The sequence below is a fragment of the Paralichthys olivaceus genome, chromosome 19, assembly GCF_024713975.1.
Source record: "Paralichthys olivaceus isolate ysfri-2021 chromosome 19, ASM2471397v2, whole genome shotgun sequence".
Lineage (NCBI taxonomy): Eukaryota > Metazoa > Chordata > Actinopteri > Pleuronectiformes > Paralichthyidae > Paralichthys > Paralichthys olivaceus.
In genome coordinates this window covers 10,952,324-11,074,219 of record NC_091111.1, presented here as the reverse complement: position 1 = coordinate 11,074,219, position 121,896 = coordinate 10,952,324, and the positions used below count along the sequence as shown (strand labels likewise).

At 41.0% G+C, this 121,896-nt stretch overlaps 6 protein-coding genes across 10 annotated transcripts; 4 read left to right on the top strand and 2 right to left on the bottom strand.

Moving 5' to 3' along the window:
• Positions 1-4,808: 4,808 nt before the first annotated feature.
• eif2b4 (eukaryotic translation initiation factor 2B, subunit 4 delta) lies at positions 4,809-10,332 on the top strand. Of its 2 annotated transcripts, XM_069515086.1 has the most exons (14): positions 4,809-4,916; positions 5,390-5,427; positions 5,537-5,699; positions 6,193-6,408; positions 6,482-6,564; positions 6,982-7,014; positions 7,496-7,587; positions 7,660-7,774; positions 8,160-8,236; positions 8,340-8,442; positions 8,555-8,682; positions 8,896-9,073; positions 9,158-9,338; positions 9,996-10,332. In XM_069515086.1, exons 1-14 carry the CDS (start codon positions 4,895-4,897, stop codon positions 10,193-10,195), a joined length of 1,629 nt encoding a protein of 542 aa, XP_069371187.1. In that variant the 5' UTR covers positions 4,809-4,894; the 3' UTR covers positions 10,196-10,332. The 2 variants fall into 2 exon arrangements, with proteins under 2 accessions (XP_069371187.1, XP_019952975.2); XM_020097416.2 differs by lacking the exon at positions 6,982-7,014.
• A 551-nt stretch (positions 10,333-10,883) lies between these two features.
• On the bottom strand, positions 10,884-14,662 carry atraid (all-trans retinoic acid-induced differentiation factor). The gene is made up of 8 exons (XM_020097506.2): positions 14,639-14,662; positions 13,803-14,003; positions 13,521-13,654; positions 12,729-12,797; positions 12,236-12,307; positions 12,026-12,147; positions 11,809-11,909; positions 10,884-11,699 (listed from the first exon to the last, which is right to left on the bottom strand). The coding sequence occupies exons 2-8, from the start codon at positions 13,893-13,895 to the stop codon at positions 11,595-11,597; spliced, it is 696 nt and encodes a 231-aa protein (XP_019953065.2). The 5' UTR covers positions 13,896-14,003; positions 14,639-14,662; the 3' UTR covers positions 10,884-11,594.
• A 56-nt stretch (positions 14,663-14,718) lies between these two features.
• On the top strand, positions 14,719-41,453 carry snx17 (sorting nexin 17). Its single transcript, XM_020097697.2, has 15 exons — positions 14,719-15,557; positions 21,393-21,467; positions 23,168-23,285; positions 24,727-24,791; positions 26,529-26,639; positions 27,905-27,995; positions 30,608-30,695; positions 33,587-33,656; positions 34,225-34,317; positions 34,607-34,810; positions 37,724-37,852; positions 38,034-38,111; positions 38,650-38,724; positions 38,810-38,851; positions 38,958-41,453. Exons 1-15 carry the CDS (start codon positions 15,498-15,500, stop codon positions 39,075-39,077), a joined length of 1,419 nt encoding a protein of 472 aa, XP_019953256.1. The 5' UTR covers positions 14,719-15,497; the 3' UTR covers positions 39,078-41,453.
• An 806-nt stretch (positions 41,454-42,259) lies between these two features.
• znf513a (zinc finger protein 513a) lies at positions 42,260-51,671 on the bottom strand. 2 transcript variants are annotated; one of them, XM_020097621.2, is made up of 5 exons: positions 51,531-51,671; positions 50,157-50,293; positions 48,657-48,791; positions 45,112-45,870; positions 42,260-44,862 (listed from the first exon to the last, which is right to left on the bottom strand). In XM_020097621.2, the coding sequence occupies exons 2-5, from the start codon at positions 50,194-50,196 to the stop codon at positions 43,904-43,906; spliced, it is 1,893 nt and encodes a 630-aa protein (XP_019953180.1). In that variant the 5' UTR covers positions 50,197-50,293; positions 51,531-51,671; the 3' UTR covers positions 42,260-43,903. The 2 variants fall into 2 exon arrangements, with proteins under 2 accessions (XP_019953180.1, XP_069371698.1); XM_069515597.1 differs by lacking the exon at positions 51,531-51,671 and adding an exon at positions 51,311-51,450.
• LOC109636087 (E3 ubiquitin-protein ligase RNF19B) lies at positions 51,636-73,698 on the top strand. Of its 2 annotated transcripts, XM_020097619.2 has the most exons (11): positions 51,636-51,764; positions 53,604-53,892; positions 61,929-62,531; positions 63,353-63,843; positions 66,348-66,553; positions 66,864-67,011; positions 69,219-69,381; positions 69,593-69,707; positions 71,360-71,491; positions 71,611-71,881; positions 72,047-73,698. In XM_020097619.2, exons 3-11 carry the CDS (start codon positions 62,379-62,381, stop codon positions 72,315-72,317), a joined length of 1,950 nt encoding a protein of 649 aa, XP_019953178.2. In that variant the 5' UTR covers positions 51,636-51,764; positions 53,604-53,892; positions 61,929-62,378; the 3' UTR covers positions 72,318-73,698. The 2 variants fall into 2 exon arrangements, with proteins under 2 accessions (XP_019953178.2, XP_019953179.2); XM_020097620.2 differs by lacking the exon at positions 51,636-51,764 and having other exon boundaries at positions 52,828-53,892; positions 71,632-71,881; positions 72,047-72,450.
• A 1,661-nt stretch (positions 73,699-75,359) lies between these two features.
• Positions 75,360-112,011, top strand: LOC109636012 (low density lipoprotein receptor adapter protein 1). 2 transcript variants are annotated; one of them, XM_069515598.1, is made up of 10 exons: positions 75,360-75,656; positions 94,744-94,886; positions 96,847-96,959; positions 101,685-101,799; positions 102,293-102,365; positions 102,639-102,725; positions 103,660-103,784; positions 105,007-105,041; positions 107,878-107,903; positions 108,527-109,381. In XM_069515598.1, the coding sequence occupies exons 1-10, from the start codon at positions 75,572-75,574 to the stop codon at positions 108,571-108,573; spliced, it is 849 nt and encodes a 282-aa protein (XP_069371699.1). In that variant the 5' UTR covers positions 75,360-75,571; the 3' UTR covers positions 108,574-109,381. The 2 variants fall into 2 exon arrangements, with proteins under 2 accessions (XP_069371699.1, XP_069371700.1); XM_069515599.1 differs by lacking the exon at positions 107,878-107,903 and having other exon boundaries at positions 75,368-75,656; positions 108,527-112,011.
• Positions 112,012-121,896: the final 9,885 nt, after the last annotated feature.

Sequence of the window (121,896 nt, the reverse complement as noted above, 5' to 3'; positions counted from 1 at the left end):
GACAGTCCGAAGCTGATCTGCGGCTTGGCCGGTGAGCCGGAATGTGACAGTGTTCAGCTGTCCCGTTAAGAGGAACAGCACGGATTACGATTTGTGTCTTAACCATTGTGTCCGGTGCGAGTGACCAAGAATCCACTCAGCGACAAAAGCCATCCGATATTTCTAGCGACCAGATATATCTGGCAAGGCCGTCGGTGCATAGCTGACATTAGTGGAAATGTTGCATTTGTTGCACTCCCTGGCCTCGGTCCATGGGAAATATTGAACAACTGTCGAATTTAGACAACATCCTGTGGCGGAGGAGGAAAAAAACCTGCGGAGCTACAAAGATGGGGATGGGGTTGCTATTTGTGGACGGCGAGTGCCTCGAAAATAGCGAGAGCATTGGGTTTCAATGTAAGCCCCTCTCTCTGAGCTCCAGCTTTCTGTGAATGAGGCCTGGGTTCCTATCACGCCCAACCCCGGTGCTGATTTTAGAACACAGGTGTTGACCTTAGTGGAGCGGCTTGTGCTTGCTGCAGAGGAAAATGAACCCCTGAGCTCGGCCCGCTGGCCTCCACAGTATACTGGTGATCGCTGCGTGGTCACATAGAAGCTTTAAAACACACATATATGGATCTACATATTCTATATGATCACTCAGAAGATATTAACAAGTACAATGAAAATAAAGGTAGTTTAGTAAACAAAAACAGCAAATGTTACACACATTGCTGCTTTATATGTGTAATGGCTTCCTGATGGTTTCTTTGAGGCCACTGGATAATTATTGCATTTGCTTTGGTTTCTGGTGCCTCAACAGCACCCACACATTTTATTCTCACTCATGTCGTCGTCTGCACCTCACAACACATGTGAATCACTGTGGAGCAGATGGATTCTGATCTGAAGACATGACTACGTCACATAAATTCATCTGGAAAATGTTTCTCGTTCGACAACAGGGGTCGTCACTTTTTCCTCAACCGTAAGCGATACAATGAAAGAAAAGTGAAGCCCCAGAATCCAAACTGGGATGAAACTCAACCTTCAGCTTCAGCTGTGGCTCGTGGCCCCGGCTGTATAACTGCTGTTCTGACTGTACCCCCCCCCCACTCACCCAAAAAACTAATAAAACACACCCATCATGCAGTTGCTTCCTTGTTTCTCTGTATCTTGCTCTTTCTCCCCTTTTTTTTTTTACCTCCAATAAGGAGCCATTGACATTCGTTGTAAAATCGAGGCATGGTGGGGTGGGTTGGGGTGGGTGAACAGAGAAAAACGGCAGGGGTGTAGGGTGTCTCGAGCCCAGTGTGAACAGCTGAGAGGTGTGATTTCACAGGCTGGCTCCCCCTCTCTGTCAGGGCCCTGATTGGGCCGGACAGGAGGCACAGGAGAGGCCCGGGCTTCTAAAGGACACCAACAGGTGGGAGGCCGCTTTGGAGGGGGGCGCTCCCAGGGCGGGATAGAAAAGGCCGATCTGCAAGGCCTGTTGTGAGCACAATCCACCGGGCCAGATACGGAGGAGGGTGGCTTGGTGGCAGGAAAGCTGAGGTGAAGAGAGAAGAGCGGCAGGGTTGAAGTTGCAGGAACAGAGCTCAGGGAAGGTGGAGGGTCAGTTTGAGATGACATCAGTGGGTGGAGAGGGCAGCTCCAGGGACAGACCTGAGGTCAGTGTGTGTTTTATCTGTTCTGTGGTAGCAGAAAGGGATTTTGCTCATGGTTTTCTGGTAGATTCAGACGTTCCTCGATTTGCAGCTCTGTGTGAGTAAAAACCAGGTGTCAAACCAGTTGTTAGATGTTCTCTCTCGGTTTTTACAACGGCCCAACAAACTCTGACGGGGCCCGACACCTCCGTCAGGTGAGAGGAAGCTGAGGTGTGACACAGGAAAGAATCAGGACATGATGGACTGGCCTTGTCTTGCGGCCATATGGTTCGACATAGCAGCAGATTTATCCAGGGAGTCACAGACAGATAGACAGTTTCAGACGTGAGCAGGAGAAGCCGCCTGAAGCCACTGAGGCCTCCAGCTCGACCCCACAAGAGGAGACACAGATGAAGGTGAGTAAAACACATACAAAACCTCAGCTTTATTTCAAATGTGCTTATTTTCAACATTAGATTATGTTAAGTCTGTTCTTAAAACACTTTTATAAAGGACATTTCTCACATTTGTTGGGATCATCATGACTTGGCACAGCACTATGTTTAGGAAATAACACAGACTGTGACCTTCATCTGCCGGGAGTCAAAATTCAGCCTCTCCCTCGAGAGTTATTTACACACACTTCATCATCATCATCATCATCATCATCATCATCATCATCACACTGGCACTATCCATCCCAGAGCTGCATGTGGTATGTGGCTGCCTGCACTCTCTAATCCTCATTGTCAGGGTCAAACAGCGTCGTTCACATTTTCTCTTTAAAGGTCGGAAAGCTTTTAGTTTCTCACCAAATATAAAACTCGGAACAAGGATGTCCTCATTTCTGAATTTCCTGTGAATTGATCCAAAGCCACTGTCACGTGTTCCTGTGTTGCCCCCCCCCCCCCCGTCACAGTTAACCACTGTTGAGCCGGCTCGTTTCCCACTGTACCCTGCATCTGCGGCTATGAAAGGGTGCTTTGTGCATGAGGAGATTCCAGTTGTTGCCCCTTGTGAGGACATGCTTCCTTATATCCCCATATTCATACAGCACTTATGGAATGTAAGGAAGTGTGTGGTTTCAAGGGGACATGAACGTCGTCAGCCGTGGACGGAGGAGGAGGTTTTATCCACTGTTTGGTTTTAAAAAGTGAAAATGAGGAGAGATGGGGCTACATTAGGTTGTGTGTGTGGGTTTTATGAGTTGGGAGTGTGTGTGTGTGTGTGTGTGTGTGTGTGTGTGTGTGTGTGTGTGTGTGGGGCAAGGCAACAGGTGAAAGGGCCTGTTCCCTCCTCTCCCTCAGCTCGGGCACGTGCACAGTTAGCATTTCAGGGCCCCGCTGATCGGGTCTCAGGGACTTCTTGAAAAAATTCCTAACCCTGCCCCAACTGCTGACAGTCAAGAAGGATTGACAGACCGCAGCTGTCACCCATTATAGCAACCACAGGGGAGGGAGGGAGGGAGGGAGGAAGGGAGGGAGGCAGGGATGCGGTGCTGTCACTGGGGGCGAAGGTTCACTCCTGTATAGCTGCAATGTCACTGGCTGTCAGGATTCCCAGATTTCTAAATAGAAGCTTCTGCTCGGTAACTGTTCAGGTTGAATCAACACTGACTCTTAAATAAAGTAGTTTCTCTCTCTCTGTGTTTCATCAGGTAAGGCTGAAGAGGACATGACGGCCTTGCAGACGATGCCCACCTCCCATTTCCTCTCCTCCTCCCCTTTAGTTTCCCTCATTTTCTACCTACTCTAACTTCCTCTTCCTCCCTGCACACCTCCTCCTCCTCCTCCTCCTCCTCCTCCTCCTCCTCCTCCCCTCCGCTCTCTCTGGCTCTGCCTCCTGCAGCTGAAGCAACACGCCTTGCTGTGGCTGGTCAAACGGAACCAAGTCAGGTGTTTCTGTGAGGTTTGGTCCCCTTCAACCAGCTACTGCGGCGTGAATTCAGTCAGCACACACCGGCGTGGAATCACAGAGACACGGTGGCGTTGTGGCGTAATGCTGCACATACTGTGGAGGTGGTAGTCAACAAACAGAACAGGGTTTGATGTATTTTGCTGTGTGGTGTTGGTTTTGTTTCCTGTGTGATCATTTGTGTGTGAATAAATAAATAAAAGATTCCTTACAAAATACAGTGATGAATTTATATTGTGTTTTTCCAGAAAGGTCAGTAGTTGGAAACATATTCAAAGAGTCACATGTCCCTAATAGTTTCTTTTAAACTACGTAAGTGTCCCCATTTTCAAGTTATACAATGATACACAACGTGTCACCTTAATTAATTACCTATTATTATTCTAGTAAGTACACCAACATGAGAGGTTATCAATGACCTGTAAAAGTTGGTGTTAAAACATTTGCATCGCACTAATACAAGCTCAATAAAAATGTTTAAAATACGAAAACATTTGTATTGCCCATATTTACAATACACAATTTGCCTCATAGGGTTTGACAATCTGTTACATCTTCTGTTCAAAACCCAGGAAAACAAGAAAGAAATATTTTATTAAACCTCATGAGGCCAAAAAACTCTTTGGTTGTGATAAACATCTGTCTAACTTGTACATTCATGGATTTGTTTTGATGTACACAGATTATAAAAATCACTTTAAGGAATGCTATAGTCTTTGTCTAATCCAATTATTATTTATATTCAAAAAGGTAAAAAAGCAGATGAATAATTAAATATATGTATATTTTTGCTAAATGGAATTACTCATTATGAGACAAAACATCTGTCTGCCAATAAATCCTAAAAATCCATTCAATCAGAACCATTCACACGACAATTTTGGTTTGATTTATATTTCCCAGTATAAGTAGAGTTACAACTACTGACAACTAGAGTTACATGTTTACACTGACTATATTGAGCCTCTAAAAGTATATTTTGGCCTTTCTCGTTTTAGTATTGGTTATTCAGTATTTATTTAGTATAGTATAGTAGCTGTTAGTTACAGATATGAATGAAAACATCAGGTATTGAAATAAAAATAAGTTGGTGTGGGGAAGATTATTATGTTGGAGAATGGTGTCATTTCAGACTGAGATGAAACATGAAACATGCAACAAAAACTCCCCAAGCAGCCGTTTCTAAAAGAAGAATTAATGACAAAGCAACGAATTAAAATGTATTTGTGACAAATGATTGAACAAGTTTTAAAATAGAACGGATGCAGTGTCATGTTTGTCCACGAGGGGGCGGTGTAAAAGTTCCGCGGCCGTAGTTGCTGCAGCGGCGGAGGAAGCGAGGCAGCGTCGTAAACATGGCTGACAGCGGGGTGACAGGTGAGTGTGGGACAGTGTCCTAGCTCCACTTCACATCTCCCCGCGGACACTTTGGTCTTTTTGCTCAACGGTCGCGGAGACGCGATGTGTCGCACCTTCGTTTCGGGTTTCGTTGTCTTCCGCTTTGGCTTTTAGCGGAGTTTATCTCCAGCATGCTAGCTGTGCTAACGCTAGCATCGCGGTAGCATTGCGTGAGACACTGAAGTTTAACGGCAGGCGTGCTAATGTGTTAGCATCTGTTCCGATAGTTTTATTTAGGGATAAGAGACGAAAGTAAGAGGCTTGTTTGTGTGTTAACTGTTCTGTGGACGTGATGGCAGCAAGGCAGGTTAGTGACCGGCGTCTTTAGCGTGATGTTAGCTAACAGCCAAGAGCTAAGTGAAGTCAGTGTTGTCTGATCTGCCATCGATAAAAAAAACAGAAGTATGTGATGATTTAAGATAAAATAGGATAATCAGTCCTTGTTTCAACAGATGAGCCTGAGACGAAAGATGATATTGAACGATCAAAGGTCAGTGTTTGCGTTTTTATTGAATGATACAGTCACAGCTTGATTTCAAATCACACATCTGACCCTAACCCTCCTGTGTTCTTGGACCCTCCGTCCCCTCATCTGACAGAGTGAAGGCAGAGAGCTGACCAAGGAGGAGAAGCAGCGGCTGAGGAAAGAGAAGAAGCAGCAGAGGAAAAACAAAGAGAGGAAAGATGACAAGGAAAGTGAGAAAGAGAAGAAGTCTGTCCCCGCAGCATCTCAGCCTCCAACGCAACCCACGACACAGAAAGGTGGATGGGACCACTTATGCCTCACCAATGAGGAGGTTATGTTATCATCAGCGTTTGTAAATTAGACAACGGGAATATGTCAAAAACTGGACGTATTTCTAATTTCCTCGAAACTTGGTGGAAGGGAAGAATATATAAGATGTTGGTGCAGATCAAGGGCATCCAGGATTTCTTTCCAATTTCATTAGCTTTGTGAGGTTTTTAAAAACTTTTTTGTGGATTTTATTTTAGAGAGTAATTCATGGACGTTGATTAAAATAAAAAACAGACGTGTAGGGGACTGATGCAATTTGGTGCTGATCCAAATCAAAATCAGGATCTAGAGAATTAAAATGTGGTTTCATCAGGGGACTGTTGGGCCTATGTGCTCTACTGTCGCCATTCTAGTTAGTATTATATTGATTTGTTGAGTATCAGAGTATTTTTGACATAAATATCACATGATGCCGTTAATCTGAACATCAACGCCTCCGTCTGTGCTTGTTTCCCTCAGCTCCTCCAGCAGTGCCTGCTCCTGCACCGGTCCCCGTGCCTGCCTCAGAAGCTCCTGCCCCAGCAGACAAGCCCACTAAGAGTAAAGCTGAACTAAAAGCCGAGAGGCGAGCCCGACAAGAGGCTGACAGGGCGTCCAAACAGGGCAAGAAGGGAGAGGTGGGTCCGCAGGCTTCCACTTCCAAACCCAAAGCCCCACCCAGCGAGCTGCAGCCAGGTACTGTAACAGCCATGAGGTCAGCTCCAGTTGTGACACTGAGGAGAGACTCACACTTGTTGTGTGTTTCCAGTGGTGAAGAGGCTCCCAGAACATATCCAAGTGGACAACCCGGATGTTTTAAAGAAACTGGCCAAGAAGTTGGAGAGACAACAGGTCAGTGTTTGTGTTATTTCTAAAAACCTCTGATTCAGGACGGCCTGCTATGACTTGAGCATGAACAACGTATGTAAATTCACTGTTAACTCCTTAAAACTAGAAAATACAAATAAGAAACAGATACAAATGAACTACTGTCTCTTTTATTATCACTCTTTATCATAGTGGAAATGACTCACATTTAACAGGATTGCCTGGATCTTGGTTCTTTTTATCTACAGTAAATAATATTCTGCATATAGTGCATTGAGACCCCGTCCCCTTTTGGTTTGATGCAAGAATGATTCTTTTAAATTTAACTCAGTAAGTCTGCATCATAGCTGTTTTCAGATAGGAGTTTTCGTCTCATATAAACAACACAGCCACACTAACCACCAGTCCTAACTGCATGACATTTCCGAACATTTCTTTCAGACACCAGAGTTCAATTCTACTGCAAAGTTCAAGGTCTGACTTTCTTAAACGTGTGCCATTTGACATTCGTCTAATTTTGTCTTGTTTGCTAACCTGTAGTTGTTATCGTATTAACGTCACTCATTAAATGGATGCAAACTGACCAGAGGTCGGATGTCCCTAGGATGTTTTGTGCAAGATATTAGTTAGAACTTGTTTTTTGGTTGTTTCTTTTTTGTTGTTTCATCTACAACACCGGTTGCTGTGCAGGTCTTTGATTGTTCATACTGCTCTTCTGCTTGTATTTGGAGAGTATTTACATCACAATAATCTCTAATCAGTTAATAGAATTTGATTGTAGCCTTTTTTCTTGATTTTCACTGTGTATCTCTGATTCTTACCTACAGACTCGTCTATTTAAGAGCATTTACCTCCAGGCTGTGCTGTGGCTGTTGTGTTAATCTCACCATCTCAATTTGAACCCCTGAATTTCTGGACATTGATGGGTTTGGATTTATAATCTGCTTGATTTCAGATCCCACTGCGGTTAGACTACGGCTACAAAGTCAGTCTGTTTTCTCACCTTCACCAGTACAGTCGCAAATCTCCCCTTACACAACAAGTCAGGTAAGTTGTTTAATATACATTTAATATATGAATTATGAATCACTACTGACTCTTTTTGTGTTTCTGCTGCAGCATTCCTTCCACAGTGATTCATCCTGCTATTGTACGACTGGGCCTCCAGTATTCACAGGGAATTGTGGCCGGATCCAACGCTCGCTCTGTAGCCCTGCTGCACGCCTTCAAACAGGTACAGTCCCTCACGCTCTGCAGCCTCCTCCCTGGACAACAAAAAGCACTGATCGAAAGATATTGTAAAAACATCTTTGTGACAAAAAGTTAATTTTGTTAGCTTTTGTGCTTCTTTCACAACTGAAATTAAAATAATAGTAATATCAATAGTAATATCAATAATAATACGTTTTTCTTCCTTTTTTTTCAAATCTGTAAGAAACATTTTGTATTTTTTGTGTATGTAAAAATGAAATGTTTGTAGTCGTTCTTCTTTTTGCAAAGAAGGAAATAAAGATATATATAGAAATATATACATTTATTATTTGGACAGATTGAAAGTGAAGAAAGTTAAATACCTCAACTGCATGAATAACTTGCATATGCATTTTTTGAATCCTCAGGTTATAAGGGACTATACCACACCTCTTAATGAGGAACTATCTAGAGACCTGGTCAACAAACTGAAACCTTATATCAGGTACAAAAATTTTCAAGTTTTTCCTGTTATTCATATCATTTTAGAACTAATGTCTCTGCCTGTTAGAAAATAAAAAATAACTCTTGTATTCTTTTTCTTGCAGTTTTTTAAATCAGTGTCGCCCTCTGTCAGCCAGCATGGGTAACGCAATCAAGTACATCAAAAAGGAAATCTCCAATATTCCTAGTCAGTGCAAAGAAGAAGAGGTTATTGTCACATTTGTTTTTGGCCAGAGATCCTAAATGTAACATATTCCATAGTTGTGTTAGAGATCTTCAATGTACCTCTCATCCTCTGTTCCACACTTTCTCACTTCAGGCAAAGCGCAAACTGCTGAAGTGCATCGACTGCTACATTAATGAAAAGATCGTTCTTGCTGCTAAAGCTATTGCTAAGTATTCCATAGAGAAGATCAGTGATGGAGACGTCATCCTGGTTTATGGATGGTAAGTTATTTTAAGTTTGTCTTCCAGGAATAAAAAAAACATGTTTTGTCATTTTCTAACTGGTCATGTGTTTAGATTTAGTTTTTAAGCACGTGGGGCCTTTATTTACTGCTTAAATGTGTTTCATGATGAAACAAAGTGTTTTTTGTCACTCCTCCCTATCTCCCACATTCTCATGTAACATTACCCCACCTAATTTTAACCTCTACTCAGCTCATCACTGGTTAACCACATCCTGTACGAGGCCTTCGAGAAGAACATCAAGTTCCGTGTGATTGTGGTGGACAGCAGGCCTCGGCTGGAGGGCAGGGAGGCCCTGAGGCGCCTGGTCCAGAAAGGCATCCGCTGCACCTACGTCCTTATCTCGGCCGTCTCGTACATCCTTCCAGAGGTGATTGCTAAATGAAATCGAAATGAGGAATTCATTAATATGCTTTTATTTAAGCTCTATTTAAGCTTCTTCATTCTCTTCTAGGTATCAAAGGTGTTCCTCGGTGCTCACGCTCTGCTGGCCAACGGCTACGTCATGTCCCGCGTGGGAACATCACAGATAGCTCTGGTGGCCAAAGCCTTTAATGTGCCTGTGCTGGTGTGTTGTGAGACCTACAAGTTTTGTGAGAGGGTGCAGACGGATTCCTTCGTGTCCAATGAGCTCGGTATGGAAAACATTCTGAAATGTATAAGATTTGTTGAATTGTTCCATATGTAATAAATTCAGACATGAACTCTGGACAATGTAAACACAATGGGGTTCAGGCTTTCTCACACATGAACAACACTGAGGGAGATTCTGTGGTTGGACGCATTCACAAGAACACAGCTTGCAGGCGAAAGGTGGTGCATCATGCAGAGGCAGGATGTAACGTATAAATTCTGCTGTGGAGATCACATCTTGTTGTTTACACAACATGCTGCTCGAATCGAGGTGTCAGCTCTTCTTCAAAATGTCCAGAGATATTTGGTCTCTTTTTGTTTGTTTTCAGTTTTGCGTCCGTCTCGTGTTAAAAACGTCATCAATGTCCCCACTCACCTGCTGGAGTTTTTATCGAGGGCTAGCAGGAGAAAGTCCAGAGACTTTCCGCAGCAACTGACTCGGACATTTGCATTCTCACATATCGCACCTCTGATAATCTACACAAAAGTCATCAGTGCATGTGTGAAAGCAGCTCAAGTTGTTTCTTTGCAGGGATTTTTCTTCTCTTCTGTTGACATGATGCTCAGTGTAATTGCTCATAAAAATTCCAGACATTAGATGTGACTGTCACTACTTCATCATCATCATTACTATCATCATCATCATCTGTCCTTTCCAGATGACCCAGACGACCTCATCGTGACCCGTAAAGGAAAGACTGAGCTGGAGGACTGGCAGCAAGTGGACTCTCTCGGCCTGCTCAACCTGGTGTATGACGTGACGCCGCCTGACTTTGTGGACCTGGTCATCACAGAGCTGGGAATGATCCCTTGCACCTCGGTCCCTGTGGTGCTGCGAGTCAAAAACGTGGACCAGTGATCCACCTCGGGTCTCACGTCAGTCTGAGCCAAGAGGCTGTTTCCGCTGCATCTGGATCTTGGGGAAATTGTGTGCATGAATGCTTGCACACAACACAACACAAAATATCTTGCAATAAATATATATCTGAAATGGCATACGTTTTTAAACAGTGTCCATGTCTGTTTTTGTGGTGGAATAATTGAGATGGGATGAGAAGGCTAGTTGTATCTTTTTTTAATCCATGGAAGGCGATGTTTTAATAGACCCATGTTATGAACTGTTTCTTTACAACAGAACCTTTAATTGCCAGTTTTTAGAGCAGAACAATTCCACTGAGGTCCACAACACGCTCCACTTGTCAACCACAGCGCTCTGTTTTAAACTTGCCATAAATGGTTCTTTAATTACAGCCGGAGCTGCAGAATCTCAGAGGAGTTATATGGCTCCCATAAACTCTTCAGACGAGCTTTTAATGACTTGATCAATTGTATAGAGTAAGAGCGAGAGAGGGTGAACCAGGTAAACCAGGTTTCAAACATCTAGGTTATCTTGACCTGGCCTCATATTTATTCACTACATTTATTGTTCATCACGTTTGCCAGTGAGTTCACTGTAAATCTCTATATGAGTGTATAAAAGTTTTAACATAGAATCCCTTTTATATATACTTATGTAAATAGAGGTAGCTCAAGAAAAGAAAGCACTGTTCTGTTTTTTAAAATCTTTATTAGAACCCTGAAAATCATTTAAACTACTTGTTCAACCACATCGAGACATTGAACAAAGGATTCAGCCACAAGGACACAGTTTAGCTGGAGTGTAGCTCGACAACAGGTACACAACAGTTTCAGTCTTGATTCACTCTAATACTGAAAAACTCAAAGCTCAACCAAGCTTGAGGTTTTGTGATGAATCATAATGTGAATCTGTTTTTTTTTTCCTCTATGAGAAAGAACATGTTCAACATGCAAAAACACAGTCATCAATTCCCCTCTATTATGCTTTAAGATATGTGGTTTCATTGTGTAAACACAGTCAGTAATTGTTTGGCACAGTCGACAGTGAGCAACAGTTCAGAATTCAGTATAATACAATCTCTTCATTCGTATCTTGTGTCAGTTAACTTCACTTATAAGTGTTAAAAGCGGTAATTTTGTAAAAAATAAAAACTTTGGGAAAGTCCCTTCTTTAAAATTGCACTAGTATTTCAGTAGTAAAATAAGTCTAATGTCAGACCTTAAAATTCCCTTAAATAAAACATAGCTAGCCCGGAAAGGATTTCAAATAAAATGTCTCAATGAAACATGGGGTCAATTCAGACTATGTGTCAGCATCTTCCCTTCCAGGGGAGTCAGTTTCAGTTCAGTTGATCAGTGCAGGTAAAAAGATAAGAAGCGGACGGGTGCAGCTCGACGTCTCAGAGCGGTTTGACCTTCCGTCTCTGAGTGACCCACAGCAGGAAGGAGATCACGACTGCAGATGCCCCAAGAGGCCCAAACACCTGGAGAGTCGGGAACTCCCCCTATTCACAAATGCACAATTAAAAAAAAAAGTCATAAGACCAAAATGCACCAGTGTTAAACTCAGTGATCAAGAGGATTTTAAAAGATAAAGCTGCTTGAGAAACTGACCTCTCGAAGACACTTGTATCCATGGTAGTCGTCAGCACAGCTGCACTCAAAGAAGCCGGGCCCGTAGGGAGCGCAGAGGGAGTTCTCCGGGCAGTTCATGGCTGGGGATTGTCAGTCATGAGATGAACAGATGTCACGTTTTACCAGAATGCTTCCGCAGTTGTAGCCTTTATTTCAATTTTTTTGTGATGCAATGGATTGTGAGGTGGGAACTTACACAGCTGTCCAGTCTGATTGCACATGTTTCTCTGGCCTTCACAGAGACGATTTCCGTCTTTGAGCTCCACCCTCGACCAGGACGCGTTGCCTGCTGGACAAAGTACGTCTCCTGGCAAAATCCTACGGCGAAACACCGTTTGACAGATGTGTAGAGCTACATTTACTCTCATGTGCAGCTGTCAGATGATTGTTTGGAGCAAATACTTACAAATAATTTAACTCAATAAATCCTTGAAAGGCTGAGTCGCTGAGGTTCACAATGGGATTAAGTGAGAGGTCTCTGCGAAACAAAAGTTTAGAAAGTAAAATATGTTTGTAAAGGCAAAGACAAATGATTTCATTTTCATTTTAAATTAAAAAATGTATTAGAATGTGTTGGGCAAATTTATTTTAGCTCGATTTATCTCTATCTCTGAAGAGTGTGGAAAAAAGTATTTTTCAGTAGGGAAGACAAACAGCTGGAAATAGAAAGTTTACTAAATATCTGCTGCTGAAGAATCTTCTTATCAGCACTGAGATTATTCTGAGGAATCACCCACACACATCTAATACATTTTCCTTCAGGGCGATAATCTACAAGTTTTCATGTCACAGGCTAATACAGTGCTGATTAACCCTAAAATAACTGGCAGAGTTGCTGAGGAAGTATCAGCTGAGGAAGGGCGTTTTCTTGTGTGTGAAATTGTCTTGACTCTACATACATGATTATCGCTGTCGAAGCCTCGTGCAAATCCTCTACGTGAGTGAGTGAACAGTTGGACAGATCCAACCTGAAACAAACACAAAACAACGTGTTCAAACACGAGCAGAACTAGTGAAGATCTGACTTTAGTTGCTTCAGTACAAAAGTTCCAGAGGCCTGTGTTACAACAAGAGTCAAACAAGGTCAAAGGCTACAGCACTGGCACAGTGAGGACACCTGTTGAAACACAAATGAAATACGAAGCAGTAAAGAGCCGCTCCCACAAACCTTTGTCTAAAGGAAATCAAGGTTGGACTCATAATGACGATCAATCTCACCATGTGCAAACTCAACAATGAAAAAGCAAAACAAGCCTTGGCTGCCAAATGAAGTCACACTCTTGTGTTTATGTTGATGGTGATAGTTAATAATTTACTAAAAACTTAAAGCGACACAACCTAGTTATCATAAAAACAAAGATAAAACATAGAAAGATTAAAAATACATTAAAAACTATTCATAAATGCTGAAATAAAGATATTTTTAAAAATCAAGATCATTTTCTTGCTTACTTTCTCCTATTGGGTTAGTTAATACAAATAATTGGTTTATTAACCTCCCGTCTTGTAATTTATTCATTTATATATATATATATATATATATTCATTTACAGATTTATGCTCGTATTCTGTACAGTATTTATTCACCTGTACCATATCAACTTCTTATCCACAGGCCTCGTACAACTTGGCACAATCACACGTGATGCTTATATTTCCTATGGACTGTGAAGGCAGCGCTAAAGACCTACCCGATGATGCGTTCAAGGCCGGTTGTGTTGTCAGGTCTCAGGCAGCAGCGGCCGTGTGTCAGTCCGGCGGACACGGAGCAGAACTCCCCCACCGAAGTGTCGTTGAGCACAGAGCCGCTGCACAGACTGCATACCTGGGGTGGTAGAACACGACAGAGCAAAAAAACAAAGACCGTAAACAACAACATGCACAGTCATCCAGCAGCTGCACGGCAGATCGACACGTTGTTTGTCTGAACCCAGGGTCTGGTTTCTTCTCAGGCCGTAGCTCATGGGTCTCACCTGCAGCTCAGTCCGCTCGCACCCCGCGAACAGACACCAAGTCAAGACCAGTGTGAGCACCGCAGGTTGCAGCTGGATGCGCCCAGCTTTCATTTTCAGCGACTGGAGTCATATGATCCCAGTGTGGCGGACACGTGACAGGAAGCTGCTCCGGCGCATAGTCCACAACAAGTCCACAACAAGTCCACTTCTTATTCTGCTCTGTTGCACAAAAATACTCACTTGATTTGATTTAATGTCCATACGATCAGTTCAAAATTCTAGTGTATGTATTTACACATATGTGTTAATAATACAGCTCAATTCGACAATTGGTGCAAAATGCATATTTAATAAATTGTATGATATAATGTGTTTATATATATAACATACATATGTATCAATTTCCTCCTCCTGGACACATGGAGGAAGCATCTTAGATGAGAAATGCTGAAATACTACACGCGTATGTTATGTTAATGAAATAACCTAATTTGACTTGTGGGATTTATTGCACAATATATATTGTTGAATAAAGATTGTGTATTTTTGTATATATATATATTGTATCAAGTTCATCATTCTAATTTAGGCATCGTTGTTATTGTGTGCATATTTCATTAAATCCAATGCTGCTTATACATATTTTGTATTTGTTTATTTCAATTTCTGACTAAATTTACACGCAATGAATTTTGAGTGCGCTTTCACTGTAACTTTGGGTTGTACCAAATGAAAGGGGGGACTCGGAGTTAAAGGATTTGACGATCTTCAAATAAAAAGTAAATAATAATCACGACACATTCAAATAGTTGCCTTAGACTTTTTGATATCTTCATTCGTAAAATGTGGCATACATTCTACCAGTGCTCTCTTAGTTGTATGACCCGTGAACCCTGTGCCCCCCCCCCCCCGGCTGTGGACGGGATGGCTCGGCGCAGAGGGATCGTTGCAGTGGACCGTCACATTCAGAGAATCACAGGAGGACGTGACGCCGCGGCTCCTTCTGCTGCTCCCACCCCCCCTGCTCCTCACACTGTGCCCCGGCTCTCAGCCTGTGTCGCCTCGGGCTATTTCTTCAGCTCCTGCGGGAGAACGAGGAAAAAGACCAGAAAGAAAATCCACAACAAGTGCAGCTGCCCCCCCCCCTCTCATGTGCGGAAAGGTTTCTCCAGGCAGCGGCTCTGCGACGGTGTGTGAGTGAGAGAGAGAGAGAGAGAGAGGGAGAGAGAGAGAGAGAGTCCTGCAGGAGGAACCAGCTGCAGCTTTTCTCCTCAACTTCCGCTAATGACCTGAATCAACGGAGGGTTTTCACACTGAATGTGTTGTTGAACTTGTCACCAGCCACTTTGAACTGTGTCTGAGCGGCAGGTCTGAAGGTGTAATTACTTCACACTTTGCAACATGGCTGCTGCTGCTGCTGCTGCGGGAGACACCGTGAGAAAAGTTTAACACCGACGTGGGAGAAGTTGGACGCGAGCTGCTGCATGAGTTGACGCCCGGAGAAGGAAGCGGTCTCCCGGAGCGTGACACCGCCGTCCTCGGGACTCTGTAACCGGGTGGAGGAGCCGAGTGAGAGCCGCCGCCGCCGCCGCCGCCGCCTCCTGTGTCCCCGCCGACAGACAGGCGGTCACTGCAGTGGACTTCGTGGTGAAACTGGTTCCTCTTCTTCTCCATCGTTGAGCTGCTGACTCTCCACAGGAGCTGCAAAACAACATGCATTTTTCCATACCTGAAACAGAGGTTCGTTCTGGAGAGAATGGATCGACATATGTGGTGAGCAGGTTTTTTTAAATTTTCAATTTAACTTCATTTCAATGCAGCAAACATCTAACAGAAGCGTGTGTGACATTGAACGCAACGTGAGCACAAGAATGTGTTTACATCTGTCTGTGTAAATCTATATCTGCACCAACACAAACCAATACAAAAAGAGCTGCACTCTCTAAATGCTGTTATATCTAATGTGTTTCATAAGGAAAGAACAATCTCGTAAGTCAGTCAACTTGCTTCAGGGAGTGTTAACATAAGGTACTCATAAAGTTGAGTAATAGTTTATATTTCTATGTTTTTCCCCATGCCTCCATTATGATTTAATATTTAATGTGACATTGCCTTAACATTGTAGATATGATCCTGTGGTACATGTCAGACAAGAGCAGAACTGACATGCGGTCAACCTTATTACATACATTTTTGTCTAATAATGTAGATGTAAGTCGTGTGTATATACATGTAGATGTCTGAAATTGGCTCAAATTTTCAACCTTTCAACCTTTTTACTTGACATTGAATTTTGTCAAGCACCTCGGACCCCGTGTTATACACAGTATGTGAAGAAACATATCATCTTTATTTTTCTGACATCAGTTTTTGTCTAGCATAGATTTGGCTCCTGTGGTACATCCACGGATGTGTCAGAAGTTGGTACAAAACTGGCATTTCATTGACTGTGAGTGTGGTCCAGTCTCTGAAGCCTCACCTTTGGCACAACAGAGTCCCCTTTGTTTTTAAGGTTTGAGTCAACATTGCACGTTTACCTGATATTGCAATCCTACCAAAAAACCGCCAACTTTGCCAAGCACTGGACTCCCACAGCTGAGCTACTGTGTGTTTTCATTCCTTCCTTCTTTTCTCCTACTGCTTGTGTTTAACATGTTTTTTTACACTTTTCCAAAATACGCTGAATTGCAATTAAATTGTGTTGGCATGATGCAACACGTTGTGTTGCCTTGACACAGTGGCTGCCGTTCACAGTGGTGTCGACAGGGGATGATTCATTGGGGTTGGTCAAGGACAGCCAGAGTGAAGCATCGTAGGCATAAACCATTTTATGCTCTGGTGGATGGTTCTCTCATAAAACATCAGTCGCAGACACATTCAGGAAACTTTGTGCTGACGTGGGGCAAAAGCATCTAATGATTCTAGACAACAGTTAGACGAAAACATTGGCGGAAATGTAACATACCTATAAATGCCTATCCGTGAACAAAAATCCTGTTGGCTTGGTAAAGGCTTGAGGTCAGAGATTTCTTTTCACCTTGGTGGGGGATCCTAATAAAGACAGAATTAAACTTATGTATCTGATCTAACACTACAGCAACAGACAAACAGACCTAGAATATTAGATGTGTTGGTTTTGTTAATAATGTTTTTGTAGTCTGATGCATTAGAGAAGAACAAAGTTACCCCTGCATTCATCAAATGCAAACAACATGCAAACAACATCTGCTACATCTGGTTTCCATGTGAAATCACACTGGTTTTTCTCAATGACACACACTTGTGAATGAGATTTTTGCATCTTGACTCCATGTGCCTGGTGAAAAAAACTTTGCAATAAAGTTGTTTTAAGGTTTGAATATTTCTTCAGGGTCACTGCTGCACAAACATGTTAAAAATTCACAATTTAGACAATTTCCCTGGAGAAGTGCTGGACATTTTATGTACAGGAATTTAGGCAGTCTGTTATCAGTTATCAGGAGATTATTATTTCCCCTCTTGTTCTGCAAAGCCATTTTCTTGCTGCTGGACGTTAATATCAGTGTCCGAACTGAGGATTTCTGGTGTCACCTCTGAACAGTTTCTACCTGGCTGAGCAGTGAGCACATTTGTTTTATCCTGTACTGCAATGGCAACTTTAAAGAGGTGGCTTCTCACCTCTCAGCTGGCAGTCCTGTGACTGTCATTGTGACCTTCCTGTTACCAGCCCACAGGAAGGGACTTTGCTTGATTATAATGCTGAGAGATGTGTTGTGTACCTTGGAACCAGTAGGCCACAGAATCTGCAGAGTTAGCACAGGGCTTTTTAAAATAACAAGCGCTGCAGTTTTTAAATATGGAGCTACTCCTGCATGTGCAAGCACAGATTAATCTTTACTTTTGACTTTTCTTACTTCCTGTTGTCATTCGAGCCCCCCCCATGGTTCTAATGGTATTTACTGTATGATTTGTGGGTGTGTAAAAGAGAGGTAGACTTTGATGGAATTGTACGTGATGGTCACTCATTTACTTTGGGGAGAAGCATGTCAGGAATTCAGTATGAAAAGGTTGTACAAACTCTAGAAGTCATGCTCAACAGCATGTCTTTATGAGCCTAAAACTGGACGTGAGACATTTCTAAATATATTTAATTTTGTCTAGAAAAACCCCAGAGACTCTTATTATTAGTCAGACCTGACACATGCACCTCATGTGAAACGACAGTTGGTGCTGGGCTGCTGGACATGGGCAACAATGGATGCTGCGAGGTGACTCCAAACTACAACTTTATTTGAAAAGATCATGTTTCCATCACAGTCAGATCTATGTTAGGTCCAAAACATAAAGGCATTTAAACAATGTTTTGATTTTAGTTTTATCTTATCTTCTATCAAACCATTTTGATTCTAGTTGGTTCTACATCAAATTGAAAATGGATATTCTTGAAAATGTCCTTGTTTTGTTCTTGTCAGACTTGTACAGTCTCCTGCTGCATTCTTATGTGACAGATAAAAGCTGGAAAGGGTAACGAAAATTGGATTTGGACTGGAGTTTTTCCAGAGTTCAGGTCTGAAGATGGCCTTCTTGAACTGACATAGATCTGATTAGGATCAAAATGTTTTGGTTTAGGTTAAGCCCTCAAGCAACAAATCATAGATTTTATACAAAGAAAGTTGTTTGACCTGAGATGAACTGATAGCAATTCACAAAAGATTGTTCAAGCAGAAGACAGGAAAACAAAAGACCTTCTGCATACTCATTCTTGCTTCCCGTCTGAAAAGTGCCTACATGCACACTTTCATTTCATTTATTAGCCTTCCTCCAGAAGTTTTTTGGCTTTCTTTTGTCACTGTACAAGTTTTAATTTCTACTTTTGCTGTTTTCACATTGCTCACTATTGTAGATCAGCAATGTTGTGTGCAACACTTGTGTGTTCAGGACTCAGGAGCCTTCAGAACATCTTGTGTTTTGACAGATGACTTACCATGTTGACTAGAAATAATCATTGGCACAGAAGAGGAAGGAGATTAAAGCACTGGCAGTTAGTGCCCTGACACCCAAACAGGAAATCTCCTCAACAACCATTCATGTCACACTTCCTCTCATCCCTGGCTACAGCCTTGTGGACGCTGATATCTCCTAGCAAAAAGTATTATTCAAACAACACAATGTAAGAATTCCACCGGGGCACCCCTCACCCACTCACAGGTGGCAGGCCTAATTTACATTTTTGTAATAGATGCAAGTCTCGCTTTCTCTTTTCATCCTCTTCGAATTCACCGACAAAATACTCTTCGGTTTATTCGCTGGTTCTGCCATGATGTCATCTGGATGGGCAAAAACAGAGAAAGCTTGACGTAATCATGGCATTTGCATCCTGATTGGTTCTTATCAGTCACAACTCAACTACCAGCGGAAAAGACACAATGTTGTTACCAACCACTTAGTAGAGCAGAGTAGACAATCTACCCTCTGTTTACACTGGCACGCACGCACATGCCCAGTGTACGTGCATGTTAACATGATTTTCAGCATGTGTTGGCATGAATGGGGATTATAAGTGTTGCAAAGCTAGAACAATAGAGATTTAGTTTTTAATTTAGCCTGAGAAAACCAAGTTGGCTTTTTCTTGTAGCTAGCTGCTAACTTCACCTCAGGCTGTTGGTGTGATTTATGATGTAAAGCATGTTTGAACACCAAAGCTAATAATTGTAATACCAAGTGTGGTAATGGAAGAAAAGCCATTCTCTTTATTATAAATTTGTCTACCACCAAAATTATTTTTTGAAGCCGTTATTTAAAGGTAAAAAACTGCATTGTGTTGCTTTAACGACAAAATAGCCCAGTTTATACTTGATACTTTTCCAGCACATTCATTTAAAAACAAGCTTAGGTATTTTGAAAAGCAAGAAAAAAAAATCATCCATCTTCATATGTTGTGTAAAGATATTTAGGGAGGGATAGCGGCCACTTTTAATCACAACAAACCTGGAGCAGAGCTGAACCATCAGTTCTTGTCAGTAGAATCTGTGCTGGGAAACTTTCTTCGTCATGTTTTTGAACCATTTTCATTAAAAAAACAAAGGCAGTTTTATTATTTACAGTGGCAGGATTGACTGTGGGTTAAACAGACTTGTGGTATGTTGTGAAAAACACTGTGTTCTTTTACAGTTCAGTTGAGTTTTGTGAGCGAGCCTGTATCTGGGTAAACGTACGTGTTTTTTCTCCCCCTCAGGGCACAAGCAAAGTATCACTTAGTTATTCATGGGGCTTAGTGTCATTCCCAACACTTAATGAGACATCAGGCATGAAAAATGGATTTACTTTCTGAGATTGGATCTGAACGTGACTGCAAGCCGATATTTGTATTACGAATTCCAAATGGTGGTTTTCAAGGAGGAGTATCCAGTGATAGCTCCTGTTAAAACAAACACAGCGTGTCTGAGAGAAAGACTCAAAGACTCCCCGTGGGATTTTCTATTATTTGCTTTCTGTTGTTAGCTTCTGCATCAGAAAAGAGGAAGCAGTTTTGATCAGAAAATTTGCAGCAGTGTCTGTTTTCCAGGGTTTAAATGAAGTCATGAAATGGATGGAGATTGTTTTGATGTGTTATGTCAAAGTACAGGACGATCATTTGTTTTCTTTCACAGTTGTGGTTTTCAGAATCAGAATCAGAATCAGAATTCTTTTATTTGCCAAGTATGTTTGCACATACAGGAAATTGCCTTGGTGTCATTGGTGCACTACTTATGTACATAAAACAACAATATAAAAAACAACAATATGTAAGAAATTGAATAAAATAAAATAAAATAGAATAAAATAAAATAAAATAAAATAAAATAAAATAAAATAAAGAATATACATATATACATTAACAGATTCACAGGGTTATGGGCACGTGCTGTGCGAAGGTGCAGAACTTTGCACTGAACTTTGACAGTGACACCCCACTGACTGTAAAATTGATGACATGAGTGTCTCTATTGCCACCTATTGGCTTGCTGCAGTATAGGTCTTAAGTCTCACCTCCTTCGTGTTAGTAGATGGGACATGGATCAAACTAAAAAGTACTTATAATTCATTTTTATAGCCGGTTTCTAACATTTGAGGTAGTTTTTATTACACCGATGCTTATTCAAGTGTTTTTTGTCCTTATGTGTGGTTATAGTTTTCTATGCTAGTGTGTTAATTCTTCTGGTAAGATTTATTGATGCTATAAAATGAGGGTGAAGCATCATGATCGACAGCTTAGACTTGCATTTGGTCAAGCATGTGTATAGGCAGGACCTCTACCGCAGCTCTTTCTCTCGACTCCCTAATGCGAAAAAGGGCAGTGATCTGGGATATTCTGGTTTCATTTCCTGAATTGTATAAAGTGAAGATGTGCCACCAGATTTTACTCTCAACTATGAAAAGTATTTTATTTTAATGGGTCATGTAGTTGAGAAAAGATATTATTATTTAATATTTATCCATATGCACTTTAAGCATTTTTCTGTGTACATTTTTGACATGTTCATGTCTTTGGCTCCATCCACAGGCATGTTTTAGATGGTTCAATTCATTATGTCAGACTTTAACAGTCTTTCTCCTCAAATTTTAATTGGTTCCCACTGTTTCACACAGGCCTACAACATCCATGTCAATGGGGTCCTGCACTGTCGGGTACGCTACAGCCAACTTCTTGGCCTCCACGAACAGGTAAGACTCAAGCACTGACAACATATACCCATCAATGTCAGTTTGCTTTAGAATGAAAAGGCAGTGATATCTCATGCGTTGCACATTGAACACTGTTCAAATGCCACATCTACCCAGCATGACCTTTCGCTCGTCTTTGTGTCATGCGGTCGATATGCCAGCCGCCCCGTCACTTTGAATCACAACCACGATGGCTTGAAGTCTTGTGCTGTTTGTTCAAACTATTGCATGTACCCGGAAGTGTTATTTTGGAGGAGGCTGGAGGGGGTGGGTGACATGGAAGGAATGTTCTTGGCCTTTCAATCTTTTCACCTGCTGGGGAAAAAGGAACTTAATCTGAAAAAGAAATGTTGTTGGACAGCGCTGAGTTGCCTGGACTTAAGTATTTTTTTGCTCTCTGCCTCGGTGAAACATTACACAGAGCTGCAGCTGTTTCTTAAAGCTGTTATTAGGCAATTAGTTGGTTAAGCATCAAGTTTTTTTGGTGTAGAGAGGTTGAAAATAAATCATGAGTAATCGTGAGAGTGCTTAATATATCTTTGGCAAGAAATGGCTGAGGTTGAAATGGTGCATGTATTGTTTATAGGCTGATTTAGTTGTTGGATGTGGTTGGACGTCCTGTGAAAACACGCCACAGCAATCAAAATCCTTGAAATGCCCAGTGTCCTGTTTTCACACATTAAAAAATAAGCAAGCAAGCAAGCAAGGGCCAAACTTCACTACATCTCCATCCTCAAGTCTGTGTTACACAGTCTTACAGTTGCCGTTGCCTGGCAACAGGGTGTGAGGAAGACACACTCAAATCTTTAAGCATCAACCCCAAAGGGCTTCCTGTGGCGTACGCATGACCCCAAACATTCTGGTGATTGCGGAACTCACGCTCTCGAGTTGGATGAGATCATTTGAATGTTGAGAGCCTCTCTCGGCTTCTCTCCCGTTAAGACTTATAACAAGCTGTTTGAGCTCAGACTTATTTCAGATGGAGTAGACTGTAACCTGCGTCAGTGTCTGCTCTGTAAGCTTATTTGTATGTGTAGCTAGTGCTGCCTCTGGCATACTGAAAATACCAGAGGGCAGTATGTCGAGGTGAAAATCACCTCTTCCTTTAGTACCCACCGTGGCCTGCCTTCGTCAGACCATATGTGCAGGACCTGGGTGTTTTTATTAAGAAGAAAAAATGTGCTTTTGAATTCCTGATGATGAGTGTGATGTACAGCTTTCCCCCGCAGCAAGACGCACGTAAAAAATGAAACATTTGATGTGTGAATGTAAGATTATTAAGTCTTAGTTTAAGTCCTCTGCAGTTCAAAGCTTTCAGCTTTTAGATGATACAAAATAGGAAGAAATGAGTCAGGAAGCTGGAAGACAAAGTAAACTTGGAATGACTAGACATTCAGGGCTCCAGATGTGTGTGTGTCTGTGTTATGCACGGAAACTCCACCAGCTAGTCGTTGAAACAGGGGCTTAAAATAAACCTGTGATTCATCTCAAAAAGCATGAATGTACCTCTTAGGGAAAAAAAAAACCCTTGAGTCTCTAATTCAGGAGACTGCCACTCTGTGCTGAAGTTAATGGGTTTAATCATATAAACCCACAGAGCGTCTTTCACAGACAAACTTTCACATTCAAAAATAATGAATTTACCCACCTGACACTTGCATGTCTTTCAATGCTGTAACCTCTCTGTTTAACCCTAACAGATAAAGAAAGAATATGGCAGCAACGTGGTGCCTGCCTTCCCCCCAAAGAAAATCTTCACACTGACTCCTGCTGAGGTCGAACAGAGACGGGAACAGCTGGAGAAATACATGCAGGCTGGTGAGTGACTCATCCCAGATATGACTTTTCATGCCTCGTACTGCATTTCACTTAATTCCTGGCTGAATTTTAAATTCCGGCTACAACGCGGTTTGTTTGTTTTTTGTCTGCGTTTAAATGAGATACTCTCCCTCTTTGTTTCGCTGTCCACATATCCTTGCAATTTCCTGGAAATGGTTGCTGCTCCACAACAATCATAAGTACGACTTGGCTCTGTTTCTGCGTGGAGTCTAGCCGTACACTGGTGTTTTTCATGCCACATAAAAGCATAAAAGTGTTTCACTCAAGATCTGATGATCTGAGCAAAGAGTCGGCTGGGACACGGAGCCAAAGCCACTAGACAGAGTTATGTTGACACACCAGGTAGAAAAAAAATCCCCACTCAGGTTTTCAAACCTGTTTTTAAAAAGTTTTATGAGTTTTGATCCTCTAGTTTTCTTCCCCCAGTGATGCTTAACTTTTCTCCAACAGATGTCATAAAGGCAAATGTATATTTTTTGTGGCATTGACAACAGCAGTGAAGCATCATTTTTAAAATTTATTTGAACTTTTTATATAAATAAAGGTTTCTTTTCCAAGTCTTGTGTCATGCTCAAAAAGCCAGCTGCAGTTTCATATCCCAGTTGGGGAGGTTTTCAACATATTGTTGAGATTTTGTAAACAGGTCGAGGGTGAGCTTTCTGCATATACACACGAATAAGTGGAACTGGCAGCCACGCAGCGGGTTTGTTTTAATCCTCTCAAGCACTGGCAGTTACAGCAGAACAAGGAAGCGTTGTTTGAGTGCGTATTTGCTCATAGTCTGGGAGCATATGCACACAGGGTGTTCTTGGCCACAAGTTCATTTGGTTACATCATGACTTTTTACATAGTTATGGAAAATGAACAGCCACAAACACAATCTGCTGTGACGCAGATGGCTCGCAGAAAGTTTCAGATTTGGTCAAAGGGTTAGACTAATTTGTAAGAGGACAATAGAGAAAAGGCACAAAGACACACATGCACACACACGGTCAGATTGTAATCATACAGGCGTAACATGCAGATAATTAAACACACATTTCTGCAACTCAAACTTAGATTTACCAAACTGCTCCACTGTTTTGATGTAGGCCAGAAAAAGTTACTGCAGTTTAATTCTGACCTCCCTTCATAAATGCCTCTGCATGTTTAATTAAATTGCCTCGACAAATGTCCTGAAAGGCCGAGCCCATTTCACAGGAAATAAAACCAAACAGCATGAAAAGTGGAAAATTTAGAGAAATTGGGAAATAGCTCTGACAAGGACGTTTTTGTTTACTTTCCGGCTACTGGAAAACTCTTGACTAATTGCAGAGATATCCAAACATAACATATCTCTTTTTAAACTGCTGCTTCGACCGAAATTGTTAACTTTAACCCTTTAGCTTTTTTCCCTAACTTCTCTTGTGTTTTGTTACAGTGCGTCAGGATCCGTTGCTTGGAACCAGTGAGATGTTTAACAGCTTCTTAAGGAAAGCTCAGCAGGTAGGAGATTTTTTCACACCTCACCTGCACTCTACAGTTTTCTGTCTGTCTCCCGGCTTGTGAGGCGGCAGGGTGTGCTCCTTCACCCAAAAGGCTGATGCAGTCACTTCTGCCCAGTTAGTAATTACTTTTGGCACTGTGGTGGAGTGAGGTAGCTGTACATAGCAGCACATAACCTCATCCTGGATTGTGTAATCTCTACGTGTAAATTTTGACCTGTCAGATTGATGTTTTGTTTGCATACAGAAATCGGTGAAAAGATTACGTCAGACATGAAGCTTTAGCCAGATATCGTGATGCAGTTGCTTGGTGTGTGTGGGTGCTGGATCTGTTCAGACCATTCTATCATTAAAGCAGCACGAAAAAATGCAAGTACATTCTCAGCTGCAGAGCGCAAAGCTGTTGTAACACAACTCGCCTGTGAGCAAGTCAATGACTTATCCAGACCAGGTAGCCCACGTTGATTCATCATCATTCAGGCGACCTGCGTTGCCAGGAGGACTGTAAATCCATAACCTTCACGGCCACATTCGTTTGTTTGCAGCCACGTCTCACCCGTTCAGCTTCTCCTTCTCCATTCCCCCTCTTTCATCAGACTGCGTGTTTGTGGCCCTCTCTTCCCCCTCCCCCTGCAGCGCCCTTACAGTATACGCTGTGAGGACAGCAGGTACCATTGGAGATGAGTTACCACCCAGTGTTGTCATTTCATCTGCACCTTTAGTGTCAGGGATGTACTTGGAGACTCAAGGAAGATAAAGGGATTATGTACCAGGTGGTGAGAAACTGCCTGGGGATAGGAGAAACTGGGGTTATCCTGTTAAAGATTTTTTTATTGACAGTTCACACACTACTGCTTTTAAAATATTCATACTTTTATACAGGTCAGTTCATTTTCCTTCATAGTTATTCATTGATTTTGTTGGTTGTTCATGAACACAATCACAAACACAGCAGTAATAATTAACACAGCTCCCTATAATTTCTGTTCGAGCTGACAGCAGTTAACTTAATGGATGGGACTTCTAAAGCTGCATTTATTAGTATATGTTAATCAGCTGATTGCCAGAAAATGAATTCGCAACAAGTTGTAATACAAATTGATGAATGGTTTTTAGGTGAGGGGAAAATAAGCCGAAATTCTCTGGTTGCAGCTTCTCTAATGTGAATATTTGCTAGTTTTCTTATTTTTCTATGAAGCTAAACTGAATATCTGGGTTTAGACTGTGAGCCAGTGGGAACAAGACATCACCTTTGGCTTCTGGGAAAGTGGAATACCACCTTTTTACATCAAAGACTATAAATAAATAAAGTCACAAGTGTCTGTGGCCCTGCAGGACCGAGGCGCCAAGTGTTTGTTTTTATGACTCTTCCATCTGACTTAAATCTTGAAGTACTTGTGTTCCCAAAATAGAATTGATTGTTTTACACTTGATACCACAGTTTCCAGTACTGACCCTTAAAATTATGCTGCGGCATTCATTTCCTTTTTAGTGGCAAAAGTTAATCAAACTCTAATTTTAATCTGGATTAAATAAATACTTCAAGAGAAGTGTAACTAGTTAATTGAACCTCGTATGGTTTGTTTTTTATCTCCACTGGAAAGCGTCTCACTGACAAGCCTGTATTTTTCTGCCCTGTGACTTGTGTGTGGATTTAGTTGTTGACTGACTGGAATGAAAACATGAATCTTACCAATCAAGCTGAGGGAAGCTGTTATATTTTGTCTCCTTCCCACAGGAGACGCAGCAGATTCCCACAGAAGATGTTGCTCTGGACATCTGCCTCTCCAATGGTCAGAAGGTCACTGTCAACATTCTGACCTCAGATCAGACGGAGGATGTCCTGGATGTAAGTGTCGGAGTGTTTTCTGTTAAAGAGCACGTGAAGCCACCATTTTCACCCAGTTCACAACTTTGTAAACTAAAAAAACATGATTAAGATACAGCTGAAGGTGCTGTGATTAAAAGTACACTCACAACTTAATGTGAGGAATATTGAGTATAAGTACATACATGCTCTTTATTAGATGCAAATTGTATGATTTAATTCTAATAAATCTGCAAGAAGTCCATAAGTTAAACCATCATCTGAGGCCGTACAGGTATTTTTCTGTGTTATCAATTCTTACAGGTTTTGTGTCTGTTTAACTAGAAGCTTTTGATCTCAGCTTTTTATAACGTTGTTGACACACAGTGAAGTTCCTTCAGGCAACCAATTTCACAGTTAACTCCTCTGTAAGCTCTGTAGACAATATCAAATCACACAGAGTCACATTCGTTTATATAGAATGCCTTCAGCAAAGCACTCCTTAAAGGACTCTATAAAGTCGGAGCGACTACAGTCTATCTAATAAAAAACACAAGATCATAGTATACAAACAAAATAACGTGACTAGCCAATAAAGTGATATGTACAGTATGTGTATTTTTTATAGTGACCCAGACATTAAGTATATCCAACCTCACCTTTGCTCTTCGTTCACCAGTGTGTGTGTCACTGCGCTAAGATTTGCAGCAGTTGTCATAATGAAAAAAATCTAAAATAGATTTAGTTTTCTCTACTGTTGTAGTTATAGAATACTCTATCACTGCATGCAAGAATGCAACACTGTTAAAGGAGACATATGCTCATATTACAGTTCATAATTGGGTTATTACTTGAAAATATTTACATGCTCTAATGTCCAGAAAACATCTCTTTCCTCATACTGTCCATTGCTGCAGCTCCTCTTTTTAGCCTCTGTCTGAAACGTTTGGTTTTGGTAGGAGATATTGTCCTCCGCTCTAGCGTTACCTGGCAGTGTGACAGAATAGCCGCTAGGGGTGTATTATGCAAATGTGGATCTTCTATTCAGGAGCATTTTTTGAGGATGTTTGACTTTTTAACTTTGCAGAACTTTAAATTCACAAAAAACTGTATACGCCTTAGATTAAAGAAACTGGAAAGACATAATATTTTTGGTTTAAAAACTGGCCGAAGGAGCAGCTGTTGCCGGTCCAGCCAAAAACTTAAATGAAGGGATTCATTCATTGAATGCAATTGTGACAGTGAACGCTCATTCACTCTCACTCACACTCTCTCTCTCTCTCTCTCTCTCTCTGATCTTTCTGCAGGCTGTTGCGACAAAGCTCGACCTTCCAGACGATCTTGTTGGTTATTTCAGTCTCTTCCTCATTCGTGAGGGTGTGGATGGAGGTTTAACATGTGAGTTTCCACATCGAACCTTATATCTTATAATCAGAGGAGTAGAAAAGATGAAAAACATTTCACTTTACTATTATATTTTAAAACTTGACTTTCGTTGCGAGCATATTTAAGTGATTTTTCCCATTAGAGAGATCCATAAAGTGGATCCATAATTCATTACTGCAGATATTTCAAATCCACTTTTAATGGATTTAAAGAGCTGCAGCTGATGTTGTTTATTGAAGCAGAACAAATGTGCAGTTCACTCTGCTCTTTGATAAAATGATGTCAATGTGAACTATTGTATCAGGTCAGTCAAGGACTGTTCTCAGAGGACACTGTCCTGAGAGGACAAATTACTTTCACAAACAAGGAAAGAGAAGAAAATAGGATTTGGGATTAAAAGCTAAAACATTTGTTAAGCTTCACTTAAGAATAACTTTGTGGTAAACCAAAGAGAATTATGTGCTGCAATGTCATGCTCCTGATTTTAGTTTTCTTTGGCTCTAAATCTTTGTCGACAGTTGAGCAGCTCACTTCATGTGTCTCGCTGTGTGGAGATAAACTCACATTTAATTAAAAACAATGATCTCCATGAAAAAGCTGTATCTCTGGCTAGAACAGAATCATTCACTCATTAGGTGTTTGGAAGCTGAGCGAGAGCCAGGATCTATGTGTTTGTTGACAGACAAAAAATGTGTGCAGCTTCAGCTTTCTGTAAACGTATGTATAGCACATGCCAATCATATTCATCTTAGTGGGTCTGTTACTATTTGACTTTATTCTGCTCATCTGTGTTTGATTTTGATGGGGCACGAAAACCATAGAAATATGTTGCAAAGATGTTGCGATCTCACTTAAACTGGTATTTAACCCTTTAGTTTTTCAGGGTGTATTATTTGATTATAGGCAGTTCTACTAATGAGTGAGCTGGTATTGAATTTACTAAACATTTGCTGTTTCTGTATATTTTTAAATGTAGTATATCACAATTTATAGTGTGCCAATACAACACTGTAAAATGATGCATACCATGTCAGTGGCTGGTGTCATATCACTCACTAAAGCTTCTCTGAGCGGAGCTCCAGACAATCAGGCACCAGCAATAGTCTAGTTAGTTACACACAAACAGTACACACTGTATAATCACAGTTCACAAGTGCTGCTGATGGTTGGTATTCAACCAGTCGGACCTTTATCTGTTTTCTTATTGTTGTTAAACCACAAGATGTTAAGTTTCTATCCTGTCCAAACATTATTTCCCATGATCCCTCACTCAATAGGTCTTCCATACTTTGAATGTGCGTGATAACACGACATTAAAAGTTCGTTTGTTTCCACCCTCGTGTGTGTGTCACACGTCGTACCACAGGCAACAGCAACAGCTTTCCACATGCTTCAGTTTACGTTTTTTCCATTCCATCACAGCCCTGTCGGGTCAAATTCCCCCCCTCAGTCTCAAAGGCACCGTTCTCTCGTCTCCCACCTGCCAAACACCCAAACACCAGCCAGGCTTAAAATGCTGCCAGGTGAACTTGGAAGATTCTGCAAATATTGCAGGCATGTTGTATATTCCTGGCACAGTTGAAATCTGACAATCTGAGTGGTGAGCAAGACACGGCTGTGTGTTAAACTATGACTCGTCTAGTGGAATAAATGCGGTGCGGCAGGCTGCAGATCAAACACAACTGGGCGGTGGGAGTATTGACATAACGGGTTTGCTAGAAGAACTCAATTCCTCGCTGACGTGCAGCAAGTTTCCCAGAAGTCTTTGTCTAAATCAATATATGCTGTAAAATATGCAAAGACATGTCAAGAAGACCAGTATGTGGTTTGAAATAGCGGCGTCTTTTTTGTGTTTGCAGTTTCCCACTGACAATTTAGTTCACAGATAAATGGTTCACAACATTTTAAACAGCTGTTCCTGCTTCTAGTACACAGCATCGTGTATGTTCTAAATTACTTCTCGTAATTTAGAAAAAAGTAATTTTACAAGAATAGAGAAAAATGTTTTAGGAAATGAGCAGCAAGGAGAACCTTTGCTTTCTGGAGTTCCACTCTTTCTGGATCCAAAATTTTGAACCAATCTCATATTTTCTTGAGAAACTACGATACCTCTTTGAAAACCATGCGGATGTAACGAGGATAACATCCCTGTCGACCACTACCAAAGTTCAGATACTCATATATCATATCGAGATCATATTATGATAAAGTGATGCTGATGTGCTAAAATAGTTTATTCTCAACTTTATTCTCATAATATCATGATTTTATTTAATGACCCTAATACTCTGTCATAATCTCTACCCATGAAGAAAATGTGAATTTACTTCTATAAAGCTGATAACAAACCAAAGAGCTCTCCAGTCACCGGATGTGTAGTGTTGTGCACGTGTCCTGAAACCCAGCAGCAAAATGCACCTGAGATCTCCTCAGGGAACAGGCTGCAATGAAACAGCTGCAGATTATGGAGACACACATGCACACACACACACACACATACAAAAGTTTTAGCCTGTTGGGATCTGTCCAGATGGAGTCCTCCCTCCCTTGCTGGCATCATTATCCAAATGTCCTTGGGACTAACTTTCTCTCTCTCTCTCTCTTTTTGTATCTGTCCCTCTCAGTTGTGCGGAAGCTGCAGGAGTTTGAGCTGCCTTATGTATCCATCACCAGCTTGCGGAGCTCTGAATTTCACATACTCCTACGGAAAAGGTACTCACCGCCTGCCCGTAACATGACTTTGAATTTCACTGTGTACTTTCCCCTCCACAATCCACTGTGTAATTATGGCTGTGATTCATTTGCGTAATCGCGTGTTATTTATCTAATCCTTAAATGAAGCTGGGTCAGAGATTTCTGTTTTCAGTAAGCAGTACATACAGTACTCCTCTTGTACGTGTGTGATTTCAGGCTCTCGGTTTTCTCGTTTCATTCTGGGTGTGATCCGTTTCATTCCTTATCTGCAGTGAAGCACTTGTTCTTAATGTATCAGAACAGCACTTTGCCTAAATAACAGGCTTCTTATCCAGCGTCACCATCTTCTACAAAGTGGCAGTTCATTTGGAAGAAACTCCTGAGTCATTTGTTTTGTCTTTTTTTTTTGTCAAGGTCAGTAGTTTTGACCAGACAGATGGTGCATCGGACAGTCAGGGATTAGACAAGGACATAATTTTGACAGCGCTGCAGCATGGATCTGTAAAATGTAGTTTTAGAAAACATTAGTATTCTCCCTTCTGCTTGAATGTGCTCATTTAGCAATTTTCAGTTAAATGATATAAAGTTATAATAGCTGCAACAAATTCTGACTGTTGCCAGAGGATTAATTACCCAGTCAGCAAACTGAGCAGTATCTCAAAATTAAAAAGAATTATATTGGGTCGCGGCCGCATTTGAAGGCTTCATGCATCAGCTGCAGGTTCGGTTCTCCTCGGCCCTTTGCTTCATATATTTTCCCATTTTCTCCTCATACCTATTTTCTGTCCTGGAAATAAATACATCTTTGAAAGATTGTAGTTACATTTATTGCAATAGAAGTCATTTATATAGATTATATATATTAGATGGACTCTGATTGAACTGTTGTCAGTTTAGTCATAAGACTAGTTGGGAAATTAAATAAAAAATCTTTTTGTGGTTGTGGAGTTGGAGAAAATCGACTTTATGAGACCTCTGCTGCCTGGAGGAGAGAGGAGAGGCTCATTGCTACATTAGCTGCCTGAGTATAAGACACCCGAAACTCAAACTGAGCTGTTCCTGATCAACATTATTAGTATTGTAATGAAGTGAAAAAAGATAATCTCCAACAACAAAAATTAGAAAAATTATCACAGACCTCACATTTCTTTAAAAAAGTCTATAGTGACTCAAACAGGTTGATGATTTATTCACAGTAGAGGGAGGTGGTTGAACATTGTTCAGAACTATATCAGTTGTTTTTAACAAACCACACTGCATGTACCACAACATGTTTCTACACGTCTGTATTAAACAGTTATCGACTTCACTGATCCTCCAGCAGCAGAGCTCACATGATGTATTTGAACAATATTTCCTTTGGTTTGACATTTAAATCCTCTGTTTCTGGTTCCGTTGGTGTTTATTTTATTTCGTGTGAGAACAGTTTAAAAGTGTAGCTCTGTTCCTTAATGAAGTGAAGGGGTTAAGGGCTGTTTGTTTGCAGAGAAATGAGCTTCTACCATCGTGATATGAAAAAAACTTTTGGGTTGGGATCAAATTTATTTTGATGGGCCAGCCCAACAAATTCTGTGCCTGGAAAACACTGATGCAACTTCTCCCTCCAGACTGAATTTAGCAACTGCTCCCTTCTTCAAATGTTTTTTTTCTTCTTCTTCCTTGTATGTCTTTTCTCTCGTCACCCTGCCCCCTGCTGACTGACGTACACAGGATGTTTACTTTCTTTTTGCCTCAAGGAAAAGTCTTAGTCCTCCTGACCTAGTTTTCACTGTGGAGTGGAGTGTGGAGCGGTGAGGGAAGAATGAATGTAAAACTAACAAGTGGAGGTGGAGGAGGGAAAAACAGACCCCCAGTGTATGAGATCCTGGGAGGCTTGGGCTAAACGTGCATGATAAAAATGGAGGAAATGCTGATGTTGATTTAATGTTTTTACCGGACAGACGTTTCCAAAGCATTCATGAAAACAGGAGGACATTTCAAATATGTGTGTGCATAGACTAGACTTGCTACTAAAGCTGCAAAAACACACAGATAAACACCACTCTTATTCCCTTCCTTCCCCCCTCCTGTCACTCTCACTCTGTCCTCTATTCCCTTGTTCCCGGCTTTGAATTTCTGATGTGGCGTGGCAGCATGCTTCGTGTCACTGCGTCTACATCGGCCAACAACACCCCCGTGTCAGGCAATTACAGCATGTTAAATTTTACACGTGTACTGTTAGTGTTGAATGAAAAATGGATTAAATAAATTCAGTGCTGTGTTAACTCAGACGGTAATAATCCCAACGTGAGGTATGAAACCAGATTCTGGATCACTCAGAAGTGACGTCTCTTTAATTATATTTAATTACAAATGGGATATCTCCTAGTTTCACATGTGGTCCCAATCATGATCTCTCTCCTTAAAACTTTGGATAAAAAATCGTCTTTTATTTCCATTCTCTTTTTTTAAATCACGCTCGGCTCCTTGGTCTGCCCTTACAGCACCCACACATCAGCAAACTACACCATCAGCAACTGTGCTTCAGCCTCTCTACAAGAAGACGTAACCCATGGGACGAATACTTGCCCGGTTATATCACTGATTCTGAGCTGAGGAATTTTGTCTGTTAGATAGATATGAGCAAGAGTCAGATCAGGTTTATGTTTGACATTAATACCTCGGCCAAAGGAGGTTATTCTTTCACCCCTGTCCCCTGTATGTTTGTGTGTTTGAGGGTTCTGTGCAGTTTTTGAGCTGTTCCTAGGACTGGGATCTGCTGGAGCCACAGGGTCACAGCCTCTAATGCTCCTACTACCACAGGGATCACATTGCATTTATATTTATACATATATATATATATATATATATATATATATATATATATATATATGTATAAAACTGACAGTCAATGCCTTTTCTTTCTACAGCTATTGGGACATGGCATACGATGGTGATGTGATGGACAACAGAGTCGGCCTGAATTTGTTATACGCCCAGGTAAGATTTTAATACAACAAACCAGACATTTGTTTGTTTTCATTTATACCTCATTATCTTTTTTTAATTTGAAATCTTCATTAAGTGTGAAATCAAACACATTTTGTGTTTTTTATCGAGCTTGCACAACAAAAACCAAATCAGATAACTGCTACACCTCTCAATTGTTTCCAAATGTTTTATTCCATCCGGGGAGCCCCTCCGTTATCTGATGGTGGCGTCTGCTTGTTTTGACTTTGCAACACCTTAAGTCCTGAGCCTCTGTGGCCCTTAGTGCTGCCACAGCCGAGATCTGTTGTATTAAACATTTTTGGAGTTTGATTAAAATCTGGAACTGCTGAGTGTTGCCTCTGTTTAGCAGAGGGGGCGTTTTAGAATCAAGGGAAAATAAAGTGTTTCAAGCGTGTGCGTTTGTGTGTTTCTGTGTAATTATTTGCTGACCTGCGCCATTTACATGAAATGCCAAGGGTGTGATTACTCCCACATGTCCCCACAGAAAAACAAAAACCTGCTTTATCTTGTTCATCTATGCAAAACAACAAAACTATTCGTTTTTTTGCTTCACCAGACAGTGTCTGACATTGAGCGAGGCTGGATACTCGTCAACAAAGACCAGCACAGGCAGCTCAAATCACTGCAGGAGAAAGGATCCAAGAAAGAGGTAAGAAAGGGTCTCTGCTCGGCTACTCTGCCCCCACAGCATCTAACTTGATTTCAGCTGATGCTCAGAAATCGTCTTTGTCTGAGAATAAATCCGTAGACCACAGAGAATACAGCCTCTAGTGCATTTTGTTCTGCAATTAGCCTACTTTTTCCCATGATATGAATTTTTAATCACATCAATCCAGTGGAGATTTCAAACTTTATTCTCCAGGGATTAGACAGAGAGATTTTTTTTTTTTTGGCAGAGTCAGTCACTTAAAAATGGTTTTGCTGCGCTTTCTTTCTAGTTCATCCATCTAGGTCAGACGCTCAAATATTATGGCTACATCAAGTTTGACCCGTGCATCACCGACTTCCCCGAGAAGGGCTGCCAAGTCATCGTCAGCGCCGGCAACAACGAGCTCAACTTCCATGTCAAGCTGCCCAACGAGCAGATGAAGGAAGGGAGCTTCAAGGTCACGCGCATGAGGTGTTGGCGAGTCACGTCTTCTGTAAGTGGAGTTGTGTGTGTGGCCGAATGAGGATAATAGACTGCATATAAAGATGGATGACATGACAGCTCATTGAATTTGTGGGCGTTTGTGTGCGTCTTATTTTTACATCTAGGGACGTGTAACAGCGATTTATTTATTTATTTATTTTCCTCCTACTTATAATGGCAAGACGCCACAGTGATGTCAAAAATGAAAAATCAGAAAGGGAAACTGGTAATAATAATTTGGTAAGACACTTTTTTTAGCACCTGATAAATTCGGTGTAGAAGAAGTATGACTTGGCCGTGCGGATGCATCGACGGGACCTTGATACAGTGGCTCCACACCAGCATCACTAAAGAACAAATTCTGGCTCCAAATGTCGTCAAACACGTAAGATGGCTGTGATCGTATCCAGGGTGTTTTAGCTTAATTCTTTTACAACAGGAGAAAGTTGAGACGTGTCATCCATCTTTATATAAACTCTGATGATGATGATGATGATGAGTGCATTCACCTTCAGGAATCTGGTTTTTATCTCTGAAGCCCACGAAACAATCAGACTGAAATCCCTCCACTTTATTATGAGACAGTGACTTGGCAGAGCACAGATGCACCAGACTTGGCTGGAGCCCGTCTCAAAGTAACAGGGGTTCATGTGCTTCCAAATCTGCCTGTTTACAAACCTCCTCTCACCACTGCACCACATACAAATGTCTTTAGCCCTGCCAAGCATTCGTTTTACTCCTACTGCCTACTAAAAGTGCTGATCCCCACACCATCTCTTTGTATCAGTCCAATTACCCAAAACACGCTGCTCACACAAGGATAGCGCTTTATCGATCCTGCAGCGTTCTGTGTTTGAACTGATGATTGTCCTTTGGCGAGGAAGGAACCTGCTGGCATGCAGTCCGAGGAAGCACGTACACAGCGGACTTCTGTTTCTTCACAGGAAGAAATGAAGAAAATAGAAATATGGGAAAGAAAAATCAGAGGTGCAGTTTTATACGGCAAAGCATTTGTCTTTAACACATGAGGCTACTGTTTGCTGCTGGTCCTACTAGAGAATAATTCCCCTCAACAGTTGCGTAGGCAGCCCTCATTATTTAATTCGATTTTATTTGTATAATGTCAAATCATATGTTTTCTCAAGGCACATTACTGAGGGAGTGAAGTGATCTCTTTGGATAATGCAGTGTTATAAGCTGTGTGATACATGAAGGGACTTGATTGTTAAGGGCTTTGTATGTAAGAAGCAGGATGTTGAATTCTATTCAGAATTTTCCATTAACTGCTCAAAGGATCCTGTAAGGAGTTTACAGACCTAATCGTATTGTTCCCCACTGGATTTGAGTCTCAAGTATCAAACATGTTTGATATTTCTGAGTTGAATCCCTGTAGTGTGAAGGGAACAGTGATGTAAAGCTGGAATATGTTGTTTTGGTCTTGTTGGGCGTGAGCCTTTTCTCATGTATGTAAACATAACACATACAAAGTGAAAGGGCTCAGAGAGCGTACCTCTTACAAGGACAACACTCAATCTCACCATGTTAACGAAAATAACAAACAGACCTCACCTTGTGATTTCAAATATTTAAAATGGGTTCAATCAGTTGTTGACACTCAGTAACTGACATTTTTTTCTGTTCTTAAATAAGTTTCTAATAAGCCTAGTAAGTAATTTTATTCATTTAAAAATGTAGAGTAGAAATCCCCCTTTTTGTTTTAAAGATAGAAACATATCCATTATTGTCATGTACAATTGCCTCAGAAAGAAAACCCATTATGCACCACAGTTTATTTGATGTGCAATTCTTTCTGCTGTCACCGAGATAGTTGTTTTGGAAAAGACACTTCCTCTAAAAGCCGAAACAATTTTCTCTCACTTGTGTGAATTGCTTTAAAAGCATTACATGCTGCTCTACACACATCATTTCAGCCTCCATTTGAAATGGGAACATTTGAATTAAATAGCGATGGGTTAAACTGCTCGCTTTTTTTTTGCATTAGCGTCTGAGCAGTAGTTACGTGCATTTCTGATTCTCTATAAATAAATTTGCTCTGGAGACAGGGCGACACGTGAAAATTAAAACGCTCGTTGGCCTATCTGATTACACACAGAGTCGCTGTCCAGCAGGGTGATTAATCCCCCTCATTCTCAGAGGTCATTTTAATGAGCTCTTTCCTCTGCAAACTAACTATTCAAAACATCTCATTTGGTGCAGCACTGCGACCCCCCCATAACTCAACCGCAAATTGCATCTGGAAGAGCACATATAAGCAGTGTGTGTGTGTGTGTGTGTCTGTGTGTGTGTGTGTGTGTGTGTGTGTGTGTGTGTGTGTGTGTGTGCACCAGATCTTTGTTTCTATCTATACTCCTCCTTTATGTTATCTCTGTGTGGGAGGTTTCAATGGGAGGTGCAGCTTCTTTCCAGCCCAGAGGATCCGGTTTAAGAGCGCAGGCTTCATAAATGAGGAATGAGCGACAGGGCTCGTCTCCGGGGAGCCGTGCGTGTCGCTTAGCTTCACAGATTTTTTTTGAAGCCATTTGAAATTCAGTATTCGTACTTTCGCTTTCTTACTTTGCACCCGTGTTAATCTTTTAGCATAAGATTTGGCTGGCTGTCATTTGTGATGCAGCGGCGGGTCATTTGTGAAGGCAGCTTGAGAAAACGAAGAAGAAATTTAGGATAGGAAATGTGATTTAGCTGTTTACATGCACATAACCCTGCAGTCATGGAGGAGAAGAGCAAGATTATCCTCAATCTGGAAGTAAATCTCTTTTTCCTACTTAAAACAGAAGAACGCACATTTTAAAAAGTCCACAATAGGATAGAAGTAATGATAACATGATGATAACACTTGTTTTATATGACAATAATAATGACATCAAGTCAAAATGAAAATCTACTTCTTTGTTCAACATTGCAGCAAGTCCCAATCGCCAACGGTACAACCAATCCCTGCAGCTCGGCCAAATGTGAGGTGAAGCTGGAGCTGGCCTTTGAGTATCTGATGAGCAAGGACCGCCTCCAGTGGGTCACCATCACCAGTCAACAGGTACGAGCTCACTGAGGGGGTCAATGTGGAGGCAACAAGGATAGAATTGAAATAAGATTGCGTTTATTACGAACGCAGCGTTTTGTTCGACTCCAGTTTGTATTTTATTAATACTGTCGTAGAAAGATCAAAACTCCTGCTCCAATCATCCAGATTTGATCGACTCTCCCTGTGATTTCAGGCGATCATGATGAGTATCTGCCTTCAGTCTATGGTGGATGAATTAATGGTGAAGAAGTCAGGTGGCAGCATTAAAAAGGTTTGTGTTGATTATACTTCATAACTGCTTCTTTATAAACACATCACATTTAATGTCTTGATCTGAAATTGGCTCTGAAAGGTAAATGGACTGTGTTTATACAGCGTCATATATACAGCATTTAAAATGCTACAGAACAGGTTTAATTCACTCACATTCATAAAACTCTCCTATATCCAGCACTTTTCTATCACACATCATTCATACACTGTCGGCACAGCCGTCAGGGGCAATCTGGGGTTAATATCTTGCCCAAGGACACTTCAAAATGCAGAATGGAGGAGCCGGGGATCAAACTACTGACCTTCTGGTTCATGGACAACCCTCTTTCTCCCCCCTGAGGCACATATGCCTTTAAAATAATTAAATTTCTCATGTGAGAAAATAGAGTTTATGTATATTTTAGACATTTCTCATGAAAAACACCATCTTACAGCATCTTTCATCAATTGTGGATTTACATAAAGTCGTAAAAATATAAAGCACAACCTCACAAATCCGTGGATTTTTGACGTCTTCATCCTCCGTCACCTTTCAGATGCTGAGGAAAAGACACAACGGCTCCATCCACCGAACAGACACTCAGCAAGCTGTGAAATCTCCCCCTCTGCTGGTGAGGAACTGGAGCACATGCCATAACTTTTGTTTTTGCTTCCTGTAGATCTCAGCCTCAGTTTAATTTATTATGTTTCCTGCAGGAGTCCCCCGACCAGAACCGTGAACAAACCGTCAAACTCTCTGTGAGTGTAATGTAGCAGAATGACGCAGCTGCAATATAACCTGAAACATATTCCCATAAATCATTGTCCTCCCTGTGCTAATTGTAGTATCGAATGTTCCGTTTAGACCAAGCTGAGCTCGGTGTCTCTCCGAGGGATCAGCGCCTCCAACTCGGCAAACGACATCAGTGGCAACGATTTCCACGGCAACTATGCTTTTGAGGGAATCGGGGACGATGACCTGTAACCCTGACCTCCTCAGATTCTCCCCCCTCCCCTCTTCATTCCACTGTCAACAACTGGGATGACAAAGATTATGAGCTGAGCTGAGCCGAGCCGAGCAAAACCACAAACACACTCACGTGTCCGATTCTGCAAGATTGTAGCTTCTTCCTGGAGAAATCGCTGCCTTAAGCTCTCATGTAATCGTCAACAGTGTCCTTTCTTTTTATACTTTTAAAAGCTCATTTTTAATTTGCATTCAGGTAAAAATCATCCGAACCAGTTGAACCTTCAACTGTTTTTTTATTTAACTCGTGGCAGCACACAATGAATAGCATGTAAGACTACAGGTACTCAAACAGAGATCGTTTCTCTCTGCTACTGCTTCTGTTTCCTTCACACAGATTACCGTTTCATAACAGTACGTGTGAAGTTAAATTCTGAAGTTAGATTCTCGAGGTACCGTGCAAAACTAATATAGTCTGAATTCCGTGAAGAAAACCTGGATTCTTCCCCCAGCGGCTGCATGTTCTTGTCTAACCAGAGAGCCAAATGTTTAGTCAGACCTGGCACTAGTGATAAAAGAGCAGAGCTGGATGTGTTGACATTGATCTCACAACTAGATTATTCAGAGCAACTGCTTGTGTATGGATGGTCAATGGTCGGCTTGGCTATATACCAAAATGTCATATTTTTATACTGTCAGTGATCCTCATGCTCTTCACGTGCCAAGTCTGTAAATATCTTAAAGGAGACATATGATGCTTTTTCAGTTTCTCTTTCCTCTAGTGTGTTTTTTAGGTTGTTTATGTGTAAAAAGTTAAAAAGCTCCTGAAGCGCAGGACAAACGTAGGACTCAGAGGTTTCAATTGAAATCCCTCATTTGTTTTGAATGACGTCAAGCATTGCCGAGCTGCATTGTGGTTCCGTTGCCAAGCGCTGCGTATGTCAAAAGTTGAGCAGAGAGACAGGAGTTAAAAACCAAGCATTTCAGACGGAGGCTGAAAAGAGGAGCTGCTGCAATGGAAAGTTTGAGGAAAGCGAACATTTCAAGTAATAACCCACATTAAAAATCTGAGCAGAATATGTCTCCTTTAACAAGATAGCGGTTGTGTTTTCATCTTACGTTGGAGGCACAGTCGCTCATACTGCCTTCAGAAGTCTTCTGATGCCTTAACTTTTACTTTTTTATGATTTTGCCTCGTGGATTACCTTGTCATCCAACGTGACGCTGGCTCAAACATTAAATATGCGTCAGACGGTGTTTCCTAGAATCTTGCAGAACTTGATAGATGGTTGATTTGGCCGAGCTGCTTGCACTTGCTGAACCCATCGTTTTTGCACAGTATTACAGGTGGAGATGAATGTTCGAGTGGAAGCTTGAGCGCAACATAAAACATTTTGTGGAGTTTTGTTTTCCGAGGGGCTCAGTAAATCCATCTGTGATTATTATTTTTTTAACCAATTTTTTAAGGTTTCTCATTAATGCCAAATTATAGTTTACTAAAGCATTTTGCACAAAATATAAACAACAAATTATGACAATGTCACTTTTTATATTATGTACATGCAATTAAGCATTCTGAACATTTACTAATATCTTTACCATCATAGCTTATTGTAATCAAATAGATCAAATGTAATCTAAGCTGTATAGAACAAAAAGTTTAAGTGGACTAACATTTATCGTTGTTTACATAATGCTTAGGGGACTTTTTTTTTATAGTTCGAATGGAAAGTTTACAATTTTTGCATCTGATTTTCTTTGTCTTGTTCTTGTTGGGCGAGTAACAGTGGAGCATTGTGAGGGGCTTCAGTTCATTTGGAATCTGTGCGTACATTGTGCCAATCATCTCAGAGGACTCAGTGGCTCATGTGATCACAATTGCTGGAGTGAGGAACGTTCATGGAGGGCAGACAAACATATCCCGCTGTCGTTCCATATTTTTATAGCAGTTGTTTCAAGAAAGCTGCATCTCGGCCTTTGTTGAAGCCTCTAAATGTAAACCTACGCCCAACCTGTCAGCAGCTTTACTGGTAGCCACAACTGTACACAAAATGTTGTCGATAAAAATGTCTTGTTCTTTCACTGCTGTGCTTCTTCTCCTGTCTGTTTTTTTCCCGTAGAGGAACGTGGACACCAGCCGTCTTTTATTTTCTCACTTCCTGTCACTAAATACATGGAAGCCGCAAGGTCCCGGGTGTTTTTTAATGTGTAGGTGCCAAATTACATGTCGAGTGCATTAACGACAGCGTCTCTATTAAACTAAATGTCAATTTCATGAAGATTCTTTTGACTTGATTCATTCCACTGTTCATCTCTTTGATTTTATTGGTAAGGTCGGTAACAACTGTCCAGTCTGTTTGTCATGATGCTAAAATAAATTCTGAAATGAGACGACCTTGTGTTCCTCTGTTGTCAGTTAATGGTTTGTTTGAGTCATTTCTTCATCGCCGCTCTGCTTCACTCCCACGTTTGTTTACAGCAGCAGCAGCGTTGGTCGGCTGCCATGTAATGTGTCAAGAATCTGACTCAGAGCTGCTGCTGCTGCTACAAGTGTCGCATTCTGACAAATCACAGTGGGAGAAACACGTGGAACTCATTTTAATGAAGGTTCATCTTCATTTTAGCTGCTTCAGTGTCACAGTCCTGGTTTCAGCACGTGTTGACTCACTGTCAGAGTCGGGCCTCAGTGGGACACGTGAATACGACGAGCCACAGCAACAATCTGAGTAACGTGTGTGTTCTTATGTTCATGCACATATGTGTGAATATACATGATAATGTCAGTGTATATATAGATATATTGTGTGTGAGTGAGGGATGTTTAGACACATTTAAACGTGTTGGATATTTAAATCCAAAGATCTCTTTCTCTCTTGGTTTATGTCTCCATGTTCACTGATGAGCTACTAACCGTCTGTCTGCTGTTTGATGCTGGACAAATAATCTTCACTGGCTGTTTCTCTATCTGCAGCTGCTGAAACAAAGATGTAAGAGTGTTTATTTGTGATAATCAGCTTGTGATAATAACCTGTGGGTGTTCTTGCTATGAACGAACGCTTTCACTTCACACAGCAATTTTACTGATCGCTGTTATGTTATTTCCAGTCGCTCCACACAGCGACATCATTCAAGTTAATGAGATGATACTTAAATTAGATGCTGAGTTTGTGCCAGTCAGAGAAACACAAATGAGAAGCAGCCTGATGTCGGACATTCAATGAAATGAATCCCATGTGTTTATTTGAAATTCCTCACTTAAGGCATTTATGAGACACTGCATAAGGACAAAAATGGACACTCGGGGGATGTTGTACTAATCGATGGGTTGGATGATGATGATGGTGTCATGGCAAATTGGCAACCTGAAAAATATCTCACTTGCATATAATAGTCATTCACAAATAGAGTCAAATTTAAATTATTGTTATTCCCTATTGTTCTTTCCATGGAAACTAAATGACACCACACATTGAAAATGGAAAAAAAAAGTCTAATTCTATATATTACCGTATGCAACTCTAGCCTCGTATTACAGCCACATTAGAAAAATAAAACAACTATTACACACTCACATGCTTGCTAATAGTGTTATCTTTTTTAAGTAAAAAAAAACATGAATGGGCTAATTTCACAGTCAATAGTAAATAGTAGGAGGAAGGTGATTCTACAGTCTGTCTCGACAAAGACCCAAAAAGTAAAGTTAGATTACTGATATGTAGCAGATTTGTGGGGGAAATTATTTGAACATGCCCATGTCCCTCCTGAATCACAAATAAGATATTGATGCTTTTCCCATCTCAGAACTGAATCCTAAACGTGCCAACATGTCGCTGTGTGTATGATTGTGCTTTTCCCTTTATCCATACAACCAACTAAAATGCTTGTGCATGCAGTTTTAGTGTTCAAATGTTTTTTTGCCAACATTCTTGTTTTCCACTTCACTTTCTATCCTGAGGGGTTTGGCAAAAAAACAAAAAAAACCCACAATCTAGTCAAAGTTGCAGGAGATTATTTAGAAACACAACCTTATTATTCAATATAGTTTTAGCGAGTGTAAAACAATTCCAGTACTTTTAAAAAGCACCTTGCTTGTTGTACATACATTAGTAAATTCATCTGATGGCATGCCATGACCAGAGCTGTGCCCCAATGCAAAGGAAAACACAATACTGGCTCTTCACGAGGACCCATCTTTACTGAAAGCTGCACTGTGTAGTCTTCTCAGCATATTTTAAGTTGAGTTTTAAGATAAAATAAACCTCAACAGTCAAACCAAAGGTAAATCAGTCTCCTGTCATGTGATATGAGTGTTATAAGAATTCTGTAAATCAGTTACATTCATGTTATTTTATTTTGATTCTTGTGGCACTGACGACTTCGATAAAAACATCGATGATCTTTTATCAAACAAATAAAAGAAACTACACGGTGCAACGTAACAGTTCGGGGGAAGTTGTGCAGCAGCTCCATGTAGATTTGTTCAGGAGTATTTGGTAGAACAGGATATGTGTTTTTTTTGTTAAGGGGAACTGTTAAAAGAAGCGCGCAGTAAAAGACTGAACCAGACAGTGAAAAGACTTTGACAGTAAAGACCATTAGTCGCGACATAAACACAGCGACAGAGGAGAAGACAAACTATGAACAGACTCATCCACCTTACTTAATCCAAAAGGCATCCGACAATTGGTTTTTCATAATTGTGCGAGATTCTACAAATTAACAATTAGCAGCCTCTGAAGACGTCTGACGAAACACTAAACGACGGACACGTTAAAACAATATAAAGGCTCTGTGAGAATAAACAAAAACACAATTGCTGGTAGCTTAGTTCTGCTGTGTTATATTTATACAATCTCAAGTTTGTAGCACGAGTGTATAGTCTGACCTCCCTCCCGAGACATATACTGCATATCAACTCCTGCTTCTTTTCTGTGAGTCTGGCCTCCCCCTCCCATCCCTTTCCCCACTTCGTCGTCTTCGTCGTTGCCAGTCATTGGAACCTTGACCCAGCCGTCTGTGGCCAGGCCGTGTTTCTTCTGGTGTCTCTTGTAATTGTCCCAGTGGCCAGTGGTGTAGCCACACTCCTGACACTTGTACGGCTTTTCCCCCGTGTGCCGCAGCATGTGCCGCTTCAGGTTCATGCTCTGGTTGCAGCTGTAGCTGCACACGGCACACTGGAATGGTTTGGCGCCCGAGTGCACCCGCTGGTGGCGCTTCAGGTTGGCCAGGTTCCCGCAGGCGTAGTCGCACAAATGGCACTTGTAAGGTTTCTCGCCCGTGTGCACTCTGTGGTGACGCTTGAGGTTGTCGAAGTGCGCTGAGGCGTAGTCGCACTGTGGGCACTTGTACGGTTTCTCGCCGCTGTGAGTTTTCATGTGGCGTGCCAAGTGGTTTGGGTAGTGCGTGAGGAAGGGGCAGGCGGCGCAGGTGTACACCTTGTCGCTGCGCTCGCCGGGGCTGTTGGGAGACGACGAGGCGTCTTTAGTCAGCATTTCAAGGGTACACTTGGCACAAATTTGGGCTGAGGAACCGTCCTCATCCTCCAGGACAATGCCACACAAACGGCAAGTAAAGGGAAAAAGTGAAGGGGGGAGGGTTGCACCGTCTGATACGTCTCCCCTATTTGTCCTGTTTCCCTCGTTACCTGTGGTCGGCAGCACAGGCGGAGGCTGGTGGCTGGGAGCAGGGTTAGAGGGCGGGATGGGTGGTGGTGATGCCCCCTTTAAGCCATCGAAGGCCGACAGGAAGTCATTGTTCGGGGCTCCTAAATTCAGGTTAGACGTCGGCCTTTCCACCTCTGAAACTTCACACAAAGACATATTATGTTATATTAATTACAAATAGTAAAACTTTATATTTATAGCACTTATTTAAACAAGGTTACAAAATGCTTTACAAAATATATGTCAATAAAATGAAACAAGATAAGAAATTTAACAAGAAAGAAAATTAAAACCAGTTAAAAATCAGGCATAGAAAATCCTTTCCTATAAACAATGATTAGTGTCACAGCATCATGGAGAACAGGTATGATTTATAAAAACAAACATACCCTTTGCTGAGGCACCAGGCTCTTCTTCACTGGGTCTTTGCCCGGTCACATGCCTCTTCAGACTGTTCAGGCCAGGGGGGGGTCTCGGCGGAGCCTCCTGTACAGAGCCAGCAGAGGGCACATGCATGCGCTGGTGCCTCTTGAGGTTGCCGAGGGAACTGCATGCAAAAGTGCAGGTGTCACATTTGTAAGGTTTCTCCCCGGTGTGAATGCGCAGGTGACGCTGCAGGTTCACCAGCTGGGCCGAGGCATAAGTGCACAGGGGGCAGTTGTAGGGCTTCTCCCCATTGTGGGTCTTCATGTGGCGCTTCACATGATTGGCGTAACGCGAGGAGAAGCCACAGAGGTGACATGAGTGCAGCTTGGCCAGTTTGTCCTCGGCTGTCAGTGCTTTGTCACCCATCCCGTCGCCATCGAGCTGCGAGTGGGAACCTGAGCGAATCCCGCTTATGCCTCCAAAGGGGGAGCAGAAGTCTGTAGTCTTAGCTTCCCTGGAGGCTTTGCAGCACCTAAGGCAATACGGACCAACGAGGTCTATGCCAGGTCCCAGAGGTTCATCGCGGAGCTGTCCGCAGCCCCTGCAGGACAAGTACGGGGGAAAACTGGGCTCCGACTGGGCTGCTCTGCCCTCATCTTCCCGCCCGTTGTCTGTCGTGCTGCGAGAGTTGTCTGTTTCACTTTCCATGCTGAGCTGGCCGTAGGCAGGGCTCTCCTCATCACCCAGAGGATACACAGAGAAACCAATCTCAGCAGCTACCTCTGTGCAGGGAAGACAAACAGGAGAAAACTGATTCCAGACACTGCACGAGTCTTCAGCAGAGACACACAATCCAATCTCAGCGCTGTACAACTGGGAATAACAAAACAGAGGGCAGTCGTTCACTACCACTCTCTAAGGCTTTATATTTGAAACCCTTCTGTCTCTCTGCATTTAAACCAGATGACCTTGATCAAGCACATACTCTCAGTCAGATAAAGGTCTCTTAGGAGAAGTATAACAATGTTAATAAGAACAGTACAGAGAAGACGCTCAACAAGCACCAGAGACATTTACAGATATATCAGCCACATGGGGTCAAACACAAGAAGCAGATGTTCAACACAAATTAACAGAAATCCTAAATTAGCAGTATTAAATAAGGGGGGGGGAGTGGTGATATAATTAAATGTTAAATCGTTACACAAAAATGCAGAAATTATTTGCAATTTTTCTAAGTTGGTACTGAAACATTCTGGACTCCCACTCAAACAAATTAGTTTAACTGCTTGCTGTAATTACAATGCAATTAAAACACCTTTCAAATAAAGTGCTTCCGTCCAGTTCAAACTAACCTTTGCAAACTATTAAAAACAACCATCCTACTGAGCAGGGTAACTTCAGGACAGAGAATCTTTTCAGGACAAAAAACAAAGTAAGAAAAGGGAATTTCCAGAAAGAAGGTAACATTCGATACTCACAGCTCTTATGAGGTTTTTTGAGAATAAAGAACAGAAACAATGAGAAAAAACAATTTTCCCAGCCGTTAGAAAGAAAAGCTTCATGGGGTTCAAAAGACTCCGGCGCTCTCCAGCTTCAGTGCGTGCGTCTGAGAGCGAACAAGCCAGATGGAAAACCACCTTCTCTCACAGATGCAGACGCAGGATGTGAGGAAGGCGAGAGTCGAGGCTGCCCTTTTATCCTGCCCCATGGAAACCCCTCGTGGATGATTACCGTGCCTAATGATAATGATGATGACTATAATGGTGAGGCTGCTGCTGATGATGATGAGGGTAGATGATGATGATGATGATGAGGGCAGATGATGATGATGATGATGAGGGTAGATGATGATGATGATGATGATGTTGGGGGGAAATGATAATGGCAGTAGGGTTGTGGGAGCAGAGGCAGCAGATGATGATGATGATGATGATGATGATGATAAATAAATGCCCTCTTATAATGGTGTCCTTGATGGTAATAGTCCTATTTTTTATTACCCTTATATAATAATGGTGTCTCAGCTCCTTTCTCTACTTTTCTGTTTTTTAGATCACTCTCTCTGACAAAGATGCATGCTGGGAAATACGAGCTGGTGGAGCCATCTCTCTTACTGTTGAACAGAGGGGCTACTCTTCATCACAGAGAAAGTCAGCGGTGAAAGTCGTCTCTGTAGTGCCACTGCTCTACTTCCTCCAGTGGTTACAAAAATTGAAATAATTTTCATCTTTGATTCACTATACGTCTTCATGGTAATGGACAGGATGTGAAAATGAGGGTTTACACACAAAAACACGATGCTCTTGCCCTTTCACCGAGCAATCGTAGGACTAGATTGAAATGCACTATAATGGGCCGGGCTGCGTGACCCTCCCATTCACATTTATTGTATAATCAATCAACACATTTGCAATATGTGGGATAACATGTCCATGAAATATACCAACAAATAACAATAAGCAGAAGAGCCACCATGCAACATTCATAAACAGAGAAACACCACAAGTGAATGGACAGTTAGACAGCGGGCTTTTAGAGTTAACGATCATTTGAATGTTCATTAAATCAAACCTTATTTTATATGAGCAATGTTCTGCAATAACCATTTAATGAAATTAAGTTTATGTTTTTGTCTGCGCTGTTAGCAGGACTAAGCTACAACTAGTCAACAGATTTACATATTTTGTGGAGGATGACCTCAGGAAGAACCCAATCCATTTTGAATTGGATCCAGATCAGGGATCAGATCCAGTAATCTTTTTCAGTTTCTTTAAAACTGTGAGATTTTCCATGATTTCATACAGAATCATTTATGGATCTGGATGAAAAACATCTGGCATGTTTAGGGGTCTGATATTTGTGAATGTGTGCAATTTGGTGCACATCCAAATAAGAATCTGGATCTAGTGAATTTAAATGTGGGTTTCTTGGCAGAGGTATGCTAGTTACATTCTATACTTATTCATCCATATTGTAGATTTCAGTGTTATTACACTGCTACTGGCAGTGAGTCGGTGTCTGACTGGCTTCATTTTGTCTACAGTATCTGCACATGAGGGATTTCCAGAACACAATGCAGCATGTGATCCAGCATTGCTGTAATTTTAGTACAATGCCATCAGCTGCACTGTTTACTGTTTACTGCTTACTGCGTACTCATTAAACTGTGTCAGTGAATTAACGCTAATGCCAAAATGAACATTTCCTACAGCATGTCGTTTAATTTTTAAAATGTGCAACTGGTGGCTTTTATTGTGAGGATCTGAGGATCAGTTTGTAATGTTGAAGGTTTTAATGGAACAAGCAGGAGCAGCCACTGTGAGCTGTTTAATGAAGTGCTGCAGGCAACAGGTTGAAAATGAGATTGTGGTTGTGATAATTTTGGTTAAAACAACATGAGCTTGGCTAAACTATAAACAGATACACAAGCTGCGCCTCTTCCGTATTTCAGACAAAGTAGGGCCAGTTGGTGTTTTCGTATCAAAGCAACGCAATGCAACATTTATACCTTAAAAAAGAAGCTTCAACATGATTATGAGTCATTCAAAACCAGCTGATTACAAACCTGAGAACTTTTCCAGGCCTAAAATCTTGTTGTCATGATCAGGATCACCAAACTCAAGGTCTTGTCCGAGAAGGAAGTCTGTGTCTAATGAGAGGTTTCCAGGAGCTTCAGTGGCTACAGCATCTTCAGAATCCACTGCAGTTACAGAGAGGAGTCAATAAACAACATTAAATCATTAATATCACTCTGCTAACAGTTGTAAAAATGGTTCATTATTAATTATTTTGCATGAAAACTTTACTATTGCGGGCAGGGAAAAAGCAGAAAGCATATTTTTAGAGAAATAAAAACAACACTGAAGCCTCTTGAGTTACTGTGGTGGGATACAACCACAATCAGATGTGGCTTGGTGGGGAACTTTTTAGTAAAGATGATTTAGTAACCCCTAATCCTAAACCCTAACCCCTAATCATCTGTGTAGTTAATAGCCTCCATTTTTTATAAATATTTTGCCAACATCAAGTTTAGCTGAAAGAGGGTTATTACAATGAGAATGCTGCCTTAACCCACGGCAGATTACTCAGAGAGGAAAATGACACAACTCTTGTCTTTTTATGTACAAAAGCATTTCATGAGCAAAACAAATGAACCACTAACTGATGACAAATTGAAGTGTTTCACTGCGGCTACAGCTAATGACGCCTGAAACACAAAATTGGCCTCTCAAGCTTGATGGAATCAAAACAAGTATCACACAGCTGTCACTCCACCATCAGGCCAAGTCAAGGACACAGTCACACTCAGCCCCTTTCAGGCAAATCCTCATACAACGGCCTCATGCTGCCATCTACTGGTTGTTTTAGTGCCTGACATTTAATGACGATACTATTCATGAGGATGCAGGATGTTTGTTCTTACAGAGCCACACCTCATATTAGATTAATATGTTTGGTTTTTTAAACAGCGCCGTTAATGACTATCTCACTATTAAATGCAGGGCCAAGGGAATGGGAATACATTACTGGAAAACTATTATGCCAGATAGGAACACAGCCATGAATCACAGTAGTGAGTCATGATGATTGCATCTCCTCAGCTAATTTGTTGTGGGTTCATGAAGATAGAAAGTATTTAAACAAATACCATCCCTGACCCTTATACGTGAGCATGGATTTCTCACCCTAGTGAGAGGTCGAAGGGTCCGTAGCATATGAACTCCACGTGCAGCAACTTAAAATGAATGGTAGTAATAGCTATTCAATTCTAAAGCAGATATATCTACGAGACAGATTACAATTGAACAAAGAAAGACATTTGCTCATAACAAGTAGTTGTGTTTATAGAAATTAAGTAACTCTTTAACATTTCTTCCTGAGCAACATTGTGTCGGTATGATCCATATGATGGATCGATGTGAAGAGAATAACAAGAAACACATGGTAATCATTCAGGCCAGTATTCAAATGAACTAATCATTGTTAGATGAGTTATTATTTCAGCAGTTCAGTTATGCTGTGACCTATAATATTGAAAAAAAACCAACAACCTGGGAACACTTACACTTGACTGGCTGTGGATTCTGCTGTTTTTTTCTTGGCATCTTCCAGTCAGCCTCTCTCTGTTTTGCAGCGTCTTCTTGCAGACTTCGACAACCATCAGCTCATTCTCGTGTGTTTGGAAGATATTCTGTAGTAGTACTACAGGTGCAAGACAGAAGACAAGACGTTGAAAAGATAGGGCTGCAAATAACAATTCATTTAAAAAAAACATTAGTATGCACATTATTTTGCACAATTCACAGTTACTTAGTTTTATAAAATGTTATGTCTGCTATGTATAGAGCTATGCATGAAGTTTACCTCCAAGAAACATTGCACTTGAAAAAAGAAAAAATGTGCAGAGACAGAATCTTATGTTGAGATTTTTTTTTACAAATATAGATGTCAGTGGTATAATAATGTTTTATCATATATGTGACAGTTGTATTGTCAGAGGTTTGTCGAGTGTGAGGTGTGTCTCTCTGAGTGTGTTTGTTCTTGTCTTGTCCTGTTTACTTTATGACGCAGGTTGTAATGACACTAATGTCAAATGCAAAGCTTTTGTGGACCCAAGGAAGAACAGCTGATGGGAGATCTTACTAACTAACTATACTGAAATATTAGTTGATCAAATAAATCATTTCAGACCTAAAATCAAAACAGAACCTCAGTGATCATACTGTTTTCCCGATTTGATCCAGTCCCCCATTGTTCTGGACCACAAGTCCACACTGATGGTGTCATCTAAACAAACCACTAAACAGTGGATAACAGATTATTTCACGCCTTCCTTCATAACTGTACTGTAACATGTGGAGATGTGTTTCCCTACTTCACCCTATATTCAAATAAAACAGCTAACAACTCCTTGTTCATCATTTGCAGCAGATCTATTGTGTGCTACAGTGAAGCTAAATGGGGGATATTTGCATAAAAAAGTAATTAACACGCTGCAACAAAGCAGGTCACTCAAATACACTGATATGAACGAGATCTCTCACAGCTAACACACCTCACAGGACACACGTGTCCCTGTGGCTGTGGGAGCGGGTGGTTTTCACACTGTAAACAAACAGGAAACCCACAGTTACCCAGCCAACCACAGGGCTACCTTAACAAAATGGCTAACACGTTAGACAGAGAGCAATCAAGCGAGCCAGCTTCACACAGACGTGCCTTCGTGTAGCTTGCAGCTAGCTAATGTCCCCCACTGCACAACAGGACGTGTCAGCCTCATCTGTGGAAAGTGCACGAGCTGGCGTTTGGCTAATCACAACCTCAGCGCGGTAATGACTGACGAGAGGCATCTCCAGCCGCGGGTGTACATGTTACCCTCTAGCTACGTTAGCCGAGCAGCTAATGTCAACTTCACCGCTTAGCTCTGATGCTAACTCACCTAAAAAACGTAAATATCCCTGTGGGCGGAGGTGGTTCCTGTGGTCGGGGAACGCGCCATCGGGTGCGAAGTGTTTGTCCTCACATGAACGACGTCTGGAGATCCGCCATTTCTTCATGAGCCGCGGTGACAAAGAAAGGCAATTAATGCTATTTTTCATAACTTAATTGATTTTCTCCTTCGCCCGCGATCCAGCTGCAGCGACACCGCCACGTCCGGCCCCGGACCTTCAGAGTAAGAGCGACAAAGCTAACGTCATCATAATAATAATAATAACTTTATTTATATAGCACTTTTAAAAAACACAGTTTACAAAGTGCTTTGACAGCAAAGCAAGAAAAGTGAATATAAGAGAAATAACAATCAGCTGGATGTAATTTCACAAGGAGGCCAGACAAACACGTTAAGGTGGTCAGGAACAAGGATGTGTGTTATAGACTTTAAAAAAACCTTAAACTTAAAAAAAGTAATATGACAATAACAATAACTTAACAACTCAAATAAAAGGTGAAAAGTAAACGATAAAACCACAATCCTGTGACGTAGCTAGTATGAATGTCATAATACAGCTAATACTCACTGATTTGTGTAATTTGAATTGTGAACAGTAAAACACAAGTATTAATCCAAAACATTTGTTCAAGATCATTTTGGTTGTTTGATCAGCTTGATATTTTTTTTGATTGTGAATGAGTATTTGTTTCAGTGGTCTCAATATAAATATAGAACAAATAGTTAGCAAAACTAAACATTTCGACGTATGGTTTCAACCATAGACTGTAGAAGAAAACAGCTGGACAGTAATGATCTCACCTTGTTTATTCAAAGAACCTCGTTTAAGTACTTTACCTAAGGTGTTGTTTTATTTTCATTTATTTTATAAATATGTAAAAAAGTTACAGTGGATAACTTTAAAATGATTATTTATTAGATTCCTTCAAGCTCTTTGCTTTTATTGTGAAGGCCTGAGGCGTTCACAGGACGCTGTGTTGTTGTTGGAGATTTGCACCTTGATTCTATTGTAAACATTTCTGTTCCGTCTCTCGGGTGTTTCCGCTTCCGAAAATAATTTCCGGTTGCTGTGCCGCACTGAATTGTGGTAGTTGTGGTTCTTAGAGATAACGACGGAAACGTCCTTGTTATGATCTTGGTTCGTGAGGTTTTTCTTCACAGTTCTGGGGCTGTGGGTTTATTTAAAAGTAAATGAAATATTTAATTCAATTTATTTGACACTGCCACTTGACAAGTACATGTTATATAGAGTATTTACATTGCTTACAGTTGTACAATACATCATGGGGACAATATAAAAAATTATATACAACTATTACACTTTAGGTTTAGTAAATGTAAATGACTTACTGAAAGAATTACCTGAGATATATATAGGTTTTTCCATGGGGTACTTTTATCACATATATCCACAGCTTTAAAGTGTGTTTCATGTGTCCGTTGTATTTTCACCAACATTATCAGGGCAGTGTTTGTTTCAGTGTGAGCACTGAGAGTCTCAGGAGCTTCAGGAGATCCCCGAGCAACAGGAAGTGTAACAGAACCAAAGACACATCATTTCCCTGTAATGAGCACTAGATCAACATCATGCACAATTTAACACAAATCCTCAATATGTTTCATATTTACTCAGTGTATAATTATAAACCCATGTGCATTCTGTGCAATACCAGGTCCTTTTGTGTTTTTACAACTTTATTCACAGACACATGAAATAACCATTTTAAGTGACAGAAGCAGTTGAGGAAATATAATCAGTTACAAATCATGTCAAAAACAATATACAACTTAAAACGTTTATTGTTTGGACAGTATTTGGACAGTTGTATTGCTTTTTGTAAATTCAAATCCAGTGAAATGAAGTCTATGGTTTGGCACAGTGCATTTGTGGATGTGACATTGACCCTGCAGCATCATTAGGGTTTGTAATGAAGTCAATCTTTCAAATCAAATGTGACTGGGCATTTATGAATAGGAGATCCTGGGACTGTGCGTCATCCCATTGGTTCATGTCACTGCAGTGTGCCTCCCCTCTCTCCTTCCCCTCCCTCCCTCCCTCAGTCTGCTGCTGCTGCTGCACAGTGGGGGGGGGGGAGTCTCTCTCCTGCACCGCGGGGGTCTCCTTCTCTGCACCGGGCCGGACTCGACCATCACACCCGCCCTCTCTGCAGCCTCCATCGGTCGCCAAGTCGCTGTCGGTGCGGCGGTGGAGAGGAGAAGAAAACCGAGGAAGAGGAGGAAACAGAGGAGGTTTGGAGGAAGATTGCTGTGCCACCGTTTGGTCCTGGAGGGGAGGAGCCAGTTGTTGATCTCTACGCTGCAAAGACAAGGCGCCGCGCACAGCAGAGAGGTAAGACACCGTTTACGTAATGTGCAATTATAGCGTGTTTTTGTTGTGCGCCCGTGGCCCGGTGCAGACTCTCAGATGCGCAATTTACACGCACGTAGCGCTGTCATGCCTCGTGTCCAGGAGGTGATGCACACATACATGCAGTGTAATGCGAACACGGAGCCTGTTAAACATGCCACTCCCTGCGATAGCTGCACTGATGCCCTGATCAGACCTGCCTTTAAAAATGCATGTATGAAATCTGTTGATTTACACATAATTAAACAAGTGTGGGTTATTTCTGCCTTAATAACACATTTAATATCATTTGAATTCACAATTGCATCCACAATGTGTGCTCCTCAGGCCTGCATGTGGTTTATTTGGTGGAATATGTTTTTTCTTCATTTATTTTTCAGGGTTAAAAAGTAAGAATGAGTGATTTACACGAGAATAAAAAAGACTTGTGGCTATCATAATTCTGCACCTGTACACTGTACTGAAGGATATCGAATCTAATCTCTTATACTGTCCTTATTCAACAGTATGAAGTGTAGGGGGGCTTCCAGAGGTCACTTAGAAACAGTGTTGAGCAGCACATGGAGTATTTTGGCCAGGGATGCTACGGAGCACAGAAGTGTGTGTTTTCTCACCTCTTAAGGACCATTTCCAGCATAAACACTGATCTTATGAGGACCAGTATCATCATATAGACCAAAGTCTGGCCCTAATAAGGGAAAACCTATTTTCTGAGGTCCTGGTTAAGGTTAGATGTAAAATGTGAATGGTGGTTGGGTTAAGGTTAGGGTAAGACATGGATTGGTCACGGCCAAGAGTAGGGATAAGGGCCTGGTTCAGCTGTACACAAAGAATGGGAATCAATGCAAAGTCCTAATAAGGGTAGCTGTGTGTGTGTGTGTGTGTGTGTGTGTGTGTTTGTGTGTGTGTAGGCTGAGGTCACTCTCATGCCTCTGAAACCCGCATTGCTGATGTGGGCTTGTGTCCAGTGAACAGATATTTAATATGGTGGAACATCAGGTTTCCCTCCACCGAGGAACAGAACTCAACACATGGAAACTGACTGAAGACCAATTGTCTTTTTTAAATCCAGTGATCGTACAAGCGCAACATGGCAAGTTTCTTCCCCGTTTTGGCATTTCAGAGGAAAGGGAGGCTGGTTTGAGGCAGATGCTGGTTGTGTAATAATCCCCTCTGTCATTGATATTTCATCTGTCATCCAGAGGAGGGCCGTTCCACAGGCTCCAACACGCATTATTCGTGAGAGGCTGTAGAAATACCTTAAAGCAGCTGAGGTTCTAAAGACATGCAGAGGATGTTGTCCAGGTTTGTAAGAAATGCAACAATAAGTTTGGTTTGTAAAACTTAATATCATGGCAGCTCATTTGCATCTCATTAATGTTTGGATGAAGAGGTCAGATCAGGTTAATCTCATATTCTCGTGACACAGAAACAACCATCTGTGCGGGTCAGGTGCCACGGTCGGCCGTCGCTCCCTCAAAGTTCATCTGTTGTTTGTTTTCTAAAATGAAAAAGTGTCAACGTTTTGTATCATGATTATAGAGACCGAAGTTACCATAGTTATCACTATTATTGTTTAAAAAAAAGTACTGATTCTCAAACTAAAGTTATTTCACCAAGTTTTATAGTCTAGTCATATATTTAGTAAAAATAATAATACAGCACCATGTAACGAAATGTGGCAAAGAAGATTTTAGTTTTATTTTGAAAACTTTCTTTAAATGCAAGTTTAAATGAAAACTTGAATGATTGTGGAACAGAGGAGAGAAGGTTGACAGCTTGTTACAATAATTGTCGACCATGAATTTATTACAAACCCCAGATCTCTGAGATTTAGAACAAAACATCAGCATTTGGTTTGCTTGCTATTGCCAGTGCACCAGCAACTCTCCTGCTGTTCCGGTGTCAACTAAATCACCACGTTAACTACGTTAATTAAAGATTGAAACAATACAACTAACCATTAGGAGTTTTACCACAGAATACAGCGAGTATAAGCTACCATTTGGGTGGAATGTCCCCTTTAAACTCCTGCTCTAAAACTTTTTACCTGTACTGCAAGTCTGTGCATGTGCTTGTGCTGCTTCTGTCGTTAAACCTAAATCTGCGTGATGCTGAATCATGTCAGGAAAGTAAGAAAACAAGGCTGCAGCCAAATCCTCTTCATATTGTGTAATGACGTCCAGCCATGCTGTCGGCCAAGAGATCGCTTCTCTTCTGCCTTTGGAAATGAATAAAAAATGAGGGTTTGCTTCTGTGAAAAGTGGCTGAAGCTCGTTGTAGTGGAGAACTTACTTACTTTCCTTGTTTGCTATAAAGAGAGCTGCAGCGTGCACATGCATAATCCTGAGTTTGGCAGAGAATATAAAAAATATTCTACTGTACCTCCTATAACCGCTCTGAATGATAGACTTGATGATCATTAATGTTTGTTAGTTCGCAGGATTACGTAAATACTACTGGACCGATTACCACGAAACTAGTGGAAGGATGTGGTATAGGTTAAGGAAGAACCATGAAATTTTGATGCAGATTTGGATCAGATGGCAGCCTCAGAAAAAAGCCTCAGAATAAAATTATAACTTGATGTATATTAACAGTTTTATCACAATTATTTGTTTCCACCTGAATGGAGGGCAATTTTTAGATTTGGGTCCCTGAAAGAAAGTTTTTGTGTTTGTCCTCTAATTCCTAGCTAATCCCTCGAGACGCCTTAAGAATTTGAATTCCTGTAAAGGCTGTGTTTTTATTGGATTGCTTGTTCTCCGTGGCAGAGAAAGCCAGTGAAGTATAAAACCTCAAAGGAGTGCCTGTAGTGTACAGAGGGGAGGTCAAATCTTTAAGTGCGTCTTTGGCCTTAGGAGCATTGTACGGTATGCTGTAAACACACACACACAAACACACACACACATCAACATAATCATTCAAGACAAAAGAACACCATTACGCTGTAAACTGGAGACGTTCTCCCTCTCTCTTAATCTCTCTCTTTCCGAGCAGCATCTGTATCCATCCCTTCTGTTGTTGTTAACCATGTTCCCCTGAGCTTTGTGAGGGATCCTTCTATCTCTCCCCACTGTCTCGTCATCAAATAAATTTGAAAGAAAGACATCATTTACTTTGCTTAACTCAATAATTTCAAATAACTGTTTAGATACAAGAGTATGTTTTTAATATTTGTTCATTGATTAGCTCGGATGCTGTTTTGAGGAATTAAATTCAGTGATCAGAGATGTTGGCAGCATTTAAGTTGCACTTCTTTCTTTATTCTGTGTATTCCTTAATATAATTTACTTTAGTAACCCAGGTTAACCACAGTTTGCACTTTAAATCGAGGGGCAATAACATCATAAAAACATAGTAAAGCTCATGTTGTCGCAATACTTTATTGAAGCTAACGATTATTTTTTAAAGTAAGTTTTTAAACTAATATGATACTGTGTTGAGGCCATCACTAAATATTTTGACTCTATGTCCCACAACCGCCTGTTAAATACAAGATTTGCCTGTGAATATACATTTCTACATTTGGAGTCCCATCAGTAACTGTGTTTGTGTCGTAGCCACAGGACGTAGAAGATAAATAGCATCTCGTTATCCAGACGTTTCTTCTGCCTTGTCCATCTCTGCATGAACATAATTCACATGTGTCCTATATGTGCATCTGGGTGCCTGTGTGTGTGGATGATGTGTTTTTTCATGATCTGATTCAAGATGATGATGATCTATGACGATGTACGCCTGCCCTGCAAAGATTTTCAGCAAGACAATCAAGACTCAAGGAACATGACGAATGGAAGAAAAAGTTGAAGAAAAAGTTTAGTTATCTCTGTCCAGCATCGGTCTTCCTTTGGTGGATTTTACTGGCCATCTCAAAGTGACTTGTCAGAATGCTTTGGCTTATTCCAGCGACCACAGTGCAGTGTATATCCAAAACCGGCCCAAGTCTGAGCAGCTAAACCCGAGTGAAATCAGACAGACCAGAGTTGCCTCTCATTTTTTCCTTTGGTTTCAAAACTCGACAAAATGTGCTGATATTTAGCCGAGAAATGCACTGATTATGGTTATATAATGTAAGATAGAGAATAGCTGAAGTTTTGCTTGTAATTTATAAAAAAAATATAGTTTTGGGGTTTGATAAGTTTTATACGCTGTTGATATATTGTTCTGTAAGATCTGTTTTCAAATGAGCAGCTTTGTCTTTGCTCGGCTGTGTTGTGAGAAGTCTGTCTTCAGTGTGGAGCGATAAGCTCTGCCTCGAGCCCACTGAGCTGTAGTTTAGACACACAGTGCTCCGTGTGCCTGGGCATGTTTATTAAATACACAATATAGCGACAGTATGTTCATGGCATGCGTATGGAACCTCTTGGATGTTATATGTGTGTTATTTGATGGTTTCACAAGTGGGAATGGTTCCTATAAATAAACAGCAGCTCCACGTTGTGTTCATCACAGAACACAGAGGTTGGTGCTTTGGATCCTGTGCTTGAGATAAGAAAGTCAGTCACCAGGGAACATGGATGTTAGGTAAACTCAAGCAGATGCACAACTGGGATGAGAAATATAACAGTAACAGTTACTCGAGGCTGTAGATAATACAGAAAAATGTGGTGGGAGAACTAAAACCTTTTAAACTGATACTGCAGTATGATGCTTTTTTTGTTATAATCCCGTTCATGTTATCTCAGAAACACCTGTAGAGAATTTCTTCAAATATGGTACAAATGTTCCTTTGGGGTCAGGTTTGAATGGATATGATTTCAGTGGTCAAAGATTAAATTCACTGTGGTTTTACAAAGCATGTTTTTGACCTTGTGAACATGATATCTCAGGAACGCCATCAGTGAATTTCTTCAGATTAGTTATCATGATACATTTGGACGCCAAAATAAATTAAATTAGATTCTGGTGGTCAAAGGTTAAAAGTTCAAGGTAACACTGATGTCACAAAACATGTTTTTGGTCATAAATGAAGAAATGATGTGCTAATTAGACACATTTTTAAATAAATGTCTCATTGGATTAAATAATAGAAGTGATGACATTTGATACTGAGGTTCACCTGTGACATTATGTTCTGAGAAAGGTAGAGAAGGAGAGATTGTGATTGAAACATGACTGATTGGCGAGGCAGTGATTCTAGTTCTATGGAACTTCATTCTTACAGCTTTTTTAAGCCGATCAAACGAACCATGAGAGGTTTTGACATCCGTTGTCCCAAATTACATGTTGAGAGAAGTGGACAGTGGCCAGTGGACGTTTGTACAAATACATCTGAACTCTGAGAGGAAACTATAATGGTCAGGTTGTGGAGTGATCATCCAGAAATGGAAAGATTACTCAAAGAGAGAGGACTTTAAGAGCTGAAATCACATTTGTTTCATCTCCATTTGGTCTTGAAGTAGATTTTTAATGTCAGTAAGCACTTTAAAAGAGTTGTATGGACACTGCAGCTGCAACTTTGCCTCCGTAACGTCTGTTTTTTTTTCCGCCCAAGAGAAACAGAAAAGCTTAAAACCATCCAGTTCAGATTATCTATAGATAAAGACCAGACTAATTTATATTGGCAACAAGCTTTTGAATCTATTTTTTCCACTTTGTTTATTGTGTCTAAATATTTGTCCGTTAACTGATTTAAACATTTGAGAAAAAAACGATCATAACTTACTCAAATGTCAAGTCAGTTTTAGAAGAAAAAAACATCAACAATAAATCAACATAAAACATACAAACACAAGATAATAACAGCTGTTGTTCTCCTGCAGCCATATTGTTATTTTAGGGTGTATTGGACAATATTTCAGCTAAATTACTGACATACAGTAACATAAAAAACTCAAATCGTTTAATCATCAGTTTATGGTGCCAACTTCTCAAAAGGCTTTTCTTTACTCTTAAATTACCATATGCGTATAATGATGTGCTGCTGCTGCAAGAAGAGTCTGCTATTCATGTCAATTCTAACATATCCACAGACCGGAATATAAATACAACTCCAACTCTCTGTCTCTGTGCATGAAAGAAGGTTAGACACTGCAGTGTTACATAAATCCAGATTCTTTGTGCATCCCTGTTCACAGAACGATGAAACACACACCCTCTCCTAATCTTTTTACTTTTCCTGTAATTACAAAATTAGAAAATATGATTTTATTCCATCTGAACATACATTGTAATTTATAATCATATCATTTTATCGTCATGCTGTATTTCCTGCTCTGATTTGACGCAGCGTGGATATGGAGATGGCTATTTTAATTGGTCTGCGGTTGAATCGTCTCATGCTCTCTGAGCTCCCTGGGCCTGATTACGAAGGCTCACGGCTGCCTAATGGAGACAGAATGAGTTGTCTGTGCTGTCCATCACCGCCCCTCCTCACCCTCGCCCTCACCCTTGCCCTCACCCGTCATCTCTCCCGATCCTTTCTGTCAGACCAGTCACAACGCTCTCATCCATCTGCTCTTTGTGTTTCAAGGCTGTGACCTCACCGCTCATATCTGAGTCTGTGTGAAAGGGGAGGCCGGAGTGCGTTGATTCAAGCCTCTCAATTTTCTTTTCTGTTATTATTATATTAAATTACTCTCTGGGGGTTTCATATAGGAGAGAGTATGGGTGAAAAGATGTAGCTTTTTTTTGTGAATTGCTATTTTTGCATTATCATTGAAAGGTCAATTTTCAAAATGGGCTTCTGAGACTTGTTTCCTTCGAGTAAATGCCATGTGCTGTCAGGCCTAAATCCTCTGTTTACAAGTAAAACCTTCCAAGAGACGGACTCCACTATTTAGCACACTTGTATTTCAGTGGAGCAGTTTTGCAGTAATTAAAAATGAATAGTTTACCAACCACGAAGATGCGATAAATGAAACATCACAGCTCAGATTGAGCTCTCTGTGTTTTCCTGCTGGATGCTCTGAATAATGTGGCTTTGAATTTGCAGCCGTGAGGGATGAAGTTCATAGAAGACATTTACATTCATGCACACGGGGTTCACACAGAGGTTCGTCGACATGGAAAATGTTCAAAGGAGAAGCCAAGTTCAAAAGAGAGCACGATGGCAGATTTTAAATAAAACAAGCTGTTACTTGATGAATTAATTAACGTTGAGCAGGACAATATGTTTTAGATTCTCTTAATATATAGAAATGTCTACCTGCAACCATGTTAAGATTTATAAAAGTAATACAATTTAATTAAATGTAAAATAAAAAAATACAAAATTTGCTGACTGAACACGTAAAATATATTGATCCAAAACAAAATATAAAAACATTAATAAAATATTTAGGAACACTTCAAAATTTATTTTAACATTTTTACTCTTTGCTTCTTTGATTTTTCTTTTAGAAAGATTACACAAAAACTACTGCGCAGAATACCATGAAACTTGGTGAAAATATGTTTTATCCATTAAATGTTGGTGTGGATCAGGAAGCGGGGCGGATTGAACATTGCAACATTTTTACAATTTTCCCAGCAAATGAAATAAATTCATCGATCTTTATGAAAAACATGTGGCACATTTAGTTTTTGAGATATGCCCATTGTTCCCTGCTCCTCTCCTGCCTCTCTCTGGCACCGCAGTGCGTCATCAACAATTTTTTTCAAAAGGAAATGTGATGATGTCATCATAAATGAGAGGAGAGCATCCTTGGCTGTCTGCCACAAAATAATTGATGCTTCAACTATTAAATTATTTTTTATCTTAAATAGATTTGACCATGTTCATGCAGCCACAAACTCCCGCAGCCATTTCAGGGAAATCCCACAGTACAACTTTTAATAATATCTGCATGGAGTAATTTGAACAATTTGTGCAACCATAACACAATATACATTTTCATAATGCAATAACACAATAATTATCACTGTCTATGATGCATGTAGCAGCTCCACTTTCATTAAAGGAACCTTGTAGAGCAAAGGTCTTGTTTGATACAATGACAACCTGCCTTTAGAGAGCACTGTGCATATTCACATATATTTGTAATTCACTGTCGTCGTTGCATTTGTGTTTCTAGAGGGAGGGACTGCAACCGGTGAAGAAGATGCCCAACATGATGAAGGAGAGTCTGCCAGTTCAGGACTAGTAGCTCTAGCGAACTGCAGGGGAGGTGGAGGACAGAAAGGACACTGAGGAGACAAAGTAAACCACATGACCAGAACTCGGACGGGCTCCAAATCAGCGATGTTCCCCTCGGGCGGGGATTACCTCCTCCCTGTCGTCTCCCTCACCATCCCTCCTGCTCTTCCTCCCTCGCACAGCAGAGCACACGCCCAGTTCCAAGAGTCGTGAGAGCTCCCTGTGCTCACCCTCCCACACACACACACACACACTTGTGCTTACTCTTCCTCTCTCTCATACACACACACACACAATCACACACACAGTCACACACACACCGGTTGTATCCTGCTCATGGTCGTTGGCCTGCCCTCCTCTGCTGCTGCTACCGCTCCAGTCCCAGACCATGAAGAGGCCCAAGCAGCAGACGGGGCCACTGAGCTTCCTGAACTTCTTCAGCAGAAAGCCCAAATCGGAGCCGAGGCCCGAGAGGCCCCTGGAAGCGTGGCCCAAAGAGGAGGTGGCCATCACCCTGACGCCCAGCGAGCACCCAGAGCAGGTGAGGAGGTGTCTTTGTCTTCCCATTTCAAAACATACAGCTCATAGACCAAATTGTAAGAATTGATAAAATAATAAAATCTTATCTAAACAAGGTTATAAAGTGTTTTTTGGAAAATATTAAAATAGAACAAGGCCTTAAAATGGTTTCCTATAAATATGTGTTTTAAGCTGTGATTTAAAAACAGTTTAAGTGCTGGCAAGTCTAATCTCCTCAGGCAAGGAGCTTCAGAGCCTTGGGGTCCTGATGGCAAATCTTCAAATAATAATATTACATAAGGAGTTAGTAGCTCCTTAATGTAACTACTTTTGTGCTTATTTCTAATGGTTCTAACTCCATATACATTTAGTCAGATTTACATTCACTGTTGTACATGAAGTTAAGATAAATTATATTTTAGTGGGGTGTTTTTCCAGACTTTTAGATGGTATGGTTTTGGTTCTCAAAAACGAAAGTCTGAAGAACTGATCAAACGAGAGGCTGCAAATCATTAACTTTAGATGTACTACCTTCTGCTTCCTCCCTCTCCCACGCTTCTACAGCCCAAATCCATTAGTGTGTTTATTTAATTAATTGGTAATTTGTAGGAATTATGTTGCCAAGAAACAAAGTGGACCAAAGAGACTATTTACCGACACACACTAGGCCTAACAGATTTTTACTAGTAGTGTGAGGATGCTCCACTTAACTTTTAAAATAAAATATTTTTGAGAGTATAAGAAGAAAATTCTCACAAGTCAGTTCAACTGTGTGTGAGAGGACTTTTTTGTTAATGCACATGAGTGATTGTGATGAAGCAGCAGCTCTGTAACTCTTCACAGGACCTCAGCGTCACAGCAGACGAGGCTGGAGAATCAAGAGTTTCTGGTGCCGAAAGAGGAGAAGGAGAAGGTGCATCAGCAGCAGCCGAGGCGGGTGAGGAGGTCGCCGCCACGGCCGAATGTGCGGGTGGGGTCAGCAGGGGCTCCACCGACGTCCTGTCCCTCTCCTCCTCCAGCCAGGAACAGCTATTGGACGAACATCTGGAGGAGTGTCCTCTGTGCCTGCTCAGTCAACCGCGTTGCCACTTCCCACGACTAAGCTCCTGCTCCCACCGGACGTGCTCCGACTGTCTCCGCCAGTACCTGCGCATCGAGATATCTGAGAGCCGGGTGGGCATCGCGTGCCCGCAGTGCCCCGAGACGCTGGCGCCACTGGATGTGCGCGCCATCCTGGATGACCGGGCGCTGCTGGAGCGGTTTGAGGAGTACCAGCTGAGGCGTTTTCTAGCTGCTGATCCAGATACACGCTGGTGCCCTGCACCTGACTGCAGGTGAGAAACACGGCCCTGCAACATTTAGATTCAGGAGCAGATCAACAGTTTTAAAATAATCTTATGATCACCCGAATGTTCAAATTGTTTATTTTCATTACCCTAGAATAAGCCCTTCATATTAAAGGGGGGTGGAGGCTGCCATATTTTTTACAGTCGTCCAAACTGGAAAAACTAAACACCTTTTGAGAATGAGGTGAAGGGTATTCAGCTGCAACATGCAATTTCACCACTAGAGGTCACTAAATTATAAACACTGAACCTTTAAATGGCCCATTCATTGATAATAATAAAGAGTAATGTAAGGAAGGATAGCTTCTCTTTGTCTAAACTAGAAATAACAAAATATATTTTGAGCAACACAGTTGTGATTCCCTGCACTGTAATTACATTCTAAAACAACTACCCATAATCCAAAGCTACAGAATGACAGCACTTGTGAAAAACCACAGGTTGCACAACATATAAAACGCTGGGAACAGTTTTTCAATGTCAAGATGATTGATTGGATGTTAAAAAGCTGAACTGACATCAGGCAGATTTATATAATCAATATAAAAATAATCTTGATGAGTAAGTTTGATGCGACCAAGATATTTTTTGCAGATCTTGGAACAGAACAGACTGCTTGCGTAAGATGAGCCACGCCTCTATCTCTGGAACTACAACTTTGCAAGAATCTGTCTAAATCTCCTGTATTTTAACTTTTATTAATCATTTACATGTTTAAAAATTCAGCTTTCATGGTTCTTTTTCATCAGCACTTTCATTAGCTTTGTGCCTGGCAAGGATCACTTGACAATTTTCTGTCTCCCTGAGGAGAACTGGCTGAAATGTGGATAACATCACCTCATGTATTTAAAGTGCAGCTACACTGTGATTCCATTTCAGAATCGATCTAAGACACAATAATAAATCATACAGAGAGAAATCCACTGTGGAATAGAGACATGTTTGACAGCAGCCTCAATAGACCACAATGCATTGCAGCCAACAAGCTCTGAGTTAACTTTCTCTGCTGTTAAGGACGCTGCTCCATCACTGCATCACCTAAATGCTCATAGATGGGTAATGGGATAGGGCTGCTGATGGGAAATCATTGTGTGTGTGTGTGTGTGTGTGTGTGTGTGTGTGTGTGTGTGTGTGTGTGTGTGTGTTCAGTGGATATCTGTGGTCAGGAGGAGCACGTATGCATGCACCAGGGTTCAGGTCTGTCTATCTCCCCAGCTGTCAGTGCTCACAGCCCAGTCATCATGTACGAGTGGAGCAGAGATCAATACACCAATCTGTCTGATGCTGCGCTGAATTAAATTTAACACAGAAACAAGAGATCGAGTTTCCGAATTGACAAACCAAACAAAAAAGAATCACACAATTTTAGTGTTGACATATTCTTAAAGTGGAGGTTGCTGTTGTTGTGTTTAAGATTTTAAATGACTGAAGGTTCCCACAGAGAGCAGCTTTTTTAAGCATTTCACTTGTTATGTAAACTACAAGTTCACATTTGCGGGTTTTGTGTATTACCATGTTCCCGACATACAGACATTCCTCGAGGTCTTAGTGACAGAAGCTTAGCTGGAGATTATCTTGGTTCTGAGAAAGTGTAGCAAAATGCGGGGTTTTGTGCACTTGTGTGTCTGTGCGAACACATTTGTTGTGTTGATTTGCTGCATATGTGATGCTGCTGCAGGGCAGAGGCTCTCTAATGGGAAGCAGTGAGGAGTTGGTCATGCAAGACAGAGCAAGTGCTGCACGGCTACAGCTGCCTAAAACCTGACTGTGTCCATGTTAAAAAACAACTTCTGTCCAACGTTTCTGCAGTTTGATGTTTGAGGAAACTTTACATTGAAACGAATATTATGCTGTATATTTTTATATCTTAATACATATATCAAGCCTCAATCGATATCTAATCCAGAGCCATAATATGACGGCCCCTGTTGAAATTATGCAGCTGCATCTCCTGGTAGATGTAGGATCCGAATGAAACTAAAGAATATTGTACAAAAGTACATCAAGTGTATCCTTGAGCTCCAGAAAACATGTTGAAACTATTTTCTTCTTCATTGAACAGAATTCCAAAGCAGATTTTTCAATAGACTTGTTTTGTTTACACCCAAATTTACATTGGCTAACACTATTCCTGTTTCCTGCCTGTTGCTATGGCACTGCGACTGCATGTTTCTTTCATACCGTCAATCAACACAATAGCCTGAAACCATCGGGGTGGGGGTGGGGGGATGCCACTGTGTGCTCGTGCTATCATCTGCATCCATGTGTACGATATGTAAATGAAAACTGGGATCCGCGGCACATTTTTCACTGATGTGCTGAGGTGAGGTGTTTTCACATTCACCTGCTGAAGGTGGAAGGTTTATCTGTATGAAACATAATTGTGTGATTTGAATGTTTCAAGGCTCCAGTGCAAATCCTCATATGTGTTTGGAGGAGATCCTTCAGAATTTATCAACCATATTCCATCTGCCATTTCTCTCTCTCCTCAGCTACGCAGTGATAGCTTACGGCTGTGCGGAGTGTCCCAAGCTGAGCTGCGGCCGCGAGGGATGTGACACGGAGTTCTGCTACCACTGTCGCCAGCTGTGGCACCCCAACCAGACGTGCGACCAGGCCCGGCGGCAGCGAGCCCGCCACACCTCAGGTGGCAACGATGCCTCCACGCTGTACGTCTTCAATGAAGAACCTGGAGGAGGTACGAACAGCAGCTTTGTCGCAGTCTCAGATATCTTGTAACCAGGGAATCAGCGAGCTTGGCTCCGTCCACGTGTAACACAATCCACCTACCAGCACGTCGAGCGCACATTAATTAACATCTGATATCCTGTTTGTTGAATGCACACAAAAGCTGAAGTGTAAAATGAGCCTTAAACATTTCTTGGCTCCAGTTTTTGGAGACTTCATTATTTGCTTCAAGGAAAAAGAAATGTCGAGCTCTCCCTTTAAGTGAGTGAATATTGCAGAGCGTGTGTTGAACCTGTTCCGTGTTCACTCTGTCGCTTCAGATGCAGAGGAGATCAAACCGTGCCCTCGCTGTGGTGCCTACATCATGAAGACCAATGATGGCAGCTGTAACCGTATGAACTGCACTGTGTGTGCCTGTCAGTTCTGCTGGCTGTGTATGCAGGAGATCACCGACGTGCACTACCTCAGGTGTCCTCTTCACAGTCAGCTCATAACTACACGAGAAACATACACGAGCAAAAGCATATATCAAACTCTTTGGGCTTTTTTTCAAGATTTTAGACCGAAAGATTAATCAAAAATAAAAAAAACGTATAATTAAAACTAATTTCTAATGTAAATAAATTGCCATTCTATAGTGAATTATATATTTGTGACCTATATTGTAGAAGCACTGCACAAAAAGCGCAAGAGAAAGAGCAGCAGAATTTGATCCTTCTCAACAGCATGAGGTGGAAATAAATCGATGGCAACTTTGGCCTTTGTAAGATTCAGTTTGTTCTAAAGAATGAAAACTTCTTCGCTACAATAATTTCATTAATACCTACTATTTCATCTATAGGTTTTAAGCCAGAGATAAATACTTGTCAGGTCAAGAGGACACACAGACACTATGTCAGTGTTGTAAGACTGCTCCACTTTCAACCATTCGTCTGAGCTCCTGGGAATCAATGCTGACTTGTCAGTTCAAAACCCCCCCCCTCTCCAGATCTCCAGTGCGGCAGAATATGTAACTTAAGCTACAAGACTAGCTAAAAGCTGATTAAGTAACATTAAACAAACAGTGTCATCTCTCTACTGTCTGAGGTCCATTTTAGAACAACAGCGTATGAAAGATGTAGATTTAGAGTTAATATAAAGATGGACGACGTGTCTCCATGTCCTCCTAGAAAAATGAAGCTGAATGATGATTGATGTTATTTGGAGCCAAACTCTGCTCAGTAGTGATTGTGGAGTCAAGACACATGAGCACAACTGATCACTAGTCAGTATCAGCTGTCAATCATCACGTTTCACAGCTTTAGAAAAATGAACTCTTGGTGAAACAAGTACCCTTAAAATGACAGAAACAATCTTTTGAGAAATATTTGGTACTTTGACCTTTTAATTTGGTTCATGTCCTATCCATTAACATGGAGGAGCACTAGAGGGGGCAATCAAGATGATTTATTGGCTTCACTTTTGGGGAGCTGTCACGTCATCCATCTTTATCTACACTGTATAGTGCAGAGATGCATGATTTTTTTTTCACATATTGATTTTTTTTTCATGTCTCGGGTTCTGCTCCTGAGTCGCCGTCTTTTCACACTTTCTCTCCTCCTCTCCCCTCCATGCCCCCTCACCCTCCTTTTCTCTTTCCTCACCCCTCTCCGCCTTTCACGCTATAAATAACAGCGAGCCTCGTGCAGAAAGGCAAAGCTTTTATCATGTCACCGCAAATCTGCAGGTTCAGTGTACAACTTAATCATCTCGCCATAATGCCACCCTAGAGTGGCATTTGCTGTTCCAACACAAACGTGGGCTTTGAAAAACTGCGTTGCCTGAGGTGCTGCGTTCGTCATGTTGTCACTGCTGTTCCCTAATTGCTGCTCGATTAAGACCAAACAGCATTAGTCAGCGTTGAACTGTTTCTCTGGCAGTTGGAATTACAGCACAACACCTCTGCTCGGAGATTAAAGTAACATTTAAGTCGACAGTTATCACTAAGTCACATCAGTCGTCAGAATATCTGCTCCTGATGAACAGACGTAAACAGGCAAGCTTTTCCATTTCTCTCTTCTCTAAATAAGTGTCATCCAGAAAGGTTGAAATGAAAAAAGGACGAGATCATTCAGTTTGGCTAATGATGCAATGAAGGCAATGAGACAGCCTGCTAATGTCGTCATGCTGTTGCACGTCCTCATTTATTTCATTGGCATCTTTAAAAAAGAATCAGTCAAAAGTGTGTTTGTGTCTTGAGTTGGTTGAAGCTACGTATATGCTCACAGTGATAATGCTAACATGCTGGTGTTCATAGAAAATGACCAGATTCACCATTATGTACCTAATTTTGAGGTGAAGTTAATTTTGCAGCTACTAAAAACCACAGTACTGGAGAAATAAGATATAGACCTGATAGTGATGCTGGATGAAAAGTAAAGGTCATTACCAAGGTCATGAGAAAGCATCCCCTGGGAACCTTGAATATCTGTTGCAAATTTATATAAATTCATCTAATTTCTAAGATATTTCTCTCAAGACCAAACATTTCATTCTTCTACAGGAAAAAATCAGGGCATCTTCCTCTGGGGAAAATGTCTTTACAAAACCTCATCACCATCCATACAATAGACACTGTCCTCCACCCTGAATTTTCTCATGATAATAAATCTGACCCACTTCTGTTTGTATCTCAGTCCCTCAGGATGCACATTTTGGGGGAAGAAGCCATGGTCACAAACCCGCAAGGTTCTGTGGCAGGTGGGCATGTTGCTCGGAGCACCGGTGGTCATCTCCCTTATAGCGGGCATTGCCATCCCAGTCATCATTGTCGGCATACCGATCTACATGGGCCGAAAGGTACGAAACGATCAGGGAACATGGGAAAATACTGGTTTGAAGAGTGGAACTGACTGAGTATCTACACTGCAGAACATTTTCATATGGCCTCGGTATTCTCCTTTCTCCTTTTCTCTCACGCATGCTTTCTTTGGTAGACATGTATAATTGACAGGAACAAGGATAAGGAAAAAAAACTGATCTAATTTATGTTTTATGTGTTACCTTCCAGGTCCATGGTCGCTGTAAGAAAAACAGTATCTCAGGAAGCAAGCACTACTTGACTGTGGCAAGTGGGGTGATGATGTCAGTCTTTGTGTCGCCAGTTATAGCAGCTGTCACTGTGGGTAAGAGGCAAAGTGCAACATAACCAACCACCTCCTGTCCAGCACGCTGGGATACAGTGGCTCACACAGGCGCATTAACGGAAAGTGCAAGTGCAAAAGCCGCAACACAACCACCAATGCCACACAATGGAAACACAACTGCAAATGAGTGACAAAGGATGATTTCCTGATGATGTCTTGCCTCCTGCATGGTTTACCCACGTACTACACACAAAATTTAAGAGTACACACACACACACACACACACACACACACACACACACACACACATAGTATTTGGATGACTCATGCCTCTCCCTACTGTAGGTAACATTCACAACTGTGACAGACATCCTTAAGGCTTTGTCAGCTTCCCTCTGCAGTGTCACAACCATCTCGGTACCGCACGCTGACGGACCTTCCATTGACTCACACACACACATTTAGTCGTACTGCTCTCTTCACCCTCCCCTCCTAACCCTCTGCATCCCTCTGTACTGTCTCTGCGCCCCTTCACTTTCCACCCTGGCTTCACTTTATCGCTGTCGTCCGTTTTGCGCTCTCATCTACAACTGTTATTTTGTTGCTCATATTTCAGTCGCAGCTCCCTGTCTTCTTCCTCTGTTTTTGACCCACACACACAGTTTCGCATGTTCATTCCACTCCCTGTGATCAGTTTGGCCGACAGCCTCGTCCTCTCGTCCTGGTTTCACCCTGGTGCTGAGTCAATAGTGGCCCAGTGTTCCCGCTGGGTTAACGATGCCTCTTTGTTTGGTTGGCACTCTGCTTTGTGTTCCTGAATTCCTCCCTCAATCACAGGTTGCATAATCACGCACAGGCTGCTGCTCGTTGAGTTTGGACGTTTGTTGAAAGGACTTTGGTAACGGTTATGATGGACAGTAGAGAAAACTCATTTATGCACTGAAATATTCTCATATTGAAATAATATAGAGACGGGGCTCAATTATAGTGAACAACTTTTCCATTGCTTAATTGTTATGTCAAAACTATATTATTATATTCTGCCAGTCAGTGAACTGTGTCTTTCCTGCTGGTGCATTTAAGGACATTCATGCATTCACAATCTATGTTGTCAGAAAAATTAAACAAACTCACTGTCAATGGCAAAAAGGTTTTTCCTCCTGTCATAAAGATATAAATATAGATATAGATTCATGTATAACTAGGTAATGGAATGGAAACAGAAGAAGTTTTAAGGGAATAATGAAGGTTCCCTGAAATCAAACTAATGAAATAACAAGTGATATAAACAGATATTCAAAGAATCTTTAAAATAAATACTTATATATAAGAATAAGACTAAAGAAAGATCAAATTAACTACAATTCAATCGAAATGTATATAAAAGCTTGAAATTAAAAGGTCCCTTGTGTTGCATTTCAGTCCAGTCCATAGTGAAGAAGGGAGGGCTCCCTCTTGTGTTGGCTGTGGGTTATTGCAATAATATAATGAACACGTACAACTCAGAACTTGTAATTTTGAATGTAGTTTTGAATGAGTTGGCATTACTCAACAGCAGCAGTACTTTTTATATAATAATTTCTGTGTTATTAAAAGATAGTTTGGCACAAACCGTAGAGAAATGGCTATAATCACATATAATGTATAATTAATTAATTTCTGCTACTCTTCTGTTTCCTGTTTTCCTGCAGGTGTGGGTGTGCCGCTAATGCTGACTTATGTGTACGGGGTCGTCCCCATGTCGCTCTGTAGGAACGGCTGGTGTCGACCGCAAAGTGAACCTCCTGAAACACATAAAATCCAGCTGGAGGACTTAGCCAGCTGTGAGTATAAACGTTTACACATCGTAATGAAAAGGTTGGGGATATTATTTTACTGAAATAATTGAGTACTGAGTTGTGGTTGTCGGCCTAAACTGATGACGTTTCAACTTCTCTTATAGATCTTCTATTCTCTCATGTAGTCAGCGACCACTGGACGGGTCAGAACAACCCAGCGCTCGGTGATACCAGCGTCCAGGAAGTTAGGGTCAGTATACAGGAAGTGGGCGTCCTACCAAGTACGAGCACCATGCCCCCAGACTTAGATAGCTATGTGAGATTGGATGAAGCCACAAAACGCCATGAATATACCCAGCGGGACAGTCCGGTGGACTGCGAGGTGGTCATTGTGCCTGATAGTGAACTCGACGACACACAAGCGCTTCCTCTGAGGTAACTGTTGCTCTGGATTGCCTGTTTTTATTTTAGGATTTTTTACTAAAAGTGATTTTTCAGTATTTGTCTTTTATTACTTAGGAACTTTTTGCATGGTCTGGTTTAGTGAATACCTTGCAGCTTTACAGCTGATACCTTTATCTATGTCTGTTTTCCCTCCAGGGAAGGAACCAATATTGAGGTCCGGGTAGAAATCGAGACCCATCCCAGAGGCGCCCGCCAGTCCAGCCTAAGTAGCATCCTGTCCAGCCGAAGCCTGTCAGTGGAGTCCCTGGGACACTCACAGTCACAGTCCCAGGACTTCTTGTGTGCCTCAGAACTGGAGGAAAGACGAGAGGGGGGACGAGGGAAAGGAGAAGAGCAGGAGGGACGAGAGAAACCAGGAGGGGGAGCAGTAGGAGGGACACCAGTCTTTGAAATAGAAAGTGTATGAGGTCCTCCAGTGCAGGCTTTGTACTTGGTTGAAGATCTTATTCAGGTTTAAATGGACACAAACGAAACCATGTGCTGACGCGTCGCTGGACTGACCCGAAAATCGGCCAAGGCCTCCTCCTGCTTCCAAGACGGGCCCCGTCCACCAGATGCCTTCTAGCGCCATCCTCTTAAAGGAAGACGCAAGTTTTAGAGAGAGCAAATGAAAAATGAGACTGTGTCTGCGTGTGTGTGTGTGAGACAAATAGCATGAGACATAAAAACTGGAGGGGGGGGGGGCACACTGTATTGCAGAAAGGAAAGCACCCATCAGGGAATGTAAAACAGAAGTGACTGAGAGCATGTTAGCCAATTAGATCAGTCTGTTTTTTATTTTCTCTGTGTTCCTTAGGACCACCTTACACCCCCCTCTATTATAAATCTATTTCATGAAGCCCTCTCTTTGTCTGGCTGTACTCTTATACTTCTTTCAGTGACCTTACCTCCTTCCTCCCACTTTTGTCCTTTACAAATAAAGAAACACTCACAAGCATGATTTGTTTTATGGCGGAGATAAACAACCGATCACATCCTAAGACATGCTGCAAGACAGTGAGATGATTTTTACTACCTTAAAGAATATCTCCAGAATTATAGGATGCAGTGTTCACAGCTGAATTGGGCGACGCATGCTGCACTGTTGGATTCCTTGCGTGTGAAAGGAGTCCGGCCAAAAATGACATTTTGAAACTGTTCAAGCCTGGATTCAAAAATGCTCTGTGACATTGTGTCAGGTTTATAATCATAATAACAAATATTTATCACAGATCTTTTACGGAAGCAGATTAGAGGCAATATCACTTCAGCGCGTTGTTTTAGCTCAGCTTTTAGCCTTTAAGAGGATTCTTCCTCCCAAACGGAAGGAAGGAGATGCTGCATTAGTTTGAGAATGCTCATTCTAATGCAGATATGCGCATTAGTAACAACGTGGCAGCAACACAGCACTCTGAAGACTCTCAACTTTTAAAAATAGCTGCATGACTACTCGCTGCGTATCCAGGACAACACATATATGCATATGCATATTCACACACACACACACACAGACCGCAGTTAGTGTAGCTGCAGTAGTGTGCACTGCTGAGAACATTAAATTCAAACTGAAGACCCTCTCAAATATTCACAGAGCACCAAAAGTTTCAACAGCAGCATGCCACCTCAGGCTGAACTGTAATAACCCCTTCTAGAGGACTTGTGAGAAATACGTGACTATACGTGCACTGCTTAGCTTCCTGAGTGTGAAATACATGTGAGAGATGAACTCAGATGTGAAATGATAACCTGTGCTGGGTTTTGGAGAGAATATAAAATAAAGATTTCACCATGAAGGACAAAGAATGCAATGATTTGTATGTGTCAGAAATTGATTTTTCTTAAGAAACAGTTGAAGCAGGGTTGGAGAGTTCACATGTATCTAATATAAAACATGCAGATGATATTTTTTGGGGGGTGGGGGGATCTTTCGCCTGTGTGTATAGCTTTACAGTCAGATTAAATACAATGCACCAAAATGACTCTGTCCAAACTGGACTGAGGATGCTGCGAGTTGTCTTTGTTGTTTAAAATAATTTATAGTTTGTTATGTTTAAGAAACACATTGTATTTTATCGTCTACCCACAAGTGGAAATGGGTTTATTCAAAGTTGTAATAACCAATTATATCCAATAGAGGGAGCTAACATGCAATAAATCGAAGAAAAAACTGATGCATTAGTTTGAAATTTGCCATGTCTTAGGGTTTATATTTGTTTTAGGAAACAGGATTTAATGTCCGTATGAATTTTGTCATAAATTGGAAAGACACATGATGATGGGTATAAATATCATTGTTTGTTACAAGGGGATAATAAAAGCTGCTAAGCAACCACAGTTCAATTATCCAGAGAAAAGCCGGAGACAAACAGTGCAAGTGTAAGCTCATTAACCATCAGCTCATTAGTGAGTGTAAGGCCATTTACACTGCAATAATTGTCTAGTGATTTGTTTCTATGGTGGAGATTGGTGCTTCATATGGTAATAAAGCAATATCATTTTCATCAATAGCAGCAAAAGTCCAATAGATATCAATGTCTTATTTTGTGTGGCAATATGTCGTTATTATTGTGTTTTAAACTGTTCTTTAGACAAAACAAGACATTTCTATAAATGATTCTTTCTTATCACTCAATATTTGACTTATCAATTAAATAATCTTCAGAGTGAAAACAACCATTTGCTGCAGCCTCACCCATTCAACATTTTCCACAAGGGCTGGGCAATACAACAATATCATGACTATCACAGTTTAATTTTGATCAATAGCAATATGACAAAAATTCCAATATATATCAATGTAATAAATATGCATTTAATTCAATTTAATGGATTTGTTTATTTAAAGGTTTAGTGTGTAAGATAAGGTGTAAGGGATCCATTGGCAGAAGCTGAATATGTTTTTCATCTAAATTTTATGAATTGTTTTATTATTTTCTTTATATTTACATCTCTACAGAGGCTGCCATGTTTTTACAGTAGCCCAAACTGGACAAGCTAAACACCTTTTGAGTTGTTATGACAACTGAAGGCTACCACAGGTTCTCTCTCAAGGGGAGAGGGGAGGCTGAGGTGACAGGTATTCAGCTGCAACGTGCAACTTCACCACTAGATGTCACTAGATTCTACACATTGAACCTTTAACAGGGACAATGCTCATTAATCAACTGACCAGTTTTGAAAATGACAACCTGAAATTAAAATAAAATGACTTGTATAGTCAGACAGGTACAGTGCATTGCAATAAGTAACCACACAACGTCTGAGACAAAGCAGAAGGAAGCAGAAGCCACTCAGTAATGTGATCAGATTATCAATAAGACATTTCTTCATGGTTTAAAACAGTGAAGACGTATGACTCATAATTGATCTGCATCGAAACGAGCTCTGTAAACTTATAATAAATGATCATGTTGACATTTATCGTGATAAGTATCGAGAACACGTCACAGCTCGGTGAGGTAGTGAGGACACGCCCCCTCCCATCAGCAGTGGGTAGAGTCACAGGCTGATAACTTGTGTCACTGCTTCCTCCTCCTCCTCCTCCTCTTCTTCACCTCGTGTTTCCTCCTCTTTGGCGCATTTGACGCTGTCGAGCTCCGCCTGAGCCTTCGTGGTCCGGAGGAGACTCACCGGGGAGGAGGGCTGGAATCCACCTGCCGGAGACCGGAGACACACCTCGGCATGGACGCGCTGAAATCCGCCGGCAGAGCGATCATCAAGAGCCCGGGAGTCCCGAGGCACACATGGGGAACTTCCAAGCACGAGAGTGAGTGGCAACCTGTGTGTGTGTGTGTGTGTGTGTGTGTGTGTGTGTGTGTGTGTGTGTGTGTGTGTGTGTGTGTGTGTGTGTGTGTGTGTGTAGAGGAGGGCGGTGTGTGTCTCTGCTACCGGTCTGTTGTGTTTAAATCCAGGAGAGCTGTTTGTCCTCTTGGCTGCTGTAGCCCCACTGTGAAGTACTGCTGTGTACTATGAAGTATTATTGTGTACTGTTGTGTACAAAGCTGTTGTATTGTGTTAAGTTTCCATCCTCCTCCACTTCACTTCCTCATGCCTAATATGGTCAGTATGGTCAGTCCCACTGCCTGAACAAAAACAACCAGCATTCACTAAGGGAGCCAATTACCATCAATACTGGAAGTTGGTCAAATAGTCGATTAATCTATCAACTAAAAAATGACATTTTCGAGTGTTAAATCAACAATATTTGCAAATTATTTGCTGCTTCTTGCTTCTTAAATGTGAGTGTTTGCTGTATTTTACTCAATATGTTTGCGATTAACATGTCTGTGTTTTGAACTGTTTGTCGGACAAAGCAAGATATTTCAAAAATATTATTCTCTTTTTTCTATTTGAATAACACAAAGTCCCGAACAATTGCTAATGAAAATAACCATTTGTTGCAACGCCAACTTTCAAGTTGGTCGGGCAATAATCAACATGAATAAGTATCACAATACTATTTGAATCAAAATAATTTAAAACCACAACCTTTACTCAGTCTTAAAACTTAAAATAGATAATCATTTGTAATATCAAGTGATGTGTAAACTTTATCTTGATGTCATTTTTTTCGCCATATCACTCATCCAAGAATAATAGTTTCAAGTATACACGGTATAGAATATCTAATGACATGAAATCAGGATACTATTACCTCATTGCCTTTTGTTGGCTTTGTCATAACACACAATATGGATGTAGTTCATATAGTATTTTAGTTTGCCACATCCATTCTTTTAGCAGTACATGGAAGGGAATATAATACAAGCTGTTATTAGGTTTAAGTTAAATTCTTTTGGATATTGGTATCCATTAAAGACACATCAGACAGATAGATGGATAAACTACAACCAAATAACATTCAGTGACTATATGCTGTTATGTGCTCGTAGTTTTTCAAATGTATTGTACACAATATACGAGACTGCTCCGGGATTACTACAGTGTGAGTACAGGGGGTTGTTGGCACTGAGTGAAGGGTCCGAGCAACATACCTCAGTGTCAGGCAGAGAGCGAAGGGCTGCTTTGCTGCCTGCGGCTCTGCTGTCTCACTGATGTGTGAAGTGTTGTCTTGAGTGCGTCCTCCCTGCAGCTACATCGCCTGTGAGCTTCTACCCGCCATAAACGCCAGCATGCTGCTTCTGCCTCGTCCCCAATTCCTGCCTAATGTACAATCAGCCGCCCATGCCAGCTTTCATTAAACATGACTGATTAATTTCACAGCCGGGACGATGGGCTCGGTTCCTCCACGCTCTCGAGGAAATGTTCTACATGAATTATTGAATGTTGAGTGTAAATCTGTGGGATTTTAAAGTAATTTTTTATTGGATCTGGGCCTTAATGAGTCACTCTGATGGTTTTGGATGCATTTGGTTTCATAAGTTGAGCACAAGACGTCAACGTTAAGTGACAGGTTTTCCTGACTCATTTGGGATGATGGCTGCTGCTCTAAAACTTCTGATCTTAGCTTTTGTTCGAACACTGATGGAAAGGAGGACTTGTTATTATTTTCCTCAATGGCACAGTTTCTCCATCATTACCATGGCACCTCTACAATGGTAAAAGCTGACAAGTAAAACCCTCAACATGTTATCTGGGGAAGACATTGTCTGTGTCACATTGTTCTGCAGGAGCCTTGTGCCTTTCTTTTATTATTGTAGGTGTCAGAAAAGGCAGAATACCATCAGTGCAGAATCCAGGAGAGGCCAGATTACAGCGTCTGTTGACAGGAGAGTGTTTGTGTCTGAGAAAAATCACCAAAGGAATCAGGCTGGAAAAATGTGAACGCAGCAGTCACATGCAGAGCAGACAGACAGACAGACAGGACGACTGCTGATGTCCAGAAGCTACTTAGCAGGCAATTTAGAGGGAGGACGCCGTCCTTATGCCAGCATGTTGCGATGCATCAGAGACGGCTGTCTGAATTCAAATAAGGAGACATTGCATCTGCTTGGCACCTTCACACAAATTAGGTGTGATTAATGGGGGGGGGGGGGGGGGGGGGGGGTGATGATGAATAATTTGCAATCCTCTATGATTGGAGGGAAGTGTGGCTATAAAATCACCTTAGTTCCATAATGACAGTTAATCTGTATATGAACTGTGTATTGCCAAGTTGTGAAATAGTGAGGCTTGGTCATATGGCAGATAATCAATACCACAATAAATCTTGACTACATACAAAGGTCAGGTATTAAATATGACAAATCATCAATATAAAAGCATTAGTAGCAGTGATTGGTTTTAAAGATACAATTCTTCATTGAAATGTATACAAATAAATGGACCTTATGTTGTTATGCTTATATTATGTTATTTTTTGTTGACTTTTGCATCCACGTGATCCAAAGTAAATCCAACAATATTGAAGCCCAGAGAAATCCTCCATTTTATTCAAGGTAATTGCGTCATATCGGCTTTACACATAGCTTTGTCTGTCTCTGCTATAACGTCTGGGGCAAATGTGGAAAAACACACTGCTAGCCAGTTGGCCACTCAGATGTTTTTCCCTCCGTACTTTGTATTAGTCTCATAATGGATCACGATGCGTAACGTGAATAAAACATCACCTCAACCGTGAACATGATTTGTGCAGAGTCTCGTTAGGTAGAGTTTTCTTCAGGAATGGTGGTGAAGACAACAACTCCCATGATCCCTTGCTGCTTCACCATGTTATCAATTTCAGTCTTTTTCTATTTTGTTTTGATTGAGAGACCCCTAGTGGCCAAAGGTACATATTGCAGATTTAAATGAGACTGGAGTCTGAGGCTATGATTAGAGAGGCACATTAGAGGAGGGGGCAATGCTCCTCAAAAGGAATAGCTTTAATTCCACATGCAGACTTAATTGATTTGGTGACTCCTTGACCTGTCTGCTAACAATACTGTGAGGCTGAACTTTGCCCTTTACTAACACTTTAGATAATGACCCATCCAGACGTGCAGCTCATTACATTAATGGACATTTTACACAACTGTCTAATGACCGAATGAGCACCTGAGCCACTTATTATGTAAAAGTCATGACAGGATCTCATTAAGTTTGATATCTGCAACATTTAACTCAGTTAAAGTCTGAATCGAATGCTGTTAGATTGATATAAAGGCTGCAACACTTAAAGGAGCAATGTACAGTGATTACATGTTTTATTTGCCTTGTTAAAGGGAACCTGCACTTAATCCATTACTCTGTCTCATGCACAAAGAAAATAAAAGCAGGTTAATAAGCCAGGAAACTCTGTTTGTGTTTTAAAAATTCTAAAAAAATAAAATATATTTGAGTTGGAATAAGAAGTTATTCAATACAACCCGTGGTTCTATTAAAGCTGACAGGGGCTTGACTGAGTGACACTCAGAAGGCGGTGGTGTCAGTTAGCTCTGCCCCTCGAGGAGCAATTATCTCTCAATGGCTCGTTAAGACTCAGGAACCTGTAAGTCATGGACATGGAGGAGGAGGAGGAGGAATGTTTGTCCATTACTCCCTCTCATGCACAAAGAAAATAAAAGCGGGTTAATAAGCCAGGAAACTCTGGTTGTGTTTTAAAAATTGGAATAAGAAGTTATTCAAAGATAATGACATTTTTTGATTTCCTTTTATTTCAAACAAAGTGGATGAATATCCAACAAACTTCTGCAGATACACAGGGCTCTGAATTGGTGAGCTAAATTACTCACCAGACTTCTAATCCAACAAACAGATCAGTATTAAAATGCCATGTTAGGTTCTTAGATACTTTACTGTCACAGCGCCTCTGGCATTCCTCATGTGTGTTTATTCTACTGACAGTGTTGCAAGTCTGACTAATCCATTAGTACTTGTGACAGCTATTAATGCAACCAGATCTCTTCCTCTTCTGTATTTATACAACCTGAGGATGGGACACAGGCTGCATGACAATGAAGTAAAAACCCAGGATTGTTAGTTGCTCTATAAAGTTATTCTAACCCCGTAAATAGGAAGAATGTTTTTTCTATTTTCTACATTACTTACACAAAATGAGCCATTTCTGGACATCAGCAGTAGCCAGTCTTCAGTTCTTTTAGCCAGCAGTGAACTGACATGTACACTACGTCCACATCGCTACCCGTGGCCGTCCGTCGTCATCTGTTGAGGTCAAAGCCACTGGCAGGACGGAGGAGGACGCAGCGTGCGCCCGGAGTGCGAGCCATCCCTTCGCATCATGTCATGCAGAAGCAGTGCAGACCTTTCTGCATCTCAGAAGTCACACACGTTTGCCCTTGGCACCAAGGACGTCTGCACTGTACAGTCTGCATCAATTTAAAATCTTGTAGCTTTGGGACACAGAGTTGTATCCAGTGAGACTGTGTCCTTGGGTTTAGGGTTGTTGTTGTTTTTACCTTAAGACAAAGAGGTTTGGTTTTCATCTGTGTTTATCTCTTCGTTTGCAAGATTACGCAAAAACTACTCATTGATTACCATGAAATGTAGAGGGGTGGGGCATAACCCAAGGAAGAACCTATTCAATTTTGATAAGAATCAGATTTAATTCTTTACCATTGGAAGATCAACATTTTTTATTTATTTGTTTCGTTTGCAGGACATAATTAATGGAAAGAGGTGCTGATATTTATTTGGTGCAGATCTAAACAAATATCCAGATCTAGGGCATTTACATGTGGTTTCATAAGGGCACTGTTTGGCCTTGACGGAGGGATGTGCTCTACTACCCTTCTAGTTTCTTATTCATTTCATGATGAATATATCATGTCTGGCGTCTGCTGCACAGCTGTGTGATCAGTATCAAAGAAATAAACTGAAAATAATGAGCTTCATTTAGTCGTTGAACACACATCTCGATCGGGCCTCTGCTGCTTTGTTGCTTTGAGGGAGAGAAGAGCTTGATCAGGAATCAGTAGACTCGACAGTCATTAGGTTCAACTAGTTTGAGAACTCTGCAGTGAATACAGCCCGTGGTTCTATTAAAGCTGACAGGGGCTTGACTGAGTGACATGCAGGAGGCGGCGGTGTCAGTTAGCTCTGCTCCTCGAGGAGCAATTATCTCTCAATGGCTCGTTAAGACTCAGGAACCTGTAAGTCATGGACGAGGAGGAGGAAGAGGAATGTTTGGGATACACAGGATATAGATGAAGGGTATGTCAGAGGATAAGGGAAGAAGGCAGGGATCAGTGTGCAGCATCTACAGGGGTTTCCCCATGCTTTGAACGTGATTATAAGATGAGGAGTTAATATGATGGAGAATATTTATGTTATGATGCACCATTAAAATGCCATCAACGCAGCGTTGACATTGAGTACATGTCTATGTTTTATGGAAAGACTTATTATAAGATGTTTTCCCACTTGTGCTTAATGGTGTCTAACTATGCAGATAGCTTTGTTTTCAATTGCCCATGTTGTAAAATGGAAATTTCTGCCATCACTCTAACACTAAGGAGGTTAATGGAACTTTATTTGTGGTGCTAAGAATCCTTAAAAATACTGGTCATCATGTATTCAGCACACAGGCTTTGTTTTTGGGTCTTTTCATACATGACAACATACGAAACAAACTGGTTTTAGCCCAATACTTAAAGCTGTCATACACTTCTATCCTCTTCTAAGTCACCATGTAAACATTTCGATGTTGAAACAATTACTAAACCTTCATCTTGTCAGGGGTTGAATTATATAGACAGATTTTGATTCAGCTTTATTTGTCACCTCCATAAAACCTGTTGGAGCACATGGGAGCGAAATGCTGTACTCAACCGATCAGAGTCCAGGTCACAATTAAAAACAACATAAGACACATTTGTCCATGTAAAATCAAAACAAAAAATGAATAGAGAGCAGCGTTAAAAACTCGGCAGGCAGTGGGTGGACGTTTAAAGTGCTGCTGCGTGGTTTGGTGTTTGAGGGACATGTGGCAGCATTCAGGCAATAACGAAACCCACGTTTAAGATTACACAACATCAACGTCGTCTTAATGTTGAATTTCAGACAATAATTCCAATATTTATAATGCAAACCTAACTTTGAGGTTGCATCTAAAGTGCTCTACATCGTTGAGCCATCATGTCGAAGAATTGTTTGCAGGGTATTTGCTTGAGGTTTTTGAGCTGCTGCAGTGTGTAACGACCGTCCCTGCCTGCTCTCCCAACTTTGCGTGTGTTCGATCATCCTCCACTGTGCTCTGCTCACTGTGAGACTCTTACACTGTGTAATTGTCCCTGCTCTCTCACAGCAGGAGACATGAGTGAAGCGTAATGCTTTCACTCCCGACCACCTCGAGGAGGAGAGGTCCACTGTGCTGTTCATTATGTTTATAAAATCAGGAAATAGTGGTGTTTTCTGTTGCGTTACGACTTCTATATTCATGTAAAAATCTCACATTGAATTTGCGCTGCAGTGCTTTCAGTGGAACCTCTCAGTTTATTTAACACAACATCAACAGAAAAGGTTGCATTAGCATACAGTGCATGACCTTTTACTGCATTGCCCTGTTTATAGTTGTACACACAGATGACAAAAATGTAATGCACCAAGAACAAACAGAAAAAAAAAAAATGCTGATGTATGGAGGTGCAGAGTTGAGAATGTTCTCACAATGGGAAATCATTGTGGCTTTGCAGAATATGTCAATAAGACCAGTGAGCTAAAACTGTGAAATATTAAGTCTTTAATTTATTTGTTCTAGTGCAAGGTTTTCTGAAGCATCAGCTCATAGATGTATTTTCTCTCACATGGTAAGATGCATCTTTATAAGCGGCCTAGGCATCACTTTGTTCTTTAAAAAGTAAAGAATCTTCATCTGTGGTAAATTAATTTCAAAAAGCTGCATTCAGTTAATGCATCATTACAATCACCACCATCTATATGCATACACACAGCTCTTAGCTGTTCTTAGCCTATGCTGAATCTCCCAAAGTGTTTTGTGGACTCGAACACTTTCACCCACCCCTCCACCGGCATAGTGTTGAGTAGATGAGTGAATTTAAATTTTAGGGTGAACTATCCCTTTAAGTATGGCAATGCTTTAACTGAGCAGACTTCCCACCTTAGTGCTGATTCGTTCCCCGCAGCCTCATCAGTCTCAGACCGATGATAGATTGAATGATTAAGTGCTGCTAATGACTTTTCATGGTGCTTGCTTTAAGGAAAGTAACCTGTCTAATGGGTTTCTAATTTCAAACATCGGCAGTTGCCAAAGTTGTGAGGTATCTTATTGATTAATTCAAGTCATTTAAACCTGCACTCTTAAGGGGTCTTTGACTTTATGAAAAAAGCATGAAAATTAGGATTTGGTTCAGTTTGTTGTCTATTATCGTCTCTGAGGAGCAGCAACATGTTCAGACGCTGTATCAGAGAATTTCCTCGGTATTTTTCTCCCTTTAGTGAAGTATTTTATTGCCTTTTCCCTTGAAGTGACTGTGAACATGACACGACTTTGATTTCCGAAGTTTTATTTAGTTGTACTAATAATAAGGATTTTGTGTGAGTGCACAACCTTTCAACTCTCTCCACTGTGGTCAGATGAGAACTACATGAGCTAAATCCCCCCAAGGGCTTGATTAGTTGGATTATTGTCAAAAGCAGTGACAGCTCTGCACAGACTTTATTTTTGCTTCTTACTCGACTTAGTTTTAATGTCTGTGAAACCATATGCACAATTTTAATGACAGTACTTTTTCATTATTTCCTTCAGTGGTAATATTTTATGTCCCGGACATTACATTTTAATTCAGTATTCACTGGGAAGCTTTACTATTATGAGTATGTGTGTCAGTTGGTCAAACCAACAACCCGGGTCCTGACTGAATATAACTACTGGATTGTGAAGAGTTTATATTCAGACATTTATGTTTCTCAGAGGATGAATCTTACTTTGGCAATTTCTCTCTAGTGCCACTATGATCTTGCCATAATATTTGTTTTATTCAGTCAAGCCCCTCTCAGGATGAATTGTAATAAAGTTGGTGATACCCTTGTGTTTAGAGCTAATTAGAAAATATTAGCATGCTAATTAGAGCCCAACCAATATAGATGTTTGGGGGCAGATATATTAGTGATTCAATTTTTGCAATATCGACATATTGGATGAAAAACAGGAAAAGCTGCAAAGTATTCTGCAAAGTTTTCATATCGGTGTGTATTGGCGAACATAAACCCCAATACCTGCGAAAGGCGCATATTGGCCGATTTTTATCATCTAACCAATAAGACGGTCTGGCTCATATGCTAATAATCTAAACTAAGATGGTGAACACAGTACTCATTATTCTGACAGCTTCACAAACTCATTTCATTCTGATGAGTGGCTTATTGGAAATGTTTTGAGGTATAGTTTATATTTTGTACTGAAACAAAATCTGATATCAGAATATTAGTATCTATTATTGTCTATTATCTCAGTGTTCCCCACAGATTTAACCATATCTCTGGGGGGTTTGGCCAATGAGGGTTGATTACTGAGGTTTGCTGTCATGTGCATCTGAATGACAGGGAAGGCAGTGAGTAATATCATATACACTGCCTTCCTGCTGAGGACTGTAAAGAGTCCTCTAAAGAGGATTTTTTGATGGTCCTCCAGGCCATCACCGAGCCGGCAGGATTTGTGCTTGTGCTGCTGATGAAGTGAAAAAACAATTTAAGATCATTACAAAACTGATTAGCTATGGCCGCCACATTCTAATTTAATGGGTTACACTGTTTAACGTTTGTTTTCAGTCGTCCTCTTCTTACTCCACCTCAGGTCACGAAGGTGCATTTCTTTGGCTGTATTCTTCTTAGTCAACTGGGACCAAAGCGGTGTAAAATATTCTCACATCAAATATATTTTCCAGCCGGTTTGTTTGCACAGGTTTAACCTCACGCAGGGTCAACAAGAGCTTCACCTCCTCTTGTCACACACATGTTGTCTTAAGTTTTAATCCTGCTGTTGTTATGGGTGTTTGGAATATTTTAACATCATTGTGTTCCTATCATAGGCCTGGGTTTTATCAAAGCTTAGCGGGAGCCCATCTGTCCTTTCTTCCACCACTCTCATTCCTGGGTTAATGCCTTAAAGACCCAACTGTGCCAAAGAGATTCATCTTAATTCTTCCTCCTGGTTTAAGGATAGCGGAGGATGTTTTAGCTGAGGATGGGAACCATGGGGATTTCATTTTTCCCTGTACTCAAAACAGAAGAGTTAAGTGCAAAGACACTAATACATACTTTTAATACATGTCAGGGGTTTAGTTGAATCCTTAAAACCCAATTGTTTTATTTTCCTGTGAAGGTTATAAATGATATTTTAAAGGTCCTTCTAGGAGCAGCTGTTAACTTTCACATTGACTTTCTTGTACAGCGGGCAGTTCCAATGATACTCTCAACATTCGTATATCGAATCCAATTTTCGATGACGAAGATGTGATGTTCTTTCACTATTTCACATGCCACCTTGACCCTGTAATATTTAAACTGTATATTTTCTTCACTGTTGCACTTCACAAATATTGATTTTTTTTTTCTGCCCCATGTTATTAAAAAAACTGCTCCACATCATATTCTATATTGATTTTTTTTTGTCAGTCTCTTGAGAGTGTTATAGAAATTGTCGGACGTTTTCTCAAGGCCTGCAGTTTATATAGGATGTGAAGTAAAGGGTTATATGTGCTAACTCTGGTTATCGAAGCCTCGGTTTTTATTCCTGTCCAACAGTTTAACAATAACAGAGATGAGAGCGTCCTTCACTCCTACATCACATACTAAATACATGCTTAGGGCCATGTTTCACCTCTATAAACACACACATGTACATTCAAACCACAGTTTTAGTCTATGGGCTGTTCCATCTCTCTCTGGAGGGTTTTTAAGTACCAACAATATTACCAGGTCTGAAGTGTGGTGAATTATGCAACATGAGGGAACCGGGCGACTCTATCTTGGGAGGTGCTTGCTCATAGTACACACACACGCACCGGCAGTCCAGCTTCCTGTTCAGTGCATACATAGAAGTCCCAAAATCCGAGTCGTCTTTCGGTTTGATGTCCATGACAACCGTCTGTGAAATGGGATATGCTGTCACTCCGCTCTAAGAGTCTTTCTGGGCATGTTTTCAACTGTTACTCTGTTGGGATGTGTGTATTTGTGTTTGTAAGTGTGTGAGAGAGAGATTATATACTGCAGATGCCTGTGTGTGTGTGTGTGTGTGTGTGTGTGTGTGTGTGTGTGTGTGTGTGTGTGTGTGTGTGTGTGTGTGTGTGTGTGTGTGTGTGTGTGTGTGTGTGTGTGTGTGTGTGTGTGTGTGTGTGTGTGTGTGTGTGTGTGTGTGTGTGTGTCGCCAGCTGAACCTCCATTTGAGAGCTAAATCCCATCTCCATGCTCTGGTCCCTTTGAAAAATTCAAACTCCTCTCACCATTTCTGACACATTATGTCCCTGTTCGAGTTCAGAGCCGAGGAACCCCTCTCCTAAAAATACCCCTCGACTGTCAAAGTGAAAATGGAAAACCTCTGTAGATCATGTATAAGCACTGTGTGTGTTCTTATAGTAAGAATTCAATTCAAGAAGAACTAAATAGACCAGTTGGGGTTTCCTTGTTCGGGTCATGTCGATGCTGTGGTTGTCAAACTAATTGAGTTGAGCTGTTAATGTTTAAACCAAGATGAATAATGAGATTTTAACTGATTCCCTTGATTGTCTTAATTTAAATTATGAAGCCAGATGCTGATGATCAACTTTAAAAGCTGCTGAAAAGAATAATAATTTGTCTCATCTCCATTTAATTTACATGAATATAACTATCAGGCGCCCTCGGTAAAGTTGGTTAAGGTCATATAATGAATACAAGGGCCTGATTTCCACTGGGAATGTGGGGACGTGCCCTCATCCACCTTTTTAAAATTCTGTTTCCATGGGAACTTGAAATGCTTGGAGGTTTGTGAATTTGAGAAAGAAGTCAGTGCCTTGATGGTTTTTAAAAAAGCGCTTGAATTTCTATATTTTGTGCGGATAGGAGTTGAAGCTCTTTTGATATTTTTACTGAACAGGCTTCATGCTGGTCTCTGCATGAGTCTGTAACTTTAAAAATGTCCCTGCCTCTACTACTCATAATATTTCAGTGTGTTTAGCCCGTGTTAACAATACCAAGATCCCACTGATTTCATGATCATTTTGATCACTATAATTGTGACATGAGATTTTAATTATGACTTTGGAAACCCTGGATTTTTGTTTCCTCCACATTTAGAATTTCAGTTTGTTAAAAAAAGCTTTTTATTATTGTCCTGCTGCTGAAATGCTGATGAAAGAAGCTCTAAGTAGATTAAAATGTTTGAGAGTCATCATCATTTCCTATGAGAAATTCCTCTTTATGTGGCATAACTGTTGTCCCACCTTATTTCAAGATGTTGTACAGCTAGTATGCAGCTTCAGAGGAGGACTACAGGCAATATACAGAGCTGAAAATGCACAGCAACCTCTTGGGCAAGGTTAACAATCTTTTAATCATTATAGTCTCCAAAATGAGGTTTAAACGATTAAACAGCACAGTGCTCTGTGTTGGAGGTAAAACATTAAAATGAAGGTCTTGGGGTACGTAAAAGTGATTATAGGAAGGCTGAGTGACGCAGCTTTTAGTTTTTTGTTCTACTACCATCATTATCGAAAAAAACTTGTACATTTCTTAATCACATTCCGAACTTCTAACTTAAAAAACGATTTGGAAAAGGTAAAAAATATAACCCCCCCCAAAAGAGTTTGATGCATTCCCACGCCGTTAAGGCAAAGCCCAAGCACTCACATCGATTACACTTCCTCCTACAATATCCTGATGCTCCAGAGACCTGAGCCGAGGTATCCAGCTGTGTCAGAGCATCCATCACCCGCATGGAAGGGTCTAAAGTGCTGCACTGCATTAGAGGGGATTCCTTTGGGAAGCCCCATGTCTATTAATGGGAACACTGAGATGCTCGGTCTTAAATGAGATCAGCAGCTCTTCAAGGTGACTGGTTTTGCTTCAGTGTGATTATGGGTGGGGAAGCTAAGTGTTGTTTTCCTGTAGCACTTGGCTCGAGACTCGATTTGGAAATGTATTTTGATATTAAAACTAAGCCTATTGAGATAGAAGTCGGCAGACACCAGAGGGAAAAGATCTGTATCAGCAAACAGAAAATCATGCCCTGTTTGAATTGCTAATGAAAACAATCCTTCCACGGTGCTGAGCGGTTATACTTTGTGAATAAATTGCCGTAAGGGAAGATTACTCTTTCTTTAGTGAACTATGATAAAACTGTTGTCCTTATTCTCCTTATACTCTCTATAAAAATATAATGTGATGCTTATTCTTTATTGAAATTTAAAAAATATGAATTGAACACAGCAGCAGCCGACATATTAGGCAGAGACAAAGATTAGTCACTGAGCCACTTAATAAAAATGATTCAAGACACTTTTAGTGGACAATTACAGTGCAAGTCCTCTCCTTGTGTAATTCCCTTGAGTCAACGATGAAGTCAAACTGTCAGGAGGTTGTAAAGAGTCTATATATATAATGTAACAAGTTTCATGCATAGTGAAGCAGATAGAAGTCTGTCTAATGGAGCATGAAGGCCAAATATTATTCTTAAAAGCTTTGCCTTACAAATGTAAGTCCAACAACTCTCCTTTTAGGTATTAAGTGGTCTCAACCAATTCTTGAGGGAAATGTCAGGATTTGTAGCAACTAAATTGTCCATCATGTTCTTCAGACAGTCACTAAATTTGTCTTTAAGACATAAAATCTACCCTGCACATTTTCACGTATTAGCAGTAGTGCCCCATGTTCATCAAATTGAAAATAAAGTAAAGTACTAGTTACTTTAGTTGGATGCTACAGTTATAAAGTGAACATGCAGCAGCAGAGTATTGTCACGTCAGATCAGAGTTAAGTGGAAAGACAGTGGTGGGAGATTTAGTGTCAATGCAAAAACACACCTATGTGGTAAACAGTTGATTTTCCAACGAGCACAGTATTGGATTGACTCAACTGTAGAAAACAGTTACTCGAATATATTCTGTTTTCAGTTATTCCACTGCTGCTCTTCACTGTGGATGCGGCATCGTGGAATAATGCCATGTGGCTTGTTAAAAAACAAAACAAAAAAAAGTCATTTCCTGCTTATCGGGCTCAGTCCCTCAGCACAGCACCATACCAACTGTCACTGTCTGCAGAGCAAATGTTAGCACAATTCTCGCTGTGGGATGCCAGCTATAAATAGAGCACAGGAAGTCATCCAGGAACAAAAAACAAAAAAAATCAAAAAAACGTCTGTGCTGACTTATATTTTGAAGCATGTAATGATGCCTGCCCGCAAGAAACCCCCCGAAGCTAATCCTATTTAATTCTCTGGACACTTCTGAGGACAAAACATGCCTCTTAGAGTTGAGGAGATAAGGTTGTTTTACTGCTGCACATTATGTGAGGACGTCGGTTTGATCCTCTTTAATTAATGATTCACATGAGTCTGCAGAGGACGGTTCCTGGTGGGAAGGTTGAGGCCGATGTTTTGCATAATGGCTGCAGTCAAAGTCAATTAGCATTCAGGACGTTACAGAAAAAGCTTTTATCAAGTTGGGATTGTGTTTTTAAATCGTGGGTTATCACTCATGCTTACTTACCATTTATATGCTGCCATTTTTATTGAATCATTATATTTCTAAAGAATTGAGCACATTTTACATTGAGATAATGTTGATTTCATTTGGCAGTGTAAAATTGTAAAACCACATAATTTCATTCATGTGACAAATCCACATTTCTTCCCTCGTATTCCCAGTTCAACTTAAACAGCTTCCACTTTGCGGAAGCTCCATTTGTTCAGCCGTGCATATGCTAGATAACTTCCGTCATCATTATGATTACCAGCAGATACTGTTTGAAGTGAAAGCGATTAATGAGGGGTGTTGGTGAAAAGGGGGATTAAGTTGAAAGATCCACACCAGCACTGACTCGTTCAAGGAGCTCTGGGGCAAATAGTTGATGCATGAACCTTAATTATTTTTCACTTCAGAGATATTTTTTCTAAATGAAATATAAGCTTGAAGGAAATGGTACGGAAGCTGGATGACTCCATCGTGCCAGAAAATAGACAAAAATGCAATTAAATCCCTTTTATGGTTCTCAAGCATTAAATCGTGCTTACGTTGATCTTTTTCTGACAGTTTTTCTGGGGAAGAAAATAAAAAAGCATCACGTGAGGATTTTGAGTTAAATCAAATATCACCTTAAAAAAGGCTTTTGCTCATCTCTCAAGAGTTTTGTCTTCAAAGTTCCAAATGACAAGGTGGTGGAACTTGTTGGTTGTTCCAAATAAAAGAACATGAGAAACGGCAAGTGAAGTAGAAGAAAATGACATGAAATGAACTGGCAAACAACACTTTACAGTATAACGAATGAGTTTTAGCACTGGACTTTCATCATGATTAATAGATTCTTGCTAAAAATCAAACCAACAAGTTGTTCAGCAGAGAGATCCTTTTTTCACCATTCCCCATATCACAGAGCCAAACAATTGGCAACTATTGTTTTATTTATTTAAGATTTGTAATCAATAAAGTAATCAGTGAATTTCTACGGAGGATGGGACATGGGCCAAGAAAAAAAATCCAAACAAATACTTTTTTCTCTTTCTTTGACATTGAGGTCTTCTTTTCTTGACATTTTCACAATTTTTACTGAATAATTCATCGATGTTGATGGAAAAAAAATCCGGCAGATTTTGGGAACTGATATCTCTGAGTGTGAGTACTTTGCTTTGGCCTGATTGAAATCAAGGTTGACTTTTGAGCCTTGGCAGAGGAATGCGCTCTTTTCAGAGCCATTCATGTTTTTACCGGATCCACACTGCCATTTGTTAGGATTTGCCCTCCTTTGTTTGATGTGATAATGATTAGAACATTTGGGTGGTAATATTTCCAAATCCCACAGTATGAGGTTTTGTCTTTGTCTCATGGGATGCCTAATATTCAGGTCCAGAGGTGGGAGTTTTGAGTTCTGCTCCAGTTCCGAGCGCAGCCGTGATTTGTGGTCTGTGATCTTTGTTTGATGCCAGGCCAAGGTGTTCAGTAATGTAATTTACAGGTACCACCTCCATGTCCCTACAGGCTTAGCATCATAAGCTGTTTGATTCCCATGAATGTGTTTGTTGTTATTGATGTTAGCAACATCTGATGCATATTGTACTGTTGCTCTCTCTCTGATTAAGAGAGTTCTGTGGAACATTAGAATTAAGAAAACGGGAAGAAGAGTGAGAACTTGAAAAAAAGGGCAAAGCTCTTCTTGATTGCCCCTCAAGGCAGAGTCAGAACCCCCCTACACACACACACGATCCCAGCTCACTATCTTCCCTGAATGCGCGGCCTATTTTCCCTGTCAAGGTGGTGTCCTAGATTCAAAGTTCCATCACATGAGTAAAACAGTATAGTTGAGAGAATGTATTAAGAGGGAAGTGGATGATGGGAATATCAAGCTGAATATTTCCCTTCTCAAATGTTGTGTATGCGGAATATTATTTAAAAAAAGATTTGTGCAAAACCTCCTCAGAACGTAACTGACCTGTAGGGAAAATTTGGAACGCCTAATATTGTGTCCCTGGAGAAAACACATATTCTAAAAGCATTTCCACCCCCCCAGTGAGCTTATGCATATGCCCTCTCCTCTCTGCATGGTGCCTGTGCAAATATCTGTGCGTTCCTCTTTATATTATTAATTAACGTTCAGCGTAGGTGTTCCGCCAGAGCAGAATTCACCCGGGTACGATTTTAACTCCTCATTGCAAATTAAATTACCGAGCGCGGAGCTCAAAGAGACAGCTGGTAAACGCTTCATGTAGCTGAAGGCGTGCGGCGCACATGGTGCCTATTACACCACAACACTCACTTCCCTGAGTCAGCTCAGATACTGCGAAACGCTACACAGGTCAGCTGTTTGCTCTCCAGAGTGTCGAATGTTTCTAACTTTATGTGAATGCACTTGAGCCTCGGGACGAGAAAATGCCATGAGTGTTTTGAGTGAGGATAATGGAGTCTGTGCACTTACAGAGGGTGTGAAAGTGTTGCCAGGCATCAGTTTAAGAAAGATGCAAATGTCATCAGCGCACAACCTCAGCCTTGTCCTCCCTAATCATGTTATGTGCTCTTTAGTGGCTTTATCCATACTACTACATTTTCAACGTCCACGTCGTCGTTTGCAAACCGAAACAGAATTGATAACGTAGTGCGGATAGCCTAATTTAAATCACCTTGACTTTGCACAGGTCACAGATGTCGACCTTTACTCCGGCCTCCCAGAGACTGTTCCGACTGAGTGCACCTCACTATTTCCTTAAACGTGTTAAAATCCAATTAGCCTCCCTCCGCTTGTTCCTGTCACTCTTATCAGTCCCAGTCCCTCTGCACACTCGCATAGGATTTATTAAAAATTTAAGCCCTCCTCCTTTATGAGGATAATATATTGGAAACCCTGCAGCATCAACATGGAGCTCTTTAATAATTCATGTGTGTAGCCTGGTGAAGACACAACATGGACTGCAGCACTTTAGCTTTGTATCTGTGTGACAGTTTACACTGTGCAACCCTGCAATAAAGCCTTGGACCTGGAGTTGTTGTATGAATGTGACTGGGGACAATCCAAACTATACTAGAATATAAAAGCTTTGTTTATTTATAGGGTGATTTCTTAATTTCGGTCTTATTGTTCTGATGTTGGCAGTTTCTGTCCTCCATATACTCCATGTATTGATTGAAAACTTTCCATTGGACTTGAGATTCCTGTGATCTTAAATATGCACATTGTCATTAAAACCAGCAGCTTCACCCCAAGCACACTATTTATTTAAAGGATTTCGTTTGTTTGTTTACCCCATTGTTCTCTGTCTACATTTGCTGTCTTAACACTGTTCACACTGTGAGAGTATAATTTGAAATGTAAACCAAAATGATATAAATGTATATACATAATTTTTCTTTTGTTTGGCCTTATTAATAAATGCATCCATTTGTGTATCCTTTAAATTACAATAGAAGGTAATGAAGTTGTTTGTCTGTGATGTTCAAAGGATTGAACGCACAGTGAAGTCAGAGTGAAATTCTTCTCCGGGGACGCTGCAGTCTCCCTGATCTTATTATTCCCTTCATGTTGTCCTGTGGCTGAACTTGAACTCTGACCTCCTGTAGGGAGGAGAAACAAAAAAACTAAATTCCCTCATAGATCAAGAGGAAAAAAAAGTGCACAAACCCACTGACTCAAAGCGCACCTTCCATGTGACACAAAATAACATGCAGCTCTCACCCTTAACTGTCATGCACTTCTCATCCAGAACCGTCAGAAGCAACAAACCATTGAATCCACCGTGCACCTTCACACTCACGTGTAATAACATCAGCTGTGCTCTGTGGGTTTGAAGCTGCCCCCGCGGCGCGGCTGAAGATGAGTTAATAATTCAGAGTTGTTGGACGCGGCGTAACGGGGACGGTGTTCTCTGCTGTTCGCCTTCACAGCTGCATGGGGCCTGCCAGTGACAGATGGCTCAGCCCATGTGGAGCGTTTGGTGCCAGTACAGCCGAGTACAGTGTGTGTGTGTGTGTGTGTCTTTCTTCCTCTCCCCCTTTTGCTCTTTGTCAATCTCAGTCTCTTATTATTCGGTGTTATGAGCATAGAAACATCTGAACACAGGAGAAAACTAAACAAGGCACCGCTTCCATATTATGTGCTTTTCTTTATCACAGCAGACTTTGGTGTTGAAGTAATGCTTTGAAGTGAAGTGCTGTGGATTGAAATTAATGAATCATGTTTCACTTATCGTCTCATCAAGTTTATCTCGGAGTGTGTTTTCTAAGTTATTCCCCTCCTGCCGCTCCTCTGCAGGGTGTCCAGGTGTCTCTGAGAGATATTTTAAGATGTCTGCATGGGCACAGCCCCCCTCCCTGTCTGCAGCAGTGAGCTAGAGGACAGGTCGGAGCTACTTGTTGAAATCACAGCAACAGCGGGATGTCGGTCTGTTCAGTCCATCAGCACCCAGCTAATTCTGGGTTTTTCTGGCAGAGGTTCTTGCTATATGCAAATAATGGATGTCAACAAAACTCTCTTCAATCTCAGTGGATTTGAGGATGAAGGATGGATTCAAATTCAGAATAACAGGCACCCACAATATCCACAATATGAGGTTGAGTCAAGGCCCTGCAGTCTTTGGGTCTTAATGCACATCCCTCCTCCAAGGCTAATGCCCTTTCTCGCCATGTCAAAGCAATGTTTCATATTAGTTATCTAGACTGTGGCGGCTCGTCATATTCTAATTTGTCCTGCAACAGTTTCCTAATGAGCTAAAAAAAATTCTACTTTATAACAACACAAGTCTTCTCTAACTTGGTGGGGGGGTTTTTTCTGTTGCTTCTTCTTTTTTGCTCAAGCATCACTATTTGCTGCAGGAAAGTTGATACTGTCCAAGCAGACAGTCACATGGGAATGAATTCTGTTGGAAATGCTGCAGAGAAAGTGAAACAAAAGTCCTGGATCTGCCCATTTATTCAGATCCGCACCAAAATGTAATGGGTTCTTTCCTGTGCAATAAAGCATCCTTTCACAAAGTGTCATGGTAATTTGTCAAGTAGCTTTTGCATAATTCATACACTCACTAAAGTTGATCCAAGTATCCTTATCTTAACTTCCAGTGTGTGTGTATTTTGAACTGTCACTCTTGCACAAGTGTAAGAACACAAATTGAATTCATTACATCACAGAGAATAAGCTAATTCTGAGCCAGGAGTTGTACACACTGATCTGTTATTTGAAGCCATTCATCCAGAAGTATTTATAAAGATAGTTATCAGCTACATGGCATTTAGGTGAATCTCTCTGTCTTTTTGTCTCATCAGAGCTTCCAGAGAACTGGACGGACACCAAGGAGACGTTGCTGGAGGGGATGGTGTTCAACGTGAAGTACCTGGGTATGACACTGGTGGGGCAGCCCAAAGGAGAGGATATGGCTTCAGCTGCCATTCACAGAATCGTCACCACGGTGAGTCACCGCTCCCCTTCTGACTCGAATAACCTTATAACACATGATATTTTACTCTGCCATTTAGAATACCTGCTTGGCTTGTGCACGGTGTTTATTTAAATTCTTATGCAGCACTTTATTTCCTCCATTCTCATATATGCAAACAATCATGTCTAAGATTGTGTTGCCCCCTCATTAGCAACATGAAATTTCGAGGGTGACATTGTGAAGATTTCAATTACAGCTGTGCTTTTTATAGAAATTCTCCTGTGGGTTTCACAAATTACAGCCTCAATGCACATTATCTGAATGACTTAAAGTTGCACATCCATGACGACCCATGATAATTTGTTTTTGGGACAGATATTGGCAAACTGTTGCACCATATCTACAGTATATATATATACAACTTGGAACTTGACTAGAAAAACACTATATAAATACAGACCATTTACCTATTTTCCATAAACTCACTACCGAAAATACTCATTGAAGTGGTGAATTCCTGCAACTTTCTCTAATTCTCTTGTCAAGTACTTTCAGTGAGGTCATGTTTACATAAAGGTCAGTGTGGCCGCATGGGATCATAGCAGCTAATCCAGGATTATCTAGATTTGAACACTTGCGGCAGTCAGATTAGTGATATGATGTTTATTCAACAACACTGAGCCACACAGACTTTCTAAGCAGGGTTTTCCACATCAATTCAGAATCCTGTCAATTCACATGACACTTAAAAAAAACTGTAAACTGCCTGTATATCAGCTGGTGTGTGGCTGACAGAAAAAATTAATCATTTTCTTTTATGTTTTGCAAATGAACGCATGCGTTATATTCATGTGTCTTCCCTTCAGGCACACACGCGCTCACCTATTCACCGAATGCTGCCAACAATAAAAATGTCTGATCTGTGTGAAGCCTTTCTCTGCAGAGAGAAAAACCTGGCACATGCAGCGTAATCACAAACCCCCTCATTTCTCAATTACGCGCTGAACTGAACCCAATGGCAGGATTAAGATTCTATTGATTTACAACAGGACAGAAGAAGAAACTCCGTTGTCTCTGTCTGTTCCCTTGGAAACCAATCAACCTGAATGGGACGGCTGAATACGTTACGATAAGACAAGACAGAGGGTGCAAACGTATATAGAGGCAGGCTGAACTCGGCGTATCTCCAGCTGACAGATTGGTTTTTGCCTCGTGGCGTGACACTTGTAACATAGCGGCAGAAAATGTTGCACCAGTCGTTAGCGCTTCCCACATGAATGAGCTGCCACATTCAGGCAGGGCACCGCTTTCCCTCGCAATTTCCCTAATTTCAAGTGATGTGCGTTTAAGGAGAATGTGCGTTAAGGAGAATGAGCATGTCTCAAGGGGCTTTAGGCTCCTACAGAAGGCCACAGTACCATGCTGTCCTAGTTTTCATTTAAACAAAGATCCCATTTGATCATCTCTATTTTAACCTCCTGCAAGTGAGTTCTCATGGAAGCTGAAATCACAATTTCCCTCACCCCCCCGTATTCCTTCAGTCACTCCACCTGATGTCATTTTGGTGTGAAACTAAACTGCTTTCACTAATTTCATGGTAAGGAGGTCACTGTCATTGTCACCAGGGGCTCTCACAGACCGCAAGCTCAGCACTTCGGCTGTAATTTCTGAAAGTCCAGATGGAGCAGAGCTGGCAGGGGGAGTTGGTGGCAGCCAGCCCGACCTCGAGCACTCATTCTGGGCTACACATGGCAACCCTTTCCTCCCCCGTTCTCTCACATTTTATAAATTCCCTTCATTTCTGGGACAACACATGCAGGCTGCCTCTTTCTTGCTCGGCAGCTACTGTCGCTTTTGAGGGTTTAATCAAAAGTGAAATCATCTCGTATTATTGTCAGAGTGAAAGGCTGGCTCTGTCTATACCCAAGGCAACATATTCCCCATGTGATTTTAACATGTGTATGTTTGTTATTACATTTCACGCTCACAGGCCAGAGCCAGTGCCAAGAAGTTTCGGAAAGTGACCCTGACCGTGTCACCGAAAGGCATCGTCATCACAGACACAGAGACGACAGACCTCATCGAGAACGTCTCCATATACAGGTACAGGTCCAGCGAAGGTGGCTTCGTTGTATGATATCATCTATCTAGGTCACTTTCCCCTCTTTCCATTGTTTTGAATTGTTTTCGTAACTAAACCTCGGTTGTTATGAGTCTCCTCTTTGATCGTTTCACTCCAATAACAGGGAGGGGGATGCCGGGCGTGTCTCTTATTGTCTCCATCAATGTAAACTAACCTTTTCCAGCATCGTGCAAGGTTTCATTCGAATAGATCAGTGTGTTTGTACGATATGTTCTACTGGCCTGAGACCACCCTGTAACATAGACCGGGCCTGGTGTCATTGAGGATTACAGTCTAAATATCAGAGCGCTGGACTGTGATTACAGAAAAGGCTGCAATGAGGATGTGTGCGCACAGGTCTGCATCTCCCTCTCATCCACCTTATCAGCGGTAGCAGACCACCGGCCAGGGGAATCAGCCTCATCTTTGATCTCCCCTCTCCTTATCGTTCCCTCCTCTTCCTTTCCCGGACCTCCTCACTGTGGAGCACCAAATCTTTCTGCTCATATTAACATCGTCGGGGCTCTGAATGCAGGAATACCCACGACTAATTGCTCGCTTTGAAGCTCACACAGTCTTTGCTACCACCCCCCCCCGACTAATGGTACAGGAGAGATTGAGGGGCCACATACAGAGTCTGGGTTGACTGAGGATTCATTTATCCCCTTTATGAGACCCTCCCCACCCCCACCTCCTCCTTAAAGCTCCTTTCCCCCTCCTGTCCCTCCTTCCTTGTATCTTATTTTTGTTGCACATAATCCATTTATTGGCCAAGAAAGCAAGTGAGGGGTGAAAGACAGTGGAGTGCGGATGTAAGAGAGTGGATCAAATTGGTCTCTGTTTATTGTGCTAACAAGTAAGGGAGCAAAGAGGCAGCTGACAAAGGTATGAGTAAATGTGTGCACATACGTCCAAGCGTGGCTGCAGCACACATGGTGTGTTGTGTATGACTGTGTGCATGTCTGGTTAATTGTGTCTCCACATTCACTGGAAACAGAGCTGTGTTCCTCAGGGTTGAAAACGGACTGTAAGGCATATTGTGCACGATATTGGAAATGGAGGTTAACCACGAATTTACACACACACACACACACACACCTCCCTGCTCACACCCAAATTATATCATACTTATCAGTGTTCAGTTTTAAAAAAGCCTGCATGTTAAAGTTCTTGACGGTTTTTCAGTTTAAAAGCACCAGGCACTGATATTATATTGTGAGCTTGATCTTCCAACTCAAGTCAAGTCTACTTTTGTTATGCTGCATTGAAAAGGAATCAGCCATCACCATCTCCAAACATGAGGACAGTCCAGCTGAGGAGGCCAATGAAAGGAGTCGAACAGAGAAGCATCACAAAGTTCTTCGGCAGAGTTATGAGGAGAATATCTGGATGGAAACAAAATGAAGAACAATGTGAACAGGCCAAGTTCTACTAGTTGCCTGTGGTTATGTCGACTCCCACTATTGATAAAGTAACATGGTCTTAATCCTTAATTGCCTTCTTATACAATCAGTCTGTGTTGTTTGTCCTTTTAGAAAATCCCCTATTTAACATTTCCTAGAGAGCAGAAGGTTGTGAGCGTGTTCAGGTTCCTCTCTGATTCTGATTGAGATTCCGACAGCAGCTCTTAGTAGCCGAGCAGCATATCAATCAGCCAAACCCACGAATCAGAGAGTGAGGGCTGCAACGCTGACTGACACTCCACCTGCTAATGATGCACGCTGCCCTGACATGCCATCAGATTTGTTAGAGACACCTCTGCAGGATCTCTAAGCCGAGGACGCAGGAACGTGATCGCGCTGCTCGTGCACACACATGCAAATCTTTTTGACCATCTCTGTTAGCATGACAGACTGCTTCTTTACTTTTTCACAAAACAGTTTTTGACAACTGCTGTTTTTCATGATTGCGCTTATGTCTGAGTGAAAGTGGAACAAAGGCAGCCCATTGTTGCAATAAACAGCCTGACTGCTTTATTCAGTGAGAACCTTGATGTGTGAAGTTCTATTCAGGCCGTACTGTAAATATTTAAATATTTCCATTGATATTCCCCCGTCTTCCTCGCAAACACGGCCTGCTCGATGAAGTGAGGAGATCAAAGGGGTGCGGTCCGCAGAGCCTCTTTGGAGATATGATGCAACCTGACAGCTCAGCTTCTGTTGTTAGTGAAAACTCTGTGATGCTGTCAATTATTTTTTTTTTCTCCTGTTGTTTCAAGCTCAGGGCTTATCTCGTGAATGTGAGCCATTGTTCGCCACATTGCAGGCAAAGCAATAAAGATGTTATTTTTCTTTCTTGCAGTAGTTGAGAAGAAATCTGAATTCCCAAGGATTCAGTTCTTTTGGCCTTCTGTTGACTAATTATTTGTATTTGGCAAAAAGGTTAAATCTTAAAATGTGTGTTCACTCCAATGATGTTTGCAGAGTCTTACATGAATTTACACATACATATAGATAGATACACTCTTATTCATCACGCTGCTGCTGTTTTTAAGGGGAGATTGGGTGTGTTTGCAAATTTCATAATTAAAATTTTGCCTGCCAGCATAACATAAACTTTTACAAATTAAAATGTAAGACAAAAGTGCTACTAATTATAGTACTACACTACACTTCTGATATAGATGTCAGGGAAAGCGATAGCCTGTGTGTACAAATATGTAAAGAAAAAAGAAAAATCTAAATCAAGTGACATTTAAATAGTTTTTTCCAATTCCAACTTCCTTATTGCCTTTAACATATCTAAAACAATGACTCTTTTATGACACATCAGCTTCACTTTTGCTTGAGTTACTGCTTTCATCACTAAATTTACTTAGTATTGTATTATTATGACTCATGCATACAGCACAGCTATTAATATTCTTGAAAAATAAATGTGCAGAAAAAACAAAATACAAACCCACGGAGGCCTGAACTATGCAAATTCCATCAAATAAGTGAACATTTAATCAGTTAAAATAAAGAAAATAAAGTAAATATATGATAATTGAATTTATATTAAAACAGTCTGTGTTGTTTTTTTCTGAACCTAAATAGGTCAACCCCATTAACTTCTTCTCTGCTTATATTTTATGCAATTAAGGCTCAAATATGAGCCCGAATGTGGGGGTTGGTGTTGGGGGTGAGTGGGTGGGGGGTGTCCTGGGCATTGCTATGTGGGTCATGCATCAGTGGTGCAAGCCAGTAAACAATCTGAGAGTGAGATGCGAAGGCTGGTGAGTTCACGCTCATTGTTTGAGCAAATTAATTACTTCCTTTTTAGTGCCTCTTTTGATGTCGGATGACAGGAGAGTGGCTGCTGTCCACGATCCCTTGCTGCGCACAGTTTACAAGTTACTGTAACGATTATACACTGCTGACCTCAGTCGTGTGGCGTCATCAAATTCAGTCTCATTTGATGAAAAACAGATAAAACCATGTAGGACGAACACAAAGTTTACAAACTTCACTCATCGACTGTTTATAAAAAGCTCTGCACAAAACTTCCGGTAAACACAAACATGCCAATTGCTCTTTATGCTTCTCACAATAGAGGATGTGTGTTTAATTATAGTGACAAAGGTCAAATGCATCAGTCACCGTGGCTCATTTACACATCTGTTACCGACTGCTTGTTCAGGTTACAACCTCAGACCAGACGCACACACGGAGACTCCCGATCAATGCAGCCTTTAATAGCATGCATAACACCAGAGAAAACCAATCGCTTCAGTGAACCCGCACAAGCTGTTGCAAGGGAGCGAAATGGCTCGATGGACTTTGTCTAGATTGGTTTTAGATAACCATTAAAAATCACAGGCCAGGGGACTGTCGGCTGGATTTGCAGACGAGCCGACTCCTTGAAGAGCAGATATTAGATCCAGGAGAGATTCAGAGTGACTCAGCGGAGAGCACTACGTAATCCAAGACTGTCCACTGACCGCAGACATTCACGTCAAGAGGCAATAAATTATTTAACATGAGGGAGATTATTTCAGAACCGAACAGTTTTCTAAATCTCATAAAAGGCATATTTCCCTGCACCTTCATTATCATAACATTGCAATGCAAAAAGCAAAAGTATATCAACATTTGGGTTTTTATACAGGCTTTTAATTCAAGTTGTTTTGTGACCTTGATTTCATCTATTGTGCAATATTTTAAGTTATGTTAAATGATTTAAGGCTTTTCTATTTTCAGTTTATTCCCTGTTTATTTGATACATTTTTATATGTACATATTTTGAGCCTGTTCAGTACTTTGGTTTAAACATGCTTTATAAAAAAAAAACTTGACTTGACTGAAGCACATGCTCCATCTGAAGAGAAGCACCAGCTTCAAGCGTCTCTCGTGCACGTCACTGCTGCTCATGTGAGTCCTGCTCCACTGTTCCCAGCTGTGGGACCTGATCAACATAAAATTCAAAAGCGCTGGTTTGCATATGCAAAAAGCACAAAAGCAAAGTTATGGCCCAGATTGCAGAGTGCATTACCTTGATGTGTAAGGTTTGATAAAGAGTGCAGGCTAGTGGCTGATGTACTAAACATGTTGTCTTTGCTGTTTTACGTGTGCATGTGATTAAAAATGACGTTGAGGAGACAACTTGTTCCCTGTCTGGTGCAGTTGTTTTGTTTATCATTATAAATGCATGAACGTCAGATGGATTGATAGTGTTGGTGTATTGTAAGTTTGACGTAATTTTTTCTTCTCCGTCTTCTCTTTCAGAATCTCTTACTGCACAGCAGATAAAACTCAGGACAAGGTCTTTGCGTACGTCTCTCAGTGTCAGTTCAATGAGACACTGGAGTGCCACGCGTTCCTCTGCCAAAAGAGGAAGATTGTAAGTGTGCAGGACTGTGACTTTCTTTACCTGTATATTTATCTGAATCTGTATTTCCCTGTAGTAAACTGTATATATCTGGTGGGTATTGAATGCATAGGTAAGCAGGTCAGGATTTCAGTTTAATTGGGGACTTTGAAAGTATTTGTAGTGAATTGCATTGGGCACAAGTGGCATGAATGTAGATGGCTCCATCTTGTGGCAGTCTCTGTAAGGCCAAGCTAGTCTGAATACTATTAAATCAATGTAATAGTTTCTAGACTAGCTTGAGGTGAGTTCTATAGAAATGCATTTTTTGTTATCAGTTAAAACTGATGCGATAAATATTTATATTATTTTGAATTAATGTAAAACTTTCTTAATGATCTTAGAAGAAGGATAGGAAATACATTTGAAGAAGTCAAATCCAGACCTCCTCCTGACCGCAAAAAAATGGAATGACAGCTTTTCACTCTTTGTTTGTGTTGTTACTGTATTTTTCTCTTCCTCTTAGGCTCAGGCTGTGACATTAACAGTGGCCCAGGCCTTTAAAGTGGCTCTGGATCTTTGGGAGATTGCTCAGGAAGGTGAGTTCACTGAACAAAGGGAAAGTGACCTTGGGGTGAGTTCAGTGTTGCAGGAAAGAGTTTGAAAGTGATTTTTTTTTTTTTTTTAAAGCAAGATATTTCAAACACTGCCCTCCTTTCTGTAACTTTCTGCACTGCCCTGTATACCTGCCACTACTGTACCTCATGCATCTAAAGCTGCCTTTAATCATGACTGAATAAGAACCATATGTAAAAACATCCTATCGTTTTCTTTTGGTTTTATTTTATTTTTTATTAATTTCATGTCTACAGGCAAAAGCAAGAAGACCAGGGCCTGCTGCTCCTGTGCATCAAGCAACACACCGACAGAGACAACAGACAGTCAGTGTGTTCCCGCAGGTACGTGTGTTTTACTCCCTCCTCACCCCGAGTGTCATGGTTTATATCAGTAAAAGGCGGCACCATTGAGCCAAACACATTGTGTTGAGAAATACTTCAAAACAACTGATGATGATCCATCTTACTCCTAAAGAAGTATTTTAACTTCTGCTTCCACTATAAGGAACATCAAGACACTTAACTTAATAACTAGTTCTCAGATTTCACTTTGAATCACAATATTGTTGATTTAATCACAGAATTTGATTGCTGTAAAAAAGGACAACTGTAATGTGTTGCATTCAGTGAAGTGAGAAACTGAACTGATTAGATACAGAATTCCAGTATTTGCATCTTTGCAGGCTCCACACTTATTTTTAATTCTCCTAATCACTGTAAAGTAAAAGCTACTGTGGTCACTTGCTAATACAATGTACAATGTAGTGTGACCGCTCACACAAATTAAACTTCAATCACTCCTCACACACACACACACACGTAGAAGAAATCATCTAATTACTCGAGACTCATTAGTCATTCGGAGGAGCAGCAGTTTTTCAGCACTTTCCAATGGCCTTGACATTTATAGGTCAAAAATCTTTTCCACTCTTTGGGGGGCCAACGGTCTAATAAAAAAAAAAGACTTGATCATCCATTCAGATTGTTGTTGGTTCAGTCCTGGCTCTGCAGCTCCTTTCAATTAAAATGTGCTCCACTCCCGGTGGTACTGGCCTGAGGACAGAGAGAAAATCTGATGTGAAGCCTTCAAGGAGTAACTCAGAGAGGCTAATGAAAGCTTTACAAATGTGATTTACTTTAAGTAAAGTGTGAGTGGTCTGCAGTTGTGTCAAAAATAACCTGACAAGTCTCCTCCTCTCTCTCCATTGTTCGCTGTTTTTTCTCTTTATCCTCCTGTCAACCTTTCGTCCGCACCTTCCTTCTCCGACGCACCCAGCTGCCCACAAGCCTGTCGGGATGGAGGAGAGACTCCGCTCTCGGCCTTTCTTCTCTGCGGCGCTCAGCTCGCTCTCACCTCGTAGTAACCCCACTCGAAGGCGACCGATCAAACATGACTCTTGGGTAGGTGAAAGCATCTGCCTCCGATCAGCTGATTTGTGTTGTCTGTAATTCACAAATTAAAATTTTAACTAACTCCCAAATTTTCATATCTCAGCTCACGAGATCTGCCACTGCCGATCACTGATCAAACACCAGTTCTCTCTTTTTCCAAACTTTAAATTCCATTGTAACTCATTGCATGGAAGTCATTGAATTGATATTTCAGTGAGGTAGTATGAGGCCAGGCAATGTTGTGTCTCTAAAGCCTGAGTCCATATAATAATGACACTTTATTTTCATCTCTATGTGTATTTTTTTAAAGAAAATCTAAGTGAAGACTTACATTCTAGATATTTGATTATAAAAAAACCTTAACAAATGTGTCACTGTAAGTTTGTGATCTTTAACACAATCCCAGCATGTATCCAACAAAACAAACATCTGCGTTATTTTCATGATCTACACAGATTTGATGCTAAGTATGTAAGTTTATGACAAAAATCAAAAGCAACATTGAACTGAATGTTTTGCACAAGCTGGAAAAGGAAAGAAAGAAATTAGCTTGTCATGTGTAACAATCAAATGAACAGCAGAATGTAAATCTATACTATAGTTCTCAAGAGGTTTGAAGACTCATTCAGTTTCCATTTAATCAATATTATATTGGTACTATATAAGTGAACAGTTAAATTCAGCCGTTAAAAAATTAAAGTTCATGTTCACTTACACATGTTCAACACTAGATGGCAGCATGTTCATTAGAATAGTTTACTTACAGACTGAACTCAGGTAGATAAATTCATCTGTGTTCAGAGTTGCATCAGTTTCCTGAAGGATTTACTCCTCGAGAGAAATTCTGTTTTAATCAAGTTTAACCGGATCGTTGATGTTCTGTTTGATTTGTCCTGCATCGAGTTAAATATGATATTTATCCTCTGAATTGATTACATCTATTTGCAATGAAATAGAGAAACACAAGGTGAATTTAAACAGGTTGGATCTCATGTGTGCATGATTTTCCTTGTCTGGGATATCGGTGTATGAATATTGATTGTGTTGCAGTCACAGTGATTGTACGATCTAATCTTCTTACTGTCAGTCATGGAGTAATTTATGTGGCTTTTGAATAAGATGTGATAAAGTTAAGATGGACGATAGAGTCAGTGGAAATGCACCGGGCAGCGAGTTTGTAATTTGAAGTAATTGATGTGTGTATTGATTCATATTGTTTATGGCCCAACAGGATGTGGAGGATGGACTCGATGATGCGTTCTCAAGGTAACCTCTGCATATTACTACAAGGCTGCGCAACACTGGGGAACCACTATTCATTCAGTAATGAATTATAATTTTCCACAATTAACACTTAAAGGTCCAGTGTTTAGGGTTTTGGGGGAATATATCAAAATAAATATGATATAATAGTCATATTGCATTTATATGATATCTACACTGCTTATGCTTTAAGTTTTGTGGAGGGATCTGGAGCCAATCACAGCCGACGTGGGGCTAGAGATGACGTACGGCGTATCTCAGGGTCAACATACAGAGACAATCATTCACTCTCTTAATATTCATACTTATATTTATAATTTAGTAGTGTATAAATTACCCGTGACCAAACGCTGGCTCCGGAGAAGAGAAAGTTCAGAAGGGGAGGGTGAGGCGAAGGATATTCACTTAGTTGCATTTTGCAACTTTATGACTAAAGGACTGCTGTGACAGTGGCCGTTTCATCTTCTTATTCATGCATAATCACTTTCTGAAGTGGTTTGAATGAATTTATACTTTGTATTTAAAATACACTGTTCATTTCAAGTTGAAGGTTTTATTGTAGGTTTTTAAATTTCAGCTGCAGCAGAGAGAGCTCCGGTTGTGAGTTTTGATAGAGTGTAAACACAGCTATAGACCCTTTTCCCCACTACATTAACTTTTTACTGATATTGATAATACTAAAGGAGATTCTATATATCACCGTGCTGATTCATAATTGGCTTTATTGGCCAAGAAATTTGACTCTGATTTCACATTGCTCTCAGTGTACATGCATAAAATGAAAGTAGGAGAATTTGCAATATGCATTTTCAATTAAACAAAAACATGTGATTGGGCTGTTGACATCGTGTTTAACAACAAGCCGAGTTAACTGTGTAAACCATGTGTAGTCAGCAAGCATCCCAAACTCTTGCAAAGGTCACTGTGCCACAAACAAACTGCAGCCGACAATAGAAATGACTGCAGGGATGATCCACCACCTCTGCTGACAGAGCCGAGCCAAGATGGGCGCTCCAGCATTGAGCCGGGATTACAATGCAACACCTTTTTATTTTCTTTGAAAGTGTGACAGTCTGTGAAATTGTTACTTCATGGCCGAGAGACGTCTGCAGAGACAATTTGAAATGTGGGTCTCACAGGTTAATTGTGAGTCAACAGAAGTCGTGCATGGATGAGCTCGTTCATACAGACCCCATGTGATGGACAGAAACCAAATTCTGCACCATAGACTGTATGTGAAAATGGAGGAAGTGAGAGCTGCCCTTAAATGAAACCAGAATGTCATGATGGTTGCTGGCTGGTCATAGTTATTTGAAGACCAAAAAAAATGCAATGTTTGTATCCAGGATATTGTGGCTACAGTCTGTGTTCTAGACTGTTGCACATAGATGTGCATACAGAGATACAGCCTGATTCCGACACATGATATACTTCTCGCTAATAATATCTCATGCATTTGGTCACTCTGACAGACTCAACCTCTCTTTAACAACGTCCATCCATGCACCACAAACTGCTGAGGACATAGGACAAACAGTTCAGGGCCACACACACGCACACACACACACACGCACACACAAACGCACAGGCTGTATGTGTCCTGCATTGCTGTATCATCATCATAAAGAGAGAAGAGCGGTGGAAAGAAACATTAAGTGTGTGTGTGTGTGTGTGTGTGTGTGTGTGTGTGTGTGTGTGTGTGTGTGTGTGTGTGTGTGTGTGTGTGGGAGGATGAGATCAGAGGAGGGAGACAGGTCATCAAAGGGGCTGCTCTCAGCAGGGACGGGGGGGAATGCTGACCACCAGCGTGGGTGACTGTCAAATGAAGGAAGGTGGAGCACTTGGAAATGTGACCTCCTGTTGATATTGGATTTTGGGAGTGCCTCAGCCGACCTCCGCTGCAGAAATTAGCAGGGCTGTCAGGCTCTGAAGTGTCGGCATGTGAGTGGTGGATGAGATCGGTCTTGAAACCTGGATTGCTCTGCACCACGTTGAGTTGTCACAACTGTCGCACCTATTTAAGGTTACATGTGCATTGAGTGAAGACCAGCAGAGCAGGGGTTGTGGTCTTGGATTTCAAAAATAGCCCAAATGCTTTAACTCCAGACACGTTGGGAAAAAATGGTTGAGGGGGCTGCATGATTTGTGAAATGAAAAACAAAACACTCGTCATGAGCTCGTTCTCTGCTTCCCTTGTTGAAAGCATGTGAATCTAAAGATTGCTGTGGGTGTCAGTTGCTGTGTGAGCGGTGAACTTTAAACTACTTCCACTCCCCCTTGGGTTCCACCACCAGCCTATAGGAGTCCTTACCAGGGCTGTATATAGTGATACAACCAGCAGAATCATTTTTAATGAAGTGCATGAGCACAGGTCATGGTGTATGCTCGGTATAAAAATGAACAGAAGCTTTTTTCTTCAAGTGGAGCCTCTGTGCTTGCTGCCAGAATGATTGGTGACCACTATTGGCATTAACTTTGTTTCAAATGGGTTAATTAAATGGTTTGATTTGTATTTAAGATTTCTTATACGAGTGTTGACCCTAAAGTTGAAGTGTCTATTATGTAACCGCTCTCTTGGCTCCATCATAAACCGAAGATGCTTAAATAATTGAACCTCATCTAAATGGAGTGGAGAGTCCTCCTTTTGTGGTTTAAGCCTCTTTCAGTGTTTCTTTACTGTATGCATGGCGGGGCAGGGACAGCACTCGCGGCCATGCACGCACACTTCTTCTTAAAGGCTCCTCTGTGAACCGTTTCAGCAAAAGAGAGTTTTCGCTTATTTTAACCTTTGATTCGCCTCATCGTGGTTTTCTTCTTCTGTCCTCTGCCTGGCATGCAGCAACATGGAAGTAGAGATGGACACGGGTGAGTGATCAGTGAGTTCATGTTCATTTGCATGTTGCATGACGCCCTCCTGGATAGAGATATCATTAAATAACCAAAACCATCTAAATCTATACATTTGTGACTAAAAACCACATATTATGAGTCATTTACTCCACTCAATACATTTTTAATAAAAATGATCTCACTCTGAACCAACCAATCAGAAGCTAGATGGCTTAACTGTGCATTCACACACCCCTCAGAATTCCACAGGTTCTATTTCATGTTTGGAAGGGGAGGGGGAGGTGAGGAGTATTCAGCTGCAACGTGCAACTTCACCACTAGATGTCACTAAATTCTACGCACTGAACCTTTAAATCAAGCCACAGTTTTGTTCTTTATGTGCTCAAGTTATTGTTTGGTTCTGATGGTTACTGTTGTTTATGTGAGGAACCTCATAGGTATTGTAATTCTCCACCTGCCTGATGCCACTCATGACTCGTCACATTGCACTCTGTGTTTATTCAATGTAAATCCATCATCCAACATGCAACAAAATCATCTGCTGCATTTTTTCTTTTTTACCTTTTCCAAAACACCGTGAACCTTTTTGAAAATAGTAAATATTTAATGCCTCTCTTGCAATCTCTTGTCTCTGTCAGACTGGCCGAGTCCCGCTCCGAACCCGTCTCTGACGATGCAGCTCTGAGTCCCCAGGACGTCTCCTCCTCATCTGTAGTTAATCTGCAACAATGAGTTTGTTCAAGAACTGCCCAATATACACTGCAAGAAAATGAGACAGAAATCATATCACAGTCCCTGAGATAAAAACAAACAGCATACATCAACTGAACAGGCAGAAAATAAACCCGCTCCCTGGTGCATAACCAAAATCAGAGAGGCTGTGTTTGAAATTCAGAGGCTGCTGCAGAGGAGTCAGAACGAAGCCTGATATTATAAACTGCTATTTCTGTGAATACCACTCAACACACACTGTACCAATCATTGTTGGTATTCAAAAACTGCTACATGAACGACAAAAGGCGAGAAAAGTGAAATATTTCGACAAAAAAAATTCTCAGAAGATTATCTGACGGCCTTTCATTGTATCAAGTCTCCTCCTTTTTATTTAAAATGTGTAGAAACACTGTAGCACATGGATTCCACTTTTAAATCCCTGATGGAGATTGCACAAAGATTTACTTTACATAAAAAACCTGTGCATGTGTGTGCGTGCGTGCGTGTCCATCCCTCTCTGGTTTGTCTGATGAGACTGGCAGCGGTTCCTCCTGCAGACCCTGATGAGATCCAGCATCTGAAAACATCATCAGAAGTTGGTACGAATGTTCTGTTGTGATGCTGAGAGAATTATTATTTGTCCTTGAGTGTGTTGAGCTGATTGAAGCACTCCTGTTGACAATGACACAGCATGTGATGTAGTAATTAGACATTCAGACGTGAAGACACGCTGTACCCATGTGTCATCTTCTTATTGATTGCAGCATAAATGCATTGAAATGAAAACCCCCGTCCACACTGGTAAATAATGAAATGTTCCTCACAGAGGCAGAAAGTTAATGTTGACAGAGTCGTACATAAAGTTTTTTTGGGCCAGAAACTCCTGAGCACAAGCAACTTAAACAGCATGAATAAATTATCCAATGACAAAATTTATCAAGCTCCAAAAATCCCAGATCCTACATTTCCTATAATCCTTATTTTTGTAAAATTGTGGTCTCCAAGTTCAAGTGGTGATGACATCACTATGACATCACTATGACATCATCAGGGTTATATCGTTAAACTTTGTCCGGAGCCACAACTGAATTCACTCGCAAGATTTCCCAGGAGGCGTCAGGCTCATAGACTGTAAATGAAGATGGACGGCATGACAGCTCCCCAAAAGTGACGCCAAAGCATTTCCATCGCCCCCTGGTGGCTGGCTGTAAACTTTCCTGTTGTAGATAAATGAGTGATCAGGATTATTAATCCACTGACAATCTCTTGGTTTGTTCACTTTGTCAACAGGGTTGTAATATAAAGAAAACTCATATTCATCACTAAACACAGCAGCAGAAACATTGTCTCGCCTTCAGTTTAGCTGCCACAGCCTGTAAAGCTGCGATGATGACGACAGGTTGTAAAGACCACAGTATGACAAGGCCAGACATTTCAAATAAAGAAACCTATTTCCGTATGCTGTATTTTCTCAATGTCGGAGCTGTGTAACATATGTATGCATATTGTATGTATTGTAAAAGAAGTAGGATTTCACACAGGTTGTTGTTTTTAATGATAATTACCACTTGTTGATATGTGAATGTCTACACGCTTGTATGTTTTGATTTAGGTTAGACAATTTATACAAATCTAATTGTATGTGCTTTTTATTGCTGCAGGAATTTCTTTTATTTTTTCAAACTAGCCATTAATAACTCCTGAATTGGTAAGTAGATGCTGTTCACGTTTTTCCTCTGCGCCGTCGTCCCGATTCTTATTACAGACAGATTGCTGCTGTGCTTTGACTTTTGAAAATTATTTTTATCCACCACTTAGACGACGCTCTCTATGAAGAGCTCCCTCTCTCTGTATTCATCGGATCATGACTGAGAATAATTGTGACGGCGGGAGACAGTGGGGACTCGGTGTTGCTGTCATGACACCCGCTGCAGAATAAGTGGATGGCTTATCAGGTTATGCCATGAAACTTAATTGCATTGTTTCGTTCCTGGCTAGCTGAAACGCCAACTTTTTTTAAAGAAATCCTGCCCCGTATTGTTCGGGTATCATAAATAGCTCCTGGCATGTCTATGGTTGATCTATTGAGCCAAGTATGCATTTCAGTATTGACTTCATCTGTCTCTCCAACATCTTTCCTCCTGAGTAGAAATTATGTTTTGCAATATTTCCTCATCCTTTCAGCTTTGTCATTGACTGACTGATTCATGTGCGGATGCTTCACTGATTCAAGGCTCCTGGAGATGGGCTGTTGTCCAGAAGCTCTCACACTCATTGGTTTTCGATAATGACAACCAACAAACTGAACTGGACAATACGGCAAAATGATCTATAAGTTGCACTTTCATATATTACACTTACAGTAGAGCACATACCTCCACCAAGTCTGCTTAAATTCAATCAAGCTGCTCCAAATTGTACACACTCATAGACATATGCCTGATTTTTGGCATCAAGATTTATTCCCTGGGTAAATGGTGAAAACCGCGTGGGAAATAATTCGGTTTTGCAGCCTTCATCACTGTTTATTTAACCGCACGGATAAAACTTTTGTTCCATGTAGCCAGTATCATGATGAGCGCCAAATTGTACACACTCATGGATATCAGTTCCATAAATGTGCCAATTATTTTTACATCAAAATCTATTGAAAACAATGAAAATGCAAATTAAAAAAATCTGTCCCCTGATCCGGATCCACACTAAAATTAAATGGGTTCCTCCATTGGTCAAGCCCCACCCCTCCACTAAAATTTCAAATCAGTTGTGTTGTGGAAATGCTTTGAGTAGTTTTTGTGTAATGTTGCTTAGAAACCAACCAACAAACAAAGGAGCAGACAGAGATCCTTGGTGGAGGTACTAATTAGATTTTGCTGCCTGCACCACTTTTTATCCTTATTAAGAATCGAACAAGCGCCTTGTACACATGATTTAATGGCACAGATCAAGCTTCTAATACTTCTAATACTTGCTCCATGTAGCCAGTACCATGACGATCTTTAGCTGAGAGCTTCCTGTGAGGGAGGAGGGGCACAGACCTGCACGTAGAGGTGTAAAATGCCAGTTTGAGTCCAGAGTCCACTGGATACAAATCACCCCGTGAGGGTCTGAGACACTGAAATCATTTGAGGCTGGTAAAAACAAACATGTTGAGTAGAGAAACTTCATATAAGCTATTATCAACCCAAGTTAACCACTGACGTTTACAGTATCGGTTTACGTTTCGAAGAAGGTGCTTATTTTCTATCTATGCAATTAGTGGGTTTCCAACCGTGTTGTAATACTATGATAGCAATTTGTGAATGAACCACAAGCAGTTGTCCTGAACTGTGTAAAGATTTGTACAGCATTTGGAAACTGTTCTGGTTTGTTACATATTTATGCATAATAAACAACTTTTTACAAACAATTCTTTGTGCTGAACTTTTGTTTTAGCGTCAGACAATGTGATGGAGCTGCGTCTTTCAGGAGAAAATCAAAAATCCTCCCAGACTTTCTGCTGATGTGTCCAGAAACATTTCAGTGCAGACATTAAATTAGATCTGCCCTCCCCCCCGCCCCTTCAGAAATTCCCCAGCTCCCTGGTCGATCAAAAGCAAGGGGCAAGGACATTCTCTTGCTCTCCGCTCTCCACCTGATCCGACACAATCACATCGATATGGTCTCTTCAGCCCGTGACTAATGTCTGATTGAAAAGTTAAATGTGTAGAAGGTGCAGCCAACCACATCTTGTCATTTTCCTCTGTCAAAAAAAAACTCAATATGATTTCTTCTGTGGGAATTTACATATTTATACAGTATATAATGAAGTGGAACAAGCCTATTACATGTTCACCTTGACCGCTGTAATCTTGCGATTACAGTTTGATTTGTTTGGCAGGTGAAGAATGGTGATGTCATTGAGCAAAACAATAAAATATATATTTTTTGTAAAACATTTGATCATATCTCACTGTCTTTTCAGCAAATGGATTTTGTGTCATGTCACCTTTACGTAGGAACTTACAGTCACATGATAACACGTGGTTGTAACTGGCTGGTGTTCTTGCACACTTGAATCAGTCTTTTTTGCAGTCAACTAAATTATATGGTGTGTTTTTGAATAAACTCGTTAATCCTTGTTTTAATATTACATCTATTACCAAGTTTATTAATAAAAACATCTATATTGAACCCTTGTATTATGTTGAGAAAAAATTACATTTATTATGTTGCGGGTCATTTTGACCCGTATTGTGTAAATCCACTCAAAACAGTCAAAAATGAAGTTAAACCAATAAGAACTCAATTTTAGATTAAACAAACATTTATAAGAGATGAAAAGAAGAGATATACAATTCCAACAATATATTAAAGAGCTCCTGATTTCAATTATTCCCTCTTCACTTTTCATTTAACTTGCCCCATTATTTCCCGATTTTCAATGTTCAACATTTTCAGTGTTCCCCACATGATGGACAGAATGTGACTATGTGCTTTATGCAGATGTACCACTTGCACCTCACACAACAGGTACTTGTTTTACTGTCATCTCGGGAGGGACAGACTTGGCATCTTTTGCGTTTCTTTGCACCTGTATCCAAAGGATCCATTGTGGGTTGGTCAGATGCCCTGCCCTGGACCTTTGCGGTGACAGCTGCAGCTGCTGGGTATCGAGCTGGCCTGGCCCGGTTCTGGATCTTGGGAGTGATGAGTGCTTTGCCTAGTTCTTCCAGGAAAAGTTGACGTAGGTACAGTTTGCTGGCATTCCACTGCTGTTGCTGTGACTTTGTCAAGATTGTCAACTCAATTGTTGTAACCAATTGGAGTTGTAATCCAGGATAATTTGCTGCTTCATGTCCTCTCTTGTGCTCAGAGATGCATCTTTGTGCATTGTGCTCATCACAAGAACATTCTTGTTTCTCTTTGGGTAGTAAGAAACAAGTGTTGTTTTGTCATGGATTATCTTCTCTATGGGTTTGGATATGTAGAGCTGAAATGCTGATTCAATATCATCAACTCTTGCGACAGCAAATCTTGTCGGACCAGGAGTCATTTTGATGACATTAGAAGATGACAATCTGTCTCTGCTTTGGTGTGGTGATGTTGATCATTTTATTTTACCATCTTTACATGTACATGTCCCCTCTGTGGATGACAATTGTTGCGTTTCTTGGTTTTCATGTGATGAAGGGACACCGGCATAATCCTCCTCTGAATCCTCCTCATCGTGGGAAAATTGACAATCTGGATCATCATTGGCATTGTCCTCTGTCTCTGAAATCTCTTCCTCTACATCACTTTCCCAGTTCATAAGCTGCGGTAAAACTTCTTCAGCTGTAAATCGTCTGGAGCTCATTTTTGTTGTAGTTCTCAAAGAAAGGGCATGGAAACAGTGACAAGGAAAGGGGAGAGAAAGTCCCTCTTCCACACACACCTGGTTCTGAATGGCTATTCAGAGGCAATCAAATTAAAGTTTATCAAAGAGACATGTTTATTTTGGATTTTAACAGCTACTTTGTGTCCGGGTCAAAATGACCCGCAACATCATCTTTGTATACAAACTCTGTGCAGACACTCCGCAACACATCTAAGTGTCCAGATTTTACACAGCAGTTCATGACCCTAGATGAGGAAAAGTCATAAAATTTCATGAAAAAAAAATAAGGATAACCTACACTTTGGTCAACACAAAAATTGAAATGGGTCAAAATGACCCTTAACATAACATAAGGGTTAAAGGTTGAACATGGCTCAAATTGCCATATAGTGTTTAGTTGACTTTTCAGGGCCTACTTTTATGAGTCAACTGTTTGGGACATCTCTACGTCATGATAAAAAAGTTAAAGCTGTGCTCATTTTCAAATCTATGCTGGAACTAAACTCTTTAATCCACCATATCGTCTTAACCTTGCTATGTTTATATATATATCTATGTTGGATGAAGTTACAGATTTTCCTCTGTCGTTCCACCTCCACTCACTCCTGAAGTAAGAAGATGCTGTTTTTGGTCCATTATTCACATTTATTAATGAGGACACAGTTGTGGATATTTATGTGTGAAATCCATTTGTAAAGTCGGTGCCTCAGCTGCGTTTTAAAGATCTGCCTACTTTGAGCGTTTGTTCTCCGAGCCTGGAGGAACTATCCAGAAAGCTCAATGGGACTGTGGCGTCTTGTATCAGAAACACTGAGTGATCAAAGACTGTTGAGCACCAGGCCTGTCCACATAAACAAGACCGGCCTGCAGTGAATAGCGAAGTGGAGCGGCGTAGAAACACCACTTTGATGTTAACAGAGAATTCGCTGGAGTGTGGAGCTTAATTTGGTGTTGTTTCCTGTGAGGCAACAACTACAGCATCAACACATACAGGCTGCAGTGCACTGTGGTGAACATTCTTGTCACAACAACAGTTCACAATTTAAGGCTTTAAGAATGCAGTGAATATTTGCTTTATTTTGATCAGTATAACAGATCTGCTGGGGACATGTGCCGTAATTATGAAATAAGAAGATAGGAGAGATAACAAAGAACAGGGTTTTCCTTTACAGCATCAGTGGACACACCAGCTCTGGTCCTTCATATTTTCATTTTTCTTGCGTTACCTCACAATACTTCTCTTCTAACCTTTCTGAGCCATATGCAGTTTGAGGTTTGGACCACAAGAGAAAGCTTATCGACTCTGACCCCAAGTGAACTGCACTGTTACATCATGTGATCTGAATATAGATTCCTTAGATTGGTCACTAATTGCATGAAAGTGGTGGAACCCAACATGAGCTGGATGCAATTACTGCGTGCTGCACATAGAAGCTGAGTTTGTGTTACCCTGTCCCTCGCACTTATTTTTTATTTGCCCCGATTACAGACATTGTAGTGTTAAATATCAGCCCAAACCTGAATACCAATCAGAAGTATTTGTCTGAACCTAGCCCGGCCTGTTGGGTCCCAAATAGTTTTGCCAGATAATGCAAAACATATCGTGAGAGAATACAAAAGTAATCCTCGGTTAACTTCTCGCTGTGACCATTCAGTGGCTCCATAAACATAAATTTAGCATAGATAAAATTTGGGAAGAAAACAACAACAACACAGAAAAAAGAAAGATTTCTCTCCTAACCTCTTCTCATATATCCTCTCTTCATAGACTTCATAAATCATTAGATGCTAAATCAGGAATTCTTGTTTAACTTTGGGGCAATATGTTCATTACCAGTGTCTAATTTGTCTCGGGTGTCCTGGGATCTTCGGATGAACGGCTCATTCAGTATTCATAAGTGTGTAATTAATTGCTAATAGGCCGTTAAGCACAATTTTGAAATGGCTAATTTCCTACTGATAAGGTGGCAACTGGCTCTAATGGCTTCATATTGTCACGGTAATAGTCTTATAATTTGATACTGAGAATCTATCGAAAGTGGCCCATGAAGGTGAAGACAGTGGTATAAGACAATTTCACCTAGTGCAGCAAAAGTGACGATAGTTACAGGTGTTATTTAGCACATATAGATGTCTGTAAAAGTGCTATGGGACCTTTCACACCAGGATAAATGTCCTCGTTTATAAAACCAGAATTTTAGGACACAGCACCCGTCATCAACTTTAACAAACCTCTAATGAGTTTGAACGGGAGGCCCTTTCTTGCCCTTCTGTGTTTCTCTGCTCCATTACCTGCAGGCAGGGACGCATGACGCACAGACGGAGAGCAGAGGAGGCTGCTAATATTTGCTGCACATGGAAACAGGGCGGCCAAGTGCTGCAATAATGAAAGTAGGCTCCCTGTGTAAAACCTTAGATTTATTTTTAGACACGGGGTGTGTACGTATAGATCTCTGAATCCCATCTAAAATTGAACAGAAGCTTGTCTTAGCACTAACAACGTCCCATAAATCACCTGAGCAACTAATGGGAAGACGGTCTGCAGCCAGTTGTAGGAGGGAGGACAATATTATCACCAATTAATCCCCAGGAAGCAGTAATTACTTTCTATTTTAAGATAAACTGTATTCTTCTGCGTAATTACATTTTTTTAAATTAGGAAAGTTCTTGTTAAAAGACCAGGTGAAAAGGCTTATTGAATTAGTCCTGTAAACTAGCAGAAGACCAGTCCAGTCATGGATACATGAACCTGTAATGTTGGTGAGATAACTGCAATTTTGGATTTTATGAAAGAGGTTGTATTATCAAGGAAAATAAATACCTAAATCTTTAGGTAAGATTTTCACTTATCTTTATCCTGGTTAAATCACAAAAGCTCAAAGAAGGCCTGCCGTCAATCTCTAATTGAAGTTCCCAATCCCATTTTGTAGCTTTCCCTCGTGATGTCAAACCTAAGAAAATGTACAAAAAAGAGGTGCCCCACACGTAGAAGACGGTTTGATGATATGGTCCAAAACCAAACAAAAACACAAGATCTCCATGTGCAGTGAAATTAATATGATGAGTCCTTCCTTGTTACTGTTGAGCCGTTGAGATGAGATCTAATTACTGTGGCATTGTGAGCATTCTGCACAAATGCTCTTTAAAGGTAACAGAGGTTGGGGAAGTTTAATAGGAATACAGTGAATGGTGTTTTGGATGAATGGAGTTTTTGAATGTGTTGTTGCCGCGGCTACATCTCCACTAATGTGGCTATGCCCGATCCATTGGGACCATCCCCGAGCTTCTACGACCTTCGGAAATGGTGAAACCACCAAATCTATAAAAAAAATTACAAGATATTTTTGAATAACTTTTTCTCTGAAAGTCATAGAGACTTGTGCATTTCATGATTGATAAAGGGTAGCCTGCCACACAACCACACCGAAGTTCAGCACGTTTCGAGCAAGCAGCGTGGAGTTATTCACCCTATGGTGAATATGGGTAAGGGTTGTGATTAGGGTTAGGGTTGTGGTTAGGGTTAGGGATGAGTACCCATTGGAGATCAAGATATTCTTCCATAACTTTTTTTCTGTAGGTCATAGAGACTTGGAAGTTGGTTCCATCTCCACTAATGTGACTATGCCCGATCCATTGGTACCACCCCCGAGCTTCTACGACCTTTGGAAGGGGTAGGGTTAGGGTTGTGATTAGTGTTTGATTTTTTGGTTGTGATTAGGGTTAGGGTTAGGGATGAAAACCTATAGGAGTTCAAGATATTGTTCAATAACTTTTTTTCTGAAGGTCATAGAGACTTGGAAGTTGGTTCCATCTCCACTAATGTAGCTCTGCCTGATCCATTGGGACCATCCCCGAGCTTCTACGACCTTCGGAAATGGTGGAACCACCAAATCTATAAAAAAAAAGTACAAGATATTTTTGAATAACTTTTCTTCTGAAAGTCCTAGAGACTTGTGCATTTCATGATTAATAAAGGGTGGCCTGCCACACAATCACACCGAATTTCAGCACGTTTCGAGCAAGCAGCGCAGAGTTATTCCAATTAATCCCTAATATGGGTTAGGGTTGCAATTAGGGTTAGGGTTAGGGTTGTGATTAGGGTTAGGGTTAGGGTTGCTATTAGGGTTAGGGTTAGGGATGAATACCCATTGGAGCTCAAGATATTCTTCAATAACTTTTTTTCTGTAGGTCATAGAGACTTGGAAGTTGGTTCCATCTCCACTAATGTGGCTATGCCCGATCCATTGGTACCACCCCCGAGCTTCTACGACCTTTGGAAGGGGTAGGGTTAGGGTTGTGATTAGTGTTTGATTTTTTGGTTGTGATTAGGGTTAGGGTTAGGGATGAAAACCTATAGGAGTTCAAGATATTGTTCAATAACTTTTTTTCTGAAGGTCATAGAGACTTGGAAGTTGGTTCCATCTCCACTAATGTGGCTCTGCCCGATCCATTGGGACCATCCCCGAGCTTCTACGACCTTCAGAAATGGTGGAACCACCAAATCTATTAAAAAAAAGTACAAGATATTTTTGAATAACTTTTCTTCTGAAAGTCCTAGAGACTTGTGCATTTCATGATTAATAAAGGGTGGCCTGCCACACAATCACACCGAATTTCAGCACGTTTCGAGCAAGCAGCGCAGAGTTATTCCAATTAATCCCTAATATGGGTTAGGGTTGCAATTAGGGTTAGGGTTGGGGTTGCAATTAGGGTTAGGGTTAGGGTTGTGATTAGGGTTAGGGTTAGGGTTGCTATTAGGGTTAGGGTTAGGGATGAATACCCATTGGAGCTCAAGATATTCTTCAATAACTTTTTTTCTGTAGGTCATAGAGACTTGGAAGTTGGTTCCATCTCCACTAATGTGGCTATGCCCGATCCATTGGTACCACCCCCGAGCTTCTACGACCTTTGGAAGGGGTAGGGTTAGGGTTGTGATTAGTGTTTGATTTTTTGGTTGTGATTAGGGTTAGGGTTAGGGATGAAAACCTATAGGAGTTCAAGATATTGTTCAATAACTTTTTTTCTGAAGGTCATAGAGACTTGGAAGTTGGTTCCATCTCCACTAATGTGGCTCTGCCCGATCCATTGGGACCATCCCCGAGCTTCTACGACCTTCGGAAATGGTGGAACCACCAAATCTATAAAAAAAAAGTACAAGATATTTTTGAATAACTTTTCTTCTGAAAGTCCTAGAGACTTGTGCATTTCATGATTAATAAAGGGTGGCCTGCCACACAACCACACCGAATTTCAGCACGTTTCGAGCAAGCAGCGCAGAGTTATTCCAATTAATCCCTAATATGGGTTAGGGTTAGGGTTGCAATTAGGGTTAGGGTTAGGGTTGTGATTAGGGTTAGGGTTGCTATTAGGGTTAGGGTTAGGGATGAATACCCATTGGAGCTCAAGATATTCTTCAATAACTTTTTTTCTGTAGGTCATAGAGACTTGGAAGTTGGTTCCATCTCCACTAATGTGGCTCTGCCCGATCCATTGGTACCACCCCCGAGCTTCTACGACCTTTGGAAGGGGTAGGGTTAGGGTTGTGATTAGTGTTTGATTTTTTGGTTGTGATTAGGGTTAGGGTTAGGGATGAAAACCTATAGGAGTTCAAGATATTGTTCAATAACTTTTTTTCTGAAGGTCATAGAGACTTGGAAGTTGGTTCCATCTCCACTAATGTGGCTCTGCCCGATCCATTGGGACCATCCCCGAGCTTCTACGACCTTCGGAAATGGTGGAACCACCAAATCTATAAAAAAAAAGTACAAGATATTTTTGAATAACTTTTCTTCTGAAAGTCCTAGAGACTTGTGCATTTCATGATTAATAAAGGATGGCCTGCCACACAACCACACCGAATTTCAGCACGTTTCGAGCAAGCAGCGCAGAGTTATTCCAATTAATCCCTAATATGGGTTAGGGTTAGGGTTGCAATTAGGGTTAGGGTTAGGGTTGCTATTAGGGTTAGGGTTAGGGATGAATACCCATTGGAGCTCAAGATATTCTTCAATAACTTTTTTTCTGTAGGTCATAGAGACTTGGAAGTTGGTTCCATCTCCACTAATGTGGCTATGCCCGATCCATTGGCACCACCCCCGAGCTTCTACGACCTTTGGAAGGGGTAGGGTTAGGGTTGTGATTAGTGTTTGATTTTTTGGTTGTGATTAGGGTTAGGGTTAGGGATGAAAACCTATAGGAGTTCAAGATATTGTTCAATAACTTTTTTTCTGAAGGTCATAGAGACTTGGAAGTTGGTTCCATCTCCACTAATGTGGCTCTGCCCGATCCATTGGGACCATCCCCGAGCTTCTACGACCTTCGGAAATGGTGGAACCACCAAATCTATAAAAAAAAAGTACAAGATATTTTTGAATAACTTTTCTTCTGAAAGTCCTAGAGACTTGTGCATTTCATGATTAATAAAGGGTGGCCTGCCACACAACCACACCGAATTTCAGCACGATTCGAGCAAGCAGCGCAGAGTTATTCCAATTAATCCCTAATATGGGTTAGGGTTAGGGTTGCAATTAGGGTTAGGGTTAGGGTTAGGGTTAGGGTTAGGGTTAACCCTAACCCACGATTCGAGCAAGCAGCGCAGAGTTATTCCAATTAATCCCTAATATGGGTTAGGGTTAGGGTTGCAATTAGGGTTAGGGTTAGGGTTGTGATTAGGGTTAGGGTTAGGGTTGCTATTAGGGTTAGGGTTAGGGATGAATACCCATTGGAGCTCAAGATATTCTTCAATAACTTTTTTTCTGTAGGTCATAGAGACTTGGAAGTTGGTTCCATCTCCACTAATGTGGCTATGCCCGATCCATTGGTACCACCCCCGAGCTTCTACGACCTTTGGAAGGGGTAGGGTTAGGGTTGTGATTAGTGTTTGATTTTTTGGTTGTGATTAGGGTTAGGGTTAGGGATGAAAACCTATAGGAGTTCAAGATATTGTTCAATAACTTTTTTTCTGAAGGTCATAGAGACTTGGAAGTTGGTTCCATCTCCACTAATGTGGCTCTGCCCGATCCATTGGGACCATCCCCGAGCTTCTACGACCTTCGGAAATGGTGGAACCACCAAATCTATAAAAAAAAAGTACAAGATATTTTTGAATAACTTTTCTTCTGAAAGTCCTAGAGACTTGTGCATTTCATGATTAATAAAGGGTGGCCTGCCACACAACCACACCGAATTTCAGCACGTTTCGAGCAAGCAGCGCAGAGTTATTCCAATTAATCCCTAATATGGGTTAGGGTTAGGGTTGCAATTAGGGTTAGGGTTAGGGTTGTGATTAGGGTTAGGGTTAGGGTTGCTATTAGGGTTAGGGTTAGGGATGAATACCCATTGGAGCTCAAGATATTCTTCAATAACTTTTTTTCTGTAGGTCATAGAGACTTGGAAGTTGGTTCCATCTCCACTAATGTGGCTATGCCCGATCCATTGGTACCACCCCCGAGCTTCTACGACCTTTGGAAGGGGTAGGGTTAGGGTTGTGATTAGTGTTTGATTTTTTGGTTGTGATTAGGGTTAGGGTTAGGGATGAAAACCTATAGGAGTTCAAGATATTGTTCAATAACTTTTTTTCTGAAGGTCATAGAGACTTGGAAGTTGGTTCCATCTCCACTAATGTGGCTCTGCCCGATCCATTGGGACCATCCCCGAGCTTCTACGACCTTCGGAAATGGTGGAACCACCAAATCTATAAAAAAAAAGTACAAGATATTTTTGAATAACTTTTCTTCTGAAAGTCCTAGAGACTTGTGCATTTCATGATTAATAAAGGGTGGCCTGCCACACAACCACACCGAATTTCAGCACGTTTCGAGCAAGCAGCGCAGAGTTATTCCAATTAATCCCTAATATGGGTTAGGGTTAGGGTTGCAATTAGGGTTAGGGTTAGGGTTGCTATTAGGGTTAGGGTTAGGGATGAATACCCATTGG

Excerpts from the sequence above, each read along its gene's own strand:
- eif2b4 (XM_069515086.1), top strand. The coding sequence starts at position 4,895 with ATGGCTGACAGCGGGGTGACAG. Across the intron at positions 6,565-6,981 it reads AGAAGTTGGAGAGACAACAG|ACACCAGAGTTCAATTCTAC; the intron begins GTCAGTGTTTGT and ends CATTTCTTTCAG. Across the intron at positions 7,015-7,495 it reads ATTCTACTGCAAAGTTCAAG|ATCCCACTGCGGTTAGACTA; the intron begins GTCTGACTTTCT and ends GCTTGATTTCAG.
- atraid (XM_020097506.2), bottom strand. The coding sequence starts at position 13,895 with ATGAAAGCTGGGCGCATCCAGCTGCAACCTGCGGTGCTCACACTGGTC. Across the intron at positions 12,308-12,728 it reads GCTTCGACAGCGATAATCAT|AGACCTCTCACTTAATCCCA; the intron begins GTATGTAGAGTC and ends TTTGTTTCGCAG. Across the intron at positions 11,700-11,808 it reads GATACAAGTGTCTTCGAGAG|GGGGAGTTCCCGACTCTCCA; the intron begins GTCAGTTTCTCA and ends ATTTGTGAATAG.
- snx17 (XM_020097697.2), top strand. The coding sequence starts at position 15,498 with ATGCATTTTTCCATACCTGAAACAGAGGTTCGTTCTGGAGAGAATGGA. Across the intron at positions 15,558-21,392 it reads AGAATGGATCGACATATGTG|GCCTACAACATCCATGTCAA; the intron begins GTGAGCAGGTTT and ends TGTTTCACACAG. Across the intron at positions 33,657-34,224 it reads TGAATTTGTTATACGCCCAG|ACAGTGTCTGACATTGAGCG; the intron begins GTAAGATTTTAA and ends TTGCTTCACCAG.
- znf513a (XM_020097621.2), bottom strand. The coding sequence starts at position 50,196 with ATGCCAAGAAAAAAACAGCAGAATCCACAGCCAGTCAAGT. Across the intron at positions 48,792-50,156 it reads GAATCCACAGCCAGTCAAGT|TGGATTCTGAAGATGCTGTA; the intron begins GTAAGTGTTCCC and ends CTGTAACTGCAG. Across the intron at positions 45,871-48,656 it reads AGGCCTGGAAAAGTTCTCAG|AGGTAGCTGCTGAGATTGGT; the intron begins GTTTGTAATCAG and ends TTCCCTGCACAG.
- LOC109636087 (XM_020097619.2), top strand. The coding sequence starts at position 62,379 with ATGAAGAGGCCCAAGCAGCAGACGGGGCCACTGAGCTTCCTGAACTTC. Across the intron at positions 69,708-71,359 it reads TATAGCAGCTGTCACTGTGG|GTGTGGGTGTGCCGCTAATG; the intron begins GTAAGAGGCAAA and ends GTTTTCCTGCAG. Across the intron at positions 71,492-71,610 it reads GCTGGAGGACTTAGCCAGCT|ATCTTCTATTCTCTCATGTA; the intron begins GTGAGTATAAAC and ends CTTCTCTTATAG.
- LOC109636012 (XM_069515599.1), top strand. The coding sequence starts at position 75,572 with ATGGACGCGCTGAAATCCGCCGGCAGAGCGATCATCAAGAGCCCGGGA. Across the intron at positions 94,887-96,846 it reads TTCACAGAATCGTCACCACG|GCCAGAGCCAGTGCCAAGAA; the intron begins GTGAGTCACCGC and ends TCACGCTCACAG. Across the intron at positions 101,800-102,292 it reads TCTGCCAAAAGAGGAAGATT|GCTCAGGCTGTGACATTAAC; the intron begins GTAAGTGTGCAG and ends TCTTCCTCTTAG.